The sequence below is a fragment of the Delphinus delphis genome, chromosome 1 (genome assembly GCF_949987515.2).
Source record: "Delphinus delphis chromosome 1, mDelDel1.2, whole genome shotgun sequence".
In the NCBI taxonomy this organism is placed as follows: Eukaryota; Metazoa; Chordata; class Mammalia; order Artiodactyla; family Delphinidae; genus Delphinus; species Delphinus delphis.
In genome coordinates this window covers 170,533,427-170,677,605 of record NC_082683.1, presented here as the reverse complement: position 1 = coordinate 170,677,605, position 144,179 = coordinate 170,533,427, and the positions used below count along the sequence as shown (strand labels likewise).

The 144,179-nt window shown below is 38.8% G+C and overlaps 2 protein-coding genes across 4 annotated transcripts in view; one reads left to right on the top strand and one right to left on the bottom strand.

Moving 5' to 3' along the window:
* Positions 1 to 58,052: 58,052 nt before the first annotated feature.
* On the top strand, positions 58,053 to 128,976 carry KCTD3 (potassium channel tetramerization domain containing 3). 3 transcript variants are annotated; one of them, XM_059998380.1, is made up of 18 exons: positions 58,053 to 58,480; positions 62,323 to 62,376; positions 62,627 to 62,672; positions 64,288 to 64,361; positions 69,715 to 69,773; positions 70,045 to 70,125; positions 71,091 to 71,231; positions 71,690 to 71,780; positions 84,020 to 84,210; positions 94,278 to 94,393; positions 103,299 to 103,386; positions 103,521 to 103,637; positions 105,532 to 105,702; positions 109,627 to 109,782; positions 122,276 to 122,372; positions 125,722 to 125,894; positions 125,986 to 126,124; positions 126,859 to 128,976. In XM_059998380.1, exons 1-18 carry the CDS (start codon positions 58,398 to 58,400, stop codon positions 127,418 to 127,420), a joined length of 2,439 nt encoding a protein of 812 aa, XP_059854363.1. In that variant the 5' UTR covers positions 58,053 to 58,397; the 3' UTR covers positions 127,421 to 128,976. The 3 variants fall into 3 exon arrangements, with proteins under 3 accessions (XP_059854363.1, XP_059854352.1, XP_059854372.1); XM_059998369.1 differs by having other exon boundaries at positions 125,722 to 125,906; XM_059998389.1 differs by lacking the exon at positions 58,053 to 58,480 and adding an exon at positions 61,889 to 61,904 and having other exon boundaries at positions 125,722 to 125,906; positions 126,859 to 128,975.
* Positions 128,977 to 135,659: 6,683 nt separating this feature from the next.
* Positions 135,660 to 144,179, bottom strand: part of USH2A (usherin) — a 779,248-nt gene continuing 770,728 nt past the window's right edge. Inside the window, exons 70-71 of the mRNA XM_060022310.1 lie at positions 137,485 to 137,706; positions 135,660 to 135,852 (exon numbers count right to left, since the gene is read on the bottom strand). Coding sequence (XP_059878293.1) covers positions 135,763 to 135,852; positions 137,485 to 137,706 — 312 coding nt within the window. The 3' untranslated portion in view covers positions 135,660 to 135,762. The remainder of the gene's footprint in view (positions 135,853 to 137,484; positions 137,707 to 144,179) is intronic.

The following is a 144,179-nucleotide window of genomic DNA, read 5'->3' as shown; positions in this document are numbered from 1 at the left end:
ACCACCCCAAATGAGCCCTGCTTTCTAGCCTCCCTACCAAGGTGTCAGCCATGTGACTCAAGCCACACTGGGCCCTCCAGTCTAGCCCATATGCCAGGGGAATACTCATGAGTGATCTCCATGAACTGATGCACATAGAATAAAAGAAGAGCCAACTGAGCCTGCCTGAACTCCCGACATGTTCGTAAGATAAAACGACATGGTTGTTTTAAGCCAACTAATTCTTGCAGTGGTTGCAGAAGGAGGTTGCTGGAGCACCTCACTATCCTACCTGGGCTCAATCCATCCCAGGCTTGTAAGTGGGATTTCAATTCTTTTCTTGATTTCCCGACAACACAAGCATCCAACACTCGCATCTAACTTTCCCTCCTACATACAATCTTGGGGGGTGTGTGCGTGTGTGAGAAAGAGAGAGAGAGAAAATGAGAATGGAGATATTAGCCCCACTAGACACCGAACATGGTTTATGCTTATGACTTTTTTCAGCACAGTTCTATGGAAGACCTACTTGCTTCTGCTGGGATATCTGAGACATACCCATCTCTCTACTACTATACCTCTTCATGGTCAATACTTGTTGCTTTAACCAGGTTCCTTCTGGTGTAGCCATCAAATAAAAAGTCTGTATTTCAGAAGCACCTTGAAAAACAAGTTACCCTACTGAGTTTCATATAGACAATAAATATTTGCTTATTGATTGAGTGAAACTTTAACACAAAGATCTCTTTCAATAAATTTTTATTGCTCTCTGTCTGTGTTTCAGGAGCAAAGCAACAGAACATAAGGATAGTTGTGGTCCTCGAGAGGAGGAGGGTCCTGCCATGGTTCACTACCAGAGACCACTCCCTCTTACTGAAACATTTGATAATTTCCAGAAAGGAATCCTCTGGACGTTGCTTTTCCAATACGATGTTTTGTTTTGTTTTTTAATAACTGACAACAGGAAGAAAACTAGCTGGAGTCTACAGACCCGGCTGAGCAGACTCCGTGGGATGAATCTCTATACGTCTAATATACACTGATGGGACATACATGCATTTCTCCAGCAGTATACACATTTCGTTGTGGGGAAAAAAAAATCCCTTTCTCCTCAGGGCCTCAGATTCCCAGGCCAGTCTAATGGACACATCCAGGAATACCATTCAAATGGATCATTTCATGGAGTTGTGCCTTAGGGAGTGACAGTCACACAGACATTCCCGGTGCCCCTCGAACTGTTTAAGCCACATGTACATCCTCCTCCGGATATGTCCCCACTGTGTGTCTCACCCCATCCCAGCCTCTTCTCTCTACCCCTTCTCTTTACCTTTTGAAATAGGGTAACAGCTCTCCACTTGAGCTCAGAACTACTTTCGCTCTCCGCTTTGGCAGGTCCTGACTATTTTGAGGTCACCTGGGATAATTTTCCTTATCAAAGTCACTGGTAGGAAAAATGAAGTCAATATTCTGGGAATATTCCAGCGCAAAGCATTCCAGCTACCACTCACCTAGTACAGAATGAAGGGGGTGGATTCTGGAGCTGCTAGCTTTAGGAATTACTTTAGCTAGTGGAATTGAGCAACCCATAACTTCCTCTTATCCTCTCTAAAGTTCACCCCCAAGTAGAAATATTTAATCAAAGGGTTAAACACGTGGGGACATTTCCCCCAGAGCAAAAGAAATAATGGAGCTACCACTCCCCATGCTTTTAGAATCATCCAAACACCCCCAAAACTGATGTCACTGAATCTGCCTGCATTTCATGACTGCTTTTCCGTTTCCAATTTGGGATTAGCAAGAAAGGTAAGTCATCGGGTAACCTATTTATTACCGAGATAATAAGTTCGAGGAATCCCTCTAGCCAGCACTGAAGCTTGGCTCATAACAAACCTCCCTCCGTTTTATGATGCCAAAGTGAAATGCCAGGAACTAGATTCTGTTTCAGAAACAGACTTCCCACCAAGAGTCACGAGTTGACTGTTGGAGTGTTTCAAAGTCATCGGACTCTGAACTCTATTTGCAAAAGTATTATTGGGAAGATGGTGAGAGATGGAAGATCCCCTCCCTCTCTCTCTCTCTCTCTCTCTCTCTCTCTCACACACACACACACACACACACACACACACACACAGGCTTAATTCTAAGGTCCTCTCCTTCCTCAGATAACAACAGCCAACATGGAATCTTCCCAAGAACAAAGACTAACAGTGACTGATTTTTGTCCCAGATACTGTACTAAGTGGTACAACATGCTACCACACTCTTATTTCCTCTAGTTCCACACTAAATTCCAATGCCTGTGGAGACACCCTGGCCGCATCGCTGAGGAGCTCTCTTCCTTAATCACACACCACAGCTCGATGTCGCGCTAAGTTTCCTTTCTCCACTTTTCTCCCTCACCCCACCCCCTTCCCAGGTTACAACTCACCTGATGACACACAAGCACTCTGGGTGCAGCCTGAGTGTTTGCCCACACCTCCATGGGGAGTAGGCCTATACATTCACAGTGTCCAATTCCCCCAACTACTTCCTTGGGGAGTGTTTTATTGACGTGGGAATAGGACAGACAGGAACCATAGATCTGCATGCTAATTCCTGTCACCATAAATAATACCTACCCCGTACTCTGCCTTTGCAGATATTCACCGCATTGGTGAGAACATGCATTGTCATGTGCTCCAAGATGGTCTTTTTCTAGGTCTGTTACCCCAACCCTGCACGTAGGGCGGCCTCCATCCCCCTCCCTAGGATAAGCACCTGAATGCCTGGTTCTTCATTTCCCTCTGTCACTCTTCTCTCCTTAGCTCTTAGCCTCCTATTTGTATTTCTCAAATAAACAAAATGATTATCTCATGTGCCTTTTCTAACTGATTATAATGCTACATTAACACCACTATGAGAATCATTAAAGTTTCTAGGTTTCTCTAGGTCTGGGACAGTTTACTATTCAAATATTCCCTAAGGGAAAATCTTTTTATCCCCTCAAGGAAATTTAGGAGAGGCATAATCAGTCTAATGTGGGAAAGAAAAATGAAACAGCTAATTTTTTCCTAATACGTTGACGGAAGTTCTTAACAACTATATTTCTGCATATGACACATATCAGAGACCAATCTCCACTGACCTGCACCTAAAGTCATGTTTCTTTTTCCCTGTTACTAGGCAAAGCGCCTGTTATAGAATGAACTATGTCCCCAAAATTCGTATGTTGAACCCCTAGTACCACAGAACATGACTGTCAATTTGGAGACAGAGCCTTTAAGAGGTAATTAAGTTTTTTACAAAAGGTCATTACCGTTGGCTCTAACCCTATCTGACTGGTGTCTTTTTAAGCAGAGGAGATTAGGACACACAAGAGACACCAGGCACACACACTCACAAAGGCCACGTGAGGACACAGCAAAAAGACATTCGTCAGTAAGCCAAGCAGACAGCAGCCTCCGGGAAAACCTAACCTGCCAAAGCGTTGATCTTGGACCTGTAGCCTCCAAAACTGTGAGAAAACAAATTTCTGTTTAAGCCACGCTGTCTGTGGCTCAGGTGCACCTCGGAGATATTGTGCGCCTGGTTCCAGACCACTACAGTGAAGTGAGTATCACAACAAAGCGAGTCACCAGTTTTTTGGTGTCCCAGTGCATATAAAAGTCATATGTACACTAGACTGTAGTCTATTAAGTGTGCAATAGCATCATGTCTAAAGAAACAATGAACATACCTTAATTAAAAAATACTTTATTGCTAAAAAATGCCAACAATCATCTGAGTCTTCAGTGAGTCATGGTAGTAACATCGAAGACTACTGATCACAGATCACCAGAACAAATCCTGTTTAATAATAATGAAAAAGTTGGAAATATTGCAAAAATTACCAAAATGTGACAGAGACACAAAGTAAGCACATGTTGGGAAAATGGTGCCAAGAGACTTGCTTGACACAGGGTTGCCACAAACCTTTGATTTGTAAAAAGTGCAGTATCTGCGAAGCACAGTAAAGCAAGGTATGCCCCTACTTTCATATAACAGCCCAAGCAAGCTAATACAAGGCCTAAGAAAAAGAAAATACTCTTTCTAAAGCTTAGATCTTTTATAGATGTCTAACATGCAAAAAAAAAAAAAAAAAAAAAAAAGGCATGAATTGATATGACAGAAGTTGTACATTTTTTGGTCCTGATCAACCAATTCCAAGAAAGGGGCAAATATCCTCACTGAGAGCCACACTTTCTTCCTCTGAAACTCCAAGGTCATAGCAAGGAGTCTCATAAATGAAATGTTGTTCTCTTTCTTCTCTTTCCCAGAAGGATCATTTAAGTACACATTCTCTCCCTTTGATGAGACTTACTAAACCACTTTACACTCCAAACTCAAGCCCACAGCAGCTTTCTCCAAGGGTGCACATTCTTGAGCAATTCTCATTCAACTTTCTACTCTCGTATGCCAGTAAAACCTTAGGACGGCTTTTCAAAATTGACTGGTACTCTTCAGGTAACAGATTTAATTATGTAAAACAGACGCTAAAAGTTCAACTTGAATTCTAGAATACTTGTAATCAATTCCCCTGGGAATAACTGAACCTTGGTTTTGTACAGAACTTCTCTATTGCAGCGAATTCCAAAGTTGTGTTACGTTTTGATAAATCCTAAAAGCCTCTTGTATTTTCCTAAGTTCGTATCCTTTACCTATTGCTATTATTATACTTAGCTTTTTTATCAATGTTCATAATGTTCACTCTTCTATTACTATTTGCCCTAAAACAATTTGTGCATATTTTTCTTTCATGACTCTTTAAATCCAAAAAGAAGATATCTCTTTATAACTCCTTTAACATGCCAGCTTATTCTTAGACAACTTCAAATGCATGAGCTGCCGTTACCAACTTCCTTCAGTGAACTTCATCTCATCCGGCCATCAGCCAACCTCTACTCAAAATGAGCAGGTAATTGTCAAGCCCATAGCTGTCGGGACAGAGACACTGAAATATCCGTCCCTGGGATTATGAACTGCATTTAGTTTTTCCATTTTTAGCAGAACAAATGGGGAACTTGGGATAATCTCATCTATGTCACTTCAGAACTAGGCTTTAAATTGGGTCATCATTAACTTAGCCGTTTGTCTAAAACTTGCATGATGAATTTTAGTTTATATAAATTTTGACACAGAAGTCTAAAGTAAAAGTAAGATGGTATGATTGTTTCCCCCATAATAACATGAGAAATCCAATAATTTTAGCTGGAGTTCTTTCCACGCCTCTTGAGAATTTCACTCCTGCAACTTGGTATCTTCTAATATAAACTCTATTTCAGAATATTAAATTCAGAATTAAGAGAGGGGAAGAAGAATAGAGGGAGGAAGTGGGACTCTGTCCCTCAACAGCCATCACCACAGAGTGTGTAAGGTGGGAAACTCGCAAACAATAAAAACGACCCATCCCTAGCGTAAGACTGATATGTACTGCCCTAATATTTCTTTCTCTCAATAGGGGAATCCTATGATTAACACTAAGCTTAGCTTTATCAACACATCCAGTAAACTGAAGGGAGAGCAGAAAAGTCTAGATTTTGTTTCACTTTTTATTTCATATTGGAGCATAGTTGATTAACAACATTGTGTTAGTTTCAAGGTGTACAACAGTGATTCAGTTATACATATACACGTATCTATTCTTTTACAAATTCTTCTCCCATTTAGGTGGTTACCTAATATCGAGCAGAGTTCCCTGTGCTCTACAGTAGATCCTTGTTGATTTTGATCTGAGTCCTTACAGGGAACGATGTGCAGAACTGCTCACCTATGAAGGTTGCCAAGAAGACCCTAATTACTGCTCACCAGGCAGCGTCTGCAGCTCCCTTTCAGAGAATCAGTGCTCTACACGTAGCAATCATGGGGACAGCCTGGGAGAGGAGGCTACCTGCTGTTATGGTCCTAGGAGACAGAGTGTCTCTTGAAGAGCAGGGGAGTCAAATATTTGTCCAGAGTAGACACCGATTGTAAAGTCTATAGGCAAATTATGAATGTGCTGTTTATGACGCCACCCACAAATCTGCTTTTCTTGTATTAGTCCTTTATTTGTTCCATTTCCCCAATTCAGGGGCAAACTTGGCAAGAGCGGGATTACGGCAGCCTTCTTTATGAGAATATCCCCCTTCTTAGGAGCTTTTAATGTCATGTAGTTATGGCTGGCTCCAGGCATTACTTCACTTCTCATTATTCTACTCTTTTTAAATGCTCTATTAAATGTCTCCTCTCCTGCCTCAATATTTATAGGCTGCAAATAATTATAGATTATTATGCTCTCCAAACTGGCCTAAAGTAACCGCTCAGCTATGATCTAATGCCTTTCAATAGTTGAGTGTCAATCACCTTCTTTGTCCATTAACTTTGAATGGATTTGGAAAACTATGAACTCACATAAGGCATAAAGTGAAGGAAGTAGTCTGACATACCTAATTGGCCCAACATCTGTCTTTCGGTTTTAGTCTCCTTGCTTCTGGTAAAACTGAGGAGGAATTCGTAGCCACCTGGGGAGCCCAGCCCTTTCAAACAATGAATTAAGACTTTGTTTTCATCAGTCAAGTCACTAAAGACTTGTAGGGATTGCTATAGTAATAAAGTGGTCCCTCTTTGAAATGTTACATATTTTGTCCTCCTAAGGATCCCACAGAACTCTATTTGCCAACAGGGCAGCTGCAGTGTCAAAGTGACACCATCCCACTTACTTGGTCACAGCTGGGACTCTCACAGAAACTGTCAAAATACCAAGTTGTCAAGATAGTTGGAGAAGTTCCCTGCTGCTGCCATGTGTTCTTCTGCTCTAGTTTTCCAGCACAACCAACGTGTCAGCAATTCCCATCACACCTGAGATAGTAAGCTTGAAGTTACTCTTTTCCCTTTTCTATTTTCTATCATCCTGATAGACAAAGACCTGGTACTGTAATATAAGAGGCCTAGGGTAAATGTATTTGAAAAAATGCCTACCACTTGGAATCTATTGGCTCTTTTAATCAGCTGTAATTAACTGAGGCTTGGGAAGGAGATGGTGAGGAATATCCCCGTCCTTCACAGATTTATCCTGGAACTGGGACCAGGAGGAAAACAGTGAATAGTGGCACCCAGGAGCTACGGCCACGTCACTGCAGGTTGCAAGGAAATGGCCCTGACACTCAAGTGTTCAGTTTAGCTTTCCTCTCCCAGTTTCCTAAAGGATACATTAAATACACATCAGTTGAACCGATAGCTACCAAGCTCATGACTGCTTTGCCTAGAAACAGCAGCATAACTAGAACTGTTTAATTAAGTTGACTAAAATAGACTTTAGAAATTATTGCATCCAATCCTTTCACTTTATGGAGTTGAAAAGCTGAAACCAAGGAGGGATGTCCTGAGGTTACATCATGAATTCATGCCAGAGGCAAGACTAAAAGACTAGAGCTTCGTTTTTCCCCTATAATCCATACTCAATTTTGTTACATAACTGAATCACACGCTTCCCACAAATAATAACTTTCTATTACAGCACCAGAGAACTGTAAAGCTTCTGTGATGTCTTTTTTTTTCTTCTTTTTGTTTTGTTTTAAAGGACACACAAAAAATTGTAAATGCAGAAACATGTTTGCAAAATATCTCTTGAGGCTCACCAAAAACTAAATAAATAAAGATGAGTTACTGTGAAGACTATCTCTGTCTCCCCTAAAATGGGAGTCAGGCTTGGGACTCTGACAGGTTTTATGGGTGTGGATGGTGAGATTAGATGGATAGCACCTTGACTCTTTCCAACTGTAGGAATTTCTGACGGATCCAAACAATATACGCAAGAGAAGGAAAGTTGCAGGTATCATCATAGGGGAAATTGTCAAATGCCTCATAGTTGTCTGCAAAACTTCTGCAATCGATCTTATGACAGCTAACCATATTTACCTCTCCTACAGCTTGTTATATTATAGGAGAAGAGGTCAAAATCTCTCTGCGATGGAACTTAGGTTCGAGTGAATTGTGCGTGAGATTGCCACTTGAACCTTTAATAGTCAAATTGAGCTCTCAATCTAGAACCCAAGAGGAAAGGCATCATTGATTCTTTCATTGTTGCTCTTTTTTCATGTATCATTCCTTTTATTATAAACATCTTCATACTCAAATAAGCAGAAGATGGGCTCAATAAAGCATTCAAGAGTCAAAAGTATCCCCACTCCCAATATTCCATTCATTCTGCAATTGATCTCAAACTTTAGAGACTGTTCAAAGCTTCCCTCTTAGAGTACACATATAAAATATTGAAAACCGACACATTTTCAAGGGTTTACAGTAAAGACATTTTGAAGCTTAAAAGGAACAATGACCTTTGTATATCTGAGATCCAAACATCCATAACAATTTTTAATGTGTTGAAAGCAGAAAATCCTTCAGTCAGACTGAAATGAACCCAAACTTGGCAAGCTAATAGCCAAATTGCTTCTCCTTCAGATGCTGCACAGCTGAAAAGTGACAAGATTTTAAAAGCTCTGCACCAGGTATCGAACTATATAGCAAAAGCTGATTGTTTTGTTTCATTCACAGCTAAATGGTTCTCTTAAAGTATATATTAAAAGTCATTTCAAGCTGTCCTGTAATTTGCTTGGTCTTCTCATTTGTAAGCAATCAGGGGAAACCTGTTTTTCTGACAGCCCCGCAATCTGCTATCACAGGCAGAATTTTCTTGGCAAAGGTATTTCCTGTATTCTCCGTAGGACTCTTTGAGGCAAGCCTGAAATGTTTAACTTTGGCTTCCCAAGGTGAACTGTATCTCCGGGTGTATCAACTCGTGATTTCCAAGTATGCAGAGTGTCATGTTAGGCACTCAAAGATATAGACTAACACATCCTCTCAAGCCAACTTGCTACTCGTGCTCTGCTTTTCGTGTACACACAGCCTTATTGATCTGTGTAATGACACATACATTTAGGACTCCTGAAGCAGGTGGGTTGCTTCAGCATTTTGACCCTGAGGATATTTTGATTCTGAAGATGTTCTTATTCTAACAGGCATCTGAGAACGTGGCTGCTAACTTTGACCTTTCCTGTGTCCGTGCCTGTGTGTACATGGATCTACTGATTTTCACTGTCCTCTTGATTTATCTTTGTCTTTCCTCTATCCCTAGTACAGGAACAGAGAAACTGTTCAACAAAATGTGAACATATATACAGGCTTACCTTGTTCTAGTGCGCTTTGCTTTGTCGTGCTTTGTAGTATTGTGGGGTTTTGTTTTTTTTTTTTTAACAAATTGAAAGTTTATGGCCACCCTGCATCACGCAAGTCTATCGGCACCATTTTTCCAACAGCATTTGCTTAACTTCATGTCTTTGTGTCACATTTTGGTAATTCTTACAATATTTCAAACCTTTTTCATTCCTGTTATTTTTGTCATGGTGACCTGTGATCAGTGACCTTTGATGTTACTATTGCAATCGTTCTGGACAAATGTGTTCTGCCTGCTCCACGAACCCGTCATCCCCCATCTCTCTCCCTCTCCTTGGGCCTCCCTATTCCCTGAGACACAACAGCATTGAAATTTGGCCAGTTAAGAACCCTACACTTATCCCTGCGTGTTCAAGGGAAAGGAAGAGTCGCACATCTCTCACTTTAAAACAAAAGCTAGAAATGCTTAAGCTTAGTGAAGAAGGCATGTCGAAAACAGATAGGCTGGAAGCTAAGCCTCTTGGACCGAACAGTTAGCCCCGTTGTGAAAACAAAGCAAAAGTTCTTGAAGGAAATTAAAAGTGCCATTCCGGTAAAAACACAAATGATAAGAAAGCAAAACAGGTTTATTGCTGACACGGAGAAAGTTTTATCGGTCTGAAGGGAAGACCAAACCAGCCACAACATTCCCTTAAAGCAAAGCCCAATCCAGAGCAAAGCCCAGCTCTCAATTCTATGACCTGAGAGAGGTGAGGAAGCTGCGGAAGGAAAGTGTGAGGCTAGCAGAGGTTGGTTCATGACATTTAAGGAAAGAAACTGCTACATAACACCAAAGTGTAAGGCGAAGCAGCAAGTGCTGATGGAGAAGCTGCAGCAAGTTATCCAGAAGATCTCAATGAGATAATTAATGAAAGTCACTACACTAAACAACAGATTCTCAATGTAGATTAAACAGCCTTACATTGGGAAAAATTGCCATCTAAGAATCTCATAGCTCAAGAGAATTCAACGCCTGGCTTGAAAGCTTCAAAGGACAGGTTGACTCTCTCATCAGGGGTTAGGGTAGCTGGTGACTTTAAGTTGAAGCCACTGCTCACTGACCACCTGAAAAGCCCAGGGTCCTTAAGAATTACCCTATATCTGCTCTGCCTCTGCTCTCTAAATGGAACAACGAAGCCCACATTTATTTACAACATGGTTAACTGAATATTTTAAGCCCACTGTTGACACCTACTGCTCAGAAAAAAAGATTACTTTCAAAATATTACTGCTCCGTGACAATGCACCTGGTCACCCAAGAGCTCTGATGGGAGAGGTACAATGAGATTTATGTTGTTTTCACGCCTGCTAACACAATGTCCGTTCCGCAGCCCACGTTTCAAGGAGTAATTTCAACTTTCAAGTCTCATTATTTAAGAAATATATTTTGTAAGGCTACACAGCTGCATAGATTGTGATTACTCTTATGGATCTGGGCAGAGTAAATTGAAAACCTTCCAGAAAGAATTCACCATTCTAGATGCCATCAAGAACATTTGTGATTCATGGGAAAAGGCCAAAATACCAACATCAACAGGGGTCTGCAAGAAGTTGATTCCAACCCGCGGATGACTGAGGGGTTCAAGACTTCAGTGGAGGAAGTAACTGCAGATTTGGTAGAAATAGCAAGAGAATTAGAAGCAGAGCCTGAAGATGTGACTGAATTGCAGCAATTTCATGATACAAGCTTAACAGATGAGGGGTTGCTGCTTATGGATGAGCAAAACGGGGTTTCTTGAGGTGGGATCCACTCCTGGTATAGATGCTTTGAAGACTGTTGAAATGACAACAAAGGATTTAGAATATTATATAGGGCTTCCCTGGTGGCGCAGTGGTTGAGAGTCCGCCTGCCGATGCAGGGGACGTGGGTTTGTGCCCCGGTCTGGGAAGATCCCACATGCCGCGGAGCGGCTGGGCCCGTGAGCCATGGCCACTGAGTCTGCGCGTCCAGAGCCTGTGCTCTGCAACGGGAGAGGCCACAACAGTGAGAGGCCCGCATACCGCAAAAAAAAAAAAAAAATTTTTTTTAAATAATATTATATAAACTTAGCTGATAAAACAGCAGCAGAATTTGAGAGGTTTGACTCTGATTTTGAAAGAAGTTCTACTGTGGGTAAAATGGTACCAAAATAGCATTGCACACTCAGAGAAATTGTTCGTGAAAGACAAAGTCAACTGATGCAGCTAACTCCACCGTGGTCTTATTTTAAGAAACTGTCACAGTCACCCCAACCTTGAGCAGCCATCAACACTGAGGCAAGACCCTCCATCAGCAAAAAGATTAGAACCCGCTAAAGCCTCAGGTGATAGTTAGCATTCTTTAGCAATAATTTTTTTATTTAAGGTATGTACATTTTTTAGATATGTTATTGCATACTTAATAGACTAGTCTAGTGTAAATGTAACTTTTATATGCACTGGAAAACCAAAAAAAAATGGTGACTCACTTTATCGTGATACTTGCTTTATTGCAGTGGTCTGGAACCAGACCTGCAATATCTCTGAGGTCTGCCTGCATGACAAAAAGTAAACAGCATGATATCAAGTTGGTCACCTTATAAATAATATTTTTTCTACTTTATCATCATTTGAATATTCCTGGTCCCACAGAAAATAGGTAGTGGAACTGTGGTTTGAAGATAGGTCTGTGTGCTTCCAAAGGTCAAGCTCTTAACCTCTGTGTTATAATTTTCTAGATGAAGTGTTGTGTAAAATATCATTTAGAAGAACACATGAACACTTTGTTCCTGGAATCAGAATGATAAATGATTTGTATAGTCCTTAAGGGACCACAAGTTTGTCCCCACAAATCTGAGATGCTCAGAGGAGGACAGGAGTGGACAACCATATCAAATCCCTATCAAGACAAGGGAGGCTGAGGACCTACCCAGATTAGAAGAGCTGGCTGACTGGTACCCAGGAGATAGAGATTTCCTGAGGCTTTTCTTCCTCCCTTCATCCTAAAGAGTGACAAACAGCTTCAACTTTTTCTCAGGGTAATTAACTGTTTTTTCCATTACAAAGGGGGACAGAATCCAGGATTGCCTTTTTAAAACATTCCTTCTCAAACTGTAGATATGTGTCAGAAGAAAGTAATATGCACTATAGGAGGTGGACCTGTGGGTGTGGTTTTACTGTTTGTACAGCCCGGAATTCTATCATCTGTTTTGCATTTCTAGAAACCGAATCTACTGAGCTTAACTGGTTAACTTTTGTGATATAATAAAGAATATATCATCCCAGGTTCCTAGCACAGAGCTTCATAAACCCTTGGAATTTCCTGAGTGACAGAAGTGTCTTTGCTATGTTAATGAAGTGATCCTTGGTGGGTCCCTAGATAGCTCAGAGTAGGGGCTGCTCAGCAGAAAGACCAACAACCACCAGTGATCAGAGGATTGGAACTTTGGGCCAGCCAGATCTCCAGGGAGAGATTGGAGGAGGGCTCAGGGAGGTCAGAGATCAAATTTGATCATGCAGCCAATGAATTAATCAATCACAGCTACATAGTGAAAACACCAGGAAAATACCTGGACACCAAGACTCAAAGGCTTCCTAGTTGGTCAACACATTAATGTGCTTGGACGGTTATGCATCTTAATTCCACTAGGAGAGAGCATAAACGTTTTGTGTTTCCCTTCTACTCCCCAGACCTTACCCTAAGCATCTCTTCCATCTGGCTGTTCTTGAGTTCTATCCTTTATAGTAGAACTATAATCGAAAGTGCAGGGCTTTTAGTGAGTTATGTTAGTCATTTAGCAAATTATTGAACCTAAGAGGGAAAGTGAGGGGGTCATGGGACTCCAGAATTTATAGCCTGTCAGTCAGAAATGTGGGTGGGATTTGAGACTTGCCATTGGTGTCTGAAGTGGGGGCAGTCTTGTGGAAGAATTTGCTTTTAACTTATGTGGTCTATGGTAACTTTAGGAATTACAGAAGCCCAGTTGGTATCAGAGAATTAATGTCAAAACAATAAATTCAAAACTCAGACACATCCAAAGAGCACTAGTAAACAGATACTGAATGGTAAGTATATTAACTTATTACTCAAGTTCATGGTTCCCCCAACCTCCAATATAGTTACATCTCAATTTTTGGTTAAATCAGTTTTTAGTGGTTTCATTTTTTATAACTATGTCATTATTGATCATAGCTGAGTCAAGTACAATGACTACATTTCCTTTCTTATAGAATTTTTTTTCACTTTTTCTAGAGTCAATATGCCTCATTTTTAGAATCTGTTCTGTCTTTGTACTTCTGGCTAAGTCCTTGCCTATCCTGCCATAGTTCTGTAGCACTCCCCTCAATATGGTTTTTCCACACAATCAGATCTGTGGAACTCTGCTCTAGTCTAAACTTCCTGCTTCCTTCTAGCCTCTGAAGAGCTGTCATTTTGGACAAAACCTTCACCTTTACCCATGGTCATTCCTTTTTTTTTTTTTTCTTTTTAACTCCAAGTCTTTGCTGTTTTCTTCATTTGATGGCTCACATTCTCCAGCAACTTCCTTAAAAAAGGGTATACTACATGGAAGAAACGTTTAAGCTTCGCGTAATAAAAATAACCTTATGCCACCCCCATACTTGGTGTCTACTTTGCCTGGTATGCAATTATAGATTGTATATTACTTTCTCCTGGCATTCTGACAGTATTTCCCACTGTCTTGAGCCTTCGATAGTATATCTCTTGGATTGGTCCTCTAATGTTTTCTTAATTGTCTTTCATTTTTGTACGTTTTTCTAATTTGAGGAGATTTACTCAGTTTTTTCTTGCTCAGTTTTATTCATGGTTTTAAAAATATTAACTAGCAGTTTAATTTGGAAGAGCTCTCTTAATCTGATTGTTCATTTGGATGGCATCCAGGTCCTACTTAATGGATGCAATATCTTCTCTTACCAAATAGATACCAAGACAAATTACAGGACTTTTTCTTTAAGAAAATAAACTCTACCATCCTTTATTTGTTTCTTAAACCCTCCCTATATCTCTAAATATTCCCTTCTTTTAATTCTTTTCCATGACCTCAGAGGCTGTTATCTGTCCTGCCACACTAGCCAAGAAAAGCTGTAAACCTTCTCTCTTCCATATTTTCCAGACCCAGTACACTAAAAATATGTATTGACTCGAATCAGTTAAATCACAAGGCAAATTTCCTTTGGCAAAAGTTATTTCACCTGTAAACCTAAAACGCACAGCGCATTATGTGCATTTTTTTGGAAAGAGGTGCCGTAGCTCCCATCAGGGTCTCAAAAGGATTTATAATCTAAATATACTTAGAAATGATTCTCTTTAACATTGAATTTATCTTCCTGAGATGTTACATCTGACATTGTGGTAGCTGATACCTGGTGGCAAAAATATAGTATGTAATGAAAGTATCACAATTTTTTTGAGATGCTAATTTTATTTTAGAGATAAAAAAGAAAAGGCTTTGACTTTTACGTTTTCTTAGAAGTGTTACGCTAAAAAATAAATTTTAAGTAACATTGCTTGCATAGTAATATTATCACTAAGTAAAATTTAATTGGACCAAAATTTCACTAAATTTTATTTTATTAGATCCATTTTAATATTTCCAAAATGGCATTATGCATGTTGCCAAGTATTTTATTCTTTGTTTAAAAACTGCATCTCCTTTTCCAGAGGTTTGTATGCCTGTAGTTTTAGGTATATGCAGAAATTTTAATTGGGACACAAAGCTTTTATGTTTAAATCACAGATTTTCCAGATATTGCTTCACCCTTTTCAATTATTCTTAAACATACAAAAAGAAAAGATTTCAGTAATTATACTTGAATATTTATAAATCATTGGCAGCATGTAACAAGTCAAAAGAAAAATACTGAAGGGCTAAGTTTTTGCCCAGGATAATTACAGTAGCGTCTCACTATACAAAACAGCATGAAACAAAACTCGAAACTAATGGATGAAGTCTCACGAGCATATTGTTTTTAATAATTGAACAGGAAAACAGATATTCAAGATTTTTCCAAGTGACATTAGTAAAAAGCTACTGAAAAGGCAATATTTCCTTTTGCAGAACTGACTTAATTTTCTCCCTGTCTTGCTGTGCCTAATATCTTCCATAATTGTTGAAGGCATGCAATTTATACTGAGTGATGGGGTAACTTACATATTAGAATAAAGGCTGATTCCTTCTCAAACTTACAAAGCTAAGAACAAAATAGAGAATTAGATGTTTCTGGATATGTGGAAACTAATCATTATATAATATACTGTAGCATTTATTATTTCTTTTTTTAATTACATGTTAAAATATTTTACGATTTTAGCTGATACTTTATTTTCAGCCTGCATTCATGTACCAGCCATGTTGCAGTGTGTTTCTTATGCCTTCCAAGATTTTATCAAGACCCAATTCTAGCAGTTCATTCCCTGATGTCTTTCCACAGCTCTCCAGTCTAGCTATTCTACCCGACCTTCCCTTGAAACCTCAGCTTTTGCTGTTTATGTCATTCATCTGTTAACTCTGTCAAGTATCTATCCGGTGGTAAAATCATCACTTGTGATGACGGTGCAGGCATGACCTGATAAAGAGGACGTTAAAGGAGAAAGTCTATGTGACTGGACATTTCATTAGAGAATCAACCCTCTCATTTAATAACTATGTAACTTGGGCAAGTCACTGGATTTCTTTGAATTTCAATTTGCTAATTTGTCAGGGAGGAGGGTCCCACCTGAACTTTTTTTTTTAACATTTTTATTGGAGTATAATTGCTTTACAATGGTGTGTTAGTTTCTGCTTTATAACAAAGTAAATCAGTTATACATACACATATGTCCCCATATCTCTTCCCTCTTGCATCTCCCTCCCTCCCACCCTCCCTATCCCACCTCTCCAGGTGGTCACAAAGCACCGAGCTGATCTCCCTTGCTATGCAGCTGCTTCCCACTAGCTATCTATTTTACATTAGATGGTGTATATATGTCCACGCCACTCTCTCACTTCGTCCCAGCTTACCCTTCCCCCTCCCCGTGTCCTCAAGTCCATTCTCTACATCTGCGTCTTTATTCCTGTCCTGCCCCTAGGTTCGTCAGAACCTTTTTTTTTTTTAGATTCCACGTATATGTGTTAGCATACAGTATTTGGTTTCCTCTTTCTGACTTACTTCACCCTGTATGACAGACTCTAGGTCCATCCACCTCACTACAAATAACTCAACTTCGTTTCTTTTTATGGCTGAGTAATATTCCATTGTATATATGTGCCACATCTTCTTTATCCATTCATCTGTCAATGGACACTTAGGCTGCTTCCATGTCCTGGCTACTGTAAATAGTGCTGCAGTGAACATTGTGGTCCATGGCTCTTTTTGAATTATGGTTTTCTCAGGGTATATGCCCAGGAGTGGGATTGCTGAGTCAATGCCTTATCTTTTGACAAGGAGCCATCAGGGTAATTTCCTCACCAAAGCTGTCAACTAGGATCCCATACTTTGCCACTGTAGCATCCTCAGGATAACACTTATCTTTCCTTCATGCTCAGGCCTAAAAACAGTCATGGAGCATTCTACAGATTCTCTTTTCTTCCTACTTCTACCTCCTTAGGAATTAAATTAAGACTGTTAAGACAAATCGGAAATGGAATGTTCTGCTTAACTGTCATTCTCATTGATGGCATAAATTCTTCTTAAGAGGACCTATGAAAAACAAACTTCGAGAACTTACTCATATGAGTATAAAATCAAACTTATAAATATGAGACAAATATAAGAAGTCATGTTCACAATGGACTTATCCTTTCCTGGCTGCGTGTCACCTCTTTATCTGTCTTACACAATTCTTTTTCAGTTTCTTAAAATTATCAGTATTTGAGATTTCCATAAGCACTAAACGCCTTCAAGGTAAATTTCTGAGCAGAGTAACTTAGAATGGGATGTCTAACAGATTGGTAATTTTGTTGAACATAAGTTGAACAATTAACCTCAAAGCGGTATATTAACAGTTAATATTTGACTGAGTGACCACTAATTATCAGGTAAATACATTATCTCATTTAAACCTTAAAATTATGCCATGAAGTAGACATCACTGTATGTCTACTATACACCGAGAATAATGAGGCTTAAGGATGTGAAATAATGTCCATTAGTAGAGGCAGGACTTGAGCCCAGTCCTGAGTCCACCCACAGGCGCTGTAACCACTATACTTCACAAAGAGGGGTCACATTATACAAATGAGAAACGCTACCAAGTTGATTTTCCTAACCAGCATTGTAGCTGAGTAATTCCTTTCCTGTGTGAATGCCATTCCAAACCCAGGGCTCACCCATATTTGTGATGTATCTAGTAGCCCTCCTTCATGGTATAGGAAAAAATTAACAAATTGTTAGAGTTCACTCAAAACATGTAAAGTTGCAAATTATATTTAGAATAATTAGTAACATAAAACCAAAGGCGATACAACCTTAACCTGTTTCTCATCCTCAAGGTTTCACTTTACATGTAATTATCTCTTTTCAGGGAAAAATGATTTCTGAAGAATGTTTAGACCGTATGCATGCTGAAAGGCAGCCTCAGTCATCCTCTGCTGTAACTGTCTGTAAAGGGCAAGATTATCACTTTCCCTTCCATCAGGAGTCAGATCTGGTTTCTGTTCTCCCTCTGCTCTACAGAGCTGCTTGTCTCGGTGAACTCAGGGAGCCCCTCTCTAAGCCGAGCGGTTCAAATCTGCAAAGCGGAATGAGCCTTACATAGTCTATCATCTAAGAAGAGATTTAAAGATCAAATAAAAATATGTCTGCAGAGTTAGGTGGAAAAATAAGTAGCTAGTCATTTACAAATATAAAAACATTCCATCTTAAAGTCAGCAGCTCAGAGCCGTGAGAGCATTCTTGCGGATAATCTGCCACACCAAAGCACACTGTCTCTGTCAAGAAATTAATCAAGCTGCTTTTAACAGGAAGGCTTGCTTATTCCTAGGGCAATTGAATTTAAGCCTTTCTCACATGCTATTGTCAAGATGCTTTTCTAATTTTCTGTAATTTTCTTTGCTTTTACTACAAGTGTAAGAACTAGCTTACAATTGAAAACATAAGCTGTATGAAAGTAGGGACTTTGTTGCTTTCTATTTACTGATGTATCTGTAGCGACTAGAGAAGTGTCTGCCCCATGGTAGCTCAAAAACATTGCTGAATTTACTGAGCAAAATGTAACGCAATTCAGTGCTAATTTCCAAGGAAAGTCAAGTACACGTGTATCGTACTGCATGCTAGATACAGTGCTAAATGAGTTATGTACACTGCTTCATACAAGTATTACGAAATCCTAAGAAGAAGGTAACCTTTAGGGGAAAAAAATTACTCCATGTTTCCATGTTATGTAACTTCCAGAGTCACTTTTTAAGAGCTGAAATAATGAGTAATTATAATAGCTGCCATTTATCGAATATTCCAAAGTAGATGCTTTTACAAATATCTATAGTAAACACACCAAGAAGGCATTATTCTTATTTTAAAGATAAGGAAATCAAGACACAGCTTAGAGGCAATGACCAAGAAATCCCCATCGTTCATTCCCTGGCATCAATCTAGCACTTTCTGAATCTGTCAGGGTCCTAGGTCACCTCTTCCACCTGCTATAATGATCTTTTCACATCCCTCTTCAAGTCCACATGAGGCCTGGGAACGGATAGAAACTCATTGAATTTTTTTGACTGAAGAAAGTTTTATCCAATAACGTGAGAACCCCAAAACAACTAAGGTTATGATCCCTGTCATTCTAGTGGGATAAAAAGATCATTAAAGAGTGTTCAGGACTTCCTCAAATACCGAGAGGCTTACAAAGTGAAAGGGCTCTGTGATGAAACACATTTCAAAGATGATGAGAAAACAAATTTCTGAGCAGGACCTCTCAGCGCCATTATTTAATATGCAGTATAATTCCTGTAAAAACTTAACCAGCTTTTCTCCAAATTTATTTCACTGGAGAGACTCCTTTTAGAGTACTCATCATTTAGCTTAGTATATGATGGATTCCAGTGTCTAGCTACATATTTTGTAGTAATTTTTGTTAAAATTTTTAAAATTTTTCTTGGCCACACCATGTGGCATGTGGGATCTTAGTTCCCCAACCAGGGATCAAACTCACACCCCCTGCAGTGGGGAGTCTGAACCACTGGACCACCAGGGAAGTCCCTGTAATTTTTTTTTAATACAAAAATGTTTTTCCCCAATAAAAGGTATCAACCAAACACTGTGTGATGAAATTGGAGGGCGTCTTGTCACCTCTCTGGCATTTTGATAGCAGGGTCTAAACATCATTGCTTATTTTTTAAATGTCTCAAGTGAATATAAAGTTTTTTAAAAATAAAACTTAATGAAAAATAAACTCTTGAGTTTAACACCACAGGAAATAATTGATTAGCACCCAAATATAGTATTTGTAAAAACTATCTCCCTGCAAACACTTCCATTGCTAATAAATTTCCTACTTAAAATCTGTATTAAATATATAAAGGTAACATGTTCCTGCTGAGAAATAATTTCCTAATGAGTGACTAAGTCACAGAACCTATTTAGCAGAGTTATTATAGTTATTACTAATAAAAGTGGCCTCTCATTTAAATGTGGAGAAGCTGCAATGATTCCAGTACCAATTATACATTATCCCTAAATTACATATTGAAATTTGGTGGAATTATGCCACAATGTAATCAGAAGGAATCATGAGGTGAGCAATTTTCAAAAGCTCAATTTAATTCAACACCTCTTTAACTATATCTTCCAAGATAATAATTACATTGAGCAACTGGTTTGATTGAAGGGGGAAAAAAAACATACTGCTTCATTGACCACCATTTTACATACCTGTTTGAATGGTACTGCACAGGATACAATTTATAATAAGTCCAATTATGAGGACAGCAGCACCATGGGTATTTCTTTAATTCTACTAGAAGTAATATAAAAAGCCAAAGGGACTTCTTTCTAGAACTCGGTGTCACAGAAGACATATGTACGTCTGTGTTTTTCACGGCAGTTGGTGTATTGGTTGATCAGAAAGATTATGGGCTGTTGAGCAGAACAAAGGATTGAATATCCAAATTTGTCCCTTACAATCTCTGTGACATCAGGCAAGGTGCTTAGCTGATAGTGCCTCTTTACATCTAAAACAAGAATTATGAGCTGTCTTTACAGAATTATTGAGAGACTTAAATGGTATACATATATATCACACACACACCGTACATACCACATACAGACGTGTAATACAGTGTTAGGCGACAATTCTCCATGGGTCTGTCCATTTTCACACACCCTGTGACAGCTTTTATTCCAGACTATCTTTTGAAGAATGTCTGTAGAGCAAACAGCCTTGAAAAAATAGAGTATTTCCCTCTGGGATGGAGGACACGTGTCTCCTGATGACCAGAGTAAAAATGTAGCCTCCCTTCAGGGCAAAGGATCGGTGGGTTGGTGAGTGGCCCCTTATAACGCTGGGAATTTCCTAAGCTTGGTTCTCTTCAGGGTGGCACAGACGGACGGCACAGCGTCCCCCTGAGTCTGCCAAGTATCACCATCACCACCGCATGGAATCGGAGGTCAGGGGGAACCCAAGGATAGGTGATGCTCAGGCTGTGCCCTGAGTAATAACATCCTTCGTCTCTCCCCCAGCAGTCTCGTGTATTCATCCCACGCCTAGGAAACAGTGGTAGGCTACTTGTTTACTGTAAGGAGGGTGACATTTCAACCCCTTCGCAATTCTTGACACCCAGCGTGAATGCAGGCACTTAACACAGAAGGTCTTATTTCACATCATTTTAAATTATGCGGGTTTTTTTAAATAGTGGCATGTAATTAGTGAAGATATCCATGGTCTCACTTTGTGTGCAAACTTTATATTGTCGGGGAAGCATTTGTTAAATAAATGCTACTGCCATGTATTTGTCTAATAAGCACTGCCTAACCTCTCTTATCTCCTCGTTAGGTCTTTCCTTCACTCAATCAACAATGTGGGTAGAAAAGACTTGGAGAGAAAGTTCAGGCACTTGATTTAACCAGGAATCTGGGTCACTTCATATTGTTGTAAAGCAAGAAAACTGGGGGATGAAAACCCCACCAGCACGCACTCCACTGACTAACTGTGCAAAATACGCATATCTGCCGTCAACGGGCCATTCTGATGAAGGAAGTACAGTGTTTGGGGTACCTTTTGCTTTAAAGACAATCAGGACACTAGTATTTGGAAACAATATATAAATATAGGTGAATATTTTAAGTGGGCCCTTCTTTCAGGAATTTATGCAATTATGAATGGAAGCCTTCTATTTCCTGATATTATAATAACCAGTATTATCACTACCATTTTAAAATAAATTTAAAGGGAAAACAGTCCACATATAATTCTCCTTCAAGTAATATTTTCTTCCTGTTGTTTTTTTTTTTTTTTCTGTTTAGAAACAGCAAACAGCAGAATCCACCTCTTCATTCCTCCATCTATTTCACAGCCCGGAGTACAGACTCACATCAGAGTGCAGTAATTCTTTCATTCAAGTGTAAGCGATGCCACACTGCCAGTCAGAATGGCCATCATTAAAAAGTCTACAATTAACAAATGCTGGAAAGGGTGTGGAGAAAAGGGAAGCCTCCCTGCACTGTTGGTGGGAATGTAAGTTGGTGCAGCCACTGTGGAAGACAGTAAGGAGGTTCCTCAGAAAACTAAAAATAGAACTACCATATGTTCCTGCAATCCCACTCCTGGGCATATATCCACACAAAACTCTAATTCAAAAAGATACATGCGCCCCTATGTTCGTAGCAGCCACAACAGCCAAGACATAGGAACAACCGAAATGTCCATCAACACATGAATGGATAAAGAAGATGTGGTACATATATACAATGGAATATTACTCAGCCATAAAAAAGAATGAAACAATGCCATTTGCAGCAACATGGATGGACCTAGAGATCATACTAAGTGAAGTCAGAAAAAGAAAGGGAAATACCATATGATATCACTTATATGTGGAATCTAAAATATGACACAAATGAAACTACCTATGAGACAGAAACAGACTCACAGACATAGAGAATAGATTGGCGGTTGCCAAGGGGGAGGGGGGTGGGGGAGGGATGGAGTGGGAGTTTGGGATTAGCAGATGCAAACTGGTATATGTAGAACGGATAAACAACAAGGTCCTGCTGTATAGCACAGGGAACTATAGTCAATACCCTGTAATAAACAACAATGGAAAAAAATACGAAAAATACTATATTATTATTTATATATATATATAAATGAGTCATCTTGCTGTACAGCAGTAATTAACACCACTGTAAATCAACTAAACTTCAATTTTAAAAAGAAAGTGTAAGTGATGATGTCTTTTTTCGGTTAAGGGCTGCCTTTGCCAGGAAACAGAACAGGATTGGGCTGTACCACACCCCAGTAGAAAAGGAACAGTAAGCACACCCTGCTGCCCACCACTGTCTACCCGAAAAATAAAGCTGCCTCTTTAATACCTAAATTCTCACTTACTACCCTTTCCCCTACGCATCACAAAAAATGATTAGAAGATCCAAAGATAATTTTGAAGATAATGTGTTAAGGTTCAATGGAAAGATAAGACCCAAAATTCACTCTAGCAACTTTCTGAATTTTTCTCTGAATTAAAGTTGAGGGAGCTCACTGATGAAACTTAAGAAATTAAGAGTAAATCACAAGTTCAGCACCGACGCGAACCACCCTTCATTAGGACGTCTGGACTGCGCACCATGACACCTGTGTGCTGCTTCATTACAGAATCTTTACGACAATCATTCAAAGCTGACCTTGCCTTTCTAAAGGACCTTTTGCTTGTCTTAACTGGAACAAAGGAGGACAAGTTGGTGACAACTAGCAAACTCTTTGACAGGGAGCTGCTTTGAAAAGCAGCAAAATAATAAGTTTGACTCATCATCAGTCTTTCTCTCCACATGATTATTCTCAATAGTCACAGTAAACTCATTTGATTTCTTGTTTGTTTGTTTTGCAAGTAATTGATTTGGAAACGGATATTTCAGCCAGTCAAAATGAGAGGGAATCTAGACGAGGGGGGTTTCCAGGAATGAATTCCTCATTCTTAAATTAGTAAGTTAACAGACATTGAGAAAAGGTCTTTTTCTTCCAGCTGTAGTCACTGTTTGCCTGTGATGCTGAGCACAGCTGAACTATCTTGAGATCATGGGTCAGAGTAAAATCCACAGGCCAAGGAAGTCAAAGTGGAGATGGGGAAAAGTCTGGGTCCTGAGCTGTTAAATTAACCAAACTGCCTGACCAATGAACTTTTCATAATGTGCTATTTCTTTTTGTTTAAACCAGTTTGAGTCTTCCAGATGAAAATACCATTGACAATATGCTATCCAGGGACCCCCTGATGTCTGCACACAAATTTCCAATAATGTTACAGCGAAAACTGAGATGGAAGTTGATTAGAAAATATTAAAGGCTTACTTCCATTCTGAGATTCTCTGCTTAATGTATAATTCTATGTGTATCACTATTTTTAATGAGTGGAGTTAACTATATAAAAGAAAAAACTACCTTGTTGAGTATATACCATATAGGAACTTAATATCTACTCTTACTTAATTCTCACAACAATTTCATAAGGTAGGTTTTGTTGAGCCCATTTTACAGATTAGGAAAAAAGTTAAAAGAATTCAAGCAACTTGCCCAAGATCACATAGTTAAACAGGTGAAAGAGGCAGGATTTAACCACGGTTGGCCTTTCTCCAACATTTTTGCTTTTTTCCAGTACAACATGCAAAGATATTCTACCTCTGTAGTATCCAGACAACTAGATGCATAAACGAGAATGAGGTTAACAAAGACTGTATAAATAAAACGTGTGAACCAAGTTTGTGCTTTTCATATTGATTTTGCCTCAGGAGGGTTGGCCCTCAACTGAGCTCTTACGAAAGTGGAATAATCAGTTATTTTCTAGTGTTATGTGGCATTTTATACACACATTTGAAGATAAAATGTTGTGGGTTTGGAGCAACAGTCACACTGCATGGTGATTCTAAACACAAGCTAAAAAAATTCAAATGGGGGGCTTCCCTGGGGGCGCAGTGGTTGAGAGTCCGCCTGCCGATGCAGGGGACACGGGTTTGTGCCCCGGTCCGGGAGGATCCCACGTGCCGCGGAGCAGCTGGGCCCGTGAGCCATGGCCGCTGAGCCTGTGTGTCCGGAGCCTGTGCTCTGCAACGGGAGAGGCCACGACAGTGAGAGGCCCGCGTACCGCAAAAAATACATAAATAAATAAAAATAATTCAAATGTAGTAAGTTTCTTTAATTCTTCATTACTTGGCGGGGGACATCTGATTTCATGCTTTTGATCCTGCGCTGGAACATCAGAGTGGGCCAGCAGACAACACTGGGGTGTCTGCCATTTGCTTTCCATCCTGGAGCTGTGGAACTACAGAATACGTACTAACCTTCTCCATTAAATCCTGAAGGAAGAAACAGAATCCTGCCTCTGACAGTCGTTTCTGTGTAATGTTCCTGCCACGTCTGGAGAGTGGGAGCAAACACTGCCCGAGGAGATGGGTAACGACAGCCCATCTCTGCCTCCTGCCAGGCCTCCCCAGTCCTCGGCCTACAATGCAGCCACCAAACGGGTAAGAAAAGCTCAAAGCACCCAATAAAACTAGGGAGGAGGGTTACAGAATGCAAAAAAAATAATTAGACCAAATAAAATATGGCCTTAGGTGCTGACTTTTATTATTATTATAACCAGTCTGCAGGGTAAAATTAAGTCTAAGTATTAGTAAGTTTGACGAGGATTTCTCTAAAATGTATTTTCCATGTATTATATGATGTGGTAACTTCTCCAAGGAGCTATAAAAAATGAAAAATGCTAATTATTCTGTACTTCAAAATCATGAGTAGAAAAGACTTAGGCAATAAAATTACATTTAGAACTTGCATTCATTTAGAGTTTAAAAAGTGACAACACATAAGTGTTTTATTTAAAGAAAATTAGACCTAGATATTCTGTAGAGCAAAGTGGTCTACCTGGATATTTGCTTTGCATTGTGATGCTTGTTGCTGTGAGTTTTAGGACATTATACATTTTAACAGTTACACTTTGTCCTCTTTCATTAGCCAGATGTCCAGTTCGTGTATGTCTTGTTTTGCCAAAAATTGTGAGTTATTTGATGGTATTCAATGAGCCATGTAATTTAAAAAAAAAAAAGCAAAAGCACAACTCAGACTTAGCACAGCGAAAAACTCAACAACTGCCCAATGCATAAAGGACTCTACTAAATGTTTTCCCACAGTTGTGTTTAAAGTTAACGCTAACCTATACTTTCTAGGATTCCAGACAATGAGACAACATAGTTGGCTAAAAACAAAAGTCGATTACTCTGTTTTTAGTTTTTTTAAGGAACCTCCATACTGTTCTCCACAGCAGCTGTACCAATGTACTTCCCACCAACAGTGTAGGAGGGTTCCCCTCGCTCCACACCCTCTCCAACATTTATTGTTTGTGGATTTTTTGATGATAGCCAATTTGAGGAAACATAGAGCTACCATATTATCCTGCAATCCCACTCCTGGGCATGTATCTGGAGAAAAACATGGTCCGAAAGGATACATGAACCCCAATGTTCATTGCAGCACTGTTTACAATAGCCAGGACATAGAAGCAACCTAAATGTCCATCGACAGATGAATGGATAAAGAAGATGTGGTGCATGTATACAATGGAATATTACTCAGTCATTAAAAAGAATGAAATAATGTCATTTGCAGCAACATGGAAGGACCTAGAGATTGTCATACTGAGTGAAGTGAGTCAGACAGAGAAAGACAAATATTGTCTGATATCACTTACATGTGGAATCTTAAAAAAAATGATACAAATGAATCTATATACAAAACAGAAATAGACTCACAGACATAGAAAACAAATGTGCAGTTACCAAAGGGGAAAGGAGGGCGGGGGGGATAAATTAGGAGTTTGGGATTAGGAGATACAAACTACTATATATAAAATAGATAAACAAGGGTAAATTAGGAGTTTGGGATTAAAATATACACACTACTATATATTAGATAGATAACCAACAAGGACCTACTGTATAGCACAGAGAACTCTGCTCAGTATTCTGTAACAACCTAATTGGGAAAAGAATTTGAAAAATAGATACATGTATATGTATAACTGAATCACTTAGCTGTACACCTGAAACTAACACAACATTGTTAATCAACTATACTCCAATATAAAATTAAAAGTTTAAAAAGAAGAGTCGATTACCACTGTTTGCTTACATTTTCCCTTGCAGTGACTTTAAAAAAAAAAAAACACAAATGCCTCAGGCTAGTGGACAGAAAGAAGCACCATCAATCAACCAGCAGAGGAGTATTAGTTGAGTATCTTCTGTATTTTCCACATTGAATGGATACTCAATATTCCCCCTAAATGATTATGTTTTCTGTCAACTGGAATCAGTAATTGATTTTTTCATTTCCTTTATTTTTTCTGATAAGGAAATCATGACATTTCAACTTAAAACACTGCTTAAATTTAGTACCAGTATAAAGTAAGATGAAGTGCTGATGTTTACATTTAAGCTTCAGATTTGAGAACTGTCCAAACCGATACGAGTAAACTGTCACAGGGGAATTCACCTTTTAGCTGTGTGGCAGAGCTAACGGATGTCGAGAATACTCTGGTTGGCTTCATGTTACTTGTGTTGGGTGTCACATGTGCTATGATAGGCTCAAAGTTCAACTGTATTTGAATATTTGTACCTCAAAATTTAGGTTCACAAATTCAGTTCAATAGATAAGAGCCATTAAATGTGTAGGCACTGACATTTAAATTAGGGCATTTTTGGCATTTTGGCAATTAGTGGCAGAATTTTTTTCTTTTTCATGATTAGGCAAACTGCTGAACTGATCACTGTAAAGGAGGTTAAAATTCACAAATTGGCATATTTACATGTTAAAAGCTAGCGTGCCAGAGCTTATAGCATCTACCAAAGACAGAAGAGTCTGTGATGTCTTGGAAACACCTAGACTACTGTGCTAACAACCTGATACGCAGTCCAAAAGAAAACCGATTAAAGCAGCAGCAGCAGCAGGAGAGGAGGAGGACAAAGCTACTTGTTAATAAGCTGTGCGTAGGTGAAGGTGGAAGTGGGCACTCCTTGGTGTCAGGTACAGCGCCCCCTGGTGGCCACCTTCTTCTGTACAGTGGCGGATGGGGGGCAGGCAGGGGGCGTCTGCTGACAATGGCACCAAGCACACGTTTATAGAAATAGTATTTAAAGGTACACTAAGTAGCTTTCAAAGTACCTTTTTTTCCTGAATTACATCACTAAACAAGCTAATAACTTTTGATCTGGCCTCAAATTGTAACCCTGAAAATTCTTAGTGGGAGGAAATTTGTCCTTAATGTGAAAACTTTAAGCACGCAGGAAAGAAATTCATGCAGTTAAATGTAAATAAGCTCATAGTGTATAATCTTTTGCTAGTCTTTCCTAAAAAATTATGTTTTCTAGTATAAAGTTACTAGATGTAAGACCATATATAGGCTTTTTATCATTATAGTTTCATTTAAAAAAAATCAAGAACAGTTTTACAAGTTTGCCCGTGGGCTCAAGTGCTGAAGTATGTCATAATTAGTTTGTGTGTAAAATGCATTTCAAAGTAAGTTCTTACTTAAAGGGATATATATCTCAAATGTGTGGAGCTGCTAAGGCTCTGTTTCTATTTTGAAAGGGTATTAAATACAGTACAAGGGCACCCCCCTTTAAGAAGCCCCAAAATTAGCTATTTAACAACCCAAAATAAATGATTCATTTGGTCTTTATAAATCTGGGGAAACTATGATGTGAAATCTAAGGCCGTGTACTTTTTATGAAAAACTGCCACCCAGTGGACATTTTATGCAAAGGCAGCTTCTTGCTTAATGCCTTGATGGACAAGATGCTTAAATACAGCTGTTTTTAAACCTACCTTTAACAGTTATTTGCTAAATGGCAAACCAGTAACCCAACAGCTAGTTAATTACAAAGCGGTAGGGAAAAAATGCTTAAAGGCTTAAAATGTGAACATAATAATTCTGTGATTATTTTTTTTTGTATTTTACAATTTGGCAACCAGTTCAGTATTAATTCTATTATAAGCAAAATGTCTAATTAAGTAAAACTTATGTGCCTATATGTCACTTTCCTTATTTGTAAAAGGAGATTATCAATAGTATCTACCTCACAGGGCTGTTACAGTATAAGGAAAAAATAAGTCAATATATGAAGCTCTTAGAACTGCAATTAGCACAGAATTGCTCAATTGTCTCTAGTCCCATTGGGTCAATGATTTTCAACTGGGTGAGACAAGGCCCTCATCAGGCCTAATCAGGATTTCCTGAGAAACTCTCAAATTGAAGCCATTTCCTCCCTTCAAGATCCCGTACAATCTCTAGTGTGTCAAGCTGCCATCTCCCTTCCTTCCTTCTCCCAGACTCACATACTGAATCAACCCACCCCAAAGGTCTTTACTGATTAAAAAAAAAAAAATGATAAAAAAGGGTTGATACAGGTGTATCACTGCAAACAACTTGGTCAGAAACCTGATCTAAATAATAAAAAGCTAACTGCCCTAACTTATAGAAGCATTAAAATAAAAGGTGGGATACTTTGTAAACACTGCAAAAAGAGTACATAAGGTTCCTATTGCCACTGTAATAAACTGAGCGGCTACAAACAACATAAACTTGATCTGGAGATCAGAAGTCTAGAATGGGTCTCACAGGGCTAAAACCAAGGTGTCCGCAGGGCTGTGTTTCTTCTTGAAGCCCTAGGAGAGAACTGGTTTCCTTGCCTTTTGCAGCTTCTAAAGATGGTTTCCATTCCTTGACTCACGTTCTTCAAAGCTATCAACTGCAGCACTCTGACCTCTGCATCCGTCCTCATATCTGATTCTCCTGCCTCCCTCTTTCAATTTTCACATCTGTAAAACCTCTTTTGCCTTGGAAGGTAACATGGTTATAGGTTCCAGGGATTAGATGTGGACACCTGTGAGGGACCACTGTTACCCCTCCCGCTGAGGTAACTATGTCATTATGCAACAGCAAGAGTAACAGGCAATCTGGACTCCTGGGAAACAATGTGAATTCACGAGGTACTTAAAGGAAATCATCAATAGTTAAAACCACACACAGAAGTAGCTAGAGGAAAATTAATAGACAATGTGAAACTCAAAATACAATAAAGAGTTAATTTCAAATCATTTTGTAAACCAGGGTGGTCATGTAATACCCACTCTCTAGCTGTGTGACTTGGGAAGTTTAGTTAAAGGCTCTTTGAGCTTTGGTTGTCTCAGCTATAAAAGGGGTTAATTATAGGTAGAACGCGTACCTGATTGCCTGACACAGTCACCATAATAAACTGGTAATAATTGAATTCAAAATGATTTAAAATTGACTTTTCCAATGCTATTGATAGAACTTGCTAAATATCCCAGGGAGCGATGTGCGTCCATATTAATATCATCATTTTTTAATCAGGCTCTTACTTTGTGTTTGTATTGGTTTTTGTCCCTTTAATTGCAAGGCAGTGCCACAGGGTAAAATGAGCCCAGAGAAATTCCTAATAGTAGTAATACTATTAGGAGCTAACAAGCAGTGAGCGCTTAAAATTATGCCAAACACAGTTGTAAATGTTTTTACGGATTATGCATTTTAATCCCCACAATGACCCTATCGGCATATAGCTCGTAATTTGTCATCATCTTGGCAGGCCCCTTCTCTTGCTGAAACTTCTGACTCATTGGCAGGTTACACAAAACTGAATTGTTAATGGAAGGGAAAAAAAATCAGTGAAACGGGATGTAATACAATTTCAGGAAGCGTCTGAAATCACTGTCTAAGCTGAGCAGCTGAGAGTGTGTGTGTTACATAGATCCACTTGCCTGCATAACCCACTTTCAGGGTAATGTATTTTTTTTAATTGTTTAAAATTTTTACAGGCAGAAGCCCCAAAGCCGGGAAGATCACCTAAGTGTCAGCCTTCAAACCAAGAGTACGAGTGTAGAGCAGGCTTTGTCATCTTCCTCTTACTTCGCCCTACACTTTGTATCAGAGGCTGCTTCTGTTTAGTAGAACAAGCTTCTTTTGGCTTCCAGATTAGTCATCCTCCCTAAATGCTGCTTCTAGTGAATTGAGTAAAACAGGGACCAGAATTGGATATTCTGTTGTTTGACAAGAAAAGGAGAGTTAGGGGAAAACCCTCCAGCATAAATGCCATCACTAGGGATGAACCCAATGAGTGTCTCATGTATCTTGCAACGTGGACTGGACATTCAGACCCTCACTGCATATCCATGAACCAATCAATAACAGAAAAAATTGAAAATATGTACTTTCCCTTTAGGGAGTGCTTCAACCAAAGTGAACTAGTAAAGTATAGATATACGTAGTTTTCTGAAGACCAGTAATTGTGATCATTTTTACCATGGGAATTATAAATAACCTAACAAAGGACACAGAAAATGGCCCTAGGATTACAAACTTTCTTTTTCATTAATCTGATAAAAAGGGTTTGAAGCATGGTGGCAAGACCTATTATTTAGTAGGAATTAAAATGAACCCTCAAATTCTAAACAAAAAAATGTATCAAAAAACAATGTTGGGAACCTCGGAGAGTTGAAAAGACCATGAAAAGCAAGTAGAGAACATCTCCTTCTTCCTCAATATTATCTGCTTTATGTCAATTACAAAAGAAAGTTAGCAGGGGGACTTCCCTGGAGATCCAGTGGTTAAGACTCTGTACTTCCACTGCAGGGGCTACAGGTTTGATCCCTGGTCAGGGAACTAAGATCCCACATGCCGCAGAGCACGGCCAAAGAAAGCAGCAAGAGCTGTCCAAATGTGCAAGTAAAATAATTAATAGACTAGGGTGTGACTTGAGTGTCACTGAGTGGCCAACATGAATAAAATTAAGTCCTAAAAGTACAGTAGCTGTGACATCTGAAACTACGACCACAAGGTTGGTTCTTTGTTTTTTTTTTGCGTACGCGGGCCTCTCACCGTTGTGGCCTCGCCCACTGCGACGCGCAGGCTCAGCAGCCATGGCTCACGGGCCCAGCCACTCCGCGGCATGTGGGATCCTCCCGGACCGGAGCACGAACCCGCGACCCCTGCATCGGCAGGCGGACTCTCAACCACTGCGCCACCAGGGAAGCCCAAGGTTGGTTCTTTGAAAGCCTTCTGGAAACATACCCATATTTACTGGATTCAAACTAACATTTTTACCACCTACTGCCACTTGGCAATGAGATTCTCTAAGGAATGAGAAAACAGAACAGGTATGATTTGACATGGAAAAGAGTAAAGATGCTCTAAGGAAATAGACAGTGTGACTTGGGGGAGTCGGCATTGAGTCCAAGAGCTCTCAACTGAAATATTTTTGTTCATTTGCTCATTTAGCACAGCATTTAAAACATATGTAAGACTCAGTAAATGTTTATGGAAGGGAACAGTAATCGTGATGTTGATGAGAATGATTAACACTTGACTACTTACTATGCGTCAGGCGTTATCTGACGCGCTTTACGCTTTTTAAATTCTTTTAATATTTTCACCTACCCTGTGAGGTAAATACTGAGAAAGTTCAGGAACTTGCCCGAGGGCACCCAACAAGAAGGCATAAGAGCCAGAATTCAAAGGGAGGAAGCTGGGCTCCAGAGCACTAGTTAGGAAGAGAGGGAGGTCAAAGGGAAGGAAGAAGGGAGAGAAGGACTGAAAGAAGAATCATAAAAGGAAAAAAAGGACTGGGAAAAGAGAGAGGGTGGAAGCTCTGCCAATTCTGCTTGCCTCTGATTTCCCCCAAAGTTCAGCATCTGAGGCAACGGCTCCCCACTAGAAAACACGGTCACCTGGATAGGCACATGGCGTTCGAAAGATAAAGGAAGCAAAATACATAGAAAATACACAGGCAGGGCTTCCCTGGTGGCGCACTGATTGAGAGTCCGTGCCCCGGTCCGTGAGGATCCCACATGCCGCGGAGCGCCTGGGCCCGTGAGCCATGGCCGCTAAGCCTGTGCTCCGCAGCGGGAGGGGCCACAGCTGTGAGAGGCCCGCGCACAGCAAAAAAAAAAAAAAAAAAAAGCAATGACTGAGGGGTTCTTAACTGTCTGAGGGGTGGTCTAAACTCAACATCGCCCTCTTGTTTCGTGAGCAAAAGGTTTTATGTCTCATCACAATAGAAGGCCACTGAACTATTAGAATTTTATTTCATTTTCTTCCAATTCTTTTCAAAGACCTTTCGATATGCATTGCAGTCTAAAATCGTCCTGGGGAACGATGTCGAAGTAATGGTGCCAGCCTTTGCCCGTCCATACTTTTGCATATTTAATATAATTAGCTTAAATACCCTTTCCTACAGTGTCAAATACTGGGAAACAATTTACGTAGGTAGGGTAGAAGATGGACTTCCAAGCTCTGAAACCATACTGCAGAAGCAATCTGACCCTCCAAATCTCTCTCCCATGCCCTGGCTTCAATTTGAAATCCCTTTAGCAGAAAAAAAGCCTTTTGTTCTTACATAAGATATAGTATAAATTTTAAGTCCCCCTGAAAGATGCAAACCATTTACTTAAAGTGATACTAAATTACAATCAACTAATACTAGCTTCTTTGTGGGTTCACACATTTTAAGGGTGACAGAACACAGCAAAAGAGCCCTGGGAGTTACAGGAGGGGAAATGGGCAGTGGGCAACTGAGTAGAGATGAAAAGAGAAAATGGCAGTATGTAAATGTCACTTATGGCCCAATTTTTCCTAAACTAGATTTAAACACTGTTGAATATTGGTTTATATTATTTCAAATCTACTTGTTTGGGGGGTTGATTTTTTTTTTAATCTAAGAATGAAGTCGTTTTGTTCTGAGTGAAGTTGTTTACATTGAGGAAGCTGTGTCAGGCTGTTACCGCCTACACCTGTGGTCAAGTACTGAGCAGGTCAGCACTGATGGCACGTATGGACAAAAACATGTAGGGGTGCAACTATGGCTGGGGGACATTAAGCTCCAAATGCCAAGAGGTTTCACCAGCAACCCAAAAGTGTTCCATCCGGGTTTGCTGATCCAAAGACCTTGGGGCATTAGCTCCTGCCTGGGCAAGACGACTCTTTGCCAGGTAGTGGTAAAAGCCATGCAGCAGCCCAAGGAGAGCATCTTGCCTGCCAACACTGGCATCTTCATTCCCTAGCAACAAAGGACTTGCACTTTTGTGCTAGCAGCTGGACATCAGCTCGCCAAAGATACATCTCAATTAAATCTGGACTTTAATTATTTTCCTCTTCCCCTGACGTGGAACAATAGTGTGATTAATCTAGTATTGGTGTGGAGTACTTTTTTTTTTAAGACAACTTTCCATATTTACTTTCAGTCTTTTTTTTAAAGTATGGCATTGTTTTTATAATGCACACACACATATTCATGTATGTGTGTATGTATATTTGTATGTCAGATAATGAAAATAGGGCAAAAATCAAGTATAAAAACAAATCAGCTGAAATCCTAACACCCAGAAATAACCATCATGAACATTGGGTTAATGTCATTCCAAATATACTTCCAAGCATACATGCAGAATATAAACACAGATAGAAGGATTAAAAAGTTTTATCAAAATAGGATCATTCCAAAGATACCATTTTAACATGAAGCCTTAAAATTTCAATCTTGTATTGAAGGCCCCTCTATGAAGCATGAAAACATTCACCCCTAATGTGTCGCACCCTTTCCACCTGCCCCCGTGTCTCCATATTTGTTACTTGTGTTACGTTTACATTGTTACTTTAAAACATTCACATTGTCCTAGAACCATCATTTCCCTGTTTGATTAGTATAAGAGTATGTTATTTCTTTATTGGCTTAGTGAGAGATATTTTCCTGCATGCTACTGGCTTGTGAAATTAGTAGAATTCCTGATTCTACTAGGAATGACCGAGCCTATGCTATGTCAACCTACGGCACAGACAACCTATGGCAAAGACAATCTCAGTCTCTGAATATAATTTGCCACCCCAGACAAAATAACATTTCCCATTCAGATTTAAAACATATCTAAAGTATCATATGTGGTTAAGAACTTAAATGAAGATCGCGAACACCTGGATTTGAAACCCTGCTCTGCTATCAACCAGGTGTGAACTAGGGCAAGCGCCTCTCTACCTTTCAATTCCCTCATCTGAAAAGTAGGTTAATAGCAGCATTTCATAGGGTTGCTGAGAGTAAACTAAACATGTAAAGCTTCTAGAAAAGTGCCTGACATATAGTGTTAGCTACTACTATTGTTGTTGTTATTACTTAACACAATAATTATTTAGAGATTATTTATCATTATTTTGTAAGCATGATTGGTCAATAAAAGGAAGAGCTTCTCATGCACCCCAATGTTCACTGCAGCACTATTTACAAGGGCCAAGACATGGAAGCAACCTAAATGTCCATCGACAGATGAGTGGATAAAGATATGGTACAATGTATACGATGGAATATTACTCAGCCATAAGAAAGAATGAAATAATGCCATTTGCAGCAACATGGATGGACCTAGAGATTATCATACTAAGTGAGGTAAGTCAGAGAAAGACAAACATCATAGCATATCACATGTACAATCTAAAATATGATACAAATGGACTTATTTACAAAAGAAATAGATTCACAGACAAAGAAACCAAATTTATGGTTACCAAAAGGGAAAGGGGGGCAGGGATAAATTGGGAATTGGGGATTAACAGATGCACACTACTACATATAAAATAAACAAGGACCTAGTGTATAGCACAGGGAACTATATTCAGTATCTTGTAATAACCTATAATGGAAAAGAATCTGAAAAAACATATATGTATATACACACACACATATATGTAACTGAATCACTTTGCTGTAAATGTGAAACACTGTAAATCAATAAAATATTAAAAAGTAAAAAAGGAAGCATTTCTTATAGGTAACATTTCTCTGGGGAGTTCTTTTAGTCTCATTAAATCATGTAGTACTAATAGGTATAGGCACAAAATATAATACTTACAACTGTTTTTCTTTACATATTTGTTCTACTGGCTGCCAAGGTTATATCAACTATACTTAGAGGCTGTTTACTGATCAAAAAGATGTTAAGCTAATCACAGTTGCTTGGAAGCTAGAAAGTAGCTAGGCATTTTTAAAGTTATTTAATAGAATTTACAAATATTGACACAAAGTCATTAAAGAATAGAACTTTATCTTTTTTTAGGTAAGGTTATTTATAATGTCCTTCTAAAAACTGGCGAATTTAAATGATGATTCTACAATTCAATTTTGTCCTACTTGCATCATTCATTCCAACATTATTGAATGTTAAAGGAAAATATGAAAATGAATTACTTGTACAATGACTTCAGAATCATTGAATTTAGAGCTGAAAAAGACCTTGGGACTCATACACCCTTCCATCTAGAGAAGCCACGTGTCTTGAGTAAGGTGCTACATCTCCAAGAAGAAGAAATAGTCCTTCCTACATCTGACTCTGTCTTTTTTTTTAAACAGAGTTTATAAAGACTCTGTCTTTATAAATTTATTTATATTTTATTTATTTTTGGCTATGTTGGGTCTTCATTGCTGCATGAGGGCTTTCTCTAGTTGCGGCGAGTGGTGGGCTACTCTTCCTTGTGGTGCATGGGCTTCTTGTTGCCGTAGCTTCTCTTGTTGCCGAGCACGGGCTCTAGAGCACAGCCTCAGTAGGTGTGGCACGCTGGCTTCAGTAGTTGTGGCGCACGGGCTTAGTTGCTTCGTGGCATGTAGGATCTTCCCGGACCAGGGCTCGAACCCGTGTCCCCTGCGCTGGCAGGAGGATTCTTAACCACTGGGAAGTCCAGGGAAGTCCCAGGGAAGTTCCTCTGTCTTTTTATACACCCAACCCTACATGTCTGGGAGATTTCTTACAATGTATATTCTCGAGAGCCCAGGGGACAAATGTCTCCCTCCTGGCTTTTCACCCAGAGTAAACAAAAAGTCACACCACAGTATGTGAAGCCGTGCTCTGTTGCTACTCAGATGTCACCTCTTCACCAAGTTCTCTCCTGACCCCACGATCTAAAATTAGACACCGATACCACCACCGAAATACCACATGATCTTTCAGCCCTTTTACTTGCTTTAATTTCCTTCAAAGCACATTTATGATATAAAATTATTATTGTTCTTGGAAATTGGTTGGCTGGTTGTTTAGTTTATGTCCCATCACCCCCACCAGGACGTAAACCTCAGGAGAGTAGGGGCTGCATTTCTCTTGTTCACATCACATTGCCGGTACCTGGGGCAATACCTGGCATATTTCAGATGCTCAGGAACACTAACCCCACCTTGGCCCACATCCTAAGTGGGCATATACAACTTGGACTTCAGGGTTCAGCCCTGAAAGTTGATATGTGGAATCTAGGAGAAAGATAATCGTTCCTTGTCTAGGTCCACGAGTTATAGGAATGATGTGGGCAGGGCTAGTCTGAGGCTAGCTCTTTGCCAACTAAAAGGAAAACATGAGAAAGATTCCAAGGAAAGATAAGAACCAAGAGACCAAGGGGGAGAAAGGTATGTAGGGGAGACAAAATTTTACCCTGCTTCAGTGTTCAGCTGGAACTTAACAAAAAGACATTAACAAGAGAAGAGCAAGCAGTGTATCAACACGCAGCTGTGCCTATCACGTGGAAGAAAACTAAAGGAAAAGTAACTCAAAGTGCTGCTTAGATTCCAGCTCACATAACATCCTTAACACAGAACAACACTTTATAGAGAAATGACAGGACAAAGCACAGCAGTTTCAGGCTTCCAAGGGTGGCATACTGAAGGGAGATAAATACATGGGAGCAACTACTAAAGGAAGGTTTGTTTGCTGATTCCGCCGGAAGGTCTCTGGGCTGATAAATGTGTCCCCAGTAAAAGGAGAATTTATTTCCTGCAGAAAAGGGGGAGCTTTTCCTGGGTTTGCTGTTCAAAATAGTTTTATGTCAAAGAGGAATACTTTGGGGTGACATATTCTGACTTCCTTCACATCTCTGATCCAACCAAACCTGAAACTGTATTAATTCCCATTTGCTAAAAACAGAATTACCATATGATCCAGCAATCCCACTCCTGGGCATATATCCAGAGAAAACTAATTCAAAAAGATACATGCACCCCTATGTTCATAGTAGTGCTGTTCACAATAGCCAAGACATGGAAACAACCTAAATGTCCATCAACAGATGAATGGATAAAGAAGATGTGGTACATATATACAATGGAATACTACTCAGCCATAAAAAAGAATGAAATAATGCCATTTGCAGCAACATAGATGGAACTAGACATTATCATATTAAATGAAGTCAGAAAGAGAAAAACCAACACCATATGATATCACTTATATGTGGAATCTAAAATATGACACAAATGAAACTACGAAACAGACTCAGACACAGAGAACAGACTTGTGGGTGGTTGCCAAGGGGGAGGGGAGGTGGGGAGGGATGGAGTGGGAGTTTGGGGTTAGCAGGTGCCAACTATTATATATAGAATGGATAAACAAGGTCCTATTGTATAGCACAGGGAACTATATTCAATATCCTGTAATAAACCATAATGGAAAAGAATATAAAAAGAATATATATAAATGAATCACTTTGTTGTATAGCAGGAATTAACACTGTAAACCAACTATACTCCAATTAAACAAAATCTCCTTTAAAAATCCCAGTTGCACAGCCCTAAGATTTATTTGCTTACTTTATATAAATTCTGTTCCTGTCATTCGCAAATGAAAGAGTCTCAACAGTGGAAGTTAAGGTAAGAACAAGTGCAGACCTCAGCCCTGGTTGGTATTCTTACTGTGATATTTTGATGGATGTAGTTTTGAGATTTCTCTTGATTGTCTTCAGGTTTTTTTAATACAAGGGAACAAAATCAAAAGAAGGGGCACTTGTTCATCACCACTGACTACCTTATTACTGAGGTAACATCTGGAAAAATCAGTTTATTGAAAATGTTTCCCACAGGTTTGCAGATTTTAGGCAATTAACAAAAGCTGCTATAATTCACACAAAGATAACATGCACTGTGTTGCCAATAACTCGTTTTTAAGAATTAGGCTTTGATTGTGTTGAATTTTGTGAGAAAATTAAAACTGCAGAGTAGCACATGTGCTATTTCCAGTAATGACCTATTGACATGGAAGCTGGCAACATACAGCATCTAAAGGCTGTCAGGGCAATTTGGGGTATTATGTGTGAGATATGTTTGGAAGTTGGGTTCTTGCTACTTAAACATGACGAAATGGATACTGGAAAACACAAACAGCATATCTCACAGGAAATGAACAAGTTAAAAAAAACTCACCACACCTGAATGGGCCCTGGCCCTGTATAGGTATCAGGGTCGGATCCTCTTACCCTTACATGGAGAGCTTCACTAGGCCACCAGAGCAGTTAGACCCCCAACATCAAGGTGCAGGCAACCGGACTGTCCAGCAACCAGGACTCCCACATTTCTCTTATGGGAAATAACCAACCCAATCTGCCCCACGAAACCTGGCAAGGCAGTACAGAATCCCTAAGCTCTGCCTTCGAGGTCAACATGCCCATCTGCATAGGTTAGGGCTCAGAATTAGAGAGCCACCTTGTTCCCCCAGATCGTGCTCCTCTGACCTGAGCACTCCTGACCTTTGCCCTGTTCCAGGTCACTGGCTGCCCTGAACTGTCTGGCACAGGCAGACACAGCACACACTGGGCAACCAGGCCCCAACCTCTTGCACAGCCTCAAGAGAGAAGGGAGCCAACTCCCTCCAATGGTTGCAAAGTGGCATCCGCAAACGGGCTACGGTCAGTCCTCGCCTTGTTCTAGATGCCTGGCTTCCCTGACCGCCACTCATGCGAACTGAGGGCCCTGGGCAGCTAAGTCCAGGCTCCAAACACCTGCAGAGCATCCAAGATGGAGGGCACCCACCCTACAAAAATCACTTTGAGTCGGCAGCTGCAAACTGGAGACCTGTTCCAGGTCGCTGGCCACCCTGAACTGCGCTGCACGCACATATGCGGTACGCACCCCCTTCAGCAGCTTTTAGGCAGCCGGGGCCCTCCAGGCCTGTAGAAAGAGGGCCCGGCCCCCAAATTTACACACCCTCTACGGTAAGAGAGCCCAGACCGCGAAAATCACTCGGAAGCACAAGTAACAAATTGCCCACCGTCATTCCTACTTGGACTTGCTGCCTGAGCAGGTCCCAAGCTTCTCCAGCAACCAGGAGCATCTAATGGAATATCACGACCCGCCCGCCAGCCCGCCACTGCAAAGGCAGTAAAGCAATCTTCCCTTTCTCCTTCAGGAGGAATAGTCCCCACGGGTAAATTAGGTCTTGTGATTAGGCATATGCCTTGTCCCCCAAGGGATTGCTTCGGTGACCTGGCATCTCCCTGCCTTTGCAAGTCCCGGGTTTCCCACAACCGCACCGCATGCTCACGCACAGTACACGCCCCTTCAGCAGTCCTGATGATGTAGCCCTGATCTAGGCCTGCAGAGCCAGGTCCCGGCCCACACCTGCACAGCCTGCAGGGTGGAGGGAGCCCTCGCTGAGGTGGCAGATGCAAATTAGCAGCCCTAAGTCCCCACTTGGACTTGCTGCCTGAATGGCTCCCAGGTGCAGGCCAGCACGCCCGCCCCAGCCCTTTCCGGGCAGTGGAGGAACCTTGCGTTATTGCTTCCGGAGGAGCATTCCCCATTGGGAAGGTTAGGCTTTTCGATTAGGGTTACACCTCTTTTCCAGCAAATGCCCACTACTGACGCAGCTCCTGACACTTGTTCTGTTCCAAGTCCCTGGGTACCCCGAAATGAGCTGCAAACGCATGCGCAGTACGCACGCCTCCTGGAGGCCTTTGGCACCCGGGCCCTTCAAGCAGGTGGAGCGAAGGCCGACTCTGCCCTGGCAAAGAAGTCGAGTTCCTTGCGTTTTGCCTTTCAGAGGAATAGGCCCCACTGGGTAGGTTAGCGCTTGTGGCTACACGTGCACCTTGTTCCCGAGAGCCCGCTCCTGGGAGCCAGCGTCTCCCTACATTTGCCCTGTTCCAGGTTCTGGCGCCCTAACCTGCTCTGCACGCTCAGGGGCAGTAGCACCCCTTCGGCAGGCCAAGGGCACCCCGAGCCCTCCAGCTTCTGAAGTTAGGTCACGGCCCAAACTCCAGCATAGACTCCAGAGTGGAGGGAGTCCACCCAAGGAAAATCTCTCTGAAGCGGCAGAGAAAAAATAGCGACCATCTCTCCTCTTGTCCCCCCAAGAGCCTGTTCCTGTGACCCCTTTTCCCTTGACTTTTACCTTCTAAAAGGTCCCTAGCTACCCTGTCCTGCACGCGTATCCGCAGGACTTACCTGGTTAACGGTCCTCGGGCAGCGGAGCTCTCCAGGCCTGTGGAGCCAGGTTCAGGCTCCAAACACCGGCAGAGCCTCCACGGTGGACGCCGCCAACACGCCGAAAATCATTCTGAGGCTGCAGCTGCAAACTGACAACCGACAGGCCTCACTTAGACCTGCTGCCGGATCAGGGTGGGAGCTTCTCGCGAAATCACGGCTCCAAGGAGTCTCTTATGGTGCAAACCCTGGCGAGCCTGCGCGGCCCCTCCCTGAAACGGAAGTCGAGTACGCTCGCGTTTTGCCGGAGGGGAAATACTCTCCATTGGGTAAGTGAAAATCACTGTGAAGCGTCAGATGCAAATTGGCGACCCTCAGTTCCCCTTTGAACTCCCCGCCTGATTGGGCTCTGGGCTTCCCAGCAACCAGGGCTCCCTCCCCGCAGTCGCTTGGATACCTGGCCAGGTGTTTTCCGTCAAGGCAGTACAGTGCCCACCTGCTCTGCCTTAAGGATGATCACGTGCACTTTTGTAGATGAGGGTTTGGAATTAGGCAGAAGCCTTGTTTCCCTCAATACTCCGCTCCTGTGCGCCGGCCTCATCCAGTCCCCGGCCCTGTTCCAGGTCCCCGGCTACCCTGGGATGGGCAGCGTGCACCTTTTGAGCCGGCCTCGGCAGCTGTGGCCCTCCGGGACCGTGGAGCCAGAGCCCGGCCCCCAACCTCCTGCATAGCTACCAAGTGGAGGGCACCCACCACTCAAAATCACTCTGACGCAGCAGTGGCAAACTGGCCACGGTCAGTCTCCATTTGGACTTGCCGCCTGATGTGGTCCTGGGCTTCCCATTGCATTTTGCCTTCAGGGGGAATGGGTTGAGAGGTCTGGGTTTGCGATTACACATGCTCCTTGTGCTTGAAGAGCCGGGCCCTGTGACCTGACGTCTCCAGTTCCCTGGCGAGGCTGAACCGCGCTGGACGTGCTTGCGCAGTACGCACCACTTCAGCCTGCCTTTTTGGTGACCCGCGCTCCAAGCCTTTGGAGCGAACTCCAAGCTCCAAATGCCTGCATAACCTCCAGGATGAGCGAGCCCACCCCCTCGAATATCAGTCTGAGATGGCAGTGTCAGATTACCCCTAGCCCCCATCTGGACTTGCTTCGGATCGGATCCCGAGCTTCTCTAGTAAATAAGGCTCCCAGGTGTTTCTTATTGGAGAATATTCTAGTCAGCCAAGACCGTCAAGTAACCTTGCGTTTTACCTTTAGGGGTAATATTCCCCATTGGTTAGTTTAGGCCTACGATTAGGCTTACCTCTTGAACCCCTGACGCCGGCTACCGTGACCGGGCTTCTGCCGACTTCTGCCCAATTGCAGGGGCCCTGGCTACCCACGACTGTGCTGCGGGCGCATGCGCATTACGCATCCTTTCAGCACTCCTTGGGCCGTCGGGACCTCCTCCCCCGGCCGTTGTAGCTTTCCAGGCCCCAAACACCCGTAGAGCATCCACTCTGGAGCGCACCCACCCTGCAGAATCAGTCTTGAGGGGGCAGGTGCAAATTGGCGACCGTCAGGCCCCGTTTCCGTTTGCTGCCTGATAGGGTCCCAGGCTTTCCAACAAAGAGGGCTCCGAGTGTCTCTTATTGGAGAAAATATTGACCAGCCCGCTAAGCCCCACCCTGGCAAGGCATATTAGTGCCCTTTTGTTTCGCCTTCAGGAGGAATATTCTTTATGTGGTAGCTTAGACCTTGCGGTTAAGTTTGAGATAGCCCAGCCAGCCTGAGCCCGACCCACTCTGGCAAGGTAGGCTAGTTCCTGCCAGCACTGGAGCAGCTTAGGACTTTGCATCAGGCAGATGCCTTGTTCCCCAATACCCTGCTCAGTTGCCCTGGCCTCTGCTGACTGGTGACCCGTCCCAGAACCCTGGCTTCACTAGCATGCAGAGTATGACCCTCTCTCCAGGCCTTGGGCAGCTGGGCCTCCCACACACACAGTCCTGTGGGACCATGGCCAGGCCCCCCTGTGCGGATATCCTCCTGGCTGGAGGGGACCACCCTGGCCACATTATATGAAGCTTTGGCTGCAGCGGTGGTGACAGTCAATCCCATTGGATTTTGCTGCTTCATGAGTCCCAGGCCTCTCCAAGAACCAGGTTTCAAGGTGTCTCTCATCCAGGATGCTTTGGTTCCACCATGCAAGGTTTCAGAGTTCCCAAGTTATGTGTCTTCAGGGTGATGGCTCCCCTCCTCTTGCCCCAGGTTTCATAAAACCGCAGGAGCCTTTTGTTGGGGGCTCCCTCAGAAGTGAGACCACCCCTACACAGCCGTGCCAATCCAGGCACCTTGTGCGGGCTCCATTTCAGTGGGGGGAATGGAAACTGGGAGTCAGTTTTTTTCTCTGCTTTAGCCCTTTGCTTATACTATCAGAGTCCGTGATTAAAAGCTTGGCTGCTGCTTTCATTTTGGCTCACTTTTGGAGTTGGAGGACACCTGACGGCTCAGCTCTCTCCAACTCAGCTGAACTCTACACACCTGGTTTTCGTATGTTAAAGGTTAACACCTCAGCATGGCCCGCAGGGCCCACATGGTCTGAGGTCTGCCTGTCTCCGCAGCCTCATTTCATAAAAACAGCTTCCCTCACTCAATACTCCAGCCACGTTGGCTTTCTCTCAGTTCCCTGATTATACAATGCTCTTTCCAAACACTTAATGTAAGTTCTAAAGGTAGAATTATAGATTGAAGTTGGAAAAGCTTTGGAGTAGAAGCAGAACATGGTTGGGCCAGGCTGGGGGGTGAGGGTGAGTAAGAAAAATGCCGTCTGACCCAATAGCGTAGCCTCTACTCATGAGAACTATAAGACAAGTGGTATAATGTGGGTGGGGTGAGTGGAGAGGACAGAGCCAGGCTTCAGTTAGAGCAAGTTGATAGAGAGAGTGCTGTATGAAAAAGTTACAGGATTAACCTGTTTGTTTTCAATGGAATGCAGGCACAGGAAGCAATGTGACAAGGATTTTGATGGAAAACAACAGTGGAAAAATTGATCAGTGGAATGAAAATTCAGAGTAATATTGATAGTAGAGCATCTTATACTTCTCTTTGAGAGGCCCGCGTACCACAGTGAGAGGCCCGCGTACCGCAAAAAAAAAAAAAGCTGAGACTCAGAAAGTGAAAGAAACGTGCACGAAGTTACAGAGTTAATAAAACAGCAGCGTCAAAATCAGAACTCACAGTAAGTCCCAGGAAACTTGTTTGGTGAACTTTAGTCCTTTTTCTTTGGTGGGACAATGTGAATTATTTTCCTGTAGTGATGATTCTAATTTTAATGAAGTAGTACTGGCAAAGCAATATATTTCTTTAAAGAAAGGTATTGTTTGAACATATGTGAGAACATAAAAAATTACCCTTAGTCTTTTATTCAGTCACTATACATTGCTGACAGAGCTGATGTGAACAAATTCATGGTATGTAGTTTCAAGACAGACACTGATAGGGACTTCCCTGGTGGCGCAGTGGTTAAGAATCCACCTGTCAATGCAGGGGACACGGGTTTGAGCCCTGGTCCAGGAAGATCCCACATGCCACAGAGCAACTAAGCCCATGGGCCACAACTACTGAGCCTGAGCTCTGGAGCCCGTGAGCCACAACTACTGAGCCTTAGTGCCACAACTACTGAAGCACATGTGCCTGGAGCCCGTGCGCAGCAACAAGAGAAGCCACCGCAATGAGAAGCCCATGCACTGCAACGAAGAGTACCCCCTCTCACTGCAACTAGAGAAAGCCCACACGCAGCAGCGGAGACCCAACGCAGCCAAAATTCAATAATAAATAAATTTATTTTAAAAAGACACTGATACAAGGGCACAGTTTCTGAAGTCTGTACATATATCTTGGAGAATAACAAGTTTATGAAGTCCAATATCCTATTTTTTATTATTGAAGCTTCTCAAAATGTTCAATTCATTAATTTTTCAAGGTGTTGATTCAATATGGTGACACAATCCTAGTATCAGAGGGGGTTTCTTACAAATATATTTTAGCTGAAGGTGGTAATGATACAATATTGCACTATAGAACTAAGAGATGGTTTCTGTGTGTAGATATGTGTGTGTGGATGCATGTGTGTGTATGTGTAAATGCGTGTGTGAATTTGCGTGTGATGTATGCATGAAGATACATTGCTTATTGTGATTAGCCGCTTATTGTGTTTAAGTCAAAAAAGTTCCAGATTTATAATAAACTGTGCTGTTGTGGTACTTATGTACATTCCAAGGAAAGTTTAAGACATCTATTTCTGATTTGCTTAATCTTAATTCATCAAAACATCATTTAGTAAAAGCTGTTCCAATTTCAAACTGCTTTTAAGATCCATTTTGGGTTTTTATTCTCTCAACTAAGAAAATTTTCTAAGAGCAAAGAAAATTCAAAAAGTTTAGTCTGGAATGTGGTAGCCACAAAGCTCTTAGCAGTTCTAATTTGGAACAAATTCCTTTTCTTCCCTATAAAATATAACACTAAGTCACAACTCTCCAGCATGGCATACAAGGCCCTTTATAATGTGCATCCTATGTCTCTATTTTTCCTTTTTACCATACCCATCTTTTCCCTTAGTTCTTACCCCCAGCGCCACCCAACCCAAGACAATCACCATGTGTGTGATAATAGAAAACATATACATAGTAGTCTCTGCTCCCAGTTCCTGGCATTGAACTCCTGAAACCCTTGTAATTTCCTGAGTAATAGGAGTGTCTTTTGTTCTAATGAGGTGACTTTCATGGGCCCTTGAATGGCTCCTGCATGAGGGGTGGTCACTCAGGAAGACCAAGCTATGATTAGAAGCTTGAAATTTTCAGCCCTGCCCCCCATTTTCTCAAAAAGGGAGAAGGGTCGGAAATGGAATTGGTTGACCATGCCTCCGTGATGAAGCCTCCATAAAAATCTCAATAGCATGGGGTTCGGACAGCTTGCAGGTAGGTGAACACATTCATGTACCTGGAAGGTGTGCACCCCAACTTCACAGGGACAGATGTTCCTGTCTCGGGAACCTCCTGGCCCTCATCCTATGTATCTCTTCATCTGGCTGTTTATCTGTGTCCTTTACCACATTCTGTAATAAACTGGTAAGTACAAGTAAGTGTTTCCCTGAGTTCTGTGAGCCAATCTAGCAAATTAATCAAACCCGAGGATGGGGTTATGGAAACCTCAGATTTGTAGCAGAGCTGGACAGAAGTTGTGGGTGCTGAACAGCAGAGGTTTGCACTCTATGTGACCATAAGTCAAGATGATATGTTGCTAAAACAGCTATCTGGGTATGATGGAAAGCAGATTTTGACCATAGAAAGTGGCCAACTTCTGCCCAGAGGTTGTATGTGTCTGGAAATCAGCTTGGGAAGACAGAAAATCTCTAATTGAATAGTTAACTGAATAATGACTCTAATGGAGCACTGTCCCCTTCAATAATGCTGACAGTGAGCTCATTACCCCCTCACCCAGGAAAGACTATTGGACATTCTAGTCACTAGTGGATCTTCTGTCTTTAAAGGTCAGTTACCAGGTTTGGTAGAAATCAAGGTAAATAAATGAGTTTGTGTGTAAACTATGATGAAGACTAAATGTAGCAGAACATATGACTGGATGGTGAGGCCTTCAGTAATATTCCGTAATGAACCAACTATAATAGATAACAAGAGGATTATCATCCCTTGTGCAAGGGAAGTGCAAGGTATTAGAATTGGACAGATAAAGAAACAATACGACACCCCTATGGAAGTAGACAGATAGTATTATATAATGAAACCTGGAATGTGATGTGTATAAAACCTTTACTCCAATATCTGGAATATGGTCTGTCCACAAACCGGATGTGATACAGAATTCACTGAACCATGGCTGTCTCTAGTTACAACCCAGTCAATAAGGATGTGTGGTATAAGAAAAAGATCTTTTCTGTTGAGAAGGAATGGAGACTCATAGTGTAATTTAAACTATGATATGCTTGATGTATCATTTATCATTTTAATCTCTGCCACAGCTGTATGGTGGACAAAGAACTTTTATTTCACTGGTAGAATTAAATGAATATCAGACTTATGTAAACAGTGACCACCATGAAAAGAATATATTATTCAGATTAAAATCTACCACTTACTAACAGTTATAGAAAAATTTGAGAAAAGTTTCTTTACCTGTTCTCTGCAAAATGGCTGTTTAATGGCTTTTAGAAACCACAAAATTATAATAACTTATTATACAATGATATTAAGCCTGAGCTATTGGTCAACCAGAAAAGAATAATTAGGATGTGCTGAATGGAGAAAAGTTTGGAGTAATACTCTTCTCTCTACCTAATTGTTCTCAAAATAACGGTTATAAAATAGGATGAAATTTTTCCTAGACCAACCTTTCAGATTCTTTGGGAATGTTTAATATTCAAATTATATTTAGCATTGATATATTTATTCATTTAAGTAGTCTAATACTTTGGCTGATATGTTAACAAAATCTTCTTTTACTAACTTTTTCTCTTCATCATGTGAACTCAATCTGAGACTTGAAGAAAGACTATTTCTGATTTAGATAAAGGCGATCACAGTTTCAAACTACAGTGATATTATTTCTCCTTTAAAACATAGAGTTAAGAAGTGCTTTCTCAAAATTTCATGTATAATGGTACAGATTTCTTTATCCACATATTTTCTACTAAATTAAGTATAAGATGGTGGTACTTTTTTTTAAGTAATCCTCATCACAGAAACCAACTTTAGTTAAAAATCTTACTGAAATGAAGTCCCCCAAGTTATTCTTTTTATTAAGATATCCACTACACTTAGATTCTTGGACTTTTAGCAAAGCTATAAAGAAAATGTGGTACCTCTGAAATAACGAAATTCATGAATATTTCTTCCAAGAACGTGAGGCAGAACTAATGCTCTCTTAAATGACATAAAGAAAATAGTATCAGTTATAGGAGAAATGCTTCTATATTTTGTGCTTTTATAGGGACAAACCAGATCATGGGGCATAATGTTACAATTTAAACACTTGAAGAATGGTTTTGGTTCCTTTCCTTTTTTCCCCAAACCTTGTGATAATGGAATGGGATTTGGATTCATAATTTTCAAACACTTTTATATAATGATTTATTAACCTTTAGTGAAAATTCAATATATATTGACTAATGGTTATAAGAGACTTTTACTCATTAATAAGATTTTTTAAAAGTACTCAACTGAATATATTAATCAATAGCATCATCAGAGACATTGCTCCAAAATAGACGTATTATTATCACCAACATAGTCTAAGTTTTAGTTCTTGCTACATTTAAAGGCACTATTGGTATTCAGTTTTGTATAAGAAGGAACCATGTATTTATATCTGGTTGTATTTAAAATTTCAAACTTTATGGGATATCCCAATCTACTGTGTCCTATTTCAATAACTAACCCACATTTCTGTAAATCAGAAATTTAAATTAAATATGTTGCACAACATCAGGGGTAAATGTGAAGAACAACCCCAACCATGGGAATTCCCTCTGGACAATGTGAAATCATTATATTGCTTCCTTTCTACCTATGGTGACAATGTGGGAAGAAAAGTCCTGCCTAAGAATTTGATTGAAGCTAAAGAAAATTTTATTTCAAAACTTAATCCAATTGTTTGTCTAGGGGTGATGATATAACTATCCCTTGGAAAGTTACAAAAATAGGACTGATCTCTTAAGCATTGGTAGGCACTGGCCATGGCCTAGTTGACAAACTTTTCCTATAAGAGGCTAGATAGCAAGTAATTTAAGTTTCTCAAACCATATGGTCTCTGTCGTGACTACTTATCCCTGCCATTGTAGTGCAAAAGCAGCCAGAAACAAATAGGTGTGGCTGTGTCCCAATAAAACTTTATGTGTCCGTAAACTTTATTTACAAAGACGGGTGGCGGGTCAGATTTGGCCTGTGGGCCATAGCTTACCAATGACTGGTCTAGAAATAAGAAGGTAAAGAAAGGAGAATTGAAACAGTTCCTCCATGTAAAGTTTATCTCCACCGTGGATCCAGGAACTTTTAGGAGATTATAGTGTCATTATTATGAGTATTATCGCTGAGAATTTTTTGTTTTACCTTAGGAGGAGTGTGTGTGTGTGTGTGTGTGTGTGTGTGTGTGTGTGTGTGTGTCAGAGAGAGAGAGAGAGAGAGCGAGAAACGTGGAGGTAAAGATACCAAGTAAGGGAGTTGAATAAAGGCACAGTTGAGAGAAGTGTGGTCAGATTTGAGGGATTTTAAGGAGATGTTAATGTATACATGGACTAGGAATGACAGAAAGCCATTTTCCCTTTACTAGGGGAAGACCTGGTCTGCAGGAGCCTAATCGGACCTAGAACTCTGAAAGAGGGGTACCTTACATGGTGTGTGACCATTGAACAACACAGGCACTTCCAGAATTAGGGAGAAACGGGAACAGGAAACGCCCTGACTGCTGTCTCTCTGTGACCTGGATCTCTCGCTGGTTCCTCCCATTGGCTGACACCAATTGGAAGCGAAGGGCCAGGGAACCCAGGTGATGCAGTCCCTAAGATCAGTTTCCCATGGCACACAGGAAGAAAGAAAAGGCAGAAAGTAAGTTGAAGAGTATGAGAGTAGCTCAGTATTATTTCCAGGAATCACCGCAGAGGACTAGAGCACTGCAAGATAAAGAGGAAGCCTTATTTTTAAGAGTTTATTGAGGTATAATTAAAATGCAATAAGCTGTGCTTAAAGTGTATGCTTTGGTAAGTTTTGACACACATGTACATTCAGAAAACCAACACCACCATCAAGATACCGAACATATTCATTATCCTTGTGCGCTTTTGTAATCCCCTTCTCCTTCCATCTCTCTCCCCCAGAAAACCACTGATCTATCTGCTTTCTAAGACTAAAGACTGGTTTACATTTTCTAGAATTTTATATAAATGGAATCACATAGTACATACTCTTATTCATTTGGCTTTTTATACTGAGTGTAATTATTTTGACACTCATGCAGGTTCTTGTGTATAGAGATAGTTCATTCATTTTTATTGCTGAGAAGTTTTCCTTTATAAGCGGTGGAATTGTTTATCCATTCACCTGATGATGAATAGTTGGATTGTTTCTGGGTTTTGGTTATTACAAATAAAGCTTCTCTGAATATTTGTGTGAAAGTTTTTGTAGGGACATATGAAGAGTGAGTTGAATGGTGGTCACCAAAAGATATGTGCAAGACCTAATCCCTGAAACCTGTGAATGTGATCTTGTTTGGATATAGAATTTTTTGGAGATGTAATTAAGGATTTTGAGATGAGATCATCTTGTATTTAGGATTTATGGGACATAAATCCAATGACTGATGTTCTTATAAGAGGAAGGAGTGTCTTTGACACACAAAGACACAGAAGCAAAGGCCATGTGAAGGCAGAGTCCAAGATTGAAGTAATGCATCTACAAGCCAGGGAATGCCAAGAATTATTGCAGCCACCAGCTGCTAGGAGAGAGGCATGGAACAGATTCTTTCTTACAGCCCTCAGAAGCAATTTTGTTGACACCTTGATCGTGGACTGCTAGTCTCCAAACTGTAAAAATAAATTTCTGTGAAGTCACCACTCTTGTGGTAGTTTGTTATAGCAGCCTTCTATATATAGAAGGTTAATATAATATGCTTTCATTACTTTGGGGTAAACACCTAGGAGTGAAATGAATGGATCATATGGTAGGTGTATGCTTAACTATCCAAGCAATTGCCCAACTGTTTTTTACAAAGTGGTACCATTTTACACTTTCATCAGCATTGTGTGAGAGTTCTAGCTGTTCCACATTTTTGCCGACAGGTAGAATGGTCAGTTTTTAAAATTTCAGCCAATCTATTATGGGTATAGAGAAAACTAATTGAGATTTTAATTTCCATTTTTTAATGATTAATGTTGCGAAGCATCTTTTCCTTTGCTTATTTTGCCTACTGTATATTTTCTTCATTAAAGTATGTTATTAAATTTTTTGCACATATTTTATTATTTGTTTTCTTATTATTGATTTTGGGGTTCTTTATATATTCTGATTAAAAGTCCTTTATCAGCTCTATGACTTGCAATGGGTTCTCCCAATCTATAGTTTGTCTTTTCATTGTCTTAAAAGTATATTTCAAATTTCAGAAGTTTTTAATTTTTTTTTTTTTTTTGCGGTACACGGGCCTCTCACTGTTGTGGCCTCTCCCGTTGCGGAGCACAGGCTCCGGACGCGCAGGCTCAGCAGCCATGGCTCACGGGCCCAGCTGCTCCGCGGCATGTGGGATCCTCCCAGACCGGGGAACGAACCCGCGTCCCCTAGCATCGGCAGGCGGACTCTCAACCACTGCGCCACCAGGGAAGCCCCAGAAGTTTTTAATTTTGATGAAGTTTATCAACTTGTACCTTATGGATAGTGCTTTTGGTGTTGTATTTAGGAATCTTTGCCTAAATGGAAGTCACAAAATTTTCTCCTATGTTTTCTTCTAAAAGTTTTATATTTTTAGTTATATTTAGGTGTAGTGAATTTTCAGTTATTTTTTTGTATGAACTGTGAATTCTGGATCAAACATCTTTTTTAAAGTATCAAATTGCTTAGTAAAATTTGTTGAAAAACTGATTTTTTTTAACTGAATTACCCTTGCACCATTATTGAAATCTGTGGTTCTATTTTTGGCCTCTATTCTGTTCCTTTGAATCAATTGTCTATCTTTACACCAATACCACATGATCTTGATTTCTATAGTTTTTAAATCAGTCCTAAAGTCAGGTAGTAGAACTTTGTTCTACTTTTTAAAAGTAATTTTAGCTCTTCTAGGACTTTGTATATCAATATGAATTTTAGAATCAGCTTGTCAATTTTTACTTAAAAAGTGCGCTGGAATTTTTTTTTTGGAATTTTGATGCATTCAATCTATTGATGAATTTCTGGATAATTGATATATTGAGACAGATTAGTACATCTGTCCATTTTTTTGGTCCTCTTCAAGTCCTTTCAACAGTGTTTTGTGATGGCCAGTGTACAAGTCTTTGACATCTTTTTCCAAATGTATTTCTAAGTATTGTTTCATGCTATTATAAACAGTAATGCCTTGGGCTTCCCTGGTGGCTCAGTGGTTGAAAGTCCACCTGCCGATGCAGGGGACACGGGTTCGTGCCCCGGTCCGGGAGGATCCCACATGCTGCGGAGCGGCTGGGCCCGTGAGCCATGGCCACTGAGCCTGCGCGTCTGAAGCCTGTGCTCCGCAACGGGAGAGGCCACAGCAGTGAGAGGCCCGCGTATTGCAAAAAAAAAAAAGAAAAAAGAAAATAGTAGAGCCTCAAAATTTTTTTCTATTATTAGTATATAAAAAGTTCATTGAATTTTGTATACTGATCTTGTATCCTTCCAACCTGTTATACTCACTTGCACTTTCTAGTAGCTTAAAAAAAAATAGATTCCTTTGGATTTTCTCTATAGATGATTGTGTCATTTTTAAGTAAGGATAATTTGTTTCTTTCTCTCCAATCTGGAGTCTTTTGTGTGTTTTTCTTGCATTATTGCACTGACTAAAATCTCTAGTTCAATGTTGAGGACAGTTGGCGTGGAAAGATAATACTCATCTTGTCCCTGGTCTTAGGAGAAAAGCATTCAGTCACTCTTTAACCACTAGTATGATAATAGCTGGGTTTTCACAGATGTCCTTCAAGGGTGTATCCTATTAATAGTTTGCTGAGAGGTTTTTTTTAAAAATCAGGAATCGATATTGGATTTTTTCCAAATGTTTTTTCTGTGTCATAAACAGTGGTTTTTTTTTTTAATTAATTAATCTTTTGGCTGTGTTGGGTCTTCATTGCTTTGCTTCCTCTAGTTGTGGTGAGAAGGGACTACTCTTCGTTGCGGTGTGCAGGCTTCTCATTGCGGTGGCTTCTCTTGTTGCTGAGCATGGGCTCTAGGCTCCTGGGCTTCAGTAGTTGTGGCTCGTGGGCTCTAGAGCGCAGGCTCAGTAGCTGTAGTGCACGGGCTTAGTTGCTCCGCGGCATGTGGGATCTTCCCAGACCAGGGATTGAACCCGTGTCCCCTGAATTGGCAGGCAGATTCCTAACCACTGCGCAACCAGGGAAGTCCCATAAACAGTGGTTTTAATTTTTAATTTCTTAACATGGTGAATTACATTGACTGATTTTCAAATGTTAAGCTAACCTTGCCCTCCCAGGATAAATCCCACTTCATCGTAAAAAATATTATTCTTTTTGCATTTTGTTGGATTCGGTGTGCTAATATTTTTTTAAACATTTATGCATCTATGTACATGAAGAATACTGGTCTGCAGTTTACTTGTAATGTCTTTTTTTTTGATTCTGGTATCAGGGTAATTCTGGCCTCAGCGAATGAGTTGGAAATTCTCTATCCTTATGATTTGTAGATGAGTTATATAGAATTAATATTATTTATTTCTTAAATATTAGAAGAATTCACCAGTGAAGCCAACTGTGCCTGGAGTTTTCTTTGTGGGAAGATCTGAAACTACAAATTCAAACTCTTTTACAGAAATAAAGCTATTCAGTGGTGATCATTTTGTAATGTATAGAAATATCAAATCACTATGTTGTGCATGTGGAACTAACGTAGTGTTGTAGGTCAACTATATTTCAAAAACAAACAAATCATGTAGATTATTGACTATATATGAAATCATGTATATTATGCATGAAAATTGTTGAGAGTAAATCCTAAAAGTTCTCATCACAAGGAAAAAATTTTTCTTTACAGACTGAAAGGGGGCTGCCTTGGGGATGCTGATTCCCTTGCTGTTCACTCAAATGTAGGCTAGTTTCTTCCCTGTAATCCTCATACCATGGGGCTGGAGGGTAGATGTTATCCTGGCCCTTCGCTACTGCCTCCAAATTATTGTCCTTCATTTCCCTTAAACGAACATCTTTGATGAGTATACCATCAGGCTAGGAATGTGTATTTTTCTAGCTTTGATCGATGAGACCCAGTGAAACTTCAAGTCCTTTACCCCTTTCTTAAGGCATGTTTTTGGATATTGACAGATCTGTTTGAGGAAGTTTCCCCTATCGTTGTTTGTAATCTAAAAGATGTTGTTTTAAAATCTGATATATAGAGTATATCATTAGGGTCATACCCCAAATAAGGGGTGTGTCTACACTTAGAGTGGGTTAGGAGATAATAATAATAATGGCAACTGCAAACACTGGGCAAATTACCCATTCTCCTTCTGGCTCAGTTTCTTTATTTTGTTAACTAGAAGTTGTCTCCTTTCATCTACTCAAAGACATAAGTCCAAAAATTATCTTCTGCCTCTCTTGAATTACCTGGTTTTTTTGCTCTCTATTGAATGGTTTCCATTGGCTTGTGGTTATTACTATTATTTTTTTATCATCTTACGAAGACTTCTCTTGACCTTACTTTCGTCTGTTTGCTACCATCCATCTCCTTACTGTTCTTTACAGCAAAATCCCACCAATCATGCTGTTTCTCCCATCACTGCACTAGAATTACCCTTACTTACAAGGTCACCAATTTCCTTCATGTTGCTAAAACCAATTGTTAATTCTCAGTTTTTATTTTACTAGACTTCTTATCTCATAGGACCCCATACTTCTTTGGTTTTCCTCCTCTTGTTGGTACTCCCTTCTGTCTCCTTGGCTGTACCTCCTTCTCCTCCCAATATCCTAATATTGTATAGTCAAGGGCTCCCTCCTAATTCCTATTCTTGTCTCTTTATATTACACTCACCCCCTTACAATCTCAGGTAGCCTCATGGCTCTAAAAACGATCTATATATTGCTAATTTCCAAAATTTTATTTTAGTAAAGATAACAGTAGTTTCAGTTTGGGTCTCCCTCCCAAACTTCTGACTCCTATATATAACTGCCTACTCAACATCTCGCTTCAATATTGAATACAGTGCCGCCTTAAGTGTGGTCCATCCACAAATCATTTGTCATCAGTCTGCAACAAACTAAGTATAAAAATGAGAGAAAGAGTTTAACAACATTTATAGCAATTTGATGCCAGCAGTGGTCTTATCTCATTGCACAGGGTGTAGACCAGTTCATATGTTGTCAAATTTGCTTGATAAGTTGCATGTGGTGTGAGGTGAGTTCCAATCATGTGCAGTAGGAAAAAACATTGATCTCCATGAATTGGAAATGAAGTAAACTTGTCCTTCACCTAAGACAGTTTGAGAAGTACTGGTTTAGTAGACATCTCAAATTCAACACATCTACTAAAAAAAGTAATGGTATTTAAAGAACATTTAATTTATATTTTTACATGCATAATAAGTCTTTAAATAATATAAATAAATTTAAAAAACTGTCATGCAGACAAACTTGAATCTACTCTACACATACATACATACACATATACATACATACAAGTAATACAGGAATGAAAACCCACTGTAAACACTTTAAGCAATGTGAAAGTCCACAGAATTGAAAGGTTCTACCTCTGTTTATCACTGCTGACTTCTCCTTTCTGATTCTAATGACTGTTCTAGAGTTAAGGTTTCTTCCCAGTTTAATACATGCGCTTTTAGATAGAAATTAGTAGACACAGACAATTTTAGTTTTGCTTTTTTTTTTTTTTTAATAAATGAGGTTGCACTCATAATGCATTATTCTGTGACCCGATTTTTTTCCCACTAATATACTTGGAGACCTTTTCTGGTCAGTTCATACAGATTTGCCCCATAATAATCATAATATGCAACACTTCTAAAAATCATCCTCCTATTGTTGAACAGTCTAGTTGGTTCTAAACACTGCTACAATGAATATGCACTTCTTGATTTGCACATCGTGCATCTCTACGATACGTCTGTAGGATCTATTCCTAGAAGACAAGAGCTGAGTCAAGGGTATATACATTTCAAAAGTTGATACTCTCAGGCTGTCTTCAAAAACTCCATACCCTTTAAATGCCAATCAACAATGCATGAGTGTGACCATTTCAACACTGGATTTTTACCAAATCTCTTAATTTTTGCCAACCTCGTGAGTGAAAATTACATCCTTTTCTGTTGTTTGAGCAAGCATTTCAGTGTTTTCATTAGTTATCATCCCATCACTTGCCTGTTGATATACTTTCCATATTTTTCCCTTTTTGTCTCCTCAGTTGATTTGTAAAGTGATACACATACAACCAAGTGCTGTGGATTTTTAATCATTTGTCTGATAGATATTGTAAATATTTTTTCCCTTTCTGCTGTCTTTGATAATAATGTTTCAATTTATTCTTAAGAAGTAAATAATATCCTAACTTTAAGTTTTATGAGTAACAAACCCCTTCAGACTCACATTGATCTGGATACATCAAGAAGCTCTGACCATTTGGTTTATAAAATAGTGAGTCCTCTCTTCTCCTGATGAGATGTCTTGCTGAGAGTTAATAATTACTACACATTGAGATGAATGTGGTTTCATTTATTTATTTCAGGAAGGATAAGAAGCCTTGTCACAAATAACTCTATGCTGCCTTTTGAATTCATTAAAGGCAAAAATCTGTTAATAAGTGCTCTTTTACATTCTTCCAATGGAAAATTAAACGCCCAGGGATAATTAAATGGCCTTTTTTATCATCTAATTCTATCCTGCAAATTTGAAAGCAAAATTTCCAATCCTTATAGAAATAGATATTAAGGGTTAGAACAAAGACAGCTAATACTGTTTAAAGTGTGAAAAATTATTAGTTCGCTTCTCCTTTAATCTGATCTTCTGAGTATCAAGTGAATATATGAGATGTAGCGAGTTATAGTGCACTGATTTCAAACTGCTTGTCTTCAAATTCTTGCTATGCTATATGCCACCTACATAATTTTGAGCAAGTTTTCTGATCATTTTAAGTCCCATGTTTCTATTTTTAAAATAGTGAAACAATAGTTGTGAAGAAAAAAAATGACAGAAAATATCTAAACCACCTAGATATGATAAATCCTTAATAAATACAGATTAGCTATTATTATTATCATCATCATTAACTGGGGTAAATAATATTTATCTTATATCTGTAAGTACTGCTATCCTCTTTTAAGTCAAATTTGGATATCATATCACTGGCATATTTGCCAGCAGAGGATTAAAAAAATTATATGACAATGAAAATTAAAAATATACTATCATGTAGATCTTCATTTTGAATTTTTATGGTAAAATTATAGCAAAACAGGATTCATGCAAAGGCTTTAGTACCACAAACGACTTCTGAAACATAATATACTGTCTTTGTTAGCTCGTGGAGCCATCAGGTTAACAAAATAAATTAGTCGATAAAAGAAAGAAATGGATACATCAACTATACTACAGTAAAAACATTAAATAAAAAAGAATTTAGAAAATCTCCAAAGACAAAAAAGAAAGAAATGAAAAACTTTATCTGAGCCAAATTGAAAATTATAACCCAGGAACAGCCTTTCGGAAAGCTTCGAGGTTTGTTCTGCCTATGAGGTCAAAGCATAGCTATACAAGTTTTTGAGACAGAGGGTTGTACATTAAATGATGTATTACTGACAGTTACACAATCCAGATCTACGAGTACAAAGTGAGCGGCCCCAAGATTAAGAAGGAAGATTATCTCCTAAAGAATTGTGACCCTTGATGAGATTAAGAAGGAACGTTACCTCCTAAGGAGGTCCGGGGAATGCAGATGCTCATTCCGCCCCAAAGGGACGAAGGAAGCCAAGAAAAATTTTATGTTTAAATATTTCCCCTCTTGCCATAAAATATGAATTTTACTTCACCAGGTATTATAGTGTTACCATTTTAAAAATATATTTTAGTAGCCATTAAGGTTTCCAGTTCCAATATATACTGTTTAAAGCAAAAATAAATAAACTTTAAAAAATGGTATTTGTGTGTGTAACATTAGCTGAGTACTTACTATAGTCCGGAAACGTGTGGCCCTACACTGCCTAGGGGTATTTTTTTTTTTCCTTGTTTTTGTCTTTTGTTTTCTCCCCTTCTTAACAAAATCGAACTGCTTGGGAGAGTAGGGATGAGATGGAAGAGGGTAAGGTAACGAGTTTGCTGAGATAAGCGCTATAAAGTTTTAAAATCCCCCAATTTTCACTGCATTTCCACCATAAATAGCAACGTAAACATTTAAGCATAACTTCCTCTAAGAAATTTTCCTTTCATCTCCCAAATCCACGTGGAGAAGGGAGACAATAAGGATGCTTAGGAAAACTTGCCCAGACTTGCCCTCAACCTGGGAAATCTGAGTCCCGGGGCTGGAAAATCTGAAATGTAAAAGAGAAACGTGCTGGGATTGCGTGGGTAGGAGGGAAGAAACAGGATCCCACGGGACCCGGCTTTGGTCCAGGAGCGCATTCCCCCACCCCCCACTCCGCGCCGGCCGCTGGGCTGGGAAGCTCCTCCTCCCCGTTTCCTTCCTCCGCCTCAAGCTCGGTGGCCGTGGCGGGCGAAGGGCAGAACGCCGCGGTATTTTGTCCCACGCGGCGACCCCTCCTCCCGCCGGCGCTGCGGCTGCAGCGGCTGCGAGGGAGGCAGCGGAGAGCTGACGGCGGGCCACGGCTGGGCGGCCTGGAGGCCACGGGAGGTGGAGGCCCGGCCGCCTTCCCGCGGCACGGGAGCGGAGGGGAAGAGGCGGACGCCCGCCAGCCCCGCCCGGTCGCCGAGAACGTGGGGGAGGCTCCGCGCGCCGCCCGCCCCCCGGCGTCCGCAGCCCTGCTGGCCCTGCAGCCGCCGCCGCCGCCGCCGCCGCCGCCGCCGCCGCCGCTGCCTCCGCCTCGGGCTCCCGCCGCGGGCTCCACGGCCCCGGCCGGGGAGGGAGGGCGGCGGGTGCCGCCGGAGCCGCCAGACATGTCGGGAGGGCACTGCGGCAGCTTCGCCGCGGCGGCGGCCGGCAGCGGCGAGATCGTGCAGCTGAACGTGGGAGGAACCAGGTGAGTCGGGGAGAAGGGGCTCGGGGTGGGGGGATAGCGGGCGGGCGACCTCCGGGGGAGGCCGGGCCCCGGGGGGACGGGATAGCGGGCGAGCATGGGCGCCGAGTGCAGGGCCCTCCGGGCGGGTGCAGGTCCGCGGATCTCGAGGGGCAGGCGGCCTTGGGAATCACCGAGACCAGGGTTTATCTGGCCGCGCTGCTGCCTTACTAGAATATCAGCTACGTCCCTCCCCCTTTCTAGGGGATCAGGCCGAGAGGAACATTCTATAGCCTTCCTTACCTAACCCTGGCGCGTACTTGAGGAATTTATTTTGTAGAAGCCGGGCCTTGTGGTTTGACTGTTGCAGGTGCATCTGCCTCCCTTTCTCTTTGGTCAACAAGGTAAATCGATTTGCTCGGGCGATAATGCCTCAGTAAGGGCTGTTTGAAATCTCCAAGAATTTCGGTGGAGGGAGTGCCGTAGATGCGCGGTACCTTGTTATTTATTTTCAGAGTTTCTTGATGCGTGGCTCTGAAGGATCTGTTCAACTTGTAGGGCAGCGAGTCCAGAAACTGCAGTTTGAAGAGTTGGTTCTGGGAAGCTTTGGGTAGTGACACCCTGTTGCGCTCTCCTAGTAAGCAGACCGAAAGCTCTTCTCTGATCTCTCTTTGGCCTTCCACTCCCTTACTGTATCTTTTAATAAGCTTGTTGGGGGGGGGGGGGAAATCATACTTCTGTGGATTTGCTATGGTTTATGAGTCACTCCTCTCGGAAATGGGAGTTTGCCAGCTGTTTCAAGGAAGGGGTAGTTGAGTTTTAGGCTAGGTGGGAGATAAACGATGAAGCACCCTGGGAGGTAGTGTATTTTGCTATGCTCAACACCTAGGACTTTTTACTAGTATTTTTAAAAATACAGAACGGCAGCACTGTGAACCATAGTGGTAAAAATGTATAGTGTTTGAATGGTTTTCTAAGTGTGCTGGGGAATTCAACACAGGAAACAGTAATGCTTTCTCCGCTCACTCTTTTTTTCCCCTCTCATCCCCCAAGAAAAACTTAATTAGTTTACAACGTTATTGCTGCTATATAGATTCTGGTTTTATGGAGGGGAAGATTGGTGTCTCCTAATGCAAGACATGGATATTGTCCTAAAATCACGTGAAAATTTTGCCGCTTTGGTAACTTATGAATGCAAAACTGGAATACCCTGCAAGAGCTGGCCTTCAGAAGAGTAGCACTATAGTCATTTAAAATCCCTGCCCTAGTTTCTAATTTCCTTGAAGTTGAGTAATTGCCACTGGGAGAACCACCTGTGGCATAGAATTGAACTCAGCTGTGAAGTGATAGTGTGACACTCAAACGAGAGTTTCTTATGAGCAGAGAAGCACATGGTATACGTAGGGTCTAATCAAAAAAATGACCAATTTTTATCATTTATTTAACACTTAATGGATGATTCAGAAAGTAGAGAAGATGAGGTTTCATTTAGAATTGTTAATGTTATTATTTACCAGAAGAACCCTAATGAAGTGAAAGAAAACCAATGTGGCTCCATTCGTGATTAATTCTGTTATGAATGAGTATGATTTGAGGCCTCAGGAGAGAAGTCTGGGACCAGCCAGTGGGAGACAAGCTTAGCAACCTTAGGCAAATTATTTTTTAGTGCTTAGTTTCCTAAAATGTGTAATGACAATAATAGTACAACCTTCCAGGATTGATAAAAAAATTTGAAGCAATAAATGGGAAATACAAGGTTAGTGGCATTATCTATCAACAGTAACTGCGGAATAAATAATTTTAACTAGATTGTTTCCAAGTAAATTTAGGAGGCAAGTAGCATGGAGTATAAATGTGGATATGTTTTGCTGAGGCCAGATTGCACGTGATCTTTTTCTTGGCATACTGTAGATATGAGATAAAAACATAGAAAAGGCTTTTCATATATATGCGTTTCAGAGAATTATGCTTGTCATATGTAATTTTAAATGCTGTAGTTTTCATGAAGTCATATTTGGAACCAGTTTTAGAGCTCTGGGATTTTCTCCCCCTATCTTCCACTTGTTTGGAGAAAAAAAAAATTGGTGGGGATGAGAGTCTAATCCCTTTGCCCAGAAATTCCAGATTACTAAACCCACCCCGAACTGCTGATTTTAATTGAAATTGCTAATATGACTTTAAGCAGACCTGGGTAATTTTCTAAGTAACACAAAATTTGAGTTATTTGGCAAACAATTTGCTGAATAAGCAGTGAATGTGAAAGGTCACAAGTTAGAAGTGATCCTTATTTGGAATTAATTTGATTGCCTCCAAAACACAGTGACTCATTTTTGCAGTGGATCCTTAGATATTTCAGTTTACCGTATTTACTGGGTTTGCTTCTATTGATTTGACCAAGTCAGTTTCCTCTAACTAGTTGTAATCTACTTCTCATTTTTTTCTTAAGATTCTGGTAAGAAATGTGCTTGGGAAAATTTGCCATATTTTCTTGAGTAAACTGGCTCCTTTCTTAGCCTGATTAATGGGCACAGGAGCTACTTTAAAACAGTCATGTAATGCTAGAAAATGAATGTGGAGGGAAAGTAAAGGGTCTGTTGGGCTCTCTTCTGTGTGAGGACACGTGGTGATGGGGCAGCGAGTCAGAAATGCATAGTGCAGTGTGATGAGTCTTAAAATGAAAATATTCAGACATCAAGTGCTGGACTGGATGAGCCCTATATCGAATTCTTTGTCATGCCAGTTCACATCTGTTACTGATTGTTTTGCCTCGGTCTGTTACACGTGGCTTTGATAAAGTTCCCCTCAAATTGGTGGTAATAAGCAGACTTGATCAAATGGCAGTTAACCTCAAAACAGTGTTTACTGAGTGATTTTTGAATGAGTGAATGCAACAGTTGTGAATAGCCCAAGACTATAAAGGAAATGTTAAATGCATTATGTGCAGTGGGATTAATGTGAGCTCAGAAAGATAGTATAGGGTAGTATATTTGGAAAGCCATTAAAGAGAAGGTAGAACCTGGATGGTATCAAGAAAGATGGGCGGGGCTTCCCTGGTGACTCAGTGGTTAAGAATCCGCCTGGCAGTGCAGGTGACACGAGTTTGAGCCATGGTCCGGGAAGATCCCACATGCCGCGGAGCAGCTAAGCCCGTGAGCCGTAACTACTGAGCCTGCGCTCTGGAGCCTGCGAGCCACAACTAATGAGCACGCGCGCCTAGAGCCCATGCTGCGCAACAAGAGAAGCCACCGCAATGAGAAGCCCGTGCACCACAACGAAGAGTAGCCTCCGCTCGCTGTAACTAGAGAGAGGCCCCGCACAGCAACGAAGACCCAACGCAGCCAAAAATAAATTAAAAAATAAAAACATAAATTTATGAAAAAAAAGATGGGTGGAACTTAGATAATTGAACATGAGGTTGATGCAGCTGGGATGGAGATTCTGAAGTGGTGTAAGCATGGATTGTTTGGGGATATTAAGAAGTACTGTCTTATTAGAGGGGAAACCAGTTTGTGTTGGAGAGATGAAACGTGACCTGAAGATAGTATGTTATGTTGAGAATTTTAGACTTGGTGTGGTGCGCTAATTATTGATTCTTCAGTAGATTGGCATGCTAGAAAGTAGTGTTTTAGGAAGCTTTATATGTAAGCAAATTAATTATTTGATTTTGTTGACAGCTCTTGGAATAAACTTAACTCTGAATTGAAAGTAGCAAAATTTAAAGATATTAAAAGTAATGAATATAATTGATACAGCTGTAGCTATGCAGCAACTTGTAAATCATTAGCCAGTGTATTAAAGCAAGTTAACTAACATGGAAATTTCAAATCATGTCCTCTCTTATAATACCAGCTACTTTTTAATTGCAGGTTTAGTACCTCAAGACAAACACTTATGTGGATTCCAGATTCCTTTTTTTCCAGGTATTTCATATAATTCTTTAGTACCTTTTTTTAAAATACAGTTGATTATTTATTAAAACAGTAAAAAATAAATATTTTTATGTATCGAATACAAAAGCTTAACTCTTAAAATATAATTTTTAAATTGTTATTTTATCTTGGAGATAGGATGATTCATTTGTGTTGGTCTTTGATGTTTGAAAGACTTAGAGCATTTTATTCATACTCAGATTTTAAAAACTAACTCTGTCTTAATGTTAATGACTTCTAGTTTGCTGAGTGGAAGAATTTCAACACTTCGAGATGAAACTGGTGCTGTGAGTATAACAATGTTGATGTATGTTCTAAATTAGATGAAAAAATGCTTATAATGTTTGATCCTTATACTCTAAGAAGACAGGGAAACTACTCTTTTAATAACTACTAAATGAAAGTATATGTACTTAAAGATTTTGATTTCTTGTCATGAATAGAGTTTCTGTAATTATAGAAGAGAACTTGAAACTGGGAATACTGCATATAGCAATTTAAGTAATCATGATTAGAGAGATTGTAGGATCTGAGCTTACATTGTCAAGAGAGGAAATATTTCTTTTAATCAGTAATTGAAACTCGAACAGTAAATAGATGAATGTAAATACTAAAATATTTCAATATTGGTAAGATGTTGCAAAAAGTTCTACAATTTTTTATTTTGGAGAATAACCTTATGAACTTGTGCAGCAATGGTGGAGTGAGGGTAGTAAAGAACTATTAAATTTCAGTTAAAAAAAATTGGTTTGTAAATTTAAAAAGCAGTTGTAATATGAACAATAGCATGTAAAGTAAATGTCTATGGCTCACAAAAGCAAGTAAGACTTTCATTTGGGAGGCAACAAAGTGACCAGAGGTGTTTATTTGCTGTGATGAGATTTGCAGATGGAATAAAGCAGCACAAGTAGATATGTCCATGTGAGATTAGAAAAAGGACATCAGTAATTAGATCTCTACAAATCTGTGGTGTTTTCTTCAACTTCTGATTGATTCTAATAAAAACAAAAGCAAGAATTTATGAAGCCATAAGAACTTCATTCACTGTCTATAGTAACTGATTATAATATAAGAAGGTTTATTATTTGCTACCATTCTGCTGTGTAATTGACTTACATAAGCTTTAAAAGGTGTTCAGAGCTTTTGTAATGGGTTCAGAATAGTGTTGGCATACACTCCTGTAAAAAGTTATCAATTATGTATTTCATATTTTTTAAGCATTTTATTTTCCCCATATGTATTCTGTGGTGCTGTGTTTTTTATTTTAAAAAATTTTGTTGTTGTCACCCTCCCCTTCACCCTACACCCAGCCCTTGAGGAAATTGAGATAGTCGTATGTAAAAGTGTTACTGTTTTCCAGTTTAGACAGCAGTATGCAGTTTTACTTTTCTTGATTGCCTGGTGTGTATTATAAAAGTACATTGTTGTTTTAATTATTCACTTATGAATCACAAATTATGTAAATCACAATCACTGTCACCAATAATTAGTGATCAGATGATGTAAGAAAGTATTATTCATGCATAATGTTTTCAGAGTATTTATTGAATTCTAGAATATTTCAGATAAAAATTTTCCCTTTGGTGTCCCTTTCACCAAATATATCAATTAAATAGAAATGAGAAAGTGGACTTACTTGATACCATTTTTCCTGCACCTTAAAATATAATCAATCTAACAACAGCTTTTCAGGTGGAGAAAAGACACCACTACTACCACATAAATGCACACGGTTATAACTACCTTTCAATTTTAGAAACATTAAAATTTAATAAGAGTGGAGTCAAGGAAATATAGTATTTAAATAATTCAGTTTTTGTTCCCTAAGTTAGTGTTACAGATATTAAAGTTAGAAGTTTAATTTATAATTTGAAAGTAAAATTTGTAATTCTTTATTTACAGATATTTATTGATAGAGATCCAGCAGCGTTTGCACCCATTTTAAATTTTCTTCGGACAAAAGAACTAGACTTAAGGTGAGAAATGTATTTTTTTAAAGTAAATTTTTTATTCAAAGGTATGGTTTTGGGTATATTTTATGAAGAAAAGTTTTTTTCCCTGCCCCAAGATTATTTTTGTTTAAAAGTTTCATCAGAATTAAACTGTCATAGATACAGGCCACCATCATCCCTTCCTCTGGGTTACTCTGATAGCTTTCTTACCAATTTGCCTGTCTTCATTCTTATATCCCTTCAATTCATTTTTCACACTGTAGCCACAATTAACTTCTGAAAATGTAAATCTAATCTGGTTATTCCTCTGCTTACAACTCTTACGTGTTACTGGATTAATGGCTAAGGATTTTGGACTTCCTGTTGTTTCTTAAGGCTCTCTCTAATCTAGCTCCTGCTTCATTTCTGTTGCTTCAACACTTTCAACTCTTTCTGCTCTCAGCTTGATTCTGATCATTTCAATGATCCCTGCTGTGTCTGCCTGATGCAGGTGTTCAGAGTTTCCTGTACTGCCACTACCCCAGTCGTCTATCTTCCATTAGACTTTAAATTCTAAAAGGACAAGTTGTTTACTGTATACCTGTAGGATCGAGCATTGTGCTTGACGCATAGCGATATTTTTCTTCGGTGGGTAAATGAATGACCATTTAAACTATTTCTTTAACTTTGCCATAGTCTACAATCTACAATGGAAGCTACAATCTAATTTGTATTTTATTGTTTTATTTCATATATTCCTAATGAACTTTCACTTAAGGACTTATTAATACTTTTTGAGATAACACCTTTTAGAATTCTAATTGTTTCTTTAAGCTGCTTCTTTATAATATTGTATAATTTGGGGCTTATATTTACTAGAATATGCGCTCCTTGAAAGCAAAGATTTTTTTGTTTGGTTTGTTCCTTGCTGTATTCCCAGTGTTGTTAAAATGGCACGTATAGTAGCTGCTCAATAGATATTTATTGAATGAATAAAAGAGTTTGTTGGGGCTTTTTGTTTGTCTATTTCTTGGCCTGGGGTGGAAGTGGGAAGTATATTACTAACTACTTACTTTTGGGGTAAAATTATTTTTAGCATTTGATTAAAGCCTAAATTTACTCCTAGTCAGTGTCCTTGTGACTAATCCACGACTAAATCACCCATGAAAGGCAGAAATATAATAGTTTAAATATTTGTATTCACTGCTTTTCTTTCAACTTACTTCTTTATTTCATTTAGGGAAGCCTAGCAAACTTAAGTTCTCTGAGTAGTACCTTCTAAAAGGAGGTGGGAAGGAATTGAAAAAAGAATACTATGTTCTACTTCTGTTTTTTGCATAAAATTCTTGTATTGCACTTATCACACTGTATTATCATTATCATATTTGTCTGTCTTCCCCAGACAAATAATTAGCCAGTGCTACTGTACTGTTAACACAAGTAGTTTTGAAATAGAATAAGAAAGTTTTAACTGTTCTTATTAAACTAGTTACAACCAATTTCACAAATAAAAGCAATTTAATATCGCAATTACACGTGTTCATTAGGCCTACGGAATTTTTTTTGTCTGTTGTTTTTTAAGACTTCTTTTTTTAATAGCAGTTTCAGGTTTACAACAAAATTGAGAGGGAGGTACAGAGATTTCCCATGTGCCCCCTGCCTTCATTATCAACCTCCTCCACTGTTAACATCATTTACCAGAATGATACATTTTTTTTTTTTTTTACGATTGATGTGAACCTACATTGACATCATAGTCACCCAAAGTCCATAGTTTACCTTTGGTTCACTTGGTGTTGTACATTTTATGAGTTAGCACAAATGTATAATGACACGTGTTCATCTTTATAATACTGTACAAAGTATTATTTCCATAATTTGGCCTTCTCCAGAATGTCATATTTGGAATCACACAGTATGTAGCCTTTTCTGATTGGCTTCTTTCACTTAATATTATGCAATTAAGTTTCCTCCATGTCTATTCATGTTATTTCTTTTTAATGCTGATAATATTTCATTAGCTGAATATACCAGTTTATTTTTCCACTCACCTACTAAAGAGGACATTTTGGTTGCTTCCAAGTTTTGGCTGTTAGGAATAAAGCTGCTATAAAACCATCCATGTGCAGGTTTTCGTGTGGTCGTAAGTTTTCAACTCCTTTGGGTAAATACCAAGGAGTGCAGTTGCTGGATCGTATGGTAAGAGTTTTATAGGGCCCTCAGACTGTCTTTCAGAGTGGCTGTAGCATTTTGCTTTCCCACCAGCAATGTATGACAGTTCTTACTGCTTCACATCCTTGCCAGCATTTGGTGTTAGGATTCTGGATTTTGGCCATGTTAACTAATGTGTAGTAGAAACTCATTGTTTTAATTTGCATTTGCTTAATGACATATGATGTGGAGCATCTTTTCATAGGCTTATTTGCTACCTCTGTATCTTCCTCGGTTAAGGTCTTTGGCCCATTTTTTAATTGAATTTGTTTCCTTATTGTTGAGTTTTAAGAGTTCTTTGTATATTTTGGATAACAGTCCCTTATCAAATTTGTCTTCTGCAAATATTTTCTCTCATTCTGTGGCTTGTCTTATTTCCTTGACATTGTCTTTCGTAGAGCAGAAGTTTTTAATTTTCATGAAATCTAGCTTATCCTTATTCCTCTCATGGATTATGTCTTTTGGTTGTATCTAAAAAGGTTTCACCATACCCACTGTCACTGAGGTTTTCTCCTAACTGTTATCTTCTTTGAGCTTTTTAGTTTTGCATTTTACCTTTAGGTCTGTGAATCATTTTGAGTTAATTTTTTTTTTTTTTTTTTTTTTTTTTTTTTTTTGCGGTACGCGGGCCTCTCACTGTTGTGGCCTCTCCCGTTGCGGAGCACAGGCTCCGGACGCGCAGGCTCAGCGGCCATGGCTCACGGGCCCAGCCGCTCCGCGGCATGTGGGATCTTCCCAGACCGGGGCACGAACCCGTGTCCCCTGCACCGGCAGGCGGACTCTCAACCACTGCACCACCAGGGAAGCCCTTTGAGTTAATTTTTGTGAAGGGTGTAAGGTCTGTGTTTAGACTAATTTCTCTCTCTTTTTTTTTGCATGCAGATGTCCAGTTGTTTCAGCACCATTTGTTACTCCATTGTTTTGCCTTTGCTCCTTTGTCATAGATCAGTTGACTATGTGTATGGGATCTATTTCTGGGCTTTCTGTTCTATTCCATTGATCTGTTGTTGATTCTTTTCACCAGTACTGTGCTATCTTGATTTTTCTAGCTTTATAATAAAGCTTGAAGTTGGGTAGTGGTAGTGCTCTAACTTTGTTCTTCTCCTTCAGTATTGTGTTGGCTATTCTGGATCTTTTGCCTTTCCATGTAAACTTTATAATCAATTTGTTGATATCCATAAAATAACTAGCTAGACTTTTGAATAGGATTACATTGAATCAGATCAAATTGGGAAGAACTAATGTCTTAACAATACTACGTCTTCCTGTCCATGAACTAGGAATATCTGTCCATTTTTTCAGTTCTTTGATTTCAGTCGTCAGAGTTTTGTAGTTTTCTTCATATAGATTTTGTATATATTTTGTTAGATTTATACCTAAGTATTTCTTTTTGGGGGGTATTAATGTAAATGGTATTGTGTTTTTAATTTCAAGTTTCTCTTGTTCACCGTTGGTATATTGAAAAGCAATCGACTTTTGTACATTAACCTTGTATTCTGCAACCTTGCTATAATTGCTTATTAGTTCCAGGAGTTTTTTGTCCATTCCTTTGGATTTTCTATATAGACAATCATGTCATCTGTGATCATCAGTTTTATATATTTCTTCCCAATCTGTATGCCTTTTCTTTTCTTTTCTTGACTTGTGTAAATAAGGATTTCCAGTATGAAGTTGAAAAGGAGTGGTGAGAGGGACTATCCTTGTCTTGTAACCAGATGTTAGTGGGAAGTTTCAAATTTCTTACCATTAAATATGATGCTAGCTATAGGATTTTTTTTTAAATAGTCTTATCAAGTTGAGAAAGTTCCCCTCTGTTCCTAGTTTACTGAGACTTTTTACTATGAATGGGTGTTGGATTTTGTCACACGCTTTTTTTGCACCTATTGATATGATCATGTGAGTCTGTTGATGTGATAGATTACATTAATTGATTTTAGAATATTGAACCAGCCTTGCGTACCTGAGATAAAACCCACTTGGTTGTAGTGTATATTTCTTTTTAGACATTGTTGGATTCGGTTTGCTAATATTTTGTTGAGAATTTTTGCATCTGTGTTCATGAGAGATATTGGTCTGTAGTTTTCTTGTAATGTCTTTGTCTGGTTTTGGTATTAAAGTAGTGAGGGCCTTATAAAATGAGTTAGGAAGTGTTCTCTCTGCTTCTTTCTCTGAAAGAGAGTGTAGAGGATTGGTCTAATTTCTTCCTTCAGTGTCTGGTGGCATTCACCAGTGAATCCTGGGCACGGTGCTTTCTGTGTTGGAAGGTTATTGTTGATTCAGTTTCTTTAATACATGTAGACCGATTGAGATGGATCGTCTTTCTTGTGTGAGCTCTGGCAGATGGTGTCTTTCAAGCAATTGTGCATTTCACCTAGGCTATCAAGTTTGTAGGCATAGAGTTGTTCATAGTATTCCTTTATTCTTTTAATTTTCATGGAATTTGCAGTGATGTCCCCTCTTTTTTCTGCCCAGGCAATATTTTTAAAGTAAGAACAGATTATAACTGAAACCTAAAATGAATCATTTTAAACTCTTAAGCTTCTATTTTTTTTTTTTTTTACTTCTTATTTTCATATTACTTTCTTGTAACATCTTTGTCTGGGTAACAGCCCTTCTTAAGGCTGATCTTTGTTTTCCTCCGCCTTCTGTTTTGCTTTTGTTTTGGGTTTCTGTTGAGAAGAGTCATTTATCTGAATTTATTTGTTCAATAAATATGGATTGCATAACAATTACATACAAGCACTGTGGTAGGCCCTGCATGAGGCATACAAACATGGATCAGAGGAGAACATGCTTGCAGGGAGCTTATAGGATAATTGGGGAGGTTAAAATATGTATGGAAATTATGGTTAAAAGCAATTAATACCATAGGAATGATTTCCACTCTTGTTTGCCTTATTAGATACTTCTGATAATTACTTGTATTAACCCTATAAAGCCCTAATCTCTCATTTAGTCATCCAATTCATCTATATATAAATGGTTTTTTTAGTAAGAAAACGTTCTTGGTGGTGTGCAGTTTTTTTATCTATACTTCTTCAAATAATTAAGGATCTTAGGAAAAAAGTAAGTTTTAAAGCCCTATGACTTTGTTCATTAAGAACCTAGTACTTTTTCTTTTTGCTTCAGATGATAATCCGAGTTGCCAGTGTTAGAGGACTTACATCATTCATTGGTTTCTTTGTAGGGGAGTGAGTATTAATGTTCTCAGGCATGAAGCAGAATTTTATGGAATCACTCCATTAGGTATGTATTCTAGTATTTTATATTTATGATTTGACCCTTTGAGCACTAAACTTGCCCAAATGAAATCTGTTTTATATCAGGTTCTAATTTTTGATGGACTACTCAGTGCTTGCTTTTTGTGGATTTTCATAGTAAAAAGGTGTTGTCAGCTGATTTAACTTAAACATTTTCCTTTTCTTTCCTTATCCTCTTTAACTAGAGAAAATAAAAGTGGAGTACTATTTTTGTGTTTGCATGTACTCTTGACAAGTTTGCTTTGAAATGTTTTTAGTAAGAAGGCTTCTCTTATGTGAAGAACTGGAGCGTTCATCTTGTGGCAGTGTCCTTTTTCATGGTTACTTGCCTCCACCAGGTACTTCTGCTTTATTTATTTAGTTCTTTTTTTTAAGTCTTTTTATCATTAAGTAAGTACAGATGTGTGAGTAGGAAAATCTGTTTCTTGATTATTGAGTTTCCTTTGTAAATCTAGAAAAAGTGAGAACTTTAATATTAACAGAAGTTAAGTCATACTGTGTATTAGGGTAGGGATTTGCCAAACTTTTTCTGTAAAGGGCCAGATGGGTTTGTGAGCTAAAAGGTCTCTGTGGCAACTCTTCAGCTCTGCCATAAACGCTACAGAAATGCATGGGTGAGACTGTGTCTAATAACAGCTTTATTTACGTAAAGAGCCATCAGGCTGGACTTGGCCATGGCCAGATTTGCTGACTCCCGTGTTTGAGAATTGGTTGTTGATCTCCTTTGTGGAACCCCAGGAGTTTTTAGAGATTTAGCAGTGTACAGGCAGAGGAGTGTGAGGTCATCTCTGCCCCTCTTCAGTGAGTTAGAAGAGTTCGGTCTTCACCTGTGTTGTAGCAGGCTTTTGAACAAGATTTCATTTTGAAAAAGGCTCTCCTGCCAAATAAGAGATGTTTGAAAGTATAAGGCAATTCAGCTGTAGAGCGGTTTAAATTAGTAAATAGTACCTAACGCATAGTAACTGTTCCATAAATGTGAAGACTAGTGACAGAATGAATGAGTTAGTGATTGATTGATTTGGTAACCTAGAGCTAGGTAGATACAGAGTATAATATGATAAGTCTTAGTCTTACTTTTTATATATATAACATAAGTATCAAATTTGTTGAATGAATTTTATTTTTAAAAAATCTCGTCTTGTTTTCTATGGTAGTTAATTATTTGCAGTAAATTGGTATATTGGAAGATAAATTTTGGCTATAATGAAATTCACATTTGTTTGTTTCTTAGCCATAATGTGAAATTTTAAATTTTTGGTACGTGAACTTAGAAATAAACTTAGCTTTTTCTTTCCTTTTATAGGTATTCCTAGTCGTAAAATAAACAACACTACTAGATCCTCTGCTGATTCTAGAAATGGGCTAAATTTTACAGAAGGTGAAGCTCGAGGAAATGGTACACAGCCTGTTATCTCTGGAGCTGGGGAAGAGACTGTTAGGCTAGGTAAGCAAAGAGTATATAAATTTTAAAAGTACGTATGTTTTTAGTTCTAGATGATATTGAGTAATTATTTTTAAAGATGTGATTTTTGCTTTATCTCTTTTTAATCTAGATCTACCATTTATATCTTGAAGAATCTCACTTAACATAATTTTTATTTAGAAAGTTCATGATCTTCTGTTAGCTCTAAATCTTTAGAACAGAGGTTGGCAGACTTTTTCTGGAAAGGGCCAGACAGCAAACCTGTTGGGCTTCATGAGCTGAAGGGTCTCTGTTGGAACTGCTCAGCTTTCATTGTGGCACGAAAGCAGCGATGAGGATGTATGCACAGATGTGAATGGCTGTGTTCCAGCAAAGCTTTCTTTATCAAAAGAGGTAGCGGACTGGAATTGGCCTGTTAGTCATAGTTTTGCCAACTCTTTCTTTAGAACGTAAAAGATTTCTTTTGCTAATATCAACAGGATTTCCTGTGGATCCACGAAAGGTACTAATAGTAGCTGGCCATCACAACTGGATTGTAGCCGCATATGCCCATTTTGCTGTGTGTTACAGGTATTGTATAATTAATAATGGTTTGCTTTTTATTTTGGGGGGTATTTTTTAATATTGTGATTTTATTTTTATAGATTTAAGAGCTATTTATTTTAGTCATCAAATATTTTTCCTTCATATTTTGCCCACTTCTGTATCTCCTGATTAGATTTAGTTTGCTTTTATTCTCACAACTAATTCGGTAAATATTATTGATAGCCTTAGTATGTCTTATATATTGCATATACAGTGTGAACTGTGATATAACTGAGATATCTTGAAGTTACATCTTCTTGCTTAGTATATCCAGCTTCTGAATCTTTTAACTATTGTATTAAATGATGAGGCAGGATTGTTAATGTGAGCCCTGTGTTTTTTGTCTATAATGATTGAGTCTTCTGTACTCTACGGTAGGGGAGAATAGGACCCTACATTGGTCATGACTGCCATATGGTTGGGAACGAGGTGAAGCAGGACAGTTGTAGGCAGAAGTGATGTAGTTTAACATCTATAATGTGTGATCTTTACACAGAGGTAGTTTGGTTTTACTAATTCTTGCATTCTCAGTAACTAACAGGGAACAAGGAAAAGTGTACACCAGTGATTTCTCTTTTTCAATTGGAAAAAAGGTAGGATTATTAGTTCAAAATCACTGTATGCAATGAGGAATGTTGATGACAGGAAATGGCGTAGAAGAACAAAAATGGTTAGGATATACTAACTTAGACTATGATCCTATTGAATTTAATTGCCAAAATATCAAAAAACATATAAATATTTTGTCACTATTGAATTTAGTTAAGAAAAAGTAGCCACAATAGATTAAAAATATTTAAAATGTCTTCTAAAGTTTACAGATACATTTAAAGGATCCCAGATGTATTGAATAAAAGAAAAAACCCCCTCAGTTTATGAGAGATTTGCCATATGTGTTAAAGGAAAAAAAAAGACCTCATATCAGTAATCTGCACTTTATATTTTCATTGCAGTAGAGATTTGGTGCACACTTTTCATTTTGAGAACGTTCTATTGATATGTATTTTTAATATTATTTATTGAGTAGTATGAAAAATATTTTTTGGATGATTTCTTTCAGGGATGATTTTATATGAAGCAAGACTGATTTGAAAAAGGGATTTTCTTTCTTTTTTTTTTTTTTTTTTTTTTTTTTTGCGGTACACAGGCCTCTCACTGTTGTGGCCTCTCCCGTTGCGGCCTCTCCTGTTGCGGAGCACAGGCTCCGGACGCGCAGGCTCAGCGGCCATGGCTCATGGGCCCAGCCCACTCTGCGGCACGTGGGATCTTCCCTCACCGGCTCACGATCCCGTGTCCCCTGCATCGGCAGGCGGACTCTCAACCACTGCGCCACCAGGGAAAGCCCGAATTTTTTTTTTTTAAGAGTGTTGTTTTGAACTTACCAGCTTATGGACCTAAATTGAGAAATGATTTTAGATTTTGCTTTGTTTGTTTAAATATTATGTACATTTTTTTGATAGGGGATTCCAAAGGAGTTAGTTGTATAATGATTATACCAAGTTATCCAGGTGTAACAGCATAATTTATGTTACTGCACAGCAGTGCTAAAGATTGTGACTTGCCAGACAGGGACACATGGTATTGCACAAAATTTCACTCATTGAGTGACTAATGTAAGAAAGATGATGCTGTTACATATTCCATTCTTTGTTTTTGCTTTTGACCATGACTTTTCTTTGCTTTCACTGAGTGTTGATTTCAGAGCAATATGCCCATGCAAAGTGACAAAGGGAAAGAATTAAGGACATATTCGATTTTCTCATGTACAGTTAAATCATTCAACACAATGCCAATAAAAAGATTTCAGAAGAAAGGAAAATATTCAAATTATTTTAAGTGGAATCATTTTAATAAATTGTTTTTCCACAGCTTTTTATATCAATAAATTTAAAACCTTAAAAAAGGAAAGAGTAGCACAGTGAAATATTTTTCACCTATATTCATTAATTTTCTACCTTGTTAGGTTTTACTTCTATATTTCTTTTTTCTTGCTCAGTTTACAACCTGTCACTTGTATTAATGAAGAGTATTTGTGTAGATTGTTTCCCTTTTGGAGGTTATATTACACTTTAGATCTTTAATCCATGTGGAATTTACTTTTTGTATATGGTGTTAGATTTAGCAATCTGTTTTATTTTCTTCCAAGTGGGTGGCTAATTATGTTCTGATTATTACATAAATCATCCTTTCTCATTGAATATGAAAGCCCCCTTTATCTTGCTTTATATTTATTTTTATATACTTGAATCTAATTTTAGACTTTTTTTTTTTTTTCCATTGATGGACATTTAGATTGTTTCCCTGTCTTGGTTATTGTAAACAATGCTGCTATGAACACGGGGGTGCAAATATCTTTTCAAACTTGTGTTTTCATTTCCTTTGAATATATTCCCAGAACTGGAATTGCTGGATCATAGGGTAGAGCTATACTTAATATTTTTGAGGAAACTCTACACTGTTTTCCATAGTGGCTGTACCAGTTTACAGTCCCACCAACAGTGCACAAGGGTTCCCTTTTCTCCCCATCCACACCAGCATTTGTTATCTCGTGTCTTTTTGATGATGGCCATTCTGACAAGTGTGAAGTGATATCTTACTGTGGTTTTAATTTGCATCTCCCTGATGACAAGTGATGATGAGCATCTTTTCATGTACCTGTTGGCCGTTTGTATATATTTGGAAAAATGTCTATTCAAGTCCTTTGTACCATTTTCTAATTGGATTATTTGGTTTTTTGCTATTGAGTTGTATGAGTTCTTTATATTTTTTGGATATTGACCCCCTTATCAGATATATGGTTTGCAAATATTTTTTCCTATTCCATAGGTTATTTTTTCACTTTGTTGATAGTTTCTTTTTCTGTGCAGATGCTTTTTTCGTTTGATGTAGTCCCACTTATTTTTTATTTTGTTGCTTGTGCTTTAGGTGTCATTTTCAAAAAAAAAATTATTACCAAGACACATGTCAAGGAGCATTTTTCCTATGTTTTCTTCTAGGAGTTTCATGGTTTTAGGTCTTAGATTTAAGTCTTTAATCCATTTTGAGGTTATTTTTGTGAGTGTTGTAAGGTACAGGTCAAATTTCATTCTTTTACATGTGAATATCTAATTTTCCTCACACCATTAATTGAAGAGAAAATGCCTTTTCTCCAGACACTATTCTTGGCTCCCTTGTCAAATACTAGATGACTGCGTATGCTTGGGTTTATTTCTGGGCTCTTGATTCTGTTTCATAGGCCTATTTGTTCCTATTATTCCCTTCATTATCTGCTGAGAATTCAGAATAGGAGATTGAGTATTTTTGTGTGTTGGGTTAGATGGAAGAGAAACAAGATAAAGCATTTTTATGTGTTAAAGAGAAAGACTTGCATATATGTTTAACTTCACAGTTTAACCTTTGAGAGGTAGAATCAACTGCCTTTCTAATCAACTTGGCAGGGAGGTGTTGGAAAGAAAACAGTGAAAGTTATATTGAGAAAGGTCCAGTAGAAAATAAACAGTGAGGGATTTTATGCTGATATACAGTGTGGTTTTTACAAAAAAAAGAACAACAACATAGGCAAACAAAATTGCTCTAATAACGTAGCTCATCCATCTTGACCACGAAGAAAGAATCATTGTGTCCTTATATTTCTGCCTTCGTATGGTACCCTCTCCAAACCACAGTTGTGTTTTTAGTTGGAGGGTCTCCTAACTAACCTCCAAATCCCTCTCTCTGGCTGGGGTCCATCTCTTGAAGGAAAATAGGCAAAGGGAAACCCTAATTGACAGAATCTGGTGTGACAAATCATTTCAGCACTGAGCAGAAATTATGGATTTGGGAGTGGGGAAAGGAGTGGGGAGATGTGGGAAGGAGGGAGAGCTCTTCAAAATAAGATAACTCAGCTCTAGAGTTATGAGGTATCCCCTCACACTGGTCAGAATGCCCATCATCAAAAAATCTACAAACAGTAAATGCTGGAGAGGGTGTGGAGAAAAGGGAACCCTCTTACACTGTTGGTGGGAATGTAAATTGATGCAGCCACTGTGGAAAACAGTATGGAGGTTCCCTAAGAGACTAAAAATAGAACTACCGTATGACCCAGTAATCCCAACACTAGGCATATACCCTGAGAAAACCATAATTCAAAAGGACACATGTACCCCAATGTTCATTGCAGCACTGTTTACAATAGCCAGGACATGGAAACAACCTAAATGTCCATCGACAGATGAATGGATAAAGAAGATGCGGTACATATATACAATGGAATATTACTCAGCCATAAAAAGGAACGAAATTAGGTCATTTGTAGAGATGTGAATTGACCTAGAGTCTGTCACACAGAGTGAAGTAAGCCAGAAAGAGAACAACAAGTACTGTATATTAATGCATATATGTGGAATCTAGAAAAATGGTACAGATGAACCTATTTGTAGGGCAGGAATAGAGACGTAGACGTAGAGAACGGACATGTGTACACAGGGGGAAGGAGAGGGTGGGATGAATTGGGAGATTTGGTTTTACATAAATACACTACCATGTGTAAAATAGACAGCTAGTGGGAACCTGCTGTATATAGCACAGGGTGCTCAGCTTGGTGCTCTGTGATGACCTAGATGGGTGGGGTGGGAGGGTGAGAGGGAGGTCCAAGAGGCAGGGGATATGTGTATACATATAGCTGATTCACTTCATTGTACAGCAGAAACTAACACAACATTGTAAAGCAATTTTACTCCAATTAAAAAACAAATAATAACTCAGCTCTAGAGGCTCCGGATGAGAAAAGGTTGGGAAACCATCTAGTTCCATAAAAATGGCTTCTAAATATTGAGAAATGAATTGGACTTTTAAGTTATGATTTATTGGGGTATTATTTTATGCCAGGCATTACACTAAAGGCGCTTGTATACATTTTCTCATTTAATTATTCCAACAACCTGTGGCATGGATCTCATCGTCCCCATTTTACTAGTGAGGAAATCAGTTTGGAGAAAAAAGTACCCCAGGTCATCCTGAGGAAAGAAGTGACAGGATTCTCAACTAAATCCTGAGTCTAAAGCCACTGCTCTTCACCACTGTGCCCACCATGCCTTTCTTTTAAATTACAGCCTTCCAAACATTGCTATTCCATTTGCATTTTAATTGCTCAAAAACATCTTACAATCAGTATTACCTTGTTGCTCCATGTGATTGTATTGAGATCTGGGTGTCAGGAGCTGTTAATACCTCTCTCCATCCCAATGCTTCCCATGTCCCTGGCACACAGAAGATACCTAAGAATGCATCAGAATAAATGCTGTGTTCCTGGTCTCTGGTGTTAATAACGTCAAACAATTTTGACAACATTATTAGTAATTCTTTGACTCGGTGGGACAGGCAGTGGGCTCAGTCTGAGGGCTACCCCTCCTCACCTATGGTTTCTATTCCTAAGGGAGTGGACTGGGGTGGAAACATCTAACAAACAAATCAACTGAACAACAAAGTTTCAGCTGCAGAGACTTATGAAAAGAAAATAACATACGTGACTTGTATTAGTTTCTTACTGCTGTTCTAACAAATTACCACACATTTAGTTTCTTAAAACAACACAGTTATCATCACTCAGTTCTGGAGTTCAGAAGAGTTCAAACTAGATCTTGCTGGGCTAAAATCAAGGTATTGGCAGGGCTGGGTTCCTTTTGGAGGCTCCAGCAGAGAATCTGTTTCTTTGCCCTTTCCGGCTTCTAGAGGCCGTCTGTGTTCCTTGGATCACAGTTCCTTTTTCTGTCTTTAAAACCAGCAGCATGGCATCTTCAGATCTCTTCCCTAACTCCCACTCTCCTACCTCTGCTTATAAGGACCTTTATGATTACATTGGTTGCAACTGGATAATCCCTCCATCTCTTTAATTTAATCACAGCTGCGAAGCCCCTTTGCCATATAAGGTAACATTCACCGGCTTCAGCAGTTTGGATGAGGACATGTTTGGGGAGCCATTATTCTGCTTACCACATTTGGTGAGGAGTGCCATAGTTCAGATGGATAGGACAGACATCAACTTGGAGGTGAATATTACTCTTCTAGTTTGGATTTTAATTAGCTTGTACAAGACACCTACTGAGACAGGTCTTTTTTTTTTTTTATTTTGGAATATAGTTGATTACAATGTTCTGTTAGTTTCAGGTATATAGCAGAGTTGATTCAGTCATACACATACATATATCCATTCTTTTTCAGATTCTTTTCCCATTTAGGTCATCACAGAATACTGAGTAGAGTTCCCTATGCTTTACAGTAGGTCCTTGTTGATTATCTATTTTATATATAGTATTGTGTATATGTTAATCCTAAACTCCTAATTTATCCGTCCCCTGCTGTGTTTCCACTTTGGTAACCATGTTTGTTTTCAAAGTTTGTGAGTCTCTTTCTGTTTCGTAAATAAGTTCATTTGTATTATTACTATTTTTTTTTTAGATTCCACACATAGGTGATATTGTATGATAGTTTCTCTGACTTCACTTAGTCTAATAATTTGTAGGTATATCCATATTGCTACAAATGGCATTATTTCACTCTTTTTTATGGCTGAGTAATATTCCCTTGTATATAAGTATCACATCTTTATCCATTCCTCTGTCAGTGGACATTTAGGTTGCTTCCATGTCTTGGCTATTGTAAATAGTGCTGCAGTGAACGCTGTGGTGCATGTATCTTTTCAAATTATGGTTTTCTCCAGATATATGCCCAAGAGTGGGATTGCTGAATCAATATGGTAGTTCTATTTTCAGTTTTTTAAGGAACCTCCATACTGTTCTCCATAGTGGCTGTACCAATTTACATTCCCACCAGGGGTGTAGGGGGGTTCCCTTTTCTCCACACCCTCTCCAGCATTTATTGATGATGGCCATTCTAATTGGTGTGAGGGGATAACTCACTGTAGTTTTGATTTGCATTTCTCTGATAATTAGTGATGTTGAACATCTTTTCATGTGCTTTTTGGCCATCTGTATGTCTTTGGAGAAATGTCTATTTAGATCTTCTGCCGATTTTTTGATTGGGTTGTTTGTTTTTTTTATATAGAGCTGCATGCTCTGTTTGTAAATTGTGGAGATTAATCCCTTGTCGGTCACTTTGTTTGCAAATATTTTCTCCCATTCTGTGGGTTGTCTTTTCATTTTGATTATCGTTTCCTTTGCTGTTCAAAAGCTTTTAAGTTTAATTAGGTCCCATTTGTTTATTTTTGTTTTTGTTTCCATTACTCTAGGAGATGGATCCAAAAAGATACTGCTATGATTTATATCTAGAGTGTTGTGCCTATGTTTTCTTCTAAGACTTTTATAGTATCTGGCCTTACAATTTAGGTCTTTAATCCATTTTGAGTTTGTTTTTGTGTATGGTGTCAGAGAATGTTCTAATTTCATTCTTTTACATGTAACTGTCCAGTTTTCCCAGCACCACTTATTGAAGAGACTGTCTTTTCTCCATTGTGTATTCTTGCCTCCTTTGTCATAGATTAGGTGACCATAGGTGTATGGGTTTATCTCTGGACTTTCTATCCTGTTCCATTGATGTGTATTTCTGTTTTTGTGCCAGTACCATAAGGTTTTGATTACTGCAGCTTTGTAGTATAGTCTGAAGTCAGGAAGTCTGATTCCTCCAGCTCCATTTTTTCTTTCTCAGGGTTGCTTTGGCTTTTTGGGATCTTTCATGTTTCCATGCAAATTGTAAAATTTTTATTCTAATTCTATGAAAAATGTCAGTGGTAATTTGATAGGGATTGCATTGAATCTGTAGATTGCTTTGGGTAGTATAGTCATTTTCACAATATTGATTCTTCCAATCCAAGAACATGGTATATCTCTCCATCTGTTTGTATTGTCTTTGATTTCTTTCATCAGTGTTTTATAGTTTTCTGAGTACTGGTCTTTTGCCTGCTTAGGTAGGTTTATTCCTTTTGTTGCAATGACAAATGGGATTGTTTCCTTAATTTCTCTTTCTGATCTTTCGTTGTTAGTATGTAGTAATGCATGAGATTTCTGTGCATTAATCTTGTATCCTGCTAATTTACTGAATTCATTGATGAGCTCTAGTAGTTTTCTGGTAGCATCTTTAGGATTTTCTATGTATAGTATTGTGTCATCTACAAACAGTGATAGTTTTACTTTTTTTCCAATTTCTGTTCCTTTTATTTCTTTTTCTTCTCTGATTGTGGTGGCTAGGACTTCCAAAACTATGTTGAATAAAAGTGGTGAAAGCGGACAACCTTGTCTTGTTCCTGATCTTAGAGGGAATGCTTTCAGCTTCTCACTGTTGAGACTGATGTTAACTGTGGGTTTGTCATATAGGGCCTTTATCATGTTGAAGTATGTTCTCTCTGTGCCCACTTTCTGGAGAGTTTTTATCATAAATGGGTGTTGAATTTTGTCAAAAGCTTTTTCTGCATCTGTTGAGGTGATCATATGGTTTTTAGTCTTCAGTTTGTTAATGTGGTATATTATACTGATTGATTTGCAGATATTGGAGAATCCTTGCATCCCTGTGATAAATCCCACTTAACTTATGGTGTATGATCCTTTTAATGTATTGTTGGATTTGGTTTGCTAGTATTGTGTTGAGGATTTTTGTGTCTGTGTTCATCAGTGATACTGGCCTGTAATGTTCTTTATTTGTTTTATCTTTGTCTGGTTTTGGTATCAAGGTGATGGTGGCCTCGTAGAATGAGTTTGGGAGTGTTCCTTCCTCTGCAATTTTTTGGAAGAGTTTCAGAAGGCTAGGTGTTAACTCTTCTCTAAATTTTGATAGAATTCGCCTGTGAAGCCGTCTGGTTCTGGATTTTCGTTGGAAGTTTTTTAATCACAGTTCCAATTTCAGTATTTGTGATTGGTCTGTTCTTATTTTTTGTTTCTTCCTGGCTCAGTCTTGGAAGGTTGTATGTTGTACCTTTCTAAGAATTTGTCCATTTCTTCTAGGTTGTCCATTTTATTGGCATATAGTTGCTTGTAGTAGTCTCTTGTGATCCTTTGTATTTCTGTGGTGTAAGTTGTAACTTCTTTTTCATTTCTAATTGTATTGATTTGAGCCCTCTTTTTTTTCTTGATGAGTCTGGCTAAAGGTTTATCAGTTTTGTTTATCTTTTCATAGAACTAGCTTTTAGTTTCATTGATCTTTGCTGTTGTTTTCTTTGTCTCTATTTCATTTATTTCTGCTCTGATCTTTATGATTTCTTTCCTTCTATTAACTTTGGGTTTTGTTTGTTCTTCTTTCTCGTACTACTTTAGGTGTAAGGTTAAGTTATTTATTTGAGATTTTTCTTGTTTCCTGAGGTAAGATGTATTGCTATAAACTTCCTTCTTAGAGCTGCTTTTGCTGTGTCCCATCGGTTTTGGATTGTCATCTTTTCATTGTCATTTGTCTCTAGGTATTTTTTTTATTTCCTCCTTGATATCTTCAGTGATCCATTGGTTGTTTAGTAGCATATTGTTTAGCCTCCACATGTTTGCGGGTTTTTTTACAGTTTTGTTCTTTGTTAATTGATTTCTAACCTTATAGCGTGGTCAGAAAAAGATGCTTGATATGATTTCAGTTTTCTTAAATTTACTGAGGCTTGCTTTGTCACCAAGCATGTGATCTGTCCTGGAGAATGTTCCATGTGTACTTGAGAAGAATGTGTATTCTGCTGCTTTCGGATGGCATGTTCCATAAATATCAATTAAGTCCATGTGTTCTAATGTGTCATTTAAGGCCTGTGTTTCCTTATTGATTTTCTGTCTGGATGATCTGTCCGTTGATGTAAGTGGGGTGTTAAAGTCCCCACTATTATTATGTTACTGTCAATTTCTCCTTTCATGGTGTTAACATCTGCCTTATATATTGAGGTACTCCTATGTTGTGTGCATATGTATTTACAATTGTTATATCTTCTTGGATTGATCCCTTGATCATTTTGCAGTGTCCTTCTTTAACTCTTGTAACAGTCTTCATTTTAAAGTCTATTTTGTGTGATACTAGTATTACTACGCCAGGTTTCTTTTGATGTCCATTTGCATGGAATACCTTTTTTATCCCCTCAGTTTCAGTCCTAATGTGTTCCTAGATCTGAAGTGGGTCTCTTGTTGACAGGATATATATGGGTCTTGTTTTGTATCCATTCAGCCAGTCTGTGTTTTTGTTTGGAGCATTTAATCCATTTACATCTAAGGTAATTGTTGGTATGTATGTTCTTATTGCCATTTTAGACACTTAGGTTCTTTGACATATATATCTATTGTCATACAATTTGCGGTTCAGCATGCTTATAGTAAATTTCAAAATCTTGTAAGGCATGTCCCCTCCACTCTCTTTCTTTGAGATTGTAATGTGGAAGATAACCATATTCTTTGCATAGCTTTTCCGACTTCAGAGCATTGGTTTACTAGGCAGCAGTAAGGAGATGGAGTGCTATAATATCAATTGAGCTTGTTCTGTCTTGTTTTACTTACGTGAAATTTTGTATTACATGTATGGAAAATTATAGAGCAAATATTGCTTTTTCTTTGTACTTAATTTTAACTTAAAAATAGAAGTAAATTCACATATCTTATTGAGTTAAATTATGTAATTGTTATAATCCCTCTCAAATATGTTGTCCTGATTGTTTTACTCTTTTTTGGCATCTCTTTATTTTATAATCCCCTAATTTTTCTAGAGAAAAATTATTTAGAAGTACACTCTTTGTAAAAGATTAGATCGTATTTAGTTTTATTATTTTTAAAAAGATTAGATCGTATTTAGCTTTATTATTTATATTCCTCAATTAATGATCACAAGATTACATCATTCACCTCATTAAATAGATACAGCATCTCTTTCTTGAACAGTGTATGAGCCTAGTATATGTCTGCATCCACATAGCAGCATATTATCATTATTCTTGAAGTGCTGGCAATTGTTGCTTTGTGTCCAGTCTGACAGTTCCTAAGAGCCATCTCTATTTCATTTCTCAATGTTTGTCAGTATTTAGAGTTTATTAGATAATTATTTCCATTTGTGTGTTTCAACACATGAATCCCATCTGGTGGCTGAAGTGGGTAATTACAAACCATCCATTGCCTAGGAAAAAATAATACATATTTCTGTGTATTGCTTTTAAGTTTAAGCAAATCATTAGTTCTTGAAATTAATAAGAAGATTGAATTGCATATTTTTGTGAATTATAGTTATATTTATTGTGCATTTTTAAACAAAAATGAAGCTAAAGTGATTTTAGGTTAGGTGATCATCATTTATGAATACTAAAGTTTGATTTTTGTGGTGAATATGTCATGTAGTATATAAAGGGGCACTTATTTTCTTCACATTTATTTGTTCTCTTTAGGTAAGGCAAAGAGAATCTTTACAATTTTGTTTGTATCACTTGTTTGGTATAACTTAAAAACTAGATACTCCATAGTTAAAGTTCAGGTCATTTATTGTCATGATTGCTTAACTGTAGGTTTTAAGTGTATGAAGACTTACTGTATAATCACAGAGAATACATGTCTGAAAAACTTAAATTCAGTTAGAACAGAAAAAATTATTAAAAATTTACAGGTGTGTTTATCAGAAGTTAAATATTAAAGCATTTTTATTCAGTCAACTGCAAATCTGCATCATGATAATAAGTCTTTACATTTAGAATAAAACCTTTAAAATCCAGTCCTCAGAGAATGGTTTCCAAAGCCCCACATTTTATTCACTTGATTGTGCCAAGGTGTTGGAGTCTACATCGTATACCAGATCACTCCATTATCTTAGTTTCCATGAATAGACTGTCATCTGAAGTTTCAAAAAAAAACGATTGGTTGAGTTTCAGTTAATAAGAGTAACAATAACTGATCAGTAACTGAAAGGAATAATAATTAGCCTGAAACTCTGATTTTTGTTGACTATTTCTATCCATAGATAATCACAGTACCAAATTTTTGTGTAGAAAAGTGAAAGGTACTACCTTTTTTTTCTTAAAATTACTAAAGTTTTTACAATTTGAAGGACTTGGCTAAATTATTCTTTGGAGAAGTATAGAACTCTAGGCTCCTTTTAAGTGGTTTATATGTTCTATGTATGTAAATATAAGGTACCTCAGGAGTAATCTGGCTTTGTAGAGGATATAGATCGACAAAATTTTATATTTAATAAATATAAAGGTAGATAAATAGCTGTGACTCAAGTTATTTTGGAACATTGATTTGTGTTTTTTTGCTTAAGTGCTGCTGAGTCTCACTTATGTGTCTGTTCTTGTTTAACAGAATCAAAGAATCTTCAGGATGGCAGCAAGTGTTTACAAGCCCATATTTGGATTGGACTATTGAACGAGTCGCTCTAAATGCAAAAGTGGTTGGAGGTCCACATGGAGACAAAGACAAAATGGTCGCCGTTGCCTCAGAGAGTAGCATCATCTTATGGAGTGTCCAAGATGGAGGAAGTGGAAGTGAAATTGGTAGGAAAAATCTTGTGTACGCTGTGACACGTAATATTCTGAAGTTTAAGAGGGATTGCCCATAAATATTAGAACTGGTTATTGGACTAGATATTAGTTAGCTAGAGCTGCTGCATCTTATTTTCAGGGTCCAGTAATATACAGGGCTGCTCAATGTGAGAGGAATGATCTGGTAAGGAGGGAAGAAAACTGAAACCTGACTGCTCTATAAGAATGTGCTTTTCCTGAATCCTGTTTAGTGGTGGCTGCTTTCTCTCCACCTCTTTCATACCACTGGGCCTGAAGATTGGGTGAATAACTTTCTCAAGCTTTTAAATCTCTTCTAAATTTCACTTGACATTCTAGTTCAGGACCATTAAGAGTTTTTGTTTGTATAGGTTTTATCTAATGATATTTACCATAATAGGAATTAAAACTGAAATTTTAATAACTGCTTATTAATTAAAAATATAACATAAATAAGCCCATTGCATGGTAACATGAATGACACTTTTTTTTTTTGCGGTACGCGGGCCTCTCACTGTTGTGGCCTATCCTGTTGCGGAGCACAGGTTCTGGATGCGCAGGCTCAGTGGCCATGGCTCACGGGCCCAGCCGCTCCGCGGCATGTGGGATCCTCCCGGACTGGGGCACGAACCCGTGTCCCCTGCATCGGCAGGTGGACTCTCAACCACTGCGCCACCAGGGAAGCCCCCGAATAACATTTTTAATGAAGAATAACTATATTTCCAAAAACTTTTGTGGGAAGAGTGGCAATGGTTTACAATTTTGTAAACCTCTTTAATGTTTTATTGAATTCTGATACTTATTTCTGCTTTCAGTCTGCTACGTTTTGTTACTCTGGTTGAACTACATGAAGAGAATTTGGCTTCACACAGATACATAGTTGAAAAAAAACATATTTTTATATAGTCTTTTCAGATAATTGTGGATAGTGTTTGCTTCTGTCCCCAAATTTTGAAATGATATCGATGAACTCTGTTCATACAGATCATACTCTGTTAAATTAAAATCCATCAATCTGTTTTGTACTTTGAATGGATCTTTTGTCCTTACATAATTTTATAACATGATGCATTGGTCATTTGGAAAGTGTTGGTTTATTCTGAGTCATGTAAATCTTCCAAGTGTTGATACCTTTCATTGTACAATAGAGTAAAAAAAAAAAAAAAAAAAAATCACATTTTTTTACTATAACCACTGATCACACCTCTGAACTCTGTTGTGTTAGGAAGTTGTCATGCTCGCTGTGGCAGATAAACGCTTTCCAGAATTCTGATATTCACTTGAAACACTGAGTTTGTATCATTAAAGTAACAGGTCCACTTTTCTCCCTTTTTAGGAAAGTTTACCAAATAACCAAATCTGAATTACCATAGTTTGTTAGTCATGCTTTCACATGAAAATGGTACGCTAAGAGAAGAGCAGCTGGTTTCCTCTCAGCTCCAGCAATTGGGAAGATGCTTCTCCTCGACACAGTCATGGTACTTAGTCACACGGAATATTCAGAAGACACACACTCAAAATTGAGACTTAGTCAGTACATACTCTTACACAGATTGCTTCATCCAGGAAATTCTTAAGTTCAGCTGGCCTTGTTTTCTTCCATTGAAAGTGTGCGCCAGAGAGGAATTGAATCACTACCAGTACAGTTTACTGCCACTGCTTTGATTCATGCTAAGGTGCTCGCTCTTTTTACCCAACATTGCTTTGCACCATTAGTGCAAAGATCAACAGGAATGTTCTAGGATAAAGTGTGATAGTCATACGTTTTCAACACTCTGAATATTTCAACACCATGTGTGTTTGTGGCCGATACTCAGGTAGAAGATCTCTGATGACTGGCTGGTACTGATACTGGATGCACAGAAACAAAACACCAGGTCCAGCCACATCTGTGTATTCGTTTTTGTAAGACAAAAATGCAGTTTTGCAGACAGCCTACTGTCTGCACCAGTCTTTAATTCGAGGACTTACTGTGTCATTGAAAAGTGCCAGTGTTGTGGTTTCTTTTACTGACATTTCATCTGGCAGGCTTTCACCATCGCCATCTGTCCTAGCTTTCTTAGTCTCCCAGTGATTGTGTGCCCTCCTCTAGCCAGTGCAATGCCATAACTTACCCTGTAGGATGATTCAGTGGCTTTTTCATATCTAGTTTGAAAATCTGTAACAATTTGTGGCTTTTAAAACACTTTTTCCATCTTCATTTAAAATATTTCTTTAAACTCTGAGTATTTGGTCTCAAGGAACCCACAGCTGGCTTTATAATACTGTTCAAAATTGTTCTGTTGCATAGGCACAATAAAGCAAGTTATTAATATCTATATAGTTGAAGGAAAGATTACTTTTGTTATTTAAAATTTTTATATACAGTTTTGCTCAGTTTGTTTTAGAGTCCTCCCTTCCTTGAATCAAAGAACTCTACTATGTCATATGTATCTTTGCCAGCACTGTTAGATTTAGATGGTGCAGCTATGGATTGAAAGGCAAGTTAAGTATAAGAAAACTACATTAAAAATAATTTATTTTAGAATAAAATATTTTAAACAGTTTTAGGTAAAATTTAAAAATTAAGAAAGGTTTTCAGAACATTTTAAAAACTAATATTGCAAAACAACAAAGTGTACTTCTTGTGTTTCTTTGTAGGCACAAGGAAAACTTGTATTTTAAAATAATTATAGCAGATGTAACTGAAGATGACTAATAAAAGCATAGTGGAAGTATTTAGGCCAGACTAAGTTAGTCTTGGGAAACTTAGTTATACCCCAGTCTACCATCATAAACCATTCTAGAGAATGTAAGAACACATATGCAGATGCCATTGTCTAAATGGTGACCTCATCACATGTCATGTAGCCTCTGGAAAACTCCTCTGTACATTCTTGAGATAATGAGAATTTGTTAAAAAAAAGGCAAGTAGTGCTTTAATATCACCATGAAAATAGTCTTGACTTCAGACTTCCAGAGGGTTCTCGGAGACCAAGGATTCCTAGATTATACTTAAAGAGAATCATTGTTCTAGGCCATTTTCCTTCCCTTCTCTCCCAGCTACTCCCCCAGTCCCCGCGCCTGCCCACATTTCGAATCTCATACCATCTGCATTTACGCTTGATGTAGTCCTCAGCTGCCCTCTAGGTTACTATCCTTCATGCCTTTGAAATTACTAACTCTGATTTTCCAACTCAAAAATTCTTTAACTCCACTGGGATCTTCACTCACTACTTCCCTTTTTATAGGCTTGGATTCCATCATTATAATCACTCTAGCATAGAGCCTCAGTTTTCTTGTATCTTTCCCTTTGCCTTACCTACCTGGAGAAACCACATCCCTGGCCAAATCGACCTTTCCCCCTGAATATTAAAGGCGGTGAGGAAAAAGAAATGCATATGCACACAAAACAATAGTCTCAGTCCGTGGCCTCTACTCTCAAGTGGGCCTTTAAAGGCTACCCAGAAATCCTACTACATTACCCCTGTCAGTTCTGCCACTCTCCTAGATGACTGTTTCATACCTTTTTCTTTTTCCTTAAACTTCCAACATCTTGTCATTCTCATTGAGAGAATAGAGAAAACCAGGAGAGACTTTTCCTAAATTCCTTCAATCATATCTGCCCATCTACGTGTATCTGTGCTCATATAATCTATTATCACATTTATTACTGTGATTAAATTGTCTCTGATCTTACCTAAGGCCAGCTCCTTATATCCAGCTGTGTACTATGTCCTATTTCCTTCTACCTACTGGAGACATTGCTCTAGAAGTTATTCCACTCTGTTGGATCATTTCCATCATCATACAGCTGTGCTTTAATTCTGCCTTAAAATCAACAGCAAAAACTACCCTATGTTCTCTTCCAGTTTTTACTTCATTTTTCTGTTCCTCTTAAAGCAAGAGAGAGTAGTTATCTGATCTTGTTTCTATATCCTCCTCTTCTCTTTAGAAGTTGCTCTAATTATGCCCCCAACCACTCTATAAAACTGTTCTTGTTAGTGTGACCCATGATCTGTACTCTGCTATATCCTAGGATCAATTCATAGTCTTCATCTGGTTAGAACTGTCATTTGATAATATTTGATATAGTTGATTACTCTTTTCCATTTGAAGACTTTCTTTCTTTGGCTTCTAGGACACCTTATTGTCTTTATTTTTTTTTTTTATTTTTTTTTTTGTGTTACGCGGGCCTCTCACTGCTGTGGCCTCTCCCGTTGCGGAGCACAGGCTCCGGACGTGCAGGCTCAGTGGCCATGGCTCACGGGCCCAGCCGCTCCGCGGCATGTGGCGTCCTCCCGGACCGGGGCACGAACCTGTGTCCCCTGCATCGGCAGGTGGACTCTCAACTACTGTGCCACCAGGGAAGCCCCTTGATTTTTATTATAGCTCTTTGTTTCTTCTCAGTTCCTTTTGATAATTCTTCCTTATTTGCCTAATTTCAAAATCTTGGCATGCCCCAGGGCTCAGTCCTTGGACTTCATTCCTCTATATCTGTGTCTGGTCCTCAAGATCATTCCCAGGTTCAGTGATTTGCTAGGAGGACTTAGAGGACTCAGCACCTAGAGGTACTTAGAGCTATGGTTTATTACAGTGAAAGCATGCAAAGCAAAATTGGCAAGGGAAAAGACACATGGGGTGAAGTTCAGTGGACACCAGGTACAAGCTTTCAAGAGTTCCCTTCCAGTGGTATCTCATAGGACATGCTTAATCCTCCAGCAGTGAATTGTGACAAACTTGTGAGATGTCTGCCAGGGAAGAAGCTCACTGGAGACTTGGTACCCAAGGTTATTACTAGAGGCTAGTCACTTAAGTACCCTCTGCCTAGCCTGTACCAAGATTCCAGATTCCCAAAAGGAAGCATATGTTCAGGATAGAGGACATTGCTTACACAGCAGTTTAGGCTTTTTGTCAGCATAGATTAGATTTCTTTTGTCTAGAATTTCATGAGTGGAGTTATGTAGTTAGTGTGTGTTCTTCTGTCTCTGGCTTCTTTCATTCTACAGAATGCTTTTGAGATTCATCCATGTTGTTGAGTGTATCAGTGGTTCATCCCTTTTTATTGTTGAGTGGTATTCCATTGAAGTAATATTCCAGAATTTGTTTCTCCATTCATCTGTTGGTAGACATTTGGTTTATTTCCGGATTGGAGATATTAGGAATAAAGCTGCTATGAAGGTAGCAATCTTTCTTTGGACATTTTTTTTTTAAACATCTTTATTGGAGTATAATTGCTTTACAATGATGTGTTAGTTTCTGCTTTATAACAAAGTGAATCAGTTATACATATACATACATCCCCATATCTCCTCCTCCTTGCTTCTCCCTCCCACCCTCCCTATCCCACCCCCCTAGGTGGTCACAAAGCACCGAGCTGATCTCCCTGTGCTATGCGGCTGCTTCCCACTAGCTATCTATTTTACATTTGGTAGTATATATAAGTCCATGCCACTCTCTCACTTCATCCCAGCTTACCCTTCCCCCTCCCCGTGTCCTCAAGTCCATTCTCTACATCTGCGTCTTTGGACGTTTTTTAAATTAAATATCTAGGAGTGGAATTTCTGGGACCTGTGAAAAGCGTATGGTTTATGTTATGAGAAAATGCGCCACTGTCTTCCAAGTGGTTCTTACCATTTTACATTTCTGCCAGCAATGTGTGAGAGTTCTGGTTGCTCTGCACCCTTACCAACACTTTTTTATTGTCAGTCTTAATTTGAGCCATTCTAGTGGATGTGCAGTGATTTTAATGTTGGTTTTAATTGCATTTCCCTAACTACTAATGATATTGAGCATCTTTTCATGTCCTTATTGACCATTTGTACTGTGTTTTTGAGAAGTGTCTTAAAATCATTGCCCTCTTTTTATGAGATTGTCATCCTATTATTGATTTGTAATAGGTCTGTACATAGATTAGTGGTTTGCAACGAGGGATAATGTCGTCCTCCAGGGGACCTGTGGAAATGTCTGGAGACATTTTTGGTTGACACCATTGAGGGAGGACTCTTCTCTCTTTCTCTCCAACTCCCCCCACCTCACTCCCTTTCCCTCTCCCTAACATCCCTCCCTCATTCCCTCTTCTCTCTTCCTCTTTTTGAAATTCAGTTACATTTTAGGCTACTTCATATTGGCCTTAGATGGCACTGAAGCGCTATTTTTTTTTCCAATTTCTTTTCTCCCCCTTCTTCAGTTTAGATCAATATCTTTACTGTCTTTTGCCCTTTTGCTGCGGTATTCATTTAATCTGCAGTTAAGCCCATCTAGTAAGTTTTTTATTTGAGATGCTGGACTTTTCAACTGTAAAATTACCTTTTTTGATTCTGTTTTAGTTTGTTTCTCAGCTGAGATTTCTTGTCTATTCACTCATGCCTTATTTTTTGCTAAATGCAACATATTCATTATAGCTGTTTTATTAGTTTTTGTCTGCTAATTCCACTGTCTGCACCACCTCATTTATTTTGAGTTACATTTTCCTGCTTCTTCACATGTCTGGGAAGTTGTAGTTATATGTTGGGCTTGTGCATGATACATTATGTAGGGAGTATGAATTATTATTATTATTATGTAGGGAGTAACAATGCTGTCTTCTTTTAAAAGATGTGAGTTTTATTCTGGCAGGCAGTTAAATTACCAGAGGATCTTTATCCTGCTAGGCTTGTTTTTTTTGCGTTGTTAAGGATAGGTAGCCTTTTTCACCTTTATTTTTTATTTTAGGGCATGACTCCTACTCAGGGTGTGGTGTTATCTTTTTGGAGTCTTAACTGAATGCCTGAAGAGTGAGTCTTCCTGTGCTGGAATTATTGAATCCACCCACAAATGACCTCTGCTATTTCCACTTAGCTCCCAGGCCTACAGCAGCCTCTCTCTTTTATTCCTCGGGGATTCTCGCCCAGCCCAGGTGCAGCCTGGTCTCAGCCAAGGCATAGGAAAACCCCTATACAAATTCTGCGCCATCTCCACTCCCACGCTTCTTTCTTTCTTATACCTTGTTCATAAATTCTAGCTGCCTCAACAGCTCTAGACTCTGATCTCAGCTTTCTCAGTTGAGAGAAACCCTCACTTGATTCTCCCTTGGGTTTCACCTCGCTGTGGTCGGGAGAGCTTATACAGAAAGCCAGTGTGACCATGGGGCTTATCTTATGTATTTACTGTTTCAGGTCTTCTGCTCCCTGTTGTCTGGTGCCTAAAAACAGTTGCCTCATGTATTTTGGCCAGGTTTTTTGTATGGTGAGGAATAGTCTGATGCCATTTATTCCATCATGACTGGCAGTGAAAGTCCCCCCTAAAACTTTAGGGAAAAAAAAAATACTTTAAAAATTTTGAAATTATAATATACTGGTAAGTATACAGAAAAGAAATCAGTTGTGGGGTTTTTTTGTTTGTTTTTTTCAAATTGCCACTTGTAACATACCAATTAGTGAAGGAGATTTTATGCCTTGCTTTCTTTCCCCCCCAAAAACAAAGGGTGTGGTCAGTAGCTACCTTATGAGATGGTAGATGGTAATTTGTTCATGTAAAAGAGATTATTTGTTGTTACAAATATTCTTTAGGACCTGACGGCACCATCCGAAGAAGATTGTTAGGACTGGTGTATCCATGGTAGAGCTTCCCCAGAGGCTGAGCGCCTTTGTTGTAACTTACATAAGACATTGCTGCTGGATTGCCGCCATAAGCAGGGCCCCTTAAGACAGGAGCTCGTCATTACTTATACTGGTGTCCTCCCTGTGCATAGGGGTCAGCATTGTTGAGTCTAAGCAGGGGTGACACTTGAAATTTCTTGAGATCATTCAGAATGTCTTCCTTGATTTCCCAGAATCTCATTCTTCTCTCGAGTAATCAGTGTTTGTTGGTTTTCCTGTTTTTATTTCTACCATTCACATAGCCCATAGTACTGAATATAGTTACCTTAACATGTTCTGAAAAATTGTCTAGCATCAAGATTAAAGTACTAATACATGAGAGTCCCTGAAGTTGCGTGTGAAATGATTACTCTCTGCTTTGAAGTGGGAAGTTAATTTCTCAGCCAGTTCTGATCAGAGAGCTTATTAGCTTTTGTATGTGTGTTGTGTTTTATTTTGCTCTGGTTTTTTTGGTTGACAGGTTGGGCTGAGATGATCTATTCATGTGTATAAATATGTATTTATGAGTACATAAAAGTTAAAATGTACATATGGAAGACATTCTTAGCAATACTTTCCAGATTTGTTTGTTTTTCATTTTTGTCCAGTGTATATCATTTTTCTTTTTGCTAGATGCCTGGCTTTTTCAAGATTGGTTAAGAATTTTCAAGGTGTTGTTTATTGCCACTGGTCTTGTATATAGTACACTTCTGAACATAAAGAAATATCCCTCATTCATGTAAGATTCGAAAGAAATCAGTTATCTTTTCTGGCTTATGCTTTTTAACATATTACAGTCGCATTTAATTGGTTTGTTTCTCCCTGTGAGATCTTCAAAGCCTTGTGAATCCTTGTTTTTCTCAGTTAGATGCTGAGAAAATTGTTCGTGTTATCACACATTAGGTACTTTTATTTTTTGGGGGTACTTTTTTAAAAATAAAAAAACATACTTGAAACAGCTAAAGATACACATAAAACAATATTTTATAGTGAGGCTTATTTTCTAGAATAATTAGGTAAAAAGGTATTTCTCATAAGGTGCTTTTCAAGTAATAGAACACTATTTAAATGTCAAAATTGGATTATAACATTTTTAAGGTGAAAGTGAGCCTTGAGACATTTAGCTTGGACCCAATTTTATAGATCAGGTAAGTAAGAACCTGAAGGTGGCGAAGTAGGAACCTGAAGGTGGCAAAGAAAGGTACTGTCAGAGCCAGGATTCTGACCCAGAATCTCCTCCCTGCTGGTGTAGCACTCAGCTAAAGAGAGACAGCTGTGTAGGGCCATACATGCTGTACCAAGGTGAGCTGAGACATTCTTGACTCTTTTGCTGTTAATGTGGGCTATCCTTACAAGGTCCCTCACCTGCAACCCCGCTTCCCTTGTTTCTCAGGTTCCCTAGGCTTACCCATTCCTGATCCCCCAATTTGACGAATTCCTTTTCACCTTTTTAAAAAACCCAACTCAGATGGCTTCTTAGAAATATTCTCAAGCTCCTTTTCCTGCCCTCTTTTAGTCCTCTGGTTATTACTGTACTCTGTGCATCCTTCTGTTGTTATTGCATTAAAATTGGTTGTTTGTATTTTTTTCCTTTAAATCTTAAGTTCCTAGTAATATCCAGTCTTCTTACGTTTATTTGTTTTTTTTTAATTGAAGTTTAGTTGATTTACAGTATTGTGTTAGTTTCAGGCATACAGCAGAGTGATTCGGATATATATATATATATATATATATATATATATATATGTATATATACTTGTTTTTCATTCTTTTCCATTATAGGTGGTTACAAGATATTGAATATAATTCCCCATGCTATACACTAAATCCCTGTTTTTTATCTTCTCATATTTTTTAATCCCATGGCCTAGTATAGTTAGTGTCTTTGGAGTGAATTAAATTGAGATCTGCAGTGTTGGGAAACAAGAGGTTTAAAATAAGCTCTGATAAAGGCCTGAATGTTTGTTTTGAATACAGTGTGACTTCTTGCTGTTTTGTTTTGTTCTTTTCTCTTTTTTGCCTATTTCCAGATTTCTAGATACATTCTGGATAGTTGAGGTTGCCAAGTCTGTGTCGGTCCATGAGCAGGCTGCAGCTAAATCTCCTGTGGATTTTATGGAAATGCAGTGGGTTTTCTGAGTTAGCGAGTCTGGCATGAATCCAGGAATCCCAGGATTCTTTCTGTTTTATTTTGTTCACTTTAAATCTACGTGGTTGTTTTGATGATCAGCTAGGTTTGGGAGCCACAGCTTCAGGTAACAAGCTGTTCAGTCAGAGTGGGATTACTTGGGGTAGACTTCTATCTGCCGCTTAAGAGCTTACAGGTTTCTTATTTCTGGTTCCCAAAGTGTCTGGAACATAATTTGTAGAAATGAGATGCCTTTAAAAGATGTTTTTAATCTGGGTTTTGATTAATTCGAAAGATGGTGACTGATTAACCTCTATTCTTCATTATCATTTAAGGAGTGTTCAGCCTTGGTGTTCCTGTAGATGCTCTCTTCTTCATCGGTAACCAGTTGGTGGCCACGAGTCATACAGGGAAAGTGGGAGTGTGGAATGCTGTCACCCAGCACTGGCAGGTTGGTTTTAACTAATGCATATTGCAGAAATGAAATTATTTCTGAAACTCACGCTCATTATGCATCTGCTTTATTGTGGAATTCATATTGTTTCTGTTTTGATTATACAGTAAGTCCCCTGCATACGAACAAGTTCAGTTCCAAGAGTGTGTTTGTAAGTCCAATTTGTGAGTCCAATAAAGTTAGCCTAGGTACCCAACTAACACAATCTGCTATATAATACTGTACTGTAATAGGTTTATAATACTTTTCACACAAATAATACATAAAAGCAAACAAAAAATAAAGAAAACATTTTTAATCTTACAGTACAGTACCTTGAAAAGTACAGTAGGACTACAACAGCTGGCATCCAGGGGCTGGCATCGAGTGAACAGGCAGGAAGAGTTACTGACTAGAGGAGGGATTGGAGGTGGGAGATGGTAGAGCTGAAGGATCCTCAGCAATAGGAGATGGAGGGCAAGCTGCAGTTTCACTCACGCCTGACGTGGATGGCACAGGGTCTGGTTCCTTGCTGGATTCAATTCTGTCTACCCTCTTGAAAAAGCGATCCAGTGATGTCTAGGTAGTAGCTCTTTTTTTCTCCTCATAGATGACACGGTAGCACTGGATGCATTCTGAACGTCTGCTGCAACTTTGGTGTACTGTTCTACTTTTGGGTCCTGTGCCTCAGAAACTTAACAGTGCCTCCTCAGATAAAGAGAATCCCCTTGCCATTTCCTGTGTCATGAATCTCTTCTTAGCAGCACCAGCTACATCACCGCTGCCTTTACGCTTGCTTCCAGATATCCTGGGCTCGAAATAAAGATACTGTACTACTGTACTCTGTACAGTACTGTACAGTAAAGTACACAAAAGCACAACCACTTGTAGAGGATGTATGCACGTGACAGTGCACGCCAGACATGTGAACTAACTTACGTGATTGGACATTCGAACGCACATTTGCTTCCTCGAAAGTTTGCAAGTTGAAGGTTCGCATGTAGGGGACTTACTGTATAAAATATTGAATATATTTACTGCTAAGTTTGCTTCTGGATACAAGTTTGACTACATTTTCAAGAATTTTAAGTCACTTTGGAAAATGAGTGAGTTTTTAAACTGGTTTGACATTTCTTTATTTCCTTGAAATGTTTTAAGTTTCATGCCTTGGGAATAGTAGTCCAGGCAAACTTCATCTCCTGAGTGGGAGCACACTTCTGTGTGAAAATACATAGCCTGTTCAAGGAAAAGATAGCAAGCTAAACGGTTTCAAGTACTTGAGAGGAACAGGAAGGAGATAAGACTAAAAAAAAGGTTATTGCCTGATTCTGAAGGAGAGGGGAGAAATGAAAGGACTTTAAGCAGAGAGTGACTTGGCCAGATCCATGTTTTAGAAAGAGAACAGTGCTAGCTAATATGAAAAGTGGACTGGAGATCAGGGAAGTAATGCAGCAAAAGAGGCAGAGCTTCAACTAAAATGAGTAGACGGCAAAGATGAGACTAGCTGAAAACCATTTCATAAGCCTTCCTAAAAGGATTGGTATCTGATTCGATGGAGAAAAATTGAAGGAGAGAGAGATGGATTTCTAGTTCTGACAGTTGAGTGGCTGGTAATATTTTACATTGATAGGGAACGGAGGAGGAGAATCATATATGCTGGTAGATAGTGTGAGGAATAATTAGAATGACTAAATATGTTTACTTTGAGATTCCTGTGGGTATCCATATACAGGAGCTCAATATATAGTTGGAAGCACCCCTCTGGAATTTAGGGAAGAAGAAAAGGGCTAGAAAAAAGTATTTGGAAACCATAATACTTGGTAATTTAAAAATGGGAATTGGTAAGATTTTCCATTGAGAGGATATCTGCAGCGAAAGAAAAGCCAAAGTTAAAATCCTGAGGAACATTAGCTCTTAAGGGAACAAGATAGGAAACCGAGAGCCAAAGTGACACATATGATACGATTGAGAAATGACATTGGTTTTGTCAGTAGGATATCATTTGCAGATGTATTAATAAGTTAATTAGGTTTTGATTGGGGGGGCAGATTGCAGGAACTAAGGAATTAAAAGATCAGAGATTAGAGTTAGCAAATTCAGAGTGTTTCAAAAAATTTGGTGGTGAAGGAGAGCAGAGAAACAAAGTGATAGTTTAAGGATCAAGACTGGATGGAGGAAAAGATATTCAGTGCTTTATTTTACTTTTTCTCTAGGACGGGAGAAGTTGAGCATGCTTGTTAGTCAGAGAGGGGAGTTGACAGAGAAAGCATTTGAAGGTTGAAAGAATGAAGATGGTTGCTAGTGCCCTAGAAGCAAATGGGGTCTAGAACACAGCTGGAGGGGTTGCCCCAACAGAGTAGAGAGACTTCTTTCTCTGCGATGGAAGAGTGAGGAAGGCGTACTGTGGAGGAGAAAGACATTGGAAGTGTGTTTCAAGGATTGCAGAGATTATAAATCTTTATAATGGACCTGGCTGGTATAGCTATGTGAGTTTCTTCCTTAATCCTCAGTACTGGGAACAGAAGCAAGAGAAAACAGTGTCGGCCTGATTCAGGATTGGAGATGTAATAAAATGGGTATGACACACAAAGGGATGAGAAAACATGAAGTGGCAAAGTAATTGAAACTGTAAGATCAAGAAATGAAGGAGTGCCAGGTCAGCAGAGGGGGATGCAGGGATTCAAGGGACTAGAGGGATGTGAAAGCAGGTTGGTGACTTACAAGGAGTGGGAATTGTTGTGGTCAAAGACTGGAGTTAAGGTTTTGGAGTTGGAGCAGTTCTCATTGACGTAGCCATTTAAATCATGTGTTGAACTGACTTAAAGATGAAAGTAGTTAAAATAGTGGTCAGAGAACTGTAAGGGTCATCAGGGTGAACATTTAGGTGCCAGAACAGTAATGGAGAATGGGACAAAAAGCTAACTGATCCAGGTGCCCAGCTCCTCAGCAGAAGTGGTGTGTTGATCTGGAAGCTGCAGTCTGGGCAGAGGTAGGGTAATTGAATGTCGTGATTGGACTGAGCTTGTGGAGGGACATTCTTAAGGGCGTACGGCCGCGCCTGAGATGCTGGGGAAATGGTGAGAGAATGAATGACTTCCGATGAGAGAGATGGCAATCGGAGAAAGTTAAATTTCATTCTAGATGGAGACATGGAAGTCATGTTTGTAGAAAAAATATATTAGCCAAGAGTGGACCTTCCATATAGGCACAGAAAAGGCATTATAAAGGTTGTTACCATGAAAGTGATGGGCCAAGGAATGTGGGGAAGGACTGATCTAGGTTAATCTAAAGTTGAGGTGGAGGGAAGTCGATCAGAGGGATTCTTCAGCTGGTGATATTTCTGTAAAGAGGAATGTGGATTTTAATGGTTTATGGAAGATCTGCTCTCAGGTAGGTTACGTGGCTAATTATGTCCAGCGAGCTTTTAGTGGCTCTGAGAAGCTGTGCTATCTGTGCCGTAGAACTCCCAAGGTGCATTTAGGTTTCTAAAGAAACATGTTTCCTTCTTTTTTTTTTTTTTTTTTTTTTTGCGGTACGCGGGCCTCTCACTGTTGTGGCCTCTCCCGTTGCGGAGCGCAGGCTCAGCGGCCGTGGCTCACGGGCCCAGCCCGCTCCGCGGCATGTGGGATCTTCCCGGACCGGGGCACAAACCCGTGTCCCCTGCATCGGCAGGCGGACTCTCAACCACTGTGCCACCAGGGAAGCCCAGGAACATGTTTCTTCATTACCTTCTTTGTTTTTTACTAATGTCACAACTGCATATAAAAGTTTTCATATTTTGAGATCCCAAAAACTATACTAGCATCCTCAAAGTGGATACTTCACCTTAAGCGTTTAGTCCTGTATGTATAACCTGTTGCTTCTTGTTTGGTGTATGCATGAGTTGAAAACCATAGCTGACAAAGTAGGTTTGTTATTACATTTCAGGAAGACCTGGGGTAAGTCGAGCATTCATGCAGCAAACAAGCCTTATAACTTTTAGCCCAGATAGATGATTTATTTTTTTGGTGGTGCAGTGCAGAGCTAGGATGTAATGAAATCTCAGTGTCTGATCTGCAAACCTCAACGGACAGTTCTGACCTGAGGCTGGCTGCTGTGGCACTGGATGAGCGGGTTCTGATCTGGCCTTTAGCAACAGTTCTGCCCATGAGTGACACAGAAGGTACACAGGACAACTAGTGTAGTTTGTGACTCTCGCTGTACAGTCAAGATTGATTTGAGGTATTTGAGTCAGACAAACGAGCCTGAGAGCGAGAGAGCAAGCGTTTTTGAGCCTAAAAGCGGTTGTGATATTTTGGTGTAGCAGTTTCTTATTAGGACAGCTTCAATAAAATGTTAATGAAAATTTTATAAGAGTATTGTATCTGATTTGGGTAAGAAAAAAGAAAAATATTTTTAGAAGGAAAGTTTCAGTGTTTTCTTCTTTTTTTTGTTTAATTCCTCTTCATTAGACTTCAGAAGATTAATAATAAGGAATTAGTGTTTCAGATACATGGCCTAGGCTGAGTTACGTGGCAGAATAGTAACTTTAGGCATTATTTCCCAAGTTGTGCAAGTTTAAATTTAGATGTATATTGGAAACATAGATTATACATGTTTCATTCTCATATCAAAGCAGAGAGACAGTGTTGGAAGTTAGTCCTGGAAAGTCATTGTGTATTGTGATTGCTAAAGGATCAGAGAGCTCTGTCTGTGTTCATTCTGAAAGACGAGAGATCTTCAGCCAGAGTCACCATCTGAGTCACAGCCTGGCCTCTAAATGAACAGTGGAGGACGAGCTTGAGGAGGAAATACTGGCTGTGGGAACAAGGAGTCAGAGTGAATTTCTGTGCTCTTATGGGCTGTGCCGGACAAGAACTAGGGAGGCTTATTTGATGTAGCTTCTCTTCTTTTGTGCTCTGATGCACTTGTAGCACTGATGTCACAAGTAGGGTTTGGTGGGATTTACTTTTTTGTTTTTATAATAGGTTTATGAACCCCTGCAAGTTAGGAACAAGAATAAGGTGGGCGTTGGAATCTTAGGCCCAGAATTCATTGGAGAGGACTGACATTTGGGTGTCTTATTATGTCCTGAACACTATCCCAAGTACGTTGTATTTCTTACTTGGGATTTACAGTAATGTAGCTGAATTAGATCAATTATTGGTAAGAAGACTTGACATTTTGGTGTCTATTATGTACTGACCACTACCCTGAGTATGTTATATTTGCTTACTTAGGATTTACAGTAACATAGCTAAATCAGCTGACATATAGAAATATTGGGTAAAAATATTAAAACAGCATATATTGTATCTATATCAAGTATTGAATTACATTTATTTGTTTGTTTATACATATTTGCATGTCACGTATCAGAGTAAAGGCTCTGGGGTCTGGGGTTCTACCAGGCATAGGAGGCATGGCTTCATGGGACAGTGTAAACCAGCCTCCTGCAAAAAGCTGACGCTTTAAAGGTCTGCCTCAGTCCCTGAGAAGAAGAATGGGAAAATTTTGCTCAACAATTTTGGAACAAGAAAGCTTGACCTGTGTTTAGTGTCTTGGACTGGGGAGAGGTGGTGCAGGGGAAAACCATCAATGAGAAATTGAGACCAAAATAATCAAATTAGGAGTACAAATGTGCAAATTGAAAACACAAAGGTAAGTATGGGAACTCCAATTTGAGAAATTAATGTAAAAAGCTGGTCTAGGGCCATTTGCATTTCCAAATGTGGACATGAAACTGAACTTTCACAAATATGGTGCACAGGACTCTGCAGAAGAAATATTTTCTGCTGAAAGTGAGCCCATAACCTCCCCAAATTTGTAAACTACACATGAAACATGAAAGCAAATGAAGGAAAGTCATCAAATGTTAGCAGAGTCATCAAATGTTAGCAGTTAGAGTACAGATGTACCCCAAAGCTGAAAATAATTGAACAATTAGACAACTAATGTAGAATAAATTTCTGAAGTTATTTAATGAGATAGAAGAAGGACTAGACTATAACGAAGGAATAGGACCAGTCAGAAAAGAAGCAAAATGAAAGAGTAGAAATTTAAAGGTCATTGAAAATTAAAAACAAAATTCTGACTTAATGTGTTGAATAGAAGGACAATGAATTGACAGACACATTTGAAAAAAATCATTCACGCTGAAGCAGAAAGAGTGAGAAAATATGAAAAGAAAAAAATGAGAAAATCACTTTCAGAAAGGAACAGTGGAGGTGGGGCAATTTAGAAAAGATAATTGCTAACAATTTTGGAGAGTTGAAGAAAGACATGACTCTACTGATTAAAGAAATACATCAAGGCCAAATAAAATGAGAGTCACACTTACACACATGGTGATGTGTTGGGTTGGCAAAAAAGTTCATTAGGGTTTTTCCATAGGATCTTACGGGAAAACCTGAACGAACCTTTTGGCCAACCAATAATAGAAGATAAAAGTATCATAAAGGTGTCCACAGAGTTATGAGAGGTACACTGTAGTTAGACTTAAAACAGACTCTTCATCACCAGCAGTAGAATCCAGAAGACAATAGGCTATTCTCAAGTTAGTTGGGGAAATAACTTTCAACTTAGGATTTCATATCCAGCAAAACTATCATTCAAACATGAATGAGAGATGTTTTCAGATAATACAGACAAAGTTTGTCACTTATAACCTTCAGTGGAAGGACCTCTATAGAAATGCCCTTTGATAAGGTTATTTATACTTAGAAGAGGAAGTAGTGGAATACAATAAACATGACTAGCCAAAGAATTTGTAGATGTGTTGGTGACTCTAAATAAGTCTAAAAAGTAATGGGTGAGGGTTAAAACATACTGATGTTAAAAACAGTGGTCATCATGCAGGTAGAGATTGTGGTTAAAGGATTCTAGGGGCCTTGTGTTGCTTGGGAAGATAGTGATTTTCAAAATGTAGATCATTTAAATTTTTACATAGGAGTTAATGATAATCACTGCATGCAACGTTAGGAGAGAAAACCCACTTCCACCTTAGGTTTGTGACCACCGTGACTGAACCAAATATACTAATCAGTATGGTGTCTCAGGTTCCTGACGTGAAGCTGTTGGGGTAAAGAAGAGGAGGCCATGAAAGGCTGGCTCCTTGCTTATGCTGGGAGAGAAGAACTTAGTACCAACTCCTCTGTAACCTAACTTTACTTATCCTCTGCTTTCCCTGTTCTCCTTGTACTGAGGGGTAGACATGAGCAGAAAAGCAGGACGTGCTCAGGGGTTGCAGGAAAAGAGGTAGGAAGGCTCTAGTCCTGGAGCCCATCCTCCCAGGGAACTGAAAGGTCAGATATCTGTCTTGGACGTGCCTGGGAAAGCTCCAGGCCGCTGCTGCTCTTTCACTGAAAAATGGGTCCAGAGGGAGAGGAATCTCATGGCCTTACCTATGCCCAGCCTCTGACTGTGAAGATTCTGGGTAGAATTGAAGCTCTTCTTGGAGTGCTGGAGCTAAAATGATGCACTTGGTGTAAGAAAATTGGTCAGTGAAGCAGCCTTCCCTCCATTTTTCAGACATCTTTACTCATATCACTGAGAAGTTGTCGGTGTTTACCTGCTACGAAACGTGTTGGCTCTGATGAGACAGAAACCTGACCTGGGGTTGGGGGTGATCATTGAGTCTTTGCAGAGATATTTCTAGTGTAACTTACAACCATGCAGGACACCAGAAGGCACACACAGAAATTAGGGTCATGGACATGAACGGCTTCTAGGAATCATTATTTCCAAGTTTTAGCTGTTTTTAAATTTGTGTTTTTAGTTAGACTCTTTTGCTGTATTTGCTGTTCTGTCAGAAGTGTGCCTTTTCCCTTTCTCTACCTAACTCCTAGTTAGTTTTTTAGTTTTCAAGCTTTACTTTCTTTTTGAACTTTTCCTTGATCTTTGTGCTTCTCCCTGGACTGGGGTTGAGATGGGAATCCTTTCTCCCTCTTCTATGATTGTATTGCACACCCTGTTTATACATTAAATAATGTATAATGTATACTGTGATAGGCATTAATGTGCTTATCACATTATAATTGTCTTTATTTTTCTTTCTTGCCCACAAGTTTCTAAGCTTCTACAGAGCAAAAGTGATATTTCACATCCCTTATCCATTCCAGTACTTGTTCACCTGGATAATATCTGGTACATAAAAAGTGTTTCATTTAAATGTTGTGTGTAAACTTTCACATGCATGTCTGGCCTGGCTGTACATAGGGATGATTCAGTTTGATCTCATCGCCAGTACAATAACACTTTTTGTTTGTTTTTCATTTTGTTTTATAGTAAAAATCATGCCCTTTGCTTTTCTCTTGGCACACACATAGGCATTCATTAATTTGTAACTAGACTGATTTGCTTGGAAAACTGATTTTTTTTAATTCTAGTACTTGAAAAAATAAAAGCATTTGAGAACTTGTTTGGCCATTTCCTAGGAAATAGACGTGAAGTATTTAGTGGGGAATATGAAAGTAGAGAAGACTACCTTTTCAAAGAAATGGTAATGAACTACCAAGGGAGCGAGTGCTACCTAGAAATCGGTTGATCTGTTTTCTAGTTCTGATTCTGGGCAGGTCATTTCATCTCTTCTATGAGAGAGACAAGGGAGAAAGGGGCCTGGTCAGACTTGGTTTTCCAGTCCTAAAGTGTGCTGTGACCTCACAGTCATGTGCAGAAAAAGGAAATGAGTAAATTCTGAAAGGAAAGTGCTGCTGTTGGAAATAAAAAATTTTTTAGAAAAGCTTTAAAAGGTCAGAGTTCCCCTTGGAGGTGTGCGTGTGTGTGTGTGTGTGTGTGTGTGTGTAAAGAAAGTATTTTCTAAGCCCTACTTAAATCGGATATTAGTATCCTTTTTATTAAAAGACTCAAAAATTTTGAGGAAATTGAGCAGAAAATATAGATTGTAATTAATAACTGACATCTAACAATATTCTCACTACATCAGGTTCAAGACGTTGTTCCTATAACTAGTTATGACACTGCTGGGTCGTTCCTTCTCCTGGGATGTAACAATGGATCAATATATTATATAGGTAAGTGGTCAGACACTTAGTATGGTCCTATTTAGTATGATTTTTAAAATGAGAACAAGAAAATATTACCTTTTTTAGTTTTAAATAGATTCACTATTTATTTTAATGCTATTTAATTCTTTTTTTATTTTTAGATATGCAGAAGTTCCCTTTGCGAATGAAGGATAACGATCTTCTTGTAACTGAACTTTATCATGATCCTTCAAATGATGCTATTACTGCTCTGAGTGTTTACCTCACACCCAAAACAAGTTAGTGCATAGAAAAATTATTATAAATTGTTGGAGTTCTTTTGATAATGTATGTTTATTCGTTGGTTTATTGTAACACTAATCTGGCCCTTTGTTTTGGTGAACTGCAGTGCTGAGGATTTCATCTCTTAGAGTCTAATGTTTATGTTTGGTTTTATACTGAAGTCAGACATGACCAGTAAACATAATCTGAGGTGGGAAGTTAGAACTTTCCCTCTTGTGAATTGTATTGTTAAGCCCTACTATTATAATAATAACTAAAATTATTTGTTAAACTTATCTGCACATTTACCTTCCTATGACAGCTGATTTCATTTTGGAATTAAGAGCTTTATTTTTTTTTCACAACAATAACAACAACGAAAGCTTTTAGACTTTTAATCTCTATTGAAAATTTCTCTGGGAAATTTTAAATTTAAGTTTTGGAAAACCTCAGTATCCATAACTTATTGCTTTTTCAAAGGCCATTGCAATGAAATTAACAAACTAGCTCTGTAAATTATTAAGAATTTTTATATTCTAGAGTGAAAGATAAACATAAATGGGAAATTCAAAATTTATCTGTAATGAAAGGAATTCTAGGAAATACTTACATGTGGCTAGTAATATTAATAGTTTGAATACGTTACTTGTGTAATCATTTCATTGAATGCATTGTAATAAATCATTATCTTCGGTATGAAAGAAAGAAAGATTCTGGTGTGCACAGATGATTTTGATTGAAATTGTAGGATTTAAACTATGTTGCTCCAGAACAGAGGTCAGCAAACCATGCTCTTTTTATTAATAGTTTTATGTATTGTCTTTGGCTGCTTTTCTGCAACTGTGACAGAGTCGAGTGGCTGTACAGAGACAGTGTGGCATGCAAAGTTTAAACTATTTGCTTTTTATAGAAAGTTTGCTGACCCCTGCTCTAGAATGAGATATGCTCCCCTCCCCGGCCCCAGTCTAATTAAAAAGGGAGAATAAAACTTCTTTTGAGGTGGCAGTGTCTTCTTTTAAGACACAAGAATGGAGTTGCCTTTTAAGTTTTGAGAAGTGTTTTCCATAGCATGCCCTTTTCCTTCGATTCCAGTATTTTCACGTGAATCAGAAAGAACAGCTATCAAAGCTAAGAGAGGTTCTCTGTGACGCTTTTAAGGAATGTAGGTCACTGAACTCCATTCTGTCTTAAATATATGATGGAATCTGGGCACTTGTTTGAAAAAAAAGCCACAGATGAACCTGACGTCATGAGCTAGTTGTATATAATTAGAAGAGAACAACATAGGTAAATGTGATGTAAGCAATGGAATGGATATATTTTCCCATAGTTATAACAGTTTTGAAACTGTTGAATAGTACATGGATTACTTGATTATTCAAAGAGAAGATTCAATATTGTGGCAGAAGTAAAACAGATGGTCATTCGAGGCTAGAAATAATATGGAGTATTGCTTTAGGAATACTGTGTTGTGTCAGTGGTGTTCTTAGCATGTCAGATTTATTCCTTAAACATTTAATGAGTACCTACTATGTCTCAGGCACTCTGTAAGGTGATATAGATTAAAAAATGATTATGATTCAGTCTCTTATCAATAAAGAGTAGAGGTAGATAGACATGGAAATAGAGAATTGGGGTGTTACAGTTGCTCTGATAGAACCTAATACATAGTACAAGGGAGAGAGTGAACAATTCTATATTGGAGTGAGTGTTAGGAAAGGATTTGTAAAGGAAAGAATGAATTTAAGATGGTCAGAGAAGTCTTAAGATTTCTTTGCTGAGCTGGATTTGGGGCTGATAACAAGTGCTGAATCCAGCTCTGCCTCTTCTATCACAGGGAACACTTTGCAAGGGCAGCTTTCTTTTTATTGTCTTCTATTATATCACCTTTCAATTTTTGATTTTGGTTAGGTGTCAGTGGTAACTGGATTGAGATTGCCTATGGTACGAGCTCTGGAGCAGTACGAGTAATTGTGCAGCACCCAGAGACGGTTGGGTCAGGCCCTCAGCTTTTTCAGACCTTCACAGTTCACCGAAGTCCCGTCACAAAAATCATGCTCTCAGAGAAGCATCTTGTATCAGGTAAAGTGATTTTATTAGTACTGGTAAGGAGGTCTACCTCATGTCATGTAAAACCTTGCCTTGGGTGTTATTTTTTAGACTCCTACAAATTAAAAGAATATAAAAGCAGTGTTTTATGTAAGAAAAACACACCAGAAAAAGTGGTAGAAAAGTTTAATAACTGAAGAAATACTATGATTGTCTTCTGAGGTTTCTTTGATATTGTCTGGTTGTAGTATACATAAATTTAGAAGGCATCATATCTTTTATTTACTCTCTATTTTAATATTTGGTTCTTATGGCATATTTTACTTCAGAATATTTATCATAATCCTGTTGAAGAATGTTTTATTAGAGAAATTTTTCAAGTATGAATATAATATAAATTTGGTTGTGTTGTCTTAAGGTTTAATGCTAAAGTTAGTAGAATGTTAGTAGTCTAACATCAACTACTGTTAAAAATTAGTAAAATGTGTAAAGAGATGTGAAGAAAATAACATTTGTGGGTTTGTTGTTCTTCATAGTCATATATGTTTCTAACATTTAGATACTAATTTGATACTTAAAAAATTAGTTACAGATTTTCAAGCAAAATTAGCCTGACACAAAATAAAATGATCACAAAGTAAAATTCCATCATGAGATTCAATGTCTATGATAGATGATTTCTGAAAGCGTTGATGAAAATTGAATTGAGTCAGGTTTATCAGTAGTTTGCTTTTTTAAAACAATCTTGCATTAAATCTTTTGTAGATCAGCTCCTGCCTAACTTAAATTTTTATAAACATCCTTTTCATGCATCAGCTTTGTTTATATGAAGACTACCTAATATAAAAAGATGCTGCATCTTTCACTAATTAAACACCAAATGGAGCTGAAATACCTTGTCCATATATGAATGGATGGATGGATGGATGAATATGCTTTTATTGAATGTCTCATTGTTTTGGATGTAATTATGCCTTTCTGAAACAGTCTCTTTTTTAATCTTTCATAGAGCAGTACTCATCTAATATCTGCCTCGCTGAGGAGTTTTTCTCACTCTGTATGGCTGGTTCCTCCTCTTTTGCCCAGTTACTAAGTGTTGGATTGCCTCAGATCTCTTTCTAGATTTTCCATTCTTTGTCTGTACTTTCCCTGGTGATTTGAATATTATTATCTACATGCCAGTGACTCCCAGACTTGCCCTTCACCTGTGACCATCCACAGAGTTCCAAATTGTATATCCAGTGCTTGTGCTTAGTATTTGGTTGTATGTTTAATAGGCATCTCTAAATTAACCTAGATAAAATAGTACTTTTGATTTCTGTCTCAAAAGCCATCTTAGTATACAATATCACTACTCATTTACCCAAGCTGAAAATCTAGGAATCACACTTGATTCTTCCCTTTTTCTCACTGCACCCGCCTCCCCCTGCCCTCCACATAACGTGTAATACATCAGTAGGTCCCGTTTCTCTGCTTCAACATACATCACAAGTCTGATTACTTCACTTGTGTCCATTGCTGCCAGCCCCTTAGCTCAAATCAGCATTTCTCCCCTAGGTTACTCCATTCTTTCCCTGTTTCTGTCTTGGCTCTCTATGGTACATGTTCCACACAGCAGCCAGAAATATCTTTAGAAATGCAAAGCAGGACTTCCCTGGTGGCGCAGTGGTTAAGAATCCGCCTGCCAATGCAGGGGGCACGGATTCGAGCCCTGGTCCAGAAAAATCCCACATGCTGTGGAGCAACTAAGCCCGTGTGTGCCACAGCTACTGAGCCTGTGCTCTAGAACCCGCGAGCCACAACTACTGAGCCTGTGTACCTAGAGCCCGTGCTCTGCGACAAGAGAAGCCACCGCAATGAGAAGCCCGTGCACCGCAACGAAGAGTAGCCCCTGCTCACTGCAACTAGAGAAAGTCCACACAGAGCAACGAAGACCCAATACAGCCAAAAATAAATAAATAAATAAATAAAATTTATTTTAAAAAAAAGAAAAAGAAATGCAAAGCAGATCTGATTTCCGATGGCTTCTTTCTGTTTATAGAATGAACAGAATGAACAGATTAATACGGCTCTTCCTGTTCCGGATCCTGCTCACCTGCTCACCACGCCTCCCATGTCACTTTTCTTACTGCTCATGATACCTAACTCATTGGCTTTTCTATTTCTTAAAATTGCCTTAGAAACTTTGCACTTGTTCTTTTCATTTGACATCTTCTTTCTTAGATGGTTGTTTCGCTGTCTCTCCTTGACATTCAGGTCCCATTTCAAATACCTCCTCAGTGAGGCCTCCTTGGCCACCCTGTCTAAACTAGCTAGCCCTCTGTCTAACAGGCACTTTCTGCTATCAGTATGTTGATTTGTTTTCTTCACAGACTTATCACTTTGTTTCTTATTTATCATCTCTTTCCCTCTTCTAGAATATAGTAAGTTTCTACAGCAGCAGAAGCTTTTGTTCTCCACCCTATTCTCAGCACTTAGCATAGTCCTTACGAATAAATGTTGTATAAAATGAGGTAATTTGGTCCCGTGAGAAAATAGACTATTTCTTTGCAAGATTGTTTTGATGTTTAAATGACAATGCCATACTCAGTAGCAGTTGATATTATTTTGATGGTAATGATGTTATTGTTGGATGTGATGTCAAAGAGCTATGTAGTTAAATTTGCATTTTAACAACAAGTATTTCATGTAGGTTTGAAATGTTAGATAATGATTAATACTAACAAAATTGCATAATTGCATTATTTTTTGAATTTTATTTTTTATACAGCAGGTTCTTATTATCTACTTTATACATATTAGTGTATATATGTCAATCCCATAGTTGCATTTTTGAGTCAGCTAGAAGTATTTGTTATTTTTCTGAATCCTAGTAAGCTTAATAATGAAATTAGGAAATTATTTCCCATGAAGCTGATTCAGTAGCCTAGAAGTAAATGTCTTCTTTTTCACCAGAAAACTGGCATCCTGAGAACTGAGAATTTTGTTGTATAAGTAACATATGTACACTTTTTATTCTTATTGCTGTCTGCCAAAATTAAATTTCTGAAGTTTTGTTTAAAATATGCAACTGTGACATTTTATCCAGTAGGAAATGTTGTGTGCATATAAGAAGTTTTGGATACTTTCCTAGTAGATACTGATGAGTTCATAATAAATGGCAAATTAATACATTTTTTATTAAGGCACGCCGCAAAAGTACAGTTCTTACATTAATGATATCATTTTTTTGGTTTACAGTTTTTAGCAGAGTATCTATTCAGACAGAAAAAACAGCAGAAATAGATTACTTGTTAGGAGATATCTCAATATATACCCACTTAATATTACCGTGAAAAAATAAATCTAATTGGAATATGTTTTTTAAATGCAGACTCTCATATAAAAATAATTCTCAGCTTTAGTATTGAAATCTTAATTTTTCTTGATGCAACTGTGAATGAGCAATAAATAACTGGTTCCTATAAGCTTTTTGACAAATGTTATTTGTGCCAGTAAATTCTCAGTAGCTCCTGATCTTGGTTGTTTAATATTGGAGTAACATAAGCAGAAACAATTTATATGGTTGGAAAAAATAAACTAGGCAACTTGTTTACAATGGAGTTTAGCCACAGAACAGAAAAATATTCAGCATCTTCTCTCTTACATACACATTTTTTTTAACCTTCTCTAAATTCATACCCTACAGGCTACTTTTATAAGGATCCATAGATTTTACTTATATACCTTATATTTGCAGCAAGGTAAACCATATTCAGTTATCTCATTTTTGTTGGCTAGGTACAAATTAAGTGTAATTTTAAGCTAAGTAAGCTGTTTGCCACTCAAAATGTGCTACGATCTGTTTTCTGTAAATTATAGTGAAAAAAGTTAAAATATGTTTATAAAGGTGATTTTGTTGGTGCTCTCATAATCTATATTTATTAACAACTGTTGTGTGCTCTCTTTCTCTCCTAGTCTGTGCAGATAATAATCATGTCCGGACATGGACGGTAACACGATTCAGAGGAATGATCTCTACTCAGCCAGGTTCTACTCCTCTAGCATCGTTCAAGATACTGTCCCTGGAGGAGACAGAAAGCCATGGAAGCTATTCCTCTGGAAACGACATAGGTGAGCTAGATCTTTTGGGGGGACATTTTCAAGTACTGTGTAGGCAATGCTGAAGAAGTATATTATCTGTAGTAGAAACCTAAAAAGGAGTTTTAAATATAGGTTTTTCATTTTCACTTTGAAACTCATTTAAAACAGAAGTTTAATCTTTTTCTGATTAAGTTCTATGAAGTCACAAAATATACATTTTTTTTGACTTTATGAAGGTACAAAAATGATACACATTTAATAGAAACAGTACTTTGAATTTTGAACTTTTCCCGGGCTAGGGATATGTGGTACCATATTCTCTCGTGGTGACAGGCGGCAGCAGCAGGCCAAAGTTCCCAGGCAGCCACGTGACCACAAAGGTAAACAAGTGATGTGCTTAGAATCAGTCTGTACCCACATAGCCATTCTCTTTTTCACTTTCAGTATTCAGTACATTACATGAGATATTCAATACTTTACTATAAAATGGACTCCGTATTAGATGATTTTGCCCAACTGTAGGCTAATGTGAGTGTTCTGAGCACACTTAAGGTAGGCTAGGGTAAGCTATGATGTTTGGTAGCTTAGGTGTACTAAATGCATTTTTTTTTTTTTTTTTTTTTTTTTGCGGTACGCGGGCCTCTCACTGTTGCGGCCTCTCCCGTTCAGGAGCACAGGCTCCAGACGCGCAGGCTCAGCGGCCATGGCTCACGGGCCCAGCCACTCCGCGGCATGTGGGATCTTCCCGGACCGGGACACGAACCCGTGTCCCCTGCATCGGCAGGCGGACTCTCAACCACTGCGCCACCAGGGAAGCCCCCCTAAATGCATTTTTGACTTAGGATATTTTCAATTTAGGAGTAATTTATCGGGACATAACCCCATCATAAGTTGAGGAAAATCTGTATTATAGCATCATTTTTCATTGTTTAAAAAGTTGAGGACTTTCGTGGTAGCGCGGTGGTTAAGAATCCGCCTGCCAATGCAGGGGACATGGGTTCGAGCCCTGGTCCGGGAAGAACCCACATGCCGTGGAGCAACTAAGCCCGTGCACCACAACTGCTGAAGCCCACAGGCCTAGAGCCTGTGCTCTGCCACAACAGAAGCCACCGCAGTGAGAAACCTGTGCACCGCAACGAAGAGTAGCCCCCGCTCGCCGCAACTAGAGGAAGCCCACGTGCAACAATGAAGACCCAATGCAGCCCAAAATAAATAAAAGTTGAGAGCACATTTTTTATCTTACTAGCATTTCCTGATTTAAGTGATATTATCTCCAAATGCTAACCACTTTTGTTTATAATTAAAAGCCATAATGGCTGTACACATTTGAAACTTGAAATACTTTTTTCCTTCGTTGCTAATAATTAACCTGAAAATAGATTTGAAGCTGGAAAGGGGCTGGTGTTCTTACATACTGAGAGTGGTTTTGATGGCATCCATTAGTAAACAGTGTAGGATGTCTCTACTGATTTCAGCAAAGGGTATATAAAGTTAGTTATAACAAATCAATTTCTCCCTACACCATACATACACACAAACAGTCTTCATGGAGGTAGATCATTTTCCTCAAGGATCTGTTTGAAGGAACTAATGCACCTTGTAGATCATCTTGTATAAGCAGAAATTATAGCACTGATGGAAAATGAGGAGTGGATCAGAATTGTTATGCATGAAACTATTAAATGTATGTCCATCAGGATATTTGCTCCCACAGTAAAGATTTCAAAAAGTTATCTTTAAGAAATGTAAGCTTCTGAAGAGAATTGTAGTACCACAGTCTTAGTATTTTTAGAAAGAGAACTGCTCAGTGTTGTCACTTTTATCAGTTGCTGTGCGATTCCAGTTCCCAGTGTGATGATAGGCACTGAAAGTTTTATTTGAACATTTTTTTTCCAGCTTTATTGAGATATAATTGACATATAACATAGTGTAAGTTAAAGGTGTAGCATCAACAGATATTGTGTACTTTTGCTCCAGGCATTAGAAATCTAAAAAATTGCAGTGAACATCGACTTACACTATAGTGAGCGGTGGGAATAAAAAGCAAACGATTGTATTTTGCACACTGCTCAAGTGCATAGGGCGGAAAGCCCCCAGGAGAGAGTGCTAGTCTGTGTGCTGGGTGTTGTAGCATACACTCACATTTAATCTTTTGGACAATTTTATGGGGTAGATCTTATCCCCACTTAACTTTGACAGAAACCAATGTTCAGGCAGAGCACTTCACAGAGGTCTTAATGTTGGAACTGAGAGAGGCGGCAGGGGGTGATGCTAGGAGTTTGAACTGAGATGTGAAGGTGTAAGTTCTAGGACAGGGACATTCCTGGAAGGGAAAGCAGCATGTTAAAAGGATAGAGGCCAATAGAACCTGGCAGGTTTGGCAAATGTCAAGAACGTCATTAATTGTTGGTATGTAGCTGAGAATAGTAGGACATGAGACTAGGTAGATAGGCAGGCGTCAGATCAGGGAGCACATGTGTAATGTGAATAAAAGATATTTAGAAGCAGCCCTGTAAATTACTTAAGACAGTCATATGTAAAATGTTTAAAAGGGCCAGGGAGATGTTTTTTCTTTTCTGTTCATAGTTTCGTTTAAAAAAAATATCCTAAGAGGTAGACATGTAGACTAGTGGAACAGAATAGAAAGTCCAGTGTCAGTGGGGGTGGTTGGGGTGGAGTGTAGATGGTAAAGGGGAATGGAGTAACAGATACTGGAAACAGCTGTGCCAGAAAGAAATGGAGCTAGTTAGAAGGTGAGTACATTCAAAGGTCATATTTTTGAGTCCTCTTCTTCCCCGTTGAAGATAACAGAGATGTAAGGATATTTTTTTGTGTTCTCTGAAGGAAAGGTGCTAATTAGGGCAAAAGTGTTGGGGAAACTATAAGAGGGGAGGTATGGATAATTACTTAAGGTATGAAGTTATGTGAGAATCTCACATCAGTAATAAAATTTGAGGGGGAGGGAAGATACAGTCCCGTAATCCTCTTTCCTAGTTATTTCACCCGTCGTCAATATTTTGACTTTGTTTATGGGTTATTGAGTGAGGACTGTCTTTTCATTTCAATAGAATTAGACTTCAGAGAGTTGTGCAGGAATTGGGCAACTGCATAGCTTAGTGAAAAGCCAGACAGCTTGGGTTTGGATTCCAGTTCCATCAAGTAGAACTTAAGAGATCTTTGGTTAACTAACCTGTTGGTGCCTTACTCTTCTCGTTTGTAAAATGGAGATGATAATAGTGCATCCTTTATGTGGTTGTTACGATGATTCAAATGAGTGATTTGTAAAGCATGTAGTGTGGTACATAGTAAGCATAAGTATTTGCTAACTAATAAGAGTGTTATTCTGTTTATTAATTAGGTATGATTCACATAAGATAACGGGATATACTATCTTTAAAAAATGTGTTGTACATCACATACTTTTTGTGAATGATGAGTTGATATTTAGCTAATGAGTATTGGGAAAGAATTATTAAAATTTTATGTGTAAGTTTTGCATAAAAACACTTTATATTGTTCACATTCTTTCTAAAACATATGAGCCATTTTCCTACCTTGCCAAGTACAATAAAGTAAAAATAATTGAATTTACCTTTTAGATTGAAATCCTTGAAGGGTACAACAGGCTCTGATAAATGAAATTCTACTTAATGAAGTTGTACTTTATTTTTTAAGATTTTGCATGTTAAGTTTTCAAAAAAAGTAACATCAATACATAAAGTAACTTCATTTATACATCCCTTTCTTGAAGTGATAAGAAACTGAGCACATTCTGAAAGATAGTAAATGTAGAGCTTCTATTTTAACAGGTCTCCTTCTAGTACTCTTAATGTATAGTCTCAAGCAAATTATTGCCTTCAGTTTTTACAGTCTTAGTGCATAAAATATAATTTTGAAGTTATATAAAAATTTTTATGAATTTTTGAATTATTTTTTTATACAGCAGGTTTTTTTAACATCTTTATTGGAGTATAATTGCTTTACAGTGGTATGTTAGTTTTTGCTTTATAACAAAGTGAATCAGCTATACATATACATATATCTCCAAATCTCTTCCCTCTTGGGTCTCCCTCCCTCCCACCTTCCCTATCCCACCCCTCTAGGTGGTCAAAATGCACCAAACTGATCTCCCTGTGCTATGCTGCTGCTTCCCACTAGCTATCAATTTTACATTTGGTAGTGTATATACGTCCATGCCACTCTCTCACTTTGTCCCAGCTTACCCTTCTCCCTTCCCATATCCTTAAGTACATTCTGTAGTAGGTCTGCGTCTTTATTCCTGTCCTGCCCCTAGGTTCTTCATAACCAGTTTTGTTTGTCTGACTTACTTCACTCTGTATGACAGACTCTAGGTCCATCCACCTCACTACAAATAACTCAATTTCGTTTCTTTTTATGGCTGAGTAATATTCCATTGTGTATATGTGCCACATCTTCTTTATCCATTCATCTGTTGATGGACACTTAGGTTCCTTCCATGTCCTGGTTATTGTAAATAGAGCTGCAGTGAACATTGTGGTACATGACTCTTTTTGAATTATGGTTTTCTCAGGGTATATGCCCAGTAGTGGGATTGCTGGGTCATATGGTAGTTCTGTTTTTGGTTTTTTAAGGAACCTACATGCTGTTCTCCATAGTGGCTGTACCAATTTACATTCCCACCAACAGTGCAAGAGGGTTCCCTTTTCTCCACACCCTCTCCAGCATTTATTTGTAGATTTTCATGATGGCCATTCTGACTGGTGTGAGGTGATAACTCATTGTGGTTTTGATTTGCATTTCTCTAATGATTAATGACGTTGACCGTTCTTTCGTGTGTTTGTTGGCAATCTGTACATCTTCTTTGGAGAAATGTCTATTTAGGTCTTCTGCCCATTTTTGGATTGGGTTGTTTGTTTTTTTGATATTGAGCTGCATGAGCTGCTTGTAAATTTTGGAGATTAATCCTTTGTCAGTTGCTTCATTTGCAAATATTTTCTCCCATTCTGAGGGTTGTCTTTTTTTTTTTTTTTTTTTTTTTGCGGTACGCAGGCCTCTCACTGTTGTGGCCTCTCCCATTGCGGAGCACAGGCTCCGGATGCGCAGTCAGTGGCCATGGCTCACAGGCCTACCCGCTCCGCGGCATGTGGGATCTTCCCGGATCAGGGCATGAACCCGTGTCCCCTGCACTGGCAGGTGGACTCTCAACCACCACGCCACCAGGGAAGCCCTGAGGGTTGTCTTTTCGTCTTGTTTATGGTTTCCTTTGCTGTGCAAAAGCTTTTAAGTTTCATTAGGTCCCATTTCTTTCTTTTTGTTTTTATTTCCATTTCTCGAGGAGGTGAGTCCAAAAGGATCTTGCTGTGATTTATGTCATAGAGTGTTCTGCCTATGTTTTCCTCTACGAGTTTTATAGTGTCTGGCCATACACTTAGGTTTTTAATCCATTTTGAGTTTATCTTTGTGTATGGTGTTAGGGAGTGTTCTAGTTTCATTCTTTTACATGCACCTGTCAAGTTTTCCCAGCACCACTTATTGAAGAGGCTATCCTTTCTCCACTGTACATTCCTGCCTCCTTTATCAAAAATAAGGTGACCATATGTGCATGGGTTTATCTCTGGGCTTTCTATCCTGTTCCATTGATTTATATTTCTTTTTTTGTGCCAGTACCATATTGTCTTCATTACTGTAGCTTTGTAATATAGTCTGAAGTCAGGGAGCCTGATTCCTCCAGCTCCGTTTTTCTTTCTCAAGATTGCTTTGGCTATTCGTGGTCTTCTGTGTTTTCATTACAAACTGTGAAGTTTTTTGTTCTACTTCTGTGAAAAATGCCAGTGGTAGTTTGATAGGTATTGCACTGAATCCCTAGATTGCTTTGGGTAGTATAGTCATTTTCACAATGTTGATTTCTTCCAATCCAAGAACATGGTCTATCTCTCCATCTGTTTATATCATCTTTAATTTCTTTCATCAGTGTCTTATAGTTTTCTGCATACAGGTCTTTTGTCTCCTTAGGTAGGTTTATTCCTAGATAATTTATTCTTTTTGTTGCAATGGTAAATGGGAGTGTTCCCTTAATTTTCTTTCAGATTTTTCATCATTAGTGTATAGGAATTCAAGAGATTTCTGTGCATTAATTTTGTATCCTGCTACTTTACCAAATTCATTGATTAGCTCTAGTAGTTTTCTGGTAGCATCTTTAGGATTCTCTATGTATAGTAGTAGCATGTCATCTGTAAAAAGTGACAGCTTTACTTCTTCCTTTCCGATTTGGAATCCTTTTATTTCTTTTTATTCTCTGATTGCTGTGGCTAAAACTTCCAAAACAATGTTGAATAATAGTGGTGAGAGTGGGCAACCTTGTCTTGTTCCTGATCTTAGTGGAAATGGTTTCTGTTTTTCACCATTGAGGACGATGTTAGCTGTGGGTTTGTCATATACGGCTTTTATTATATTGAGGTAAGTTCCCTCTATGCCTACTTTCTGGAGGGTTTTTATCATAAATGGGTGTTGAATTTTGTCGAAAGCTTTCTCTGCATCTATTGAGATACCATGTGGTTTTTATTCTTCAGTTTGTTAATGTGGTGTATCACATTAATTGGTCTGTTATATTGAAGAATCCTTGCATTCCTGTGATAAACCCCACTCGATCATGGTGTATGATCCTTTTAATGTGCTGTTGGAGTCTGTTTGCTAGTATTTTGTTGAGCATTTCTGTATCTATGTTCATCCGTGATATTGGCCTGTAGTTTTCTTTGTGACATCTTTGTCTGTTTTTGGTATCTGGTTGATGGTGGCCTTGTAGAATGAGTTTGGGAGTGTTCCTCCCTCTGCTATATTTTGGAAGAGTTTGAGAAGGGTAGATGTTAGCTTGTCTCTAAATGTTTGATAGAATTTGCCTGTGAAGCCATCTGGTCCTGGGCTTTTGTTTGTTGGATAGTTTTTAATCACAGTTTCAATTTCAGTGCTTGTGATTCATCTGTTTATATTTTCTGTTTCTTCCTGGTTGTCCTTTTCTAAGAATTTGTCCAATTCTTCCAGGTTGTCCATTTTATTGGCATATAGTTGCCTGTAGTAATCTCTCATGATCCTTTGTATTTCTGCAGTGCCAGTTGTTACTTCTTTTTCATTTCTAATTGTACTGATTTGAGGCTTCTCCCTTTTTTGCTTCATGAGTCTGGCTGATGGTTTATCAATTTTGTTCATCTTCTCAAAGAACCAGGTTTTAGTTTTTTTGATCTTTGCTATTGTTTCCTTCATTTCTTTTTCACTCATTTCTGATCTGATATTTATGATTTCTTTCCTTCTGCTAACTTAGGGGTTTTTTTGTTCTTCTTTCTATAATTGTTTTAGGTGTAACGTTAGGTTGTTTATTTGAGATGTTTCTTGTTTCTTAAGGTAGGATTGTATTGCTATAAACTTTCCTCTTAGAACTGCTTTTGCTGCATCCAGTATGTTTTGGGTTGCCGTGTTTTCATTGTCATTTGTTTCCTGGTAGTTTTTGATTTCCTCTTTGATTTCTTCAGTGATCTCTTGGTTATTAAGTAGTGTGTTATTTAGCCTCCATGTGTTTGTATTTCTTTCAGATTTTTTCCTGTAATTGATATCTAGTCTCATAGCGTTGTGGTCGGAAAAGATACTTGATACAATTTCAATTTTCTTAAATTTACCAAGGCTTGATTTGTGAGCCAAGGTATGATCTATCCTTGAGAATGTTCCATGAGCACTTGAGAAGAAAGTGTATTCTGTTGTTTTTGGATGGAATGTCCTATATATATCAGTTAAGTCCATCTTATTTCATGTATCATTTAAAGCTTGTGTTTCCTTATTTATTTTCATGTTGATGATCTGTCCATTGGTGAAAGTGGGGTGCTAAAGTCCCCTACTATGATTGTGTTACTGTCAATTTCCCCTTTTATGGCTGTTAGTATTTGCCTTATGTATTGAGGTGCTCCTATGTTGGGTGCATAAATATTGACCATTGTTATATCTTCTTCTTGGATCGATCCCTTTATCATTATGTAGTGTCCTTCTTTGTCTCTTGTAATAATCTTTGTTTTAAAGTCTATTTTGTCTGATACGAGAATTGCTACTCCAGCTTTCTTTTGATTTCCATTTGCATGGAATGTCTTTTTCCAAACCCTCACTTTCAGTCTGTGTGCGTCCTTAGGTCTGTAGTGGGTCTCTTGTAGACAGCACGTATACGGGTCTTGTTTTTGTATCCATTCAGCCAGTCTAAGTCTTTTGGTTGGAGCATTTAATCCATTTACGTTTAAGTTAATTATCGATATGTATGTTCATATTACCATTTTCTTAATTGTTTTGGGTGTGTTGTTGTAGATCTTTTCCTTCTCTTCTGTTTCCTGCCTAGAGAAGTTCCTTTAGCATTTGTTGAAAAGCTGGTTTGGTGGTGCTGAATTCTCTTAGCTTTTGCTTGTCTGTAAAGGTTTTAATTTTCCATTGAATCTGAATGAGATCCTTGCTGGGTAGAGTGATCTTCATTGTAGGTTTTTCCCTTTCATCACTTTAAATATGTCCTGCCAGTCCCTTCTGGCTTGCAGAGTTTCTGCTGAAAGATCAGCTGTTAACCTTATGGGGATTGCCTTGTATGTTATTTGTTGTTTTCCCCTTGCTGCTTTTAATATTTTTTCTTTGTATTTAATTTTTGATAGTTTGATTAATATGTGTCTTTGTATGTTTCTCCTTGGATTTATCCTGTATGGGAGTCTCTGTGCTTCCTGGACTTGATTAACTATTTCCTTTCCCATATTAGGGAAGTTTTCAACTATAATCTCTTCAAATATTTTCTCAGTCCCTTTCTTTTCCTCTTATTCTTCTAGGACCTCTATAATTTGAATGTTGGTGCATTTAATGTTGTCCCAGAGGTCTGTGAGACTGCCCCTAATTCTTTTCATTCTTTTTTCTTTATTCTGCTCTGCAGTAGTTATTTCCACAATTTTATCTTTCAGGTAACTTATCTGGAATATCTACCTCAGTTATTCTGCTATTGTTTCCTTCTAGAGAATTTTTAATTTCATTTATTGTGTTGTTCATCATTGTTTGTTTGCTCTTTAGTTCTTCTGTTTACAAGATTTTGGATCATCTTTACTATCATTATTCTGAATTCTTCTTCAGGTAGACTGCCTATTTCCTCTTCATTTGTTTGGTCTGGTGGGTTTTTACCTTCTTCATCTGCTGTGTGTTTCTCTGTCTTCTCATTTTGCTTAACTCACTGTGTTTCGGGTCTCCTTTTCGCAGGCTGTAGGTTCGTAGTTCCTGTTTTCGGTGTCTGTCCCCAGTGGCAAAGGTTGTTTCAGTGGGTTGTGTAGGCTTCCTGGTGGAGGGGACTAGTGCCTGTGTTCTGGTGGGTGAGGCTGGATCTTGTCTTTCTGGTGGGCAGGTCCGCATCCGGTGGTGTGTTTTGTGGTGTCTGTGACCTTATTTTGATTTTAGGTAGCCTTTCTGCTAGTGGGTGGGGTTGTGTTCCTGTCTTGCTAGTTGTTTGGCATAGCGTGTCCTGCACTGTAGCTTGTAGGTCGTTGAGTGGAGCTGGGTCTTGGCGTTGAGACGGAGATCTATGGGAGATGTTCGCCATTAGATAGTACATGGAGCCGGGAGGTCTCTGGTGGACCAGTGTCTGGAACTCGGCTCTCCCATCTCATAGGCACAGGCCTGACACCTGACCAGAGCACCAAGACCCTGTCATCTACATGGCTCAGAATAAAAGGGAGAAAAAAAGGAAAGAAAATAAATAAACAAAATAAAGTTATTTAAAAAAATGATTAAAAATTTAAAAAATTAAAAAGTAATTTAAAAAAACAGAAAGAAGAGAGCCAAACCAAAACAGAAATCCACCAATGATAAGAAGCGCTAAAAACGATACTAAAAAAATAAATAAGTAAAAGGACAGACAGAACCCTAGCACAAATGGTAAAAGCAAAGCTATACAGACAAAATCACATACAGAAGCATACACATACACACTCAGAAAAAGAGAAAAAGGGAAAAAATATATATCGTTGCTCCCAAAGTCCACCCCCTCATTTTGTGATGATTCGTTGTCTATTCGGGTATCCCACAGATGCAGGGTACATCACGTTGATTGTGGAGATTTAATCCGCTGCTCCTGAGGCTGCTGGGGGAGATTTCCCTTTCTCTTCTTTGTTCGCACAGCTCCCAGGGGCTCAGCTTTGGATTTGGCCCCGCCTCTGCATGTAGGTCGCCTGAGGGCGTCTGTTCTTCGCTCAGACAGGACGGGGTTAAAGGAGCCGCTGATTCGGAGGCTCTGGCTCACTCAGGCCGTGGGGAGGGAGGGGTATGGAGTGTGGGGCAAGCCTGCGGCGGCAGAGGCCAGCATGACGTTGCACCAGCCTGAGGCGTGCCGTGTGTTCTCCCGGGGGAGTTGTCCCTGGATCACGGGACCCTGGCAGTGGCGGGCTGCGCAGGCTCCCATTAGGGGAGGCGTGTATAGTGACCTGTGCTTGCACACAGGCTTCTTGGTGGCTGCAGCAGCAGCCTTAGCATTTCATGCCCGTCTCTGGTTTCCACGCTGATAGCCATGGCTCACACCCGTTTCTGGAGCTCATTTAGGCGGCGCTGTTAATCCCCCCTCCTTGCGCACCAGGAAACAAAGAGGCAAGAAAAAGCCTCTTGCCTCTTTGGCAGCTCCAGACTTTTTCCCGGACTCCCTCCTGGCTAGCCGTGGTGCACTAACCCCCTGCAGGCTGTGTTCACGCCGTCAACCCCATTCCTCTCCCTGGGATCTGACCGAAGCCCGAGCCTCGGCTTTCAGCCCCTGCCCGCCCCGGCGGGTGAGTAGACAAGCCTCTCGGGCTGGTGAGTGCTGGTCGGCACCGATCCTCTGTGCAGGAATCTCTCCGCTTTGCCCTCCGCACCCCTGTTGCTGTGCTCTCCTTTGTGGCTCCAAAGCTTCCCCCCTCTGCCATGCGCAGTCTCCGCCCGTGAAGGGGCTTCTAGTGTGTGGAAACCTTTCCTCCTTCACAGCTCCCTCCCACTGGTGCAGGTCCTGTCCCTATTCTTTTGTCTCTGTTTTTTCTTTTTTCTTTTGCCATACCCAGGTACGTGGGGAGTTTCTTGCCTTTTGGGAAGTCTGAGGTCTTCTGCTAGCGTTCAGTAGTTGTTCTGTAGGGATTGTTCCACATGTAGATGTATTCCTCATGTATTTTTGGGGAGGAGGGTGATCTCCACGTCTTACTCCTCTGCCATCTTGAATGAACCCCCAGCAGGTTATTATCCATTTTATACTTATTAGTGTATATATGTCAATCCCAATCTCTCAATTCATCACACCATCACCCCCTCGCCTCTTTCCCCCCTTGGTGTCCATATGTTTGTTTTCCACATCTGTGTATCAATTTCTGCCCTGCAAACAGGTTCATCTGTACCATTTTTCTAGGTTCCACATAAATGCATTAATATATGATACTTGTTTTTCTCTTCTGACTTACTTCACTCTGTATGACAGTCTCTGGGTCCATCCACATCTCTACAAATGACCCAATTTCCTTCCTTTTAATGGCTGAGTAATATACCATTGTATATATGTACTGCATCTTCTTTATCCATTCGTCTGTTGATGGACATTTAGGTTTCTTCCATGACCTGGCTATTGTAAATAGTGCTGCAATGAACAATGGGGTGCATGTGTCTTTTTGAATTATGGTTTTTTCTGGGTATATGCCCAGTAGCAGGATTGCTGGGTCGTATGGTAGTTCTATTCGTCGTTTTTTAAGGAACCTCCATACTGTTCTCCATAGTGGCTGTATCAGTTTACATTCCAACCAACAGTGCAAGAGGGTTCCCTTTTATGCTCACCCTCTCCAGCATTTGTTGTTTGTAGATTTTCTGATGATGCCCATCCTAGCTGGTGTGAGGTGATACCTCACTGTAGTTTTGATTTGCATTTCTCTAATAATTAGTGATGTTGAGCAGCTTTTCATGTGCTTCCTGGCCATCTGTATGTCTTCTTTGGAGAAATGTCTTTAGGTGTTCAGTCAACTTTTGGATTGGTTTTTTTTTTTTAATATTGAACTGCATGAGCTGTTTATATATTTTGGAGATTAATCCTTTGTCCGTTGATTTGTTTGCAAATGTTTTCTCCCATTCTGAGGATTGTCTTTTCGTCCATGTTTGTAGTTTCCTTTGCTGTGCAAAAGCTTTTGTTTCATTAGATCCCACTTGTTTATTTATTTATTTTTTATTTCCATCACTCTAGGAGGTGGATCAAAAAAGATCTTGCTGTGATTTATGTCAAAGTGTGTTCTTCCTATGTTTTCCTGTAAGAGTTTTATAGTGTCCAGTCTTACATTTAGGTCTCTGATCCATTTTGAGTTATTTTTTAAAAAAATTTCTGATGCAAGGTGAACTACTTGTAGTGTTGCATTTTGTGTCTGATTTTGACGTGGAATGCAATGCCACAATGACAGGCATGAAGATTTTTTTTTTTTCAAAATTAATGTTCCTTTTTTTAAATGAAACCTGTTAAGTTTTAATTAACTTTTGCCATTTTGTTTTCTGACCCAAGGGCCTTTTGGAGAGCGAGATGATCAACAGGTGTTTATCCAGAAAGTTGTTCCCATCACTAACAAACTGTTTGTAAGACTCTCATCTACTGGGAAGAGGTAACACTTTACTGTAAAGATATTATATTCAGAAGTCACATTTGTCTTGCAAAACACGTTAAGTCATTTGACACTTATAAATAGTGGTATCAGAAACAGATCTTTGAGAGAGACGTCTATTCTTTATCTTGTGGTCATTTTAACTTAAAGTTAATACAGTATACTTAGTGCTTATTCTCTACAATCTACTTATGATTTTCACTGCTGTGGACTTTTAGGAAGGACTAGTGATATAGTAGAACAGATACACAGTGAATTGGATGGTAGACAAGTGAAATTCTAATTCTGGCACTTCCTCTTACTAGCTATGTAAATTCAACTTAACTTACTTTGTTTCTGTGAGCCTCAGTTTCTTTTAAAGTTTAACTACCTTGCCAAGATTTCACTGAGTGAAAAACATGCAAAAACACCTTGCATAGTCCCTGACTATAATTGATGCTCAATAGGAGTTTTAGTTTCCTCTTTTTCATTTGACTAAAATCTTACTTCACTTAAAATTATTATTTACAGCCTCAAACATATTGTGCTGTAACATTTCTCCTCTTTAAGAACAAAATTTTTTGTATGTCAAGGAAGTGAAAAAAGTAAAATTCCTATTAGTAGTTACTAAGTAGGTTACAAATTTTTATATCAATGTTACTAATGCTAGTGACATTTTAAATAATTTCTCTATTATCTTCAGGATGTGATCGCTGATTTCTTAATATTTTAATGATAAAGTCTTTGAGATAAATTTTCTTTCCATCAAAGTTCATTGCATGTAGTCATCAGTGATTGTTAAATGAATTGATTCCAGAAAATGATTTTTGTGTTCTAAACTTTTTTTTTTTTTTTTAAGAAAATGTTATTAGGAAGCTACAGTGTAGTTACAGGCCAAATTTGTATCTGGAGAAATGCGTCCCTGCACTTTAGTGTTGGTGTACGTGTTGGGTGAAGAAGCTGCCCAATGGTTTGAAGCTGCTGTTACAACAGCGTTCTCTAACAATGTAGTCTTTCACAGTCTTCTTCAGTGCTCATGTCCTCTCCAGTGTTGTTCTGTCCCTAAGTATGGTTCTGTCACTTCCAACAATAGCAGAGTGTTGTAATCAACTACAATTTCTGCATGATAAAACAAGTTTTATATAGTTTTTAAGTTTATGATTCCAGAGGGAAAGCTATAGTTGTAAAGATAGTATAAGCCAAGGAGCCAGGTTGGAAATGTTTTTTTCTCTCATTTAAAGTCCAGGCCCTTATATTCTTTTTCATATTCTTTTCCACTATGGTTTGTCACAGGATCCTGACTATAGTTCCCTGTGCTATACAGTGGGACCTTGTTTATCCACCCTATATATAATAGTTTGCATCTGCTAATCCCAAACTCCCAGTCCATCCCTCCTCTCCCTTGGCAACCACAAGTCTGTTCTCTATGCCTGTTTCTAGTTCATAAATAAGTTCATGTGTCATATTTTAGATTCCACATAAAAGTGATACATGAGATTTGTCTTTGACTTCACTTAGTATGATAATCTCTGTGTCCATCCATGTTGGTACAAATGGCATTATTTCATTCTTTTTTTTATGGCTGAGTTAGTATTCCATTGTATACAGGTATCTTCTTTATCCATTCAACTGTCGATGGACATTTAGGTTGTTTCCATGTCTTGGCTATTGTGAATAGTGATGCTGTGAAATAGAGGTGCATGTATCTTTTAGAGTTTTGTCTGGATATACGCCCAGGAGTAGGATTGCTGGATCATATGGCAACTCTGTTTTTAGTTTAAGGAACCTCCATACTGTTCTCCATAGTGGCTGTACCAACTTACATTCCTGCCATCAGTGTAGGAGGGTTCCCTTTTTGGTCTTCTGCCCATTTTTTGATTGGGTTGTTTTTTTGTATTAAGTTGTATGAGCTGTTTGTATATTTTGGAAACTAAGCCCTTGTTGGTCGCATCATTTGCAAATGTTTTCTCCCAGTCTGTAGGTTGTGTTTTCATTTTGTTTATGGTTTCCTTTACTGTACTAAAGCTTGTAAGTTTGATTAGATCCCATTTATTTATTTTTGCTTTTATTTCTATTTGCCTTGGGAGACTGACTTCAGAAAACATTGGTACGAATTATGCTAGAGAATGCTTATTAGCCTGTGTTCTCTTCTAGGAATGTGATGGTATCATGTCTTATTTTTAAGGTCTTTAAGCCATTTTGAGTTTATTTTTGTGTATGATGTGAGGGCATGTTTTACCGTCATTGATTTGCATGAGGCTGTCGCAACTGTTTTCTTAATTATTATTTACAGGGGGACATCTTTATCCAGGACTTCCCCCTGCAGGTGGATACCACAATCCCCTGATACTTAAGTCCCTTATATAAAGGGACAGTCAGCCCTCTGTGTCTGTGGGTTGTAGTACAGTCAGCCCTCTGTGTCTGTGGGTTCCACATTATGGAGGGCTGACTGTAGTTTTAAACAGAAACAGGAATCTAGATTTTTAAAAATATTTTGTCAATTCAGGTATTATTGAAAAATAACTACATTAACAAAAATAGAAAAGTGATCATCTTGATAAACACAGAAAAAACATTTGACAGTTCAGCAACCATTTATGATTTTTAAAGAAGAATCCTAGCACTTAATAAAGGGCAAATTTATTAATCTGATAAATAATATCTGCAAAAGTAATTGTAGCAAACCTCATGCTCAATGGTGAAATACTAGCTTTTGCCTTGAGATTGGGAATGAGACTGGGATGGGCTCTGTCACTCGCTATATGTGGGCATTGCAGGAATGAACTCCCCCCTTACCCTCCACCATCCTTTTCCCTGCCTGCTAGGAAGCTCAGCTAAGCTTCATATTCTGTTCCTATGTTTTTCACATTAATATGAGTTGTTTTTCCTCTTCCTCCTTTATTTCCGGACCTTGCATTTGCCTGGCACTAATTAATTGTTAATAATCTTTTTTTTTTTTTAAATAAGCCTCCTCAACTTTGTTTTGAAGTAGGCTGGGATAAATGTTTCAATCAAGTACAATTCTGTTAACCCTTCTATGGCTTTGGGACATCATTTACTGACATTATTGCTTGGTCTCCTCATTTGTCAAATGTGGATAATTGCTCTTTGTCAGGTTCTTTTATCTTTTATGAAAAAAATCAATGAAGATAGCTATAAAAATGCTTTGAAAAAGTTGAGTGAGTATTAATATATTAGAGATACAAAGCTTGAATTTTATTCCCGTTGACTCTCTTTGACTCCTTTAAATCTGTTTTATATGTGTGGAAGAGTCAACTGTAACTTTGCAAAGAGACAATTAATTTAAAAATCTGAATTATAAAATGTAATTTGTTCCTCATGGTTTACAACTGTACAATATCTTTTGCAGAATCTGTGAGATCCAAGCTGTTGACTGTACTACAATATCCTCATTTACAGTGAGAGAATGTGAGGGCTCCAGTAGGATGGGCTCAAGGCCAAGGCGCTACTTGTTCACGGGCCACACAAATGGCAGCATTCAGATGTGGGATCTGACCACTGCCATGGATATGGTTAACAAAAGTGAGGATAAGGGTAGGTTCCATATGGAAAGGTGTTTGGCACAGGGTAGGCTTTTGACATAAGTGATTATAGTGATGTATGTTTTCCTAAGATGTAGGTGGTCCGACTGAAGAGGAGCTACTCAAATTACTGGATCAGTGTGATCTGAGCACATCTCGCTGTGCTACTCCTAATATCAGTCCAGCAACTTCTGTGGTTCAGCACAGCCGTCTTCGTGAATCAAATTCTAGGTAGGTCTGAATTGATTGCTTTGGGAAAATTGGCTGAGCTATTGTAACCACATAGTTCTTTAAAGCCAAATTTTTCAAAGTACATTTTAAATTCATACTTTATGTTGCTTTTTAATTTTTTTTTTACTAAATTTCTCATCTATATGCATGTTTCTTTTCATAAAAAAACCATTTTTGGCCCTTTTATTTTGTGAATTGCTGCCAATTTGAATTATTATGTGATCAAGAATTCATTCAAAGGAAATTAGAAAAATCACATGTCCCCTTAGATGGTATGTGGAACTGGTGTTCCTATTGCCTAGGGACATATTAATAAAAATGATTACATTATCTGGTCTAATCTTACTTTGTCATTGTATTAAAAGTACATAATGCCTTAGTATATTGTTTTAGTTAACCATATTTTTTAAAAATTCCAAAATCTGAATTAAGGGCCAAATACTGAAACTGTTGGTTCCACATTGGTTTTAAAGGTGTTTTCCCCAGCTTTTTTTCAGCTATTCAAAAATCTAGCTTCATTGCGAATATATATGTATGGTGTATTGTTTGCATTGTTAATTTTATACACACACATACAGTACATAGCGTGCTTAAAATACATTTTTATATATGTAAATAAGGATATAGCATTCATTATAAAATCTATATGTTTTAACTGGTAGTTTAATGAATGAGATGTGCCCCTGAAAAATCCCAGAAAGAAATGTGAGCTGTAATTATTAACTATATTTCAGTCTTCAGCTCCAGCACCATGAAACCATCCATGAAGCAGCTACTTACGGTTCCATGAGGCCTTACAGAGAAAGTCCCTTGTTAGCAAGAGCAAGGAGGACTGAGAGCTTTCACAGTTACAGGGACTTCCAGACTGTGAACTTGAACAGAAATGTAGAAAGAGCTGTCCCTGAAGATGGTAACTTGGGTCCAGTACAAGCTGAAGTGAAGCGGGCAACAGGGGAATGTAATGTGTATGAGAGAAAGTCTCCTGGAACCGAAGTTAAAAGTTTGAGAGAATCAGATAGTGGAGTGGAGGTGCATAAAATAGCTGAAGGTTTTCTAGAATCCAAGAAAAGGTCATCAGAAGATGAAAATGAAAATAAAGTGGAGTTACGGAAGAAAGGAGGATTTGAAGGAGGAGGATTCCTTGGAAGAAAGAAAGTCCCCCACCTGGCATCCTCACCAAGTACCTCTGATGGAGGAACTGACTCACCAGGTACTGCATCCCCATCTCCTACGAAGACTACTCCATCTCCTCGGCACAAAAAAAGTGATTCTTCAGGTCAAGAATACAGCTTGTGAAAACTCAGCAAAATGAGTAGTTTCATTAATTTAGAGGAGAGTTAAACTTTACTGGAGTTCAACACATTAGCTTTTACACCAAAACTTTACAAATTAAGATTGGCCTTCATTCAGTATCTTTTTGACAGAATTACCTGGGGTAAGGAGATAACCATATCATCTCTTCAGATCTTTTGGAAATTTTTTTTAGTTTTACAGGCACATTTAATAGATCATTTGTAAAGCAGGAGTCTACTTCAGTGTTTACTCTGTGGATTTTGGAACCATAGTACCATGTCTTAATAAGATGGTGCCCATATAGATGAGCGTCCCCTTAGAGTGTGGGAACCAACATTCCTAATGTTGATCATGCCTGAGATTTGTCTTGCAATGTTATATTAAGCAAACTATATAATTCTCTTTGGAGCTTAGTCTCCCAACCCTTATTGTGATTGCAAAGTGGTTTACCAGGTATTTAATGAGGTGCTATGTTTGTGAAAAAATATGTAATTCAAAAACACTATTGAATACCAGATTACTCTGTGTAGTAGGAAGTCCTTTAGGATAATTTTACTTTAATTGTGGTCATTTTCTGATTCTCATTGTTGGAGTTCTTAAATCTTAGCAAGCATCACCAATATTAAATAGGTCAAAAGTTTAAACTTTCTTTAAAGTTGGAGCAATTGTCTGTGTTTGAACAGATGAAGTAAAAATAATAAAGACAGCTTTGAGTGACCACAGAGGAAAACTGTACCAGTTGCTAGTCTGCCTTGTTTTAGGAGCCACCATGTTTTTTTCCTGTGTTAATAATCAAGATAATTAAATTAGAATGTGGCCATTTTGTTAAGCTTGAGACTGCAGTTCTGAATTTTTTGGTTAAAGGTTTTGGCTGCTGTAGAAATATTTTAAATATATTTTGAATTATAAGAACAAAAAAATTTTTGTATTTTTTTCCATTTAACTGGAATGATTTCCAAGTTTCTGCAAATAAGGTAATTGTAAATTTAAAGCATTAAGCATTTATTGGTGAATAATGTATATATTCCCATTCTGAGAAATATAAGTGGATCAAGTCAAAATAAATAAAGTTTCCTATATTGCCAGTGGTTTCACAGCCATTCTCTTGTATTTGTCAATTAAGTCAAATAAAAGTGATTAAGACTGTGTTTTCAAGTTATTCAAGGAACAGTTATCCTGTTTAAAGTGCACCTACCGTGAGTTTGTTCATGTCTTTGCTTTTTCCCATAATAAAAGGGAAGGGAAGAGGGAGCAATTTATATGTATGAAAACAAACTAACTTGTATTACCAATGAGGGGAAATATTGTTAGGCAAAGCATAATTTCATTATTACTAAGGATTGTAATTATCTCTTACAGACTTCTTTCTCATTATGATCCTCATGTTAAAGTTAGGTGGGCAAGTAAGAAAACGTTACAAATTGATTGTTTTTACCCAACCTTTTCCAAGAGTAAAAGGCCACTGGAAGTTTCTTTTAAAGAATTATGTAGTAAAATCTTATAAAAAGGCAGTTCACTATACCATTATTCCGTACTATATTTGCATTATACTACAAATCTTATCTCTCACTTAACAAGAGCTTGAACCTTGATGTTATAGCAGGAACTTGAGTCTACTCTGACACTTAACTTGTAACCTTGAGCAGATTATAATGAAAAAACTTAGGCATAGCAGGGATAATTACCTTATTAGAGTTTTTGAGACTGAAAGGGGAAAAAAACCTCCACAGCCACCTGCACGCCACAACCTCCTCTCTTCCTCATCTGTGCTGTGAACTTCGAGAACAGGAACATCTTTAACACTGTCCATCATTGTAAGGAAGAAGAGGCAGATTTTAGAAGAAAGGCCATGTGAGGACTCAGAAGATGGCCACCTACAAGAGCACTCTCACCAGAAACCAACCCTGACAGCACCTCGATTTCAGACTTACAGCCTCCAGAACCGTGAACAGAGAATTTCAGACAAGATGGTGGAGTTGGAGGACCTTTAGCTCACCCTCACCTCCTGGGCACACCAAAATCACAACTAATTAACTGCTGAAAAAACATCAGTAAAAAAGACTAGAATCTCCCCCCAACCCCAACCAAAATTCTACATCCAGACGTAAAGAAGAAACCATGAGACAGTAGGAGGGGTGCACTCACAGTATAATCAAATCCCATACCACCCAGGTGGACAACCCACAAACTGGAGAATAATTATATCACAGAACTTCTCCTGCAGGAATGAGAGCTCTGAGCCCCACGCCAGGCTCCCCAGCCTAGGGGTCAGTCATTGGGAGGAGGAACCTCTAGAGCATTTGCCTTTGAAGGCCTGTGGGGCTTGATTGCAGGAGCTCCACAGGACTGGGGCAAATAGTCACTCCACTGTTGGAGGGTGCACACAAGGTCCCACACTCACCAGTCCCAGGGCAAAAGCCGTAACTCCGTAGGAACCTGGGCCAGACCTACCTGCTAGTCTTGGAGCATCTCCTGGGGAGGCAGGGGCAGCTGTGGCTCTCAGGGGTCATAAAAGCTGGTGGCTGATGTGGGGACCTGTGTAAACTCTGGATGGAGTCAGACATTTCAAGTCCTTGGCACCAAGACCCTGCCCCACCCAACAGCCTATAAGCTCCAGTGCTGGGAGGCCTCAGGCCAAACAACCAACAGGGTGGGAAACAGCCCCACCTATCAGCAGACGGGTTGCCTAAAGACTTCTGGACTCACAGCCACCTCTAGACACACCGCTTGACAGGGTTCAGCCCACCAGAGGGCCAAGACCCAGCTCCACCCACCAGTGGGGAGGCATCAGCCCTTCCCACCAGGAAGCCTGCACAAACCTCTCTACCATTCTCACCCACTAGGGAGCAGACACCAGAAGCAAGGAAACTACAGTCTTGCAGCCTGTAGAACTGAGTCCACAGCACAGATAAGAACCTACCCTGGGACCAACTAGCCGTTGGCCCTTGGGTAACAAGAGGAGAGTGTACTGCTGGGACACGTAGGATATCCCCTACAGGGGGCCGCTTCTCCAAGATAGAGAAACGTAACTAAGCTACTACATACGTAAAAATACAAATAGAAATTTAAACAAAATGAGACAGCAAAGGAATATGTACCAGACGAAGGAACAAGATAAAATCCCTGAAGAACAACTGAGTGGAGATAGGCAATCTACCTGAGAAAGAGTTCAGAGTAATGATTGTAAAGATGATCCAAGAACTCAGGAAAAGAATGGAGGCACAGACTGAGAAGACACAAGAAATGGTTAACAAAGAGCTAGAAAAATCTAAAGAATAAACAGATGGACTAGAAGGAATCAATAGAATAAATGAGACAGAAGAACGGATAAGTGAGCTGGAAGGCAGAATGGTGGAAATCACTGCCGTGGAACAGAATAACAGAATGAAAAGAGGACAGTCTAAGGGACCTCTGGGACAATATTAAATGCACCAATATTTGCATTATAGGGGTCCCAGAAGGAGAAGAGGGAAAGGGCCTGAGAAAATATTTGAAGAGCTAATAGCTGAAAACTTCCATAACACGGGAAAGGAAACAGTCACCCAGCACAGAGGGTGCCATAAAGGATAAACCCAAGGAGGAACATATGCCGAGACACATAGGAACTGATAAAACAAAGACAAAAAAAATACAAAGGAAAAGCAGCAAATAACATACAAGGGAATCCCCATGAGACCATCAACTGATTTTTCAGTGGAAAGTCTGCAGGCCAGAAGGTACAATATATTTAAAGTGATGAAAGGGGAAAACCTACAACCAAGAATACTCTACCCAGCAATGCTCTTCTTCATATTTGACAGAGAAATTAAAAGCTTTACAGACAAGCAAAAGCTAAAAGAATTCAGCACCACCAAACCAGCTTTACAACAAATGCTAAAGGAACTTCTGTAAGTGGAAAAGAAAAGGCCACAACTAGAAACAAGAACATTATGAAGTGGGAAAGCTCACCGGTAAAGGCAAAAATATAGTAAAGGTAGGAAATCACTCACACACAGATATAACATCAAAACCAGTAATCGTGAGAGAAGGAGAGTACAAGTGCAGGATACTGGCAATGCATTTGAAATTAAGAGATCAGCAGCTTAAAACAACCATGTACATATATATAGACTGCTATATCAAAACCTCATGGTAACCACCAAAGAAAAATCTATAATATACACAAGAAAAAGAAATCCAAACACAACACTAAAGATAGTCATTAAATCACAAGAAGACAAAAGAGGAAAGGAAGAAAAAAGATCTACAAAAACAAGTCCAAAACAATTAACAAAATGGCAATAAGAATATACATATAGAAAATTACCTTAAATATAAATGGAGTAGATGCTCCAACCAAAAGACATAGACTGGCTGAATGGATGCAAACACAAGACCTGTATATATGCTGTCTACAAGAGACCCACTTCAGATCTAGAGACACACAGACTGAAAGTGAGGGGTTGGAAAAAGGTATTCCATGCAAATGGAAATCAAAAGAAAGCAGGAGTAGCAATAGTCATATCAGAAAAATAGACTTTAAAATAAAGACTGTTAAAAGAGACAACGAAGGACACTACATGATGATCAAGAGATGATTCCAAGAAGATACAACAATTGTAAATATATGTGCACCCAACACAGGAGCCCTTCAATATATGGGGCAAATGTTAACAAACATAAAAGGAGAAATCGACAGTAACACAATAATACAGGGGGAATTGAACACCCCACTTACCTAAATGGACAAATCATCCAGACAGAAAAGCAATAAGAAACACAGGCCTTAAATGATGCATTAGACCAGATGGACTTAATTGATATTTATAGAGCATTCCATCCAAAAACAGCAGAGTACACATTCTTCTCAAGTGCACAGGGAACATTCTCCAGGATAGATCACATGCTGGGCCACAAAGCAAGCCTCGGTAAATTTAAGAAAATTGAAATCATAAGTATCTTTTCTGACCACAACACTATGAGATTAGAAATCAACTACAAGGAAAAACTTCAAAAAACAAATACATTGAGAAAAAAAATGAAATATGTATATACTTCATGTGATTGATGAAAAACAACAGAATTATAATTCTCATGATGAAAAGTTTTTCCAGGAATTCTGAAATTACTTCAAAACAACACTCAAGTATTTTCATATCACTAGGATAAGTATTGTTATCCTCATTCAAAATGAGATCACCAAGACCCACTGAGGATAAATAATTTCACCATAAGGCTCCTTAGCTCCTGAGCCATCTTGTGAACCCACATCTGTTTCAGTAGTCTATGGTCTTTTCCTGGCTTTCTCATCCAGGCTTCTATATCAGTCACCTGAGGTTACCTGCTAAATTTGAATCTCTGGTGGTCGGGACTCATGTTTTGAAAAAAAGTGTTAAGAGTTGATTCTGACGTTCATCTAATTCATCAGTGGTTGAGAGATTATTCAGAACATCCTTTTTTCTTAAATGGGCTCACCTTTATCATTTATGTGTAAACTGTAAATACAATTCAGAGCTGTTAGTATTTTTTCATAAATATATTAAATCAGACGGCTCACATTTAAATATTTATTAAGCAAACCATCTTTAGATTAATTTACATGATATTTGTGCATTGGAAATAAACTATTCATGTGTGACATAATTAATTCCTTCTCACTGAATTATTCCACCTGGCCTATGTTTTATTTACAGGTTGTTCAGATTGAATTATATTGATGCCAACATGGTTTTTAGATCAGCATAAGGTACCATAACAGATTCATATTTAGGTTTTCCATTTAGTAGAAATGGCAATAGGTCATCTATAAATACAATTCTTGGTAGAGCTTATAAAAGCATAGGTGTGTACTCTTATCAAACAGTTAATATCAGGCATAACAAAGCAGTTCTTAAAATTTAAGCTGAGTATGTGGCCTCTTCAAGTGAGGGGACATGAGTCAGATTTAGAGAGAGCCACCTGTTGTAGTCTCTGTAAAGGAGAAGTGGGCCAGTACTGGAGTCCCTGTGCACAGCATGTATTTTTCCAGGTTCTTTACATAACTGGTTCTCAACATTAGGAATATCTGGAAGCTTTTAAAGGTACTGATGCCTCAGCACCACCCGAGACCAATTGAATCAGAATCTCCAGGGGTGAGTCCAACTGTTGAACAGGGGCTTGGCACACATTACCACTTAAAGTAGCAAGACAACATCTTGGGCTTCTCTGAAGTAAATACAAGTAGAGTTCAGAGTGTTACAAGGGTGGTGTTGTGGGTGGAAGCTGTGCAGGCTTCTGTCCACTCTGAGCCATGGGATCAAAATGTAAATGATTCAGCTAAACGAATTCATGTAATAACCAGATGTCTAAACAGGTGATTAAGTAGAGAAAAACTTAAGATAAAACCCCCTGCAATTTTCTTTTTATGTTCCTTTGAAGCTTTAGAATGTGATAATAGTGTCTAGTTAATTTTTCAACAGTGAGGATGTGCTCATTCTCCTGAATCCACCCATGACTAGCCAATCATATTTGCAGAGGAGTAGACCAAGGATAAGGATGCAAGCACAGGACTGGGAAGGAACACTTTTCTGTATATACCTTAAGTAGCTCACATGCATCAGAAACTCAGCCTTGGTTGGTCAAGGCTCATCTGTGCCAGCTCTAAATAGCTAAGACTGAATCAGCAAGTGGGAATTAAAACCTGTAAACGAAATTAGCCAATCCTGTTTCCATTTCAGAAAGTATAAAACTTTTGGCGAGGAAAAAATATAATTTGAACATCCACTGCCAAATGTGCACAATTATTTCAGATTCGTTTGCTTGTCGCATTTCTAACAAGGGGGCAGAACTTCTGCTTAATACTGGTCTGTGCTGTTGACACTTAAGGTTGGCAAGGCTTGTCCAGGAGTTGGTCATTCTGAGGAGCTGCTCTTCTGCAGATGTGGATAGTCTCAGTACCCCCAAAGTTCATGATCTTTGACTGTTGGACATTTAGGGTAATTCATCATTTTCAGGCAGACTAAGTAAGGTTATTCCTTGTTTTACAAGTTTTTGCCATCTCAGCTTTGGGGAAATCCACCTATTTCTGAATGTAATTCACAAAGTATGTCCGACAGTTGTGTTTTAGACATACATATTCAAAATAACTTCCTGGAGTCATTAAGACCTTTAGGAATGAAGAAGGGGTTTTTGTCCATCGTTTTCCGCAAAGCACAAACTTAAATACGTTTCATTTTATGTTGACTTGGGGAAAAAAATGCTTCTTGATGTAGGACTCACCAACAGCTTTATAATCCAAATAGAGTAAACAGCAAAAACTTTTGACCCATGGAAATTGGTACTGTTAAATATCTGCGCTTAGTGATTCTAGCAGTTCTCTGAAATGAAGGGATATAGTACAGATATATATATTCATATATGTAATCCTTCATTTACATATAAATGTTAATTTTATAATTTCAAGGCTGGAAGGAACACAAAATTTTTCCTTTTTTAATTTCACGTAGGCTAGTTAAAAAATGCAAATAAAACAGTAGTTTCCATGTGAAATGTGCCAAGTTGAAGATATCAATATTCCTGGGTATTCAGTGAATTGAGAGAATTTTATGTAAAGTACTGATTGGAGTTTCAAAACTATGTAAAATATCTATCAAAACCCTTCATTTTTCTCCTTGAAATCTATAAATTAGCTGTTTAATTCCTTAGTTTTTTAGAAGATTCATAAATGTAAGAACGGACATTGATTTACAAGTTTATGTGGTTTGGTAAATATTTATCCCTAAACATTGTAATCAACTAGAACCTACAGCCAAACATGTAACCTCAATGCAGAGTTTGTTCTTCTCTTATGTGTTTCAGCTTGATCTGAAATTGGGACTTGATTTTGCAGCTATTATTAGAACTGTTCCTCACAGGATCATGTCAACTTTCATGGAAATAGGGGAATGAAAGCAGAAACAGTGCTGTGCTGCTCAGAGAAGCAGCAATGACATCCCCTCAGAAGAATCCTTAGTTTTTAAATTAGTAACTTCATTTACCAGTAGCAACTGTGGGCCAACTCGAAATTGCCACTGATTATTCATTTAAACAATGGCGTCACTGCCAGATGAGCCAAGTAAAAGTTATATGCTTATCTAGCGTCCACAAAATAAGGAGAGCAAAATAAGTATTTTCATACGGACATAAAATTTCAGAAACCCCACATTCCAGACAGCCAGAAAAATAATAGTTCTTAGACTTCTATTAGGAACAATTTCAAAAACACTCATTTCTTTCAAGGATTATAGGATAACAAGCAATGGCTTTTTAGCATTTATGATGTGTGATAACCCAGTGGGGATGGGGTGTGGAGCCCTCATCCAGCTTTATATCTTACAGGTTTCCATCCTTTAGAGGTGGGTGTCGGTGAATGTGGTGTGTTCCTTAGTCATAGAGCTGAAACCCTTGATGGCATTCATCAGGTCCTCTTCATCCACATACTGAAAAAGACACCAATCATCACTGGTTAGGATGTTGCTGGCAATAGTCTTATGCAAAATGTATTAATATATCATTTGAGCGTTACATTGTACCATATCTTAACCTTTCAAGCCTCAGTTTCCTCATCTGTAAAGTGGGGACGTTTTATATGATTTCGTTCAAAATTAAACAGAAGAGCCAGAATGCAAGCTGTTATGCTCCATTGTGTCTCACTCTCTTACTGTATTTTATATTTATTGAATAGGGCTAGTAATATTGATTATAATGTTATAATGAACAGATAATTTGCCGAGTATGGGCATCTTGAAAAGCTTTCACTGAATCACTTTGCAGACTGCCTATTACCAGTATGGTCAAAAGTCAGCAAAATGGCAATATAGTATAATAGTGAAGAATGGAGGCAGTGTAATCAGACAATGTTTCTAAGATCCCAATTCCACAAAAAAATTACTAGCTGTGTGTTCTTGGGTAAGGGCACACATTCATCTAAGCCCTCAATGTATTATGTTGAACTATATGAAACTGCCATTTTGCATGTCAAATATGATCAATTAATTATTTACGTTTCAACCTAATATAATTATTCCTGATATTTAGAAACTTTAGATCCAAAATGGAATCACGGAATTCAATAGTTGTAACAACTTCAAACAGCCCCATGATTTTTAAATGCTTATTATTTATCATCATTCTAAGCAAACCAGAAAGACTAAATTTTAGTTTTTGTTGTGATTGGAAACTGGAGCCAGGAAACTTGCTTTATTCTTTGCCATTAGTTAAGAAAGGTTTCATGGAAGTCATCAACTTTTCAGTGAAGGAAAAGTGAGAAGTGAGAGAGAGAGCGATGAGTGAGAGTCCAAATGCAGAAGCAGACAGTGAAAGAAATGGAGGTGACGACTTCTGGCTCAGAGGAGTAAGCAGAGGGGCTAAGGTCTTAGTTGACCATCTATTTATTATCCAACTATTCCAAAGGAATGGTACTCCCTCAGACATGTAGGTAGTTGGCACAATGAAGTGTGATGGTTGCTAAAAACTCTAGGACTTTATTCATTTCAGCCACTAGGGGCTCAAAATAAATATTACATAATGATGACATTAACTCTTTTGTACCCCCTGGACTGAAATTATGAAAAACAAAGTTCATAAATAGTAATGCCCTTATTTATCATAATTTTCTGAGTTTCTTGGAAAGAAACTATTGATCCTATTGAGAGACTCTTTTTCTCCTCTAACCATAAACCAGAAGGAAAACACACTTCCTTTTCTTTTTTTCTTTTTTTTTTTTTCCCTTTAGTAAAACAGGTGCTTGTACTTTATGCCTCTTTTAGGCCAGTTCCAATGTTTTCAGTCATGTTCTGCCCAAGATAAGGAAGTAGAGCCTGTTTGTCTATTCACTTATGCATGAGTTTATTTTTTGAGCATCTATTGTGTGCCAGAACAAGACAAAGTTTCTACCCTGCTCATCAAGCAGGTAAACAAGTTGTTGCAAAATAATTGGGTAAATGGTCGGAGGGATGCACTGAGTGCCGTGCGGCCATCCTTCAATGAGGTACAGGAAGCTCCATGCCACCTCTTTATCAGTATACTTCTGGAATGTTTAGCAAAGGCTCTGGACGAGGAAATTGACTCACCAGTCCGCTATCATGGCCCATGATGGTTTCCCACAGCGAGTCGTCAATCAAGACCTTCTTGTCTTGAATGTCTATGAGCTGACTGACACTGCGGTGGAGAGCACCTTGGGAATAGGTCTGGCTGACTTGGCTCTGACTTGGGATGCGCAGTACAGACAGGCTCCGGTTGCTCCTAATACTCACAGGTGTCCCAGACCGGGGGATTTTGGTATCAGCTAAGCCCTGAAAAAAAAAAGTTACTGTTGGTGACTAAGGTCTAAAGAAAATAGTCTTGAAGTAGGATAGAAAATCATGTGTCACGTGTCATCAATGAAGGGAGCGCTGTCCCCATCTCCTCCTATGGAACTTAGCTCATCTGGAATCCTGTGGCCCCTGGATTCTTGGTAAAGGTGAGATAATAAGCTGATGGCCACGTTAGATGGCCAGCATTCTTAGTGCCCCAAGAGTTCACATACTGGTGCTTTGGCTATTATTCCCTGTGGACTAGGGCTGCTGCATCGCAAAGCAGTAGGGTGAGGGGTCGGGTTAGCAAGGTAGTCTCTTCATGGGTGTCAGCACAGAGCCTCCTTCTTGAGAACAGCTCTTCCCCAGAGCAAAATTAGCAATGTTCTCTCATGGTCAGTCACTAAGTGAGCACAATTGTATTTCACTTTAAAATTCCTGGATTTATGTAGGGAACCTGACTCCTCCCTCCCTCTTTTCTCATTCCACATTGTTCCCCTTGTTATAGGATTCCAGCCTCCAAAATAAGGAGGACACACAAAGACATCAGAAAGACAAAGGCACTCTTTGATTAGGATCTAGAATGTTCCATTAGGAAGTGTAGCTGCTCTAAACATCTGAGGGTTCTGATTTAGCTGATTTAACCAATCAGTGAAGTGTTCTGCTTTTCACCGTGCCACCGACACACCATGCAAAGATCGTGCATTCATGCAGCACACAGAGGTACCTCAAAGTGCATGGTGTAACTTTTTAGGGTAACATTGCTTGACACATCAGATACATCAGCCACGGAGTCAAACTGAAAACAAAAGTGGGGTATCAGCGTTTGGAACGTTTTTAAACAAATTCTTTGGAGGGAGGAATCAAGATGGCAGAATAGAAGGACGTGGAGCTCACCTCCTCCCACAAATACATCAAAAATACATCTACATGTAGAATAATGCTCATGTAATACCTTACTGAACTAGGGCAATAGATATCAGACACCCAGAAGTGCAAGAAAGAACTCCACAAAACTGCGTAGGGCAAAAGAAAAAAAAGAAATTGGGATGGACCTGCGCCTCTAGGAGGGAGCTGTGAAAGAGGAAACGTTCCTACATCCTAGGAAGCACCTTCACTGGTGGGGAGATCAGCTGGGACAGAAGGGAGCTTCAGAGGCTCGGAAGAGAGTACAACAACTGGTTGGCAGCAGGCAGAACAGAGAGAGATGGGCACAGAGGATCGGTGCTACCTTGGGGCAATCCCCAGCCCAAGATGCATGCCTACTGGTATGTGCAGGGCTGGGTGCTGAAACTCAGGCTTCAGAGGACAGACCCAGGGAGAGGACTGGGGTTGGCAGCATGGAGACAGCCTGAAGGGGCTGGAGTGTGGTATGGGCCACAACTGGGGTGTACACAGAAGAAGCCTGGGCCTGCCATAGAGGCAGAGTGCCATTGCTAAAGGGCGTGTGAAGGGAGGGGTGAAGCCTGCCATAACAGCCTCCTTCTCCCGGCTGCCTCTACGAGTTCTGGCAGCAGGACAGTGGGTGCTCCCATGGTTCAGACAAGTCCGGCCTCAGCAGCTGTGAGCTTTGCGGTCAATGTGCTTGGAGGCGGGGCTGGGGTCTGGGATGCTTCCACAGCTCCCATGGCAGGTCCAGGTGTGTGACTACTGCGGTCCTGGTACCCAACTTCAGTGGATCGGCACCTAAGGATCTGTGCTGGTGGCTTTGTGAAAACAGTGCCTGAGGGACAACTGCCTGAATTCCCACAGTGGAGGTGGTGCCGAGGGCAGTGCCAACCACAGTGTACTTTGCGAGCCTGCACAGGTGACACCACAGAGCACACTCCCTGGTAGACAGCTCCCGCAAAGGAAGACTCAGTGGCCCCTCTCCCAGCGGGAACACTCCACTCCTGTCTACCTCACACTGAAGCTCAGAAACCGTTCTGAGGGCTTCTACTCCAACAACTCAGGAGCAGACTCTGCCCCTGACAGGGCAGTGACAACCACAGAGCAAAGAGGAGGCCTGCTAAATATCTAAAGGCGCAAGAGAAAAACAAAGAGTTAATTACAAGCAAACCTCCATAAGGCTATCAGCTGCTTTCTCTACAGAAATGCTGCAGACCAGAAAGGAGTGGCAAGATATATTGAAAGTCCTGAAAGGGAAAAATACGTAACCTAGGATACTCTAGCCTGCAAGCTTATCATTTGGAATAGAAGTAGAGATAAACAATTTCTCAAACAAGCAAAAAATAAAAAAATACAGCAATACTAAGCCTATCCTAAAGGAAATATCAAAACGTCTTCTCTAAATAGAAAAGAAGAATATATAGGAAACAGAAAATCTGTTTGAAACTAAATCACTTAAATAAGCCAGTACACATATTAAAAGAAAAAATTTCTGTGAAAGCAATGATAACCAAAAGGATGAAAAAAGGATGAACATGAAGGTGTAAAAGGCGGCATCAAAATCATAAAATGTGGGAGAGGAGAGTATGAAAATGAAGATTTTTTTTTCCAGAATGTGTTTGAGACTATATGACTACCAGTCTAAAATCAGTAGATATAGGAAGAGGCTAATATACTTGAAAAACAAGGTAACTAGAAATAAAAAAACATACAATGAATTCACAAAAACCAAAAAGAACACAAGAATAATACAAAAGAAAATCATCAAACCACAAAAGGAAAAACAAAAGAAAAAGAAAGAGACAAAGAGAAATATGATATCAATGGGAAAACAAGGTTTAAAATGGCAATAAAATATCAATAATTATGTTAAATGTCAATGGAAAAAATGCTCCAATCAAAAGACATAGAGTAGCAGATTGGATATAAAACAAGAGCCTACAATATGCTGCCTACAAGAGACCCACTTTCGGGCAAAGGACACGCACAGGTGGAAAGTGAGGGAATGCAAAAAGATATTTCACGCAAACAGAAATGACAAGAAAGTGGGGGTCGCAATACTCATATCAGACAAAATAGACATTAAAACAAAGTCTAAAAAGAAAGATAAAGAAGGACACTGTATAATGGTAAAGGGATCAATATAAGAGGATATTACACTTGTCAACATATATGCACCCAGTATAGGAGGACCCAAATACATAAAACAAATACTAACAGACATAAAGAGAGAAACTGATGGGAATACAATAATAGTAGGAGACTTTTAACACCTCACTCACATCAATGGAAAGATTTTTTTTAGACAGAAAATCAATAAGGCAACAGAGCTCTGAAATGATACAATAGAACAGTTAGACTTAATTGATATTTTCAGGACATTACATCTTAAAAAAGTAGAATACACATTCTTTTCAAGTGCACATGGAACACTGCCTAGGATTGACCACATACAAGGGAACAAAACAGTCAACAAATTTAAGAGTATAGAAATTATTTCAAGCATCTTTTCTGACCACAATGGCATGAAACTAGAAATCAACCACAGAAAAAGAAATGAGGAAAAAAGAAAAACAATTACATGAAGACTAAACAACATGCTATTAAAAAGCCAATGGGCCAACAATGAAAACAAAGAAAAAATTTAAAAATACCTTGAGGCAAATGACAATGAAAACACAACCATGCAAAATCTATGGGATGCATCAAAAGAAGTTCTTAGAGAGAAGTTCATAGTGATACAGGCCTTCCTCATAAAACAAGAAAAGTTGCAAAAAGCCTAACCCATCACCTGAAAGAATTAGAAAAGAAAAAAAGGATAAACAAAACCTAAAGTCAGCAGAAAGAAGGAAGCAATAAAGATCAGTGAGGAAATAAATAAAATAGAGATTTAAAAAAGAACAATAGAAAAAAAATCAATAAAACCAAGAGCTGGTTCTTTGAAAGGGTAAACATAATTGACAAACCTCTGGCTAGGCTCACCAAGAAGAAAAGAGAGAAGACTCAAATAAAATAAGAAAGGAAAGAGGAGAAAGCACAACTGATACTGCAGAGATACAAAAAACCGTAAGAGAATACTATGAACAATTATATGCCAACAAATTCGGCAACCTAGTAGAAATGGACAAGTTTCTAGAAACATACAGTCCACCAAAAATGAATGAAGAAGAAATAGATAACTTGAAAAGACCAGTCACTAGAAATGAAATAGAATTTGTAATAAAAATACTCCCTACAAACAAAAGTCTAGGACCAAATGGCTTCACAGGCAAATTCTACCAAACATACAAAGAACTTACACCAATCCTTCTCAAACTCTTCCAAAAGACTGAAGAGGAGGGAACACTCCCAAAGACATTCCATGAAGTCACCATCACCCTGATACCAAAACGAGATAAAGACACCACCAAAAAAGAAAATTACAAGCCAATATCTTTGATGACTATAGACGCAAAAATTCTCAACAAAATATTAGCAAACCAAATAGAACAATACATAAAAAAGATCATACACCACAACCAACTTGGATTCATCCCAGGGTCACAATGATGGTTTGACATATGTAAATCAATCAATGTAATGCACCACATCAAAAAATAAGACAAACACCACATGATCATCTCAGTAGATGCAGAAAAAGCATTTGATAAAATTCACCATCGATTCATGATAAGAACCCTTACAAAAGTGGATAGAGAGGGAATATATCTCAACATAATAAAAGCTATTTATGACAAACCCATAGCCAATATAATACTCAATGGTGAAAAGCTGAAAGCGTTCCTGCTAAAATCTGGAACAAGACAAGGATGCCCATGGTCAACACTTCTATTCAGCATAGTATTGGAAGTCCTAGCCACAATAATTGACAAGAAAAAGAAATAAAATGTGTTCAGATTGGTAGGGAAGAGGTAAAATTGTCATTATATGCAGATGACATAATACTACATAGAGAAAACCCTAAAGACTCCACACAAAAACTACTGGAACTGATAAATTCAGCAAAGTAGCAGGATACAAGATTAACATACAGAAATCGGTTGCATTTCTTTATACAAACAATGAAATATCAGAAAGGGAATGTAGACAAACAATACCCTTTAAAGTTGCATCAAAAAATAAAATAAAATACTTAGGAATAAAACTCACCAACAAGGTGAAAATACTTATATGCTGAGAACTACAAAACATCAATAAAGGAAACTGAAGATGATAAAAAGAAATGGAAAGATATCCCATGCTCTTGGCTTGGAAGAATTAACAGTGTTAAAATGGCCACACTATCCAAAGCAATCTATAGATTTAATGTGACCCCTATCAAATTATCCATGACATTTTTCACAGAACTAGAACAAATTACACTAAAATTTATATGGAACCTAAAAAGACCCAGAATTGCCAAAGCAATTCTCAGGAAAAAGAACAAAGCAGGAGGCATAACCCTCCAAGACTTCAGACAATATTGCAAAGCTACAGTTATCAAAACAGTGTGGTATTGGCAGAAAAAAGACACATGGATCAATGGAATAGAAGAGCTCTGAAATAAACTCACACACTTATGGACAATTAATTATCAACAAACGAGGAAAGAACATACAATGGGGAAAAGAAAGTCTCTTCAGTAAGTGGTGTTGGGAGAGTTGGACAGCCACATGCAAATCAATGAAGTTAGAACATACCTTCACACCATGCACAAAAATAAACTCAAAATGACTTAAAGACAAATATAAGACATGACATCATAAAACTCTTAGAAGAGAACATAGGCAAAACAGTCTTTGATATAAATCATACCATTTTCGTAGGTCAGTCTCCCAAGGCAATAAAAATAAAAACAAAAATAAACAAGTGGGACGTAATCAAACTTATCAGCTTTTGACAGCAAAGGAAACCATAAACCAAATGAAGAGAACCTACAGACTGCAAGAAAATATTTGCAAATGATGTGACCAATAAAGGGCTTAATTTTTGAAATATACAAACAGCTCATACAACTCAATAACAACAAAACAAACAATTAAAAAATGGGCAAAATACCTAAATATACATTTCTCCAAAGAAGACATACAGATGGTCAATAGGCACATGAAAAGATGCTCATCATTGCTAATTATTAGAGAAATCAAATCAAAACTACAACGAGGCACCACCTCACACGAATCAGAATGGGCATCATTAAAAATTCTACAAATAACAAATGCTGGAGGGGGTTGTGGAGAAAAGGGAACCCTCCTACACTGTTGGTGGGAATGTCAATTGGTGCAGCCAATACGGAAAACAGTATGGAGGTTCCTCAAAAAACTAAAAATAGAGTTGCTATATGATCCAGCAATCTCACTCCTGGACATAGATCCAGACAAAATTATAATTCAAAGAGATACATGCACCCCTATGTTCATAGCACTATTCACAATAACCAAGACATGGAAACAACCTAAACATCCACTGACAGATTGATAGATTTATGGATAAGGGAGATGTGGTGTATTTATACAATGGAATATTACTGAGCCATAGAAAAGAATGAAATAGATGCCTGGCTGGAGGACAAGATGGCAGAGTAGAAGGACCTGAGTTCACTTCTT

Excerpts from the sequence above, each read along its gene's own strand:
- KCTD3 (XM_059998369.1), top strand. The coding sequence starts at position 58,398 with ATGTCGGGAGGGCACTGCGGCAGCTTCGCCGCGGCGGCGGCCGGCAGC. Across the intron at positions 64,362-69,714 it reads ACAAAAGAACTAGACTTAAG|GGGAGTGAGTATTAATGTTC; the intron begins GTGAGAAATGTA and ends GTTTCTTTGTAG. Across the intron at positions 103,387-103,520 it reads TGGATCAATATATTATATAG|ATATGCAGAAGTTCCCTTTG; the intron begins GTAAGTGGTCAG and ends TTTTATTTTTAG.